Source organism: Equus przewalskii, chromosome 22 (assembly GCF_037783145.1).
Source record: "Equus przewalskii isolate Varuska chromosome 22, EquPr2, whole genome shotgun sequence".
Classification (NCBI taxonomy): Eukaryota; Metazoa; Chordata; class Mammalia; order Perissodactyla; family Equidae; genus Equus; species Equus przewalskii.
This window is the reverse complement of record NC_091852.1, coordinates 251,772-373,575: the sequence shown is the minus strand read 5'-3', so window position 1 is coordinate 373,575 and position 121,804 is coordinate 251,772. Positions and strand designations below refer to the sequence as shown.

The 121,804-nt window shown below is 39.1% G+C and overlaps 1 protein-coding gene and 1 long non-coding RNA gene across 8 annotated transcripts; one reads left to right on the top strand and one right to left on the bottom strand.

The window, feature by feature from the left end:
* Nucleotides 1-13,251: 13,251 nt before the first annotated feature.
* On the bottom strand, nt 13,252-78,165 carry ZNF782 (zinc finger protein 782). Of its 7 annotated transcripts, none has more exons than XM_070589842.1 (7): nt 78,065-78,124; nt 76,860-77,005; nt 76,332-76,686; nt 75,888-75,943; nt 71,890-72,016; nt 17,515-17,610; nt 13,252-16,803 (listed from the first exon to the last, which is right to left on the bottom strand). In XM_070589842.1, exons 4-7 carry the CDS (start codon nt 75,900-75,902, stop codon nt 14,939-14,941), a joined length of 2,103 nt encoding a protein of 700 aa, XP_070445943.1. In that variant the 5' UTR covers nt 75,903-75,943; nt 76,332-76,686; nt 76,860-77,005; nt 78,065-78,124; the 3' UTR covers nt 13,252-14,938. The 7 variants fall into 7 exon arrangements, with proteins under 7 accessions (XP_070445943.1, XP_070445941.1, XP_070445942.1 ...); XM_070589840.1 differs by having other exon boundaries at nt 76,292-76,686; nt 78,065-78,118; XM_070589841.1 differs by lacking the exon at nt 76,860-77,005 and having other exon boundaries at nt 78,065-78,165.
* On the top strand, nt 78,154-110,095 carry LOC103542166 (uncharacterized). Its single transcript, XR_542647.2, has 3 exons — nt 78,154-78,367; nt 97,430-97,590; nt 109,871-110,095. It is a non-coding gene; the product is annotated as an uncharacterized lncRNA (long non-coding RNA).
* Nucleotides 110,096-121,804: the final 11,709 nt, after the last annotated feature.

Sequence of the window (121,804 nt, the reverse complement as noted above, 5' to 3'; positions counted from 1 at the left end):
TGTTGCCAATCTTCCTATTTTTGCTTGAGGAAGATTCACCCTGAGCTAACATTTGTGCCAATCTTCTTATATTTTGCATGTGGGACACCACCACAGCATGGCTTGACGAGTGGTGTGTAGGTCTGTGCCCAGGATCTGAAGCTGTGAGCCCTGGGCCACCAAAGAGGAGCATGTGAACTTAACCACTATGTGACTGGGCCAGCCCCTCTTGTGACCATTTTTAGCTTGAAGTCTATTTTCTCTATATAGGTTTAACTACCCCAAGCTCTCTTTCATTTACCATTTGCTTGGAATATCTTTTTCCATCCCTTCACTTTCAGCCTGTCTGTGTCCTTAAAGTTAAAAAGAGTCTCTTGTAGGTGGCATATTCAATCTTGTTTTTCTTTTTTAATCCATTCATTCTCTTTTGATTGCAGAATTTAATCCATTTACTTTTTTTTCACTTTTTAAATTAAGATTATGATAGTTTACAACCTTGTGAAATTTCAGTTGTACATTATTTTTAGTCATGTTGTGGGTACACCACTTCACCCTTTGTGCCCTCCCCCCACCCCCACTTTCCCCTGGTAACCACTGATCAGTTCTCCTTGTCTACATGTTAACTTCCACCTATGAGTGGAGTCATAGAGAGTTCATCTTTCTCTGTCTGGCTTATTTCGCTTAACATAATACCCTCAAGGTCCATCCATGTTGATGCGAATGGGACGATTTTGTCTTTTTTATGGCTGAGTAGTATTCCACTGTGTATATATACCATATCTTCTTTATCCAATCATCAGTTGCTGGGCACTTAGGTTGGTTCCACGTCTTGGCTATTGTAAATAATGCTGCGATGAACATAGGGGTGCATGGGACTCTTGGAATTGCTGATTTCAGGTTCTTAGGATAGATACCCAGTAGTGGGATGGCTGGGTCATAAGGTATTTCTATTTTTAACTTTTTGAGAAATCTCCATACTGTTTTCCATAGTGGCTGCACCAGTTTGCATTCCCACCAACAGTGTATGAGGATTCCTTTTTCTCCACAACCTCTCCAACATTTGTCACTTTTTGTTTTGGATATTTTTGCCAATCTAATGGGTGTAAGATGATATCTTAGTGTAGTTCTGATTTGCATTTCCCTGATGATTAGTGATGATGAGCATCTTTTCATGTGTCTATTGGCCATCCTTATATCTTCTTTGGAGAAATGTCTGTTCATGTCCTCTGCCCATTTTTTGATCGGGTTGTTTGATTTTTTGTTGTTGAGCTGTGTGAGTTCTTTATATATTATGGAGATTAACCCTTTGTTGGATAAGTAGCTTGTAAATATTTTTTTCCCAATTAGTGGGCTGTTTTTTTGTTTCAATCCTGTTTTCCCTTGCCTTGAAGAAGCTCTTTAGTCTGATGAAGTCCCATTTGTTTATTCTTTCTATTGTTTCCCTCATCTGAGGAGTTATAGTGTCTGAAAAGATTCTTTTGAAACTGATGTCAAAGAGTGTACTGCCTATATTCTCTTCTAGAAGACTTATTGTTTCAGGCCTAATCTTTAGGTCTTTGATCCATTTTGAGTTTATTTTTGTGAATGGTGAAAAAGAATGGTCAATTTTCATTCTTTTTACATGTGGCTGTCCAGTTTTCCCAGCACCATTTGTTAAAGAGACTTTCTTTTCTCCATTGTAGGCCCTCAGCTCCTTTGTTGAAGATTAGCTGTCCATAGTAATCCACTTACTTTTAAAGTAATTATCGGTAGGGAAGGACTTAGTATTGCCATTTTGTCAAATGTTTTCTGACTGTTTTGGTGTTCCTTTGTTTGTCTATTGCTGTTTTCGTTTGTGCTATGTTAACTTTTTGTGGTGGTATGCTTTCATTCCTTTATCTTAATCATTTGTATATCTACTACAGGTTTTCCTTTGTGGCTACCATAAGGCTTAAACAAATTATCTTATGGATACAACATCCTATGTTAAGATAACTTCAATAGCATACAAAAACTCTACACTTTTACTTCTCCCTCCCTCACATTTTAGGTTACTAATGTTATAATTTACATCTTTTTAATATTGTGTATCCAATAATAAATCATTGTACTCATATTTAATGTTTTTTTTTAACTTTTAAACTAGAGTTGAAAGTGATTTGTACACCATCACTATATTAGAGAATCTGAATTTGAGTATATAATTAGATGTACTGCTGAGTTTTACATATTTCTATTTTTATGTTAATTAGCATCCTTTCATTTCAGCTTGAAGAACTCCCTTTAGCATTTCTTGTAAGGTAGATCTGGTGGTGATGTCTCTCAGCTTTTGTTTGTTTGGGAAAGTTTTTATCTCCTCTTCATTTCTGTAGGACGGCTTTGCTGGGTACAGCATTCGTGGTTGACAGTTTTTTCTTTCAATATTTTTAATATGTCATTCCACTCTCTCCTAGCCTGAAAGATTTTTGCTGTGAAATCCACTGATAAGGGGGTTTCAATGTATGCAATCAATTGCCTTTATTTTGCTGCTATAAAAATTCTCTTTCTTTTTGACTTTTGACAATTATAATGTGTATTGGCGTAGCCCTTTCCATGTTCAACCTTTTGGGGACTTTTGGGTCTCAAATCTGGGTCACCATTTTCTCCCCATCTTTTGGAATTTTTCAGCCCAGTTTTCAGTCTATTTGTTTCTTTAAATAGACCGTCCCTCTCTCTCTTTCCTTCCTGGGATTCCTATAGTGCCTATATTATTTCATGATATAAATCTTGTATGCTTTCTTCATTCTTTTTAATTTTTTCTCCTATGACTGGATACTTCCACATACTTTCTCTGAGTTCACTGTTTCTTCTCCTTGGTCAAGTCTGCTGTTGAAACTTTCTATTGAGTTTTTCAGTGCAATCACTCTATTCTTCATCTCTAGAATTATTATTTTTCTTTGTTGAATTTCTCTTTTTGTTCATGTATTTTTCCCCTAATTTCATTTAGTTGTCTGTGTGTTCTTGTAGTTTAGTGAATGTCTGTAGGAGGATTATTCTAAATTCTTTGTCAGATCATTCATAGATCTCCGTTTCTTTAGGGTCAGTTTTTGGAGCTTTATTAGTTTCCTTTGGTAGTGTTATGTTTACCTGATTCTTTGTGATTTCCTTGTATCCTTGCTTTGGTTTCTGTGCATTTGAGGAACTGGTCCTCTCTTCCAGACTTTACAGGTTAACTTTAGCAGGGAAAGACCTTCATCAGTCAGCTCGGCTTGGGGCTCTGGAGAGGTGTGCCAGTAGTGTCTGTGGGCAGGTAAGGCTTGCCATTAAGGTCTTTAATTGTGTGATGTCACTGCCTGTACTCTGAGGTGTGGGGAAGGTGCCAGCAGGGCTCCATGTTCAAATGAGACTTCTGGATGGGTTCCATTGTCAGTCATGGCCACTAGTTGGGCTCTGAAGTCACCTCTGGTTGGATGTAGTCACAGGCTGTTGCATGGTATTGAATTGGTAGCCACTTCTTGGACTCTGATTGGGTGGGGTTGCAGGCTCTGTTTGCAATTTCTCTTGGTTGAGTGGGTCCTCAGGCTGTTTCTCAGATGGTGCCATTGGTTGGACACTTGATTCAGGCAGGATCACAGGGAAGGCTTTGGGACTGGATGGGGCTTCAGGTTGTGCTCTGTAATCAGGTGGGGCTGCAGGCTGTGCTCTATGATTGGGCAGGCTGCAGGTTGTGTGCCACTGTTGGGTGAGGTCCCTGGTTGGTCTCCCTGGTCTGGGGGGCCTCCAGCTGTATCTTGCAGTTGGGTGGGGTGGGAGACTGTGCTCTATAGTTGGGCAGGGTCACTGGACTTCCTGGTCAGAAGGGAGCCACAGGCTATGCTCTGTGATTGGGTGGCATCATTGGCTGGGATACCTGACTGGGCAAGATTGCAGGCTGTACTCAGCAATCAGGTGAGGCCATTGACTGGGATCTGTTGCTGGGTGGGGCTGTAGGCTGAGCTCTAAGCCTGTCTGGAGTCATTGTTTCAGCTTTCTGGTCAGGCAGGGCTGGATGTTATGCTTAGCAGTTGGGCAGGGCTGTTGTCTTACTTTCCTGCATGGGTGTAGTTCATTGGCTGGGGACCCAAACCAGGCAGAACTCCTGATTGACCTCCTGGGTCAGATGGGGCCACTGGCTCAGCTCTGCTAAGGAGCAGAGCCACTGGCTGGGACCTTGGCTCAGGCACCACTGCCAGCAGGTTTGCTGAGATCTTCCTGTTAGTTGCTATAAGCCCTTCTTCTGTGTCTGCCCCTCCTTCTCTGTCTCTGTTTCCCGGTGGTCCAGCACCACCCATTCCCCTGGTGATTCCTGTGACATGAGACCTAAGTGGGCCTCTTGGGTAGCATCTTTTAATGCTGGGGATCCTATATGTCCACCTTGGGCTTTTTTCTACCCGAGAAACTGTAGACACAGGAGGGCTCTAAGCATGGCACTGTGACAGCCTGGGGGGAGAGGCGATGTGGCCAAAGTAAGATTGCATCTCTTACTCTTCTAATGTGGTCCTTTCCTTTCTGTGTGTTCAAGGGGGTACTTCAGTATCACCCCTGGGTTCTGAGATTTTCATGAAGGTGTCTTGAATATGGATAGTTGCTAGTCAGTTTTTCATGAGGGGGTTCGAAGCTGAGGACGACCTCTTCTTCCATCTTGCTAATGTCACTCAAAATTACATCTTTAATGTAACTGGCCCCTCACTGCAACTTATCTATTTCTATTATGAGTGTGAGCAACAAGTCTCAGTAGTATTGGAGGAACCACGACTCTGTCACCAACAGAAATCACAAATATTCTCATATATCACATACCAGTTATTTTAAGTATTTAAATTTGCTGATGTCTACTTTGAAATTATGATAGTTAATAAATCTGACACTAGATTTTGGTATTTGATGCATTAATGAAGTTCACATTTATTACCATACCACAAATTTATATTTAAAAAGTTTTGATTACTTTTAGTACATTTGGTTTTCATTGTAATCCTATTATGCTTTATGCACTTAAAAAATTTATTGGGAAGGACTATTGTCTTCACTGAACTGCCAAAGTTGTCCACTGCATAAAATATTCAGAAACCAAGACACGAGGACTTGGCATTGCAATAACCATATTAATTTTCAGTAACATTACATTTCCCTACTATTTTGATTTAAAATACCACACACTGATTTCATACAGTGAATTAATTTTGATTAATGGAAGCCAGTAACAAACTTGAAGGAACCAATACTAATTAGCTACGGTGATTTGTGAAAATATAAAAGGTAATGAATCTTCATGAGTTGGTCTGCCAATGGCCCACAGCTATTCACAAGGGTCGTTGGCTTACTATTGCTAAACAGCCCTTCCAGAGAAAGGAAGGGCACCTGAAAGCCATATCTGATTAGAAAAATGAAAGACGTCAGGGCCCCCATAATTAAGTTTCACAAATAGTCTAAGTGGGATTTAAGAGGTAGAATGAAATTAATATTAACTGATAGCAGGAGTGCCACATAAGGGGGTAGGGAGATTTAACTCTTAGAAAACTACCCAACACAATTACAAATCTTTCCCATGGGCTTAAAGAAAAATGCTATAGATAAAAACAAGTACTTAAAATGTAAAATCATACATCAAATGCCCGACTAAACTGTTCAGCTTCTTAGAAACAAAAAACTTGGCTTTCCAGTGATTGAGGATATTGACTTCAGCTCTAAAAATTTCCAAGCCACAAACTGGAAAACAATCAGAAATAAGCAATAGAACTGAATATGGCTAAAGATGCTGTTATAGAAATAAAACAAAACATTGTCCCTTAAGTAAATTATTAACCATACTAAATTCAAATAGGAAAAGGAGGTGAAGCTAGAGGGAAGATGGTGGGATTAGGAAGGACTAAGAATCTTTCTCCCCACCTAGACAAAAATTCTGCTGGCAGAATCTGTCTGATGTAACTATTTTGGAACTCTGGAGTCTATTGAAGGCTTGCAACTTGCAGGGGAAGGCTTGGGCTTGTTGACTGCTGTTAATTTCAGCCCTTAGCACCACAGCAGGTACTCCTCTTTCATACCCCCAATCCCACTGCAGGCCACTATGAACGTGTTCCTGGAGCAGTCTGCATGTAGCCTTTGGGTCCAGGGTGGGCACCAAGGACCCATCCTCCAAATATCGGGGATCTGTTTTGATTGCTAATTGCTGTTTCTGATCACAGAGGTGCAGAGACAGAAGTGGACAGCCATTGTTATAAACCCCACCTCCATGGTTGTAAGCTCCTCCTCCTCAGGCTGAAGCATCTTCTAGGGGATTTATAGGGCCAGCACTGTTTTCTCCTTCATTTTTCTCTTTTTTTCCATTTTTTTGGAGGCAGACATTTATAGACAAGGACAAAAGCAACCACACATGTAAGGGAATTTAGAAAGTCATCATGAATGCCCAGGGAAAGGAGCAGGCTCAGAAAAGACCCAAGAAGACCTTAAGTTCATACCCGAGGCTAATTCCTAGCATAGAGACACCCTACAACATTTTAAAAATGAACAAAACAGTAAACCTAGGGAGAAGAGAGAGAATCTGATTTCTAGAGTCACTAACATCTAGTTTTCAACAAAAAAGTCAGAAGGCATACAGAGAAACAAGAAAGTATTGTCCATTCAAAGGAAAAAAATAAATCAAGAGAAATCATGCCTGAAAAGTCTGGATGGTGGACTTTACTAGACAAAGATTTAAAATAACCGTCTTAAAGATGCTCCAGGAGCTAAAAGAAAATGTGCACAAAATCAGGAAAAAGACGTATGAACAAAATGGAATTATCGATAAAGAGACATAAAACATAAAATGGAACAAAAAGAAATTCTGGACCTGAAAAGTACAATAATTGAAATGAAAAATTCAATAGAGGGATTCACAAGCAGATTTGAGTAGGCAGAAGAAATAATTGACAAACTTGAAATATGAGAATGGAAATTATAGAGTCTGAGAAAAAGAAAAAAAATTAAGAAAAGTGATCAGAGCCTAAGGGACCTGTGGGACATCATCAAGTGGACCACATTGTGGAAGTCTGAGAAGGAAAAGAGAGAGAGAGGGGCAGACAGATTATGTGAAGAAATAATGGCTTAAAACATCCCAAATTTGATGAAAGACATGAATATAAACATTCAAGAAACTCAACAAACTCCAATTAGGATGAAGTCAAGCACTCACACTGAGGCACAATGTAATCAAACTTTTGAAACACAAAGTACCTTGACAGCAGCAAGAGAGAAGCAAATCGTCACATACAAGGGATCCCCACAAGATAAAGAACAGATTTCTCATCAGAAACTTTGGAGGTCAGAAGGCAGTGAGTTCATATATTCAAAGTGCTGAAGGAACAAAACCGTCAACTATGAATCCTGTATCTGGCAAAACTGTCTTTCAAAAAAGAGGCAGAAAGTAAGACATTCCTAGATAAAACAAAGATGACAGAGTTCATAACAACTAGACCTCTCTGAAAGAAATGATAAAGGGAGTCCTTCAGGTTTAAATGAAAGGACACTAGTAACTCAAAGTCATATGAAGAAATAAAGACCTCTGGTAATGGTAAATATAAAAATAAGTATAAAAATTAGTATTACTATAACTGTGGTTGGTAACTCCACTTTTTGTTTTCTACATGATTTAGAGAATAATGCATAAAAGCCCCTAATTATTAGTTTATGTTTTTGGACATACAATGTATGAAGATGTAATTTTGTGACATCAATAACTGAAAGAGTATAAATGGAGCTGTATAGGAGCAGAGTTTTTGTATGTTATTTAAATTTAAGCTGATATAAATGAGAGTGCTATAACTTTAGGAAGTGAAATGTAATCTCCACAGTAATCACAAAGAAAACAGCTATTGAATATACAGAAAAGAGAAGGTAATTTAAAAGTTTCACTACAAAAAAAATCAGCAAAATACAAAAGAAGATGAATGCAGGAAATGAGGGACAAAAAGGCTTCAAGGCATATAGACAACACATACCAAAATAAATGGAAGTAAAACAGAAGTAAGTTTCTCCTTGTCGGTAATTACTTTAAATGTAAATGGATTACACTCTACAATCAAAAGAGAGACTGCCAGAATGGATTTAAAAAAACCATGATCTAACTCTATCTATCCAACTCTACATGAGACTTACTTTAGATCCAAAGACACAAACTGGTTGATAGTGAAAGGAGAGAAAAAAAATATTCTATGAAAATAGCAACCAAAAGACAGCAGGTGTAGCTATACTATCAGACAATACAGAATTTAAGTAAAAGAGGTTAGAGAAGACAAAGAAGAACATTATATATTAATTAAAGGTTCAATACAGCAAGAAGGTATAACAGACCATCAAAATACATGAAGCAAAAATTGACAGAATTGAGAGAGAAACAGACATTTCTACAATAATGAGATTTCAATAACTCACTGTCAACAATGGATAGTACAACCAGACAGAAGATAAATAAGGAAATAGAAGATGAACAAAATAAACCAACTAGATCTGACAGACATTTACAGAACACTGTACCCAACAACAGAACTCATATTTGTCTTAAGTGTACATGGGACATTCTCCAGGAGAGACAAAATATTAGGATACAAATTAAGTCTCAATAGATTTAAAAAGACAGATATCATACAAAGTCTCTTTTATGACACAACAGGATGAAGACAGAAATCAATAACAGAAGGAAAACTGGGAAATTCACAAATTAAACAAGACACTCTTTTTTTGAGGAAGATGAGCCCTGAGCTAACATCTGCTGCCAATCCTCCTCTTTTCTGCTGAGGAAGACTGACCCTGAGCTAACATCCGTGCCCATCTTCCTCCACTTTATATGTGGGATGCCTACCACAGCTTGGCTTGCCAAGCAGTGTCATGTCCGCACCCAGGATCCGAACTGGTGAATCCTGGGCCGCCGGAGTGGAACGTGCAAACTTAACCGCTGTGCCACTAGGCCGGCCCCACAACACACTCTTAAACAAACAATACATCAAATAAGAAATCACAAGGGGATTTAGAAAATACTTAGGGACAAATGAAAAGGAAAACGTAATATACCAAAATCACTGGATGCAGTGAAAACAGGGCTAAGGGGGCAAGTGTGTGGGAAGTGCTGCTGCGCAGCCTCAGTGGAGCACCAAGCTGACCAGAAAAAACGTGTCATGATCCCCAGGACCCTGAAAGTGCCTGCCATCAGAGCAGCCAGCAAGAGAGCATTCCCTGCTGGTGTCCCATTTTTACCTACCTCAGACTGTCGCTCTCCATGAAATCAGGCAGTACCACAGGTGCAGGAGCTTCTGATCCTCAACAACCCTTTACAAATCTGATCTGGGAAGTTGCTCAAAGCTTGCAGCCTGACCAGAGTGGGGCCATCAGGATTTACAGGAGGCCCCTGACATCAACCTGTTTGGTCTGTTTGAAGAGACCAATCTCTGTGCTATTCATGCCACAAGGTTCACCTTCCTGCCCAGGGACCTGCAGCCACTGTGGAACTTCCGTGGGGCAAGCACTTGGCCTGTGGGCCCAGTAGAAGACATCCTCTTATGGGGATGCAGGCATTGGATTTTGCTTTTTCCAAGAATAAGTTACTGAAACATATGATGCAAATGGAAAAGGAAATAACTGAAACCCTCATTTCCATTTTAAATATAATAGGTGAATATAGAGCATTAATGCAGGGAGTAAGGGCCAGCAATTAAAACTGATGGTAACTTAATAGTTGCTGTTGCATACTTATGTACAGTAGACTCATCCTTTCACTATAACCTTCTATACTTGTTTTCCTATATCTTGTGACTACAGGCATACCTTGGAGATAGTGCAGTTTGGTTCCAGACCATCACAATAAAGCAAACATTGCAATAAAGTGAATCACACAAGTTTTTTGGTTTCCTGGTCATATAAAAGTCATGTATATACTACACTGTAGTTTATCAAGTGTGTAATAGCATTATGTCTAAAAAAACAATGTACATACCTTAATTAAAAAATACTTTATCGTTAAAAAATGCTAACCATCATCTGAGCCTTCAGTGAGTTGTAATTCTTTTTGCTGGAGGACCTTGTAAAAAATGTAGTACCTGTGAAGTGCAATAAAATGAGGTATGCCTGTATTGTCTTTGCCCTGTTCCAATAATTTCAATATGAAAATAAATTATACTACCAAATACAAGACTGCTTTTGTCTCATCACTTCATTGGATTTCACCTCATCTGCTGCTGAAGCACTTACAGGTATAGTCATGCCCATACCACTGATGAGTGCTTCCCTTGGAGATATGGAAGGGCCTCTGAGAAGTCAGCTCAATCTCCCCTCCAGGTCCTTATCAACATTCTCCAGTAACCAAGATGAGTTTCAAACTCTGGCCCAAGTCCTGCCCCTATGAACTCTACACATTGGTAGGTGACTCTCTATTACTTGAAACGGTTTTTTTTTTCAGGTCCTGATACACCTGTGGTGAAGAATGTAAAACCTCATGCCTTTTGCCCACGATTAGGGCCAAATCAGCTGCCAATCTCTGAGTCCTCTTTTCTTAAGAGTTCACCATGATGTGATTCCATTACAAAGGAGAACTCAGGATGCAGTTCCTGTGTAAGAGGCACCACGGGTCACGCCTGAAATCACTTCCAGTATAACAGGGAAACAGAACTTAGGGCAGCACTGGCATTATATGCTGCCAAAGTTAAAGGTTGTATGTGTGTATGTTGTTAGCTCTATCCTGAAGTGTGGCTTCTCTCCAGAATGTTTATACATCTGGTGTGTATACACGCTACCCTGAACTGTAGCAGAGAACCCAAGTGACAATACTTCAGCTTAGTTTTGGCTTCTAAAAGCTTCCATCAGAGAGAATCTCTGGGGGGAGGGAGGACAGTGAAGAGTCACGGAGGGCTTTTTCTGCCTTTGTCGAAAAGCAATTTCCCAGGAACTGGATAATTAGAAAATGTTTTGGGCTAAGTCACGTCAGCCAGACAATAGGGCCTGAGGCTTCAAAACTTTCAGAAATAGTGTCATCAGATAGTTAGTATAATTGGTGCCACCATAGGGTGAGGAATTCCCACCTATCACATCAAGGCTGCACCTCCTTTAGGCCTAATTCATTCCTGTTTTATTATGAACTATAATCTTGCTTCAAGCTCTTTTAAGGAACACAGACCTTTATTTTGATTTTTAATAATACTAGTAAAATAATGATATCTATTTATTGCTTACTTACTCTGTGCCAGGCATTGTTTTAAGTGACTGACATAGATTAACTTAGAAAATGCCTCCCAAAAGGACTGTAGGTAATTATCATTATTATGCATCTTTCACACATGAGGAAACTAAGGAACATAAAGAATTGACTTGCCCAAGGTCACATAGCCTTATGGGTAGGGGGAAGGGAATAAACACCCAAGTAGTAAAGTCAGGAAGCCACTTGGCAAATGCTGAGTCTCATAATACATGGGGGATCCAAAATTAACTTCTATAATTTTTAAAATCAACTGTATTGAGGTGTAATAAAAGTGTACACATTTTTGGTACATTTTCACAACTCATTTTGATGAGTTACATCTTTGTAAACACTATCACAATCTAGATACAGAACAATCCATCACGCTAAAACAGTCCCTAGTTCCCCTATGCAGTTAATCCTCACCCCCACTCCTAGGCAAACAATGGTCTGATTCCTATCCCTCTAGATTAGATGTCTTTTCTAGAATTTCATAAAAATGGAATTATACAGCTCTATTTTCTTGGCTTCTTTTCCCAGCCGAATCTTACTGAGATTTATCAATGTTGTTATACGCATCAGTAGTTCCTTTCTTTTTATTGCTGAGTGGTATTCCACTGTAAGGAAATATTTCTGTTTATACACTTATCTGTTGATGGACATTTTGGTTCTTTCTAATTTGGGGCTATTATGAATTTTGGTACAGTTCTTTAAAAAAATTATTTAAAAATTCTTTATGTTTCTCTGGGAGGTAAATATTTAGAACTGAAATTGCTGGTTGTAGGTAAGGTATCATTACCTTTATAAGGAACTACCAAATGGATTTGTAATGCTATCATATTATAGTTCTAATTTGCACTTCCTTGAGGACTAAAGCTTTGGACATCTTTTCTAGTACTTACTGACCGCCTACATATATCTCCTTTAATGAAATGCCTGTTTTGACCATTTTAACTGGATGCTTGTATTATTATTGCATTATGAATATTCTTTACATATTGTGGATGCAAGTCTTTGTGAGATAATTCTACTTCTATTTTTGTCTATAATTCTATTTCTCCCAATATTCATTTTCTGTAATCTTTGCTTTTCTTTTTTCCTTAATAAAGTCTTGAAAAGGAGACACTTTAAATTTTAATAAACTCCAACTCATCTTTTTTGCTCTAACATTTCAAACTTTTTTGTGTTACATCTCAAAAAATCTCAGTGTCTCAAAGTACAACTAGTTTCTTCTGTTTTCTAATGAATTTTGTACTGTTAGCTATTTTGTTTGGATCTATGATTTATTTTGAAGAAATGTGTAATTATGGTGTAAACATCAGTGTGCATTTAAAATATATGAATATCCAGTTATTTTATCACCATTTTTGAAAATAGTCATCCTTTCCCCATCAAATTACCCTGAAACATTTGTCAAAAATCCACTGACAATTTTCAGTTATAGCTCAGATAAGCAGAGAGCAGGAAAGAACATTGCTCCTATCCATAAAACAAGAAAACAGCTGGGCAGACTTTACATTAACAACTTTTCTTGAACATATCAGATATCTGAGATCACACAGCAAAAACTAACCCAAAGTCTGGAGAGCTAGGTGGCTGCAGGGAGAAACAAGAGCCCAGGCAGTTGCTAACTGAGACAGAGAATACCAAACACCATATAAAATGACTCTAATGGAGAAGCTAAACAACATGCAAGACCAGATAGGTTATTTCAGAGAGAAATGGAAAGTACAATAAACTTTAAACACTAGAAATAAAAAACACAGTACCGTAAGTGAAGAATGCCTTCAAAGGGCTCATCAGTATACTTGACACTGCTGAGGAAAGAACCAGTTATCACTGAAGACAGAGAGGGGGAGGAGGAGGAGGAGGAGGAGAAAGAGAGATATTTGTGTGGGGGCATATATGCTTAAATGTATATGTTTAAATGTACTGGTGACCCTGAGAGAATACAACAGTACAGAGAAAACCTTGTTTGGCTTCTTTGAAAGGAGACAGTTTAGTAACAATGGCCTTTCCTATATGCACAGGTCAGAAGGCAGCAGGAGAAAGGAAATGTAGCGTGGGATTCTGAATTTTCAGATAGTTCCTGTAAAAGGTTTATTTGTTATTCACACACATGTGGCAAAATGTAGCTGATGTCAGAATAGTTACTAAGCAAGGGGTACATAATTCTATTACAATGATGTTGAGTTCCAGTACACATATAAAACAAATAACTGTTAAGTGGCATGCACAAATACATACACAGATAAACAACAGAGAACTCAGAAAATATTCACATACATTCAATGCTGTTCAGTTTATGGAATTTATTTCTTGTTCTTTTAAAGCTGCTTCACCTAGTGAATGTCTATGAATCAATATGGTTATATTTCATTAAATGTTTTAATACATATGAAACAATAGCTTTGACATAACAATTTCTAGGTAAAGGCTATTACTTACCTTTCTCAAATTGACAGATTTTCCCCCTGTAACACACTGAGAGATATTAAAGTTTGATGACTTGAAAACTTTCACACATTCACAACTCAATTATCAGATATTGAATGAGACATCATTTTTTGATAAAGGATTTCCTACATATGTTGAAATATTGAATTTCTTTCCCTGATTATTTACGTGACTGATGAGGAACAGTTGTGGATAAGAACTGTGGTGATTCAGGATGTCAGGGGATTCTTCTGAGTGATGTTTCCCATATATACTGAGTTCAGATGTCCACAGAAATCATATTCATACGCTTTGTTAACTGAGGGCTGGTGACTATATGTCAGTATTAAGTATACCCAAACCTGTAGAAGCTCAGGAAAGAAAAAGTTTATTTCCTCACTGCAAAAAGTCTGTGTACATGGAGGAGAAAACTCCATCCCATGGTCACTCTTTGACCCTGTTTCCTCACATCTCATACTCTCCCATCTTCAATGCATGAGCCCCATGGTTTCAACTGGGGGTAATCTCCACTCCATTCTGATAAGGGACAGAAGAAAACATTGAGAATTTGAGGGATGTATTTAATGAGACTTGTCATTGACCCTCACATTCCACTAGCTAGAGGTTACTAACATGACCCCATTTGGATGACAGAGTGGTTGAGAAATTTGGACTAGGTGTAGCATGAGGGAGAAGAGAAAATGGGTTACTGGTGAACAATTAATGGTCATTATATGACATACGGGTACTACCCCAGTCTAAGTCAAATTGAGGGCTGACTTATAGAAGGATTCCCCACATCCATTACCTCTTGTACATTCCTTGTCTGTGTTGAACTATGAGGTCTCTACCCTCTATGTATTTTCTGCTGTACTGAGAAAGCTGGGTTTTGGCTGAAAGTTATCATACACTCATTATATTCTCAGTTTTCTCATTGTGTGATTTCAATCATGAATGAGTTTTGACTGCTGGTACAAGTTTTCACATTTTTATTACATTCCCAGAGCTTTTCTGCAGGGTGAGTTTTCTGCAGATTGAGTGCACAGAGTATTTCTCATATTCATTATCTTTATAGAATTTCTTTGCTGCATGAGTTCTCTGATTAACAATGAGGATTGTACTCTGGATGAAAGACAGCCCATATAAAATACGTTCCAAGAATTTTTCTCCTGTGTAAGTTGTGTTTAGTGAAGGTTGGTATCTTGCAGAGGAACTTCCAAGTGTTCACTATATTCATAGGGGTTTCCCTCCTATAAGTATTCTCTTTTGTATCGTAAGATTTGATTTCCAGCTCAGAGTTTTTCCATATTCTTTACATTCATATGTTTAATTCCCTGTGTGGGCTTTCTGATGTTCTCTAAGGCTTGATTTCTGGCTGAAAGTTTTCCCACATTTATCACATTTGTGGGGTTTCTCCCCTGTGTGAGTTCTCTGATGTACTCTGAGATTTGACTTCTGGCTGAAAGCTTCTCCACAGTGATTACAATTATAGGGTTTCTCTCCTGTGTGAGTTCTTTGATGTTTTCTTAGGACTGACTTCTCACTAAAAGCTTTTCCACATTCATTACACTCATAAGGTTTCTCCCCTGTGTGAGTCCTCTGATGTCCTCTGAGATTTGATTTCTGCCTGAAAGTTTTTCCACACTCATCACATTTATAGGGTTTCTCCCCAGTGTGAGTTCTGTGATGTACTCTGAGGTTTGATTTCTGGCTGAAAGCTTCCCCACAATGACTACATTTATAAGGTTTCTCCCCTGTGTGAATTCTATGATGTCCTCTGAGTTGTGATTTCTGACCGAAAGCTTTTCCACATTGATTACATTTATAGGGCTTCTCCCCTGTGTGAGTTCGATGATGTTTTCTTAGACCAGACTTCAGTTTGAAAGCCTTCCCACATTCATCACATTTATATGGTCTTTCCCCTGTGTGAGTTCTCCAATGATTCCTTAGGCCTGACATGTGGCTGAAAGATTTTCCACATTCATTACATTCAAAGGGTTTCTCCCCTGTGTGAGTTCTCTGATGTACTATTAGGATTGACTTATAGTTGAAAGATTTCCCACATTCATTACATTCAAAGGGTTTCTCCCCTGTGTGAGTTCTCTGATGTATTCTTAGGCCTGACTTTGCACTGAAAGCTTTCTCACAGCCATCACATTTATAGGGTTTCTCTCCTGTGTGAGTTCTCTGATGTTTCCTTAGGCGTGACTTCTCACTGAAAGCTTTTCCACATTCATGACATTCATGCGGTTTCTCTCCTGTGTGACTTTTCTGAGGCTGAATCAGGTGTAAATTCATACAGCAGGATCTTCCACATTCATTACACTCATAGGATTTCACCATTATGTGAGTTCTCTGATGTATATTAAAAGTTGACTGGTAACCCAATGTCTCTGTACATGTGTCAAGATCAGAGGATTTGTCTGTTGTATGAGTTCTCTGATGCACTGGGAGGGCTGAATTATGGCTGAAATTCTTTCCATATTCAAAAGGTTTTACCGCTATATGAATTTTCTGATGTTCTCTAATGTGTGATTTTTGGCTGAAAGATTTCCCTTCTATGTCAGCTCTTTGAGTGAGCCTACTGAAATTATTTCTGTTTTCAGTACATTGATGGAATTCATTAAACTCACAGTGACTCTTCTCCTCTGGAGGACTGTTAGGCGAGACTATAAGGGTTGATTTATCACATTGCTTTTCCCCAAATTTGTGTTTCACTTTTGAGTGGGTACTCTTAGATGTCATGAGGGCAGTCTTTTCAAGGAAAGCTTTTTCATATTCATTATATTCAAAAGCTTTCTGCAAAGTCTGAATTGTCTGGTGCTGACTAACTTCCTCTTTATGACCAAAGGGTTTCACATTTTTACTATAAACAAAAGATTTCTCTCCAGTATTAGCTCTGCCATCCTTAATACTGAGAAGCCATTTCTCACATACATTAAGCTCATGAACCTTCTTTCTTGAATACTGACAGTGTGGGGCCAATGAGCTGAGATGCAAGTAAGCAGGCCTTGTAGTGTCAAATTTACAGGGCATTGTTCTTGCAGGAAAAATGTTTATGTCCAGATTGCATGGTTTTCTTGAAATTTCTTGCTCTGTAGTCAATGATTTGTTGGTGAATAAAACTTGCCACAAATGTTTGCCTTGGTTTTCTAGGCTCTTCTCTGAGAGATCCTCAGGTTGGGATTCTTCTAAAAATGAGAAAATTACAAATATTTCATGATATTTAACACGTTTCTTATGGAATGGGACTTAAAGACATCTGCCCTACTATGTGTGTGACTCCTTGGTTTTTGGCTCAGTTCCCCAACAATAAAGTAATTCCAAGTGTGTATTCTCTCTTTTTTGTTGTCAATAAAACTTTTTGTAGTGGAAGAGAAAAATGAATATACATAGATATTTGGCATCTTCAAGATGTATAATTTTCAAAATTGGTTAAAGAAGAAGATATAAAGGAAAGGAATAATTGAAAATAGAGGATACATTGAAGAGAGTTGGATCCAGTGAAGAGAAAAAGTAGAGAATGGGATAAATTCAAAAAGGATTATGGCACTAAGCAGATAACAAAAACCAACGGAAGATGGCTTCAGTGGATTTATCTGCTTTAAAAACCTTTCTTAGTTTTTACCTGTTTACTGTTAAGTATACATCCATTACTTAATTTTTCAGCTGCACATGGTATACTTAGCTCCTATCTGTTAAAGATGAGACTATCAACATGCTTACAATTCATTCCTTTTGTTAGCTGTCCCTATTCCACATTTTACTATTATTTCTAAAATTTCAAATGTAAAGGTCTCTAAAAGGAGAGTGCTGAAAAAATACTTCAAATTGCTCACTTGTAGCCATTCACTTTGGATCTAATTTTCTTGGACATCTTCTGTCAGTATTCAGCAACTCACCTGGGGAGCTTCTGCTTAGAAGTTCTTTCTTTAATAACCATGGATCATCTCCTTGTTCCAATGTGAAGATCAGTTCTGGTTTCGTAAAGCAGTACCCTATAAATGGGAAATAATTTAGCATTTGAGTTAACTGCATAGGTTTTACTGTTTCTCAATGTGAAGGAAGGCATAGCTTCAGGAGCAGCACATTGAGGGTGCTCACCAGAACTTTTTTAGGAGGAATTGACAATAAAAAACATTTTCCTATAATTTAAAGAATCAGTCTCCTTAAACCCTTGAATCAGAAGCCTAAATAACATTAAATTCTAAAATGGTCAATGTGTTTCAAATAAGAGATTGCATAAGGACTTCCAAGTCTTTCCATAATGGAGTAAAAGGAATTGATTACCCCTCCATATCAGACATCTAAAAAACCATACATACTACATGAAATGGTTTTTAGACTTTAGACAACAGGCAGTGCAGACAGGGATACCTGAGAATACGGAAACAAATGAAGTGAGGACTATGATTATCACAGCGTACTGCTGAGTTTCCAACCCATAGCACAAAAAGAGAGCACCAAAACAGAGTGCTTACCTGGCTGACTCAGTAAGTTGAGGCAACAAAACTAGATTTTAAGGAAGCCATGGCAACTAGAATTTGTAGGATAAAATACCAGAGAAGAAAGAGTTGTACTGATACAGTGTCTTGGGGATCTGCACAAGGGTCTCCTAAGTACTAACTTGTATAACTGTGTAGAGAAAGGACCAGTGAGAAAGAATAGGCTGAAAAATCACCAAAGCACACACAGAGGTAGGAGGTTTCTGTTCTCACCAGTCAGGGTAGAAAAATCTCATAATTCATGGCCAATTGAGTAGAGTAACCAGAAGGGTAATTATTTCTGAGTAGAGGAGACAAATTTTAGTCCTAGACCAAAGTCAGCTCTGAATCCAGCATAACAAACCTTAAAGCAATACTTGAAAGGATTAAATTAATTCCAAATAACTGAACGACATCCCAGAAAAGGCCCCAAAAGATTTAAAATAATATAACAAAACTAGTAGCTAAAATATAAAACTCATAACATACAACACCCAATAAAAAATTACTAGTTATGAACAGAAGCAGGGATACACGACCCTTGTCAAAGAAAAATCAATCAGTAGCAACAGAATAAGAAATGACACATACGATAAAGCTAATAATCAAGGCCATTAAAACAGTGAATAAATGCCATATGTTCAAGAAGAGAAAGAAAAATATTAACATGATGAGAAGAAAAAGGGAATTTATTTAAAAAGTTCCAAACTGAAATTCTAAATACGAAAAGTAACTGAAATAAGAAAACAAATCAACCAAACAACAAGCAAGAAAACACTAGATAGGATTATTAAGAGTATAGATATCACATAAAGAAGAATAAATACATAAGACAGATTAACGACTTTAAGGCATAGCAATGAAAACCATGTAATAAGAAACCCACAGTGAATAAAGACTGGAAAATAATAAACAGTTATCTGTGACCTGTGTGATAAGATCAAGCAGTCAAACATATGTGTAATTAGCACTTTAGAAGAAAAAAAGGACGATAAAAAATTTGAAGAAATAATGGGCAAATGTTCAAATTTTGATGAAGTGTATAAACTCTCAGATCCAAGAAGCTAAATTAATGCCAAGGAGGAGAAACAAGAAGAAAATCATACCAAGGTACCTTAAAATCAAATTGCTGAAAACCCCTGATAAAGGGAAAATCTTAAGTCCAGAGAAAGACGAAATATGTACAGAGGGATGAAGATAAGAATGAATGCTACTTCTTGTCAGAATTATGTAAGCCAGAAGACACCAAAGTGAAATTTTAAAGTACTGAAAGAAAAAAAAATCTACCTAGAATTCTATACTTAGCAAATATAAGACATTTTCAGATAAATAAAAGCTGAAAGAATTTATCTCCCAATGACATATATTACAGGAGAAATTCTTCAGACAGAAGAAAAATGCTATCAGGTGGAAATTTGGATTTAAACAGTTATGCACTGCATGATGATATTTTGGTTCACAATGGACCGCATATACAATGGTGGTCCCATAAGATTATAATGGAGCTGAAAAATTCCTATAGCCTAGTGACGTCACAGCCGTTGTAATGCCAAAGCACAATGCATTACTCAAACCTACTGCAATGCCAGTTGTATAAAAGTATGGCACATACAATTATGTACAGTACATTATACTTGATAATAATAAACGACTATGTTACTGGCTTATGTATTTATTATACTATTATTTTCATCATTTTAGAGCATACTCTTTCTACATATAAAAAAAGGAATACTGTAAAACAGCATGCTGTGTCATGCCGATGGCAGCCTCATACATCTCATGTTTACTGTGTCTCTTGATTGCATAATTTTCTCTTGTGCTTGATTTATTCTCACATTGTTTTGTTCACATGGCCCCTAAGGGTACAAAATCCACTGCTAATGTTGCCAGTAAGATGCCACATCAAGCGACTGACCAGGAAACAAAATTAAAAGTGACTAAGGACTATGAAGGTGGAAAATCAGTGATGGTTAATTGCTTGCCAGTCAGGCATGTCCCATTCCAACATAGCTACAATCTCGAAGAACAAAAACAAAGTGACGGAAGCTGTTAATGGATCTACTTCATTTAAGGCAAGGACACCAACAAAATTGCGAGACAGGTCTATATCGGACATGGAGAAACTTCTAATGACCTGGATTGAAGCCCAGACACAGAAGTGTATCCCTTGCAACACTGTGACAATTACACCAAAGCAAAAAGTTTGTTTGCAATGTTGAAAGAAAGGGTAGGATTCGACTACGATGTTGAATTTACTGTTAGCTCTGGGTGGTTTAAACAATTCAAGAATCGTTATTCATTATATAATGTGGAAGTGAGAGACGAGTCTGTGAGTGCTGATGTGCAGGGAGTGAAAGAATTTTTTAGGAACTCTAGATAAGCTGATTGTGGAAGAAAATTATTTCCCAGAGCAAATATTCAATATAGATGAAACCTCCCTATTCTGGAAACAGATGCCTGAAAGGACTTTCATCCATAAGTAGGCCACATAACTCCCAGGTTTTCAAAGCTTTTAAGGACAGGATAACAGTCTTGCTTGGGAGGCAATGCTGAAGGCTACAATTGGAACCTTTTGTGATCTGGCACAGTGGGAACCCCAGGGCCTGCAAGCATATCAGTAAGCACACACTGCCAGTGTACTAAAGGAACAGTAAGAAGTCACTGATGACCCAACGTCTCTTCCAAGATGTCCTCCTGAATTGCCATGCCAGCAAAATGGAGAAGTACTGTCTGGAGAATAACATACCTTTCAAGATTTTGCTTATTGTTGATAATGCTCCCAGACATCTTTCTACTGGTGATCTTCATCCCAATATCAAAGAGGTGTTTCTCCCTCCAAATACCATCTCTTTGATCCACCCAATGGATCAAGGAGTTATAGCAGCTTTTAAGGCTACTACTAGAGCAAGACCTTTGCACAGGCTATTGTTGCAACTGAGGAAGACACTGATACAATTCTGGAAGGATTACAACATCTATGACTGCATCCAGAACCTTGTTTAGGCTTGGGATGATTTCGCCAAGGAGTGTATGAATGGCATCTGGAAGGAGCACTCAGAGGGGTGTCCGTGACTTTAAAGTATATGCCAGGGGCCGGCTCTGTGGCCAAGTGGTTAAGTTCGTGTGCTCCGCTGTGGCGGCCCAGGGTTCGGATCCTGGGCGCGGACATGGCACCGCTCGTCAGGCCACGCTGAGGCGGCGTCCCACATCCCACAACTAGAAGGACCTGCAACTAAGATATACAACTGTGTACGGGGGGGAGGGGGGCGGGGGGGGGCGGTTTGGGGAGATAAAGCAGAAAAAAAAAAAAAAGATTGGCAATAGTTGTTAGCCCAGGTGTCAATCCTTAAAAAAAAAGGAAGATTGGCAACAGTTGTTAGCCCAGGTGCCAATCTTTAAAAAAAAAAAGTATATGCCAAGGATGAGGAGGTTGCAAAAACCAATAAGGCTGTGGTAGAGATGGCAAACAGCTTTAACCTGGGCGTGGATGAGGATGACACTGAGGAGCTCCCAGAGGTGCTTCCCAAGGAACTGACTAATGAGGAATTACCGGAACAGGAATGCATAGCTGAAGAAGAGGCAAGAGAAAAGGAAACTGCAGAAGAAAAAGAACCCCCAAGAAAACTCACAAACTGGGTTTAGCAGAAGCTTTTGCAAACCTCAACAAGCCCCTTAAAAAGCCTGAAAACAGACTCAACACCAAAACGTTTTCATTAATAGAGAGGAATGTTCATGGTGCATTATTTGCTTACAAGCAAATCTATAATGAAAAACAAAAACAAAAACAAAAAGAAACCAAGCAAACCACCGTGGGCATATTTCTGAAAAGACTGACACCTCTTCAAGAAGAGCCTCAGGCAGATCCTTCAGGAGGTGTTCCAGAAGAAGGCATTGGTATCAGGAGATGACAGCTCCATGCGTAGTATTACCCCTAAAGACCTCCCAATGGAACAAGATGTGGAGGTGGAAGAGAGTGATTTTGATCATCCTGATCCTGTGTAGGCCTAGGCTAATGTGTGTGTTTGTGTCTTAGTTTTTAACAAAAAAGTTTACAAAATAAGAAAAGAATTTAAAAATAGAGAAAAGTTTATAGAATAAAGAAAATATTTTGTACAGCTGTACAACGTATTTGTGTTTTAAGCAGTGTCACCTCAAGAGTTAAAAAAATTAAAACGTTTATAAAGCAAAAAAGTTACAGTAAGGTTAATTTGTTACTGAAGAAAAAAATTTTTCTAACAAATTTAGTGTAGCTGAAGTGTACAGTGTTTATAAAGTCTAGAGTAGTGTACAGTAATGTCCCAGGCCTTCCCATTCATTCACCACTCACTGACTCACCCAGTGCAAGCCCCCTTCAAATAAGTGCCCTATACAGGGGTACCATTTATTATCTTTTATACCATATTTTTTACTTTACCTTTTCTATGTTTAGATATGTTTAAATACAAAAATACTTACCATTGTGTTACAACTGCCTACAGTATTCAGTACAGTAACATGCTGTACAGGTTTGTAGCCTAGGAGCAATAGGCTATACCATATAGCCTAGGTGTGTAGTAGGCTATATCATCTAGGTTTGTGTAAGTGTACTCTATGATGTTTGCATAGTGACAAAATCACCAATGAAGCATTTCTCAGAATGTATCCCTGTCATTAAGTAATGCATGACTGTACATAGAAATAAAGAGTACCACAATTTGGAAACATGAGGATAAAGATAAAATAGTTTTCTCATTTTCTGAACTCTTTTTTCAAGAAAGGTAAATTATCTTTTAAAACAATAACAATTGAACAATACCACCAAGGATGGAAGGCAAAAAATGGAAAATTATTATAAGATTCTTGTAATACATATGAAGTAATAATTTGTGATAAGTTGAAGACCTACATCGTAAATGCTAAAACCACCACATAACCACAGAAAAGAGGCACAGCTAATAAATCACTAATATAGATGTAATGGAATCATTAAAAATACATAATTAATCCAAAGAAAGCAGCAAAAGTAATAAAAAGGGAAAAACAGATTGGAAAAACAATTAACAAATAGCCATATGGTACATTTAAACACAACCACATCAATAATAACATTAAACACAAATGGTCTAATCACTGCAATTAAAGGGCATAGATTAACATATTGGATATAAAAGCTAGACCCAAATATATGATGTCTACAAGAAATCCACTTGAAATATAAAGACACAGATAAGTTATAAGTAAAAGGAACAAAAAAGATATCATGCAGACATAATAAAAGGAAAGTCTGAGTGACTATATTAATATCAAAATAAAATTCAAAAGAAAAAATATCACCTGGGATAAAGAGAAATGCTACACAATGATAAAGGGAATAATTCATCAAGAGGACAAAACAATCCTAAACATTTTTCCATCTTATAACACTACCTCAAAATATATGAAGTAAATCCTGATAAAGCCGAAATAACCAAATCCACAATTACAGCTGGACGGTAACTGAATCTTCTCAATAACTGATAGAAAAAGTAGATGAAAAATAAGTAAGGGTATAGAAGACTTGAACAATACTATTAACCAATATGACCTAATTCCCATTTACAGAACACTGATCCATGGATTTAAAAAAAAAAAGGACCCAACTATATGCTGTCTACAATAAATTCATTTCATAAATACATTCAAATTGTTTTTCCCTTACAAGGTATCATTTTTCTCTCATTGCCTTTAATATTTTTCTTGTCTTTAGTTTTCCTAAGTTTGAAAGTCATGGAGTTCTGGCTTGGATTCCTTTGGTGTTATCCTACGTGGAGTTTGCCCAGCCTCTTCAAGCTGCAGGCTCTTCCTTCTGAGACTCCCGAGATACAAATGTTAGACGTTCTGTTGTAGAGCCATAGTCCCCGAGGCTCTGTTCATTTTTATTCAGTCTTCTCTGTAATGACTGAACCACTTCTATTGTTCTATCACAAAGTTCAGTGATTTATTTTCTTCCTCTGTCCTCTCCATTCTGCTGCTGCGCACATGCACTGAGGGTTTTTTTTTTTTAAATAAACTTTATTTTAGAATAGTTTTAAATTCACAGAAGATTTGCAAGGAGAGAAAAGAAAATTCTTGTATACCCTGTACCCTATTTACTCTACTGTTAACATATCACTAGCAGATTTGTCATAACTAATGATATAATATTGATACATTATTATTAAATAAAATCCATACTTTATTCAGATTTCCTTTTTTTCCTCCTAATCTCTTTTTCCTGTTCCACAGTTCCATCCAGGATATCACATTACATTTACTTGTCATATTTCCTTAGCCTCCTTTAGATTCTAAATGACTTGCCTCGTTTTTGATAACCTTGACAGTTTAGAAGACACTGCAAAAATTCCTTCAGTTTGGGTTTGTCTGATGTTTTTTCATAGTTTAAAAACAGGGTTTTTCTCCCCAAAATAGACTACAATGTAGAGAGACTACAGAGGTAAAGTGACTGCTCTTCTTATCCCATCTCATCAAGGGTACATGCTATCAACACGACTTATCACTCATGATAACCAGGATCATCTGGCTGAGCTGGTGTACGCCAGGGTTCTCTACTGTAAAGTTACTTTTGTCCCCCTGTACATATTGTACTCTTTAGAAGGAAGTCACTACCTCACTACAGGCCACTAAAGGGGTGGGGAATTATGCTCCACTTCTTTGAACGTAGAATAGGTACATATATTATTAGGAATTCTTCTGTATTGGAGATTTTTCTGTTCTCTCTCATTTATTTATTTACTTATTCACTCATTTATATCAGTATGGACTTATGGACATTCTATACTTTGGGTTATAAACAACACTGTTATTTTATTGCTCAAATTGTTGCAGCTTTGGCTACTGAAGGCTCTTTCATTTGGCTTCTCTGTTCTTTGATATGCCACCATCATTATTTTTTAAGAATTTCCTTATGTTCCTCCACACTCATATGTTCCATGCCCCAGCCCTACAATCAGCCATGTCTCCACAGAACTTCGGCTCCTTTTATTGGAGAATGGCACTAGAAATTACTTATACATTTATTTAGATTTCCTTTTTTATGATTTAGTTTTAGAAGATTATGTTTTTAGGAATTTGTCCATTTCATCTAGGTTGTCCAATCTGTTGGCATACTATTGCTAATATTCTTATTTTTATTGCTATAGAATCAGTAGTACTCCCCTCACTTTGGTTTCTGATTTTAGTCATTTGAGTCTTCTCTCTCTTTTTTTTTTTTTTTGAGGAAGACTAGCCCTGAGCTAACTACTGCCAGTCCTCCTCTTTTTGCTGAGGAAGCCTGGCCCTGAGCTAACATGTGTGCCCATCTTCCTCTACTTTATGTGTGGGACGCCTACCACAGCATGGCGTGCCAAGTGGTGCCATGTCCGCACCCGGGATCCGAACCGGTGAACCCCGGGCCGCTGAAAAGTGGAACGTGCGAACTTAACCACTGTGCCACCGGGCCGGCCCCTCTCTTTTTTTCTTATCTGATCTAGCTAAGGTTTCTGAATTTTGTTGACCTTTTCAAGGAATCGACTTTTTTTAAAGAAATGTTTTATTGAGTTAACGATAGGTTACAATCTTGTGAAATTTCAGTTGTACATTATTGTCTGTCAGTTGTATTGTAGGTTCACCCCTTCACCCTTTGTGCCCACCCCCCACCCCACCTTTCCCCTGGTAGCCACTAATCTGTTCTCTTTGTCCACATGTTTAAATTCCTCATATGAGTGGAGTCATACAGAGATTTTCCTTCTCTATCTGGCTTATTTCACTTAACATAATTCCCTCAAGGTCCATCCATGTTGCTGCAAATGGGACAATTTTGTTCTTTTTTACGGTTGAGTAAAGGAATTGACTTTTGATTTCATTGATTTTGCCTATTTTTAAAATTCTTTCTCTCTTATCTCCTTATTTATGCTAGCTTTAGCTTTCATTTGCTCTTCTTTCTCTAGTTTGTTAAGGTGTAAAGTTAGGTTATTGACTTGAGATCTTTCTTCTTATTTAACGTATATTTTTACAGCTACAATTTTCCATCTTAGTGTTACTTTCATCAGATCTTTCTTCTTATTTAATGTATATTTTTACAGCTACAATTTTCCATCTTAGTGTTATGTTCATCACATCCCGTAAATTTTGGTATGTTGTTTTTGTTTTCATTCTCTCAAGGTATTTTCTAACTTCCCTTAAGATTTCTTCTTTGACTCATTGGTTGTTTAAGAGTGTGATGTGTATTTTCCATATATTTGACATTTCACTTCCCTTCTGTTACTGATTCCTTAGTTTCACTAATTGTGATCGGAACAGATACTGCATATAATTTCAACTTTTACAATGTAGTAAGACTTGTTTTTGGTCTAATCTGGAGAATGATCCACATGCATGTGAGAGAAATGCATATACTGTTGTTGGGTGGAGTCTTTTATATGTCTGTTGGGTTCAATTGGTTTATGGTGTTGTTCAAGTCCTTTATTTTATTTGTGTGGTGTTCAATCCATAATTGAAAGTGGGGTGCTGAAGTGTTTATTATTATAGAACTGTCAAATTCTCCTTTGAATTCTGTTAATGTTTGCTTGATATAATTTGGGACTCTGATGTTTGGTGCATATATATTTACCATTGTTATGTCTTCTTGGTAAATGGACCCTCTTATCATTATATAATGTCCTTTGTGTCTCTTGTAACAGTTTCTGAATTAAAGTCTATTTTGTCTGATATTAGTATAGTCACCCCTACTCTCTTTTGGTTACTATTTGTATGGAATAGCTTTTCCCACCTTTGATTTTCAACCTATTTGTATCTTTAGATCTAAATTGTCTCTTGTAAACAGCATAGAGTTGGATTTTTAAAAAATTCATTCTGCGTATCTCTGCCTTTTAATAGAATTTAATTCATTTTCATTTAAAGTAACTATTGACAAGGAAATATTTAATTCAGCTACTTTGCTATTGGTCCTCTGTATGTTTTATAGTTTCTTTGCCCTCATTTCCTCCATTATTGCTACCATTGGTTGATTTTTTTTTTTGTACGGATGCATTTTGATGTTATTCTCATTTCTGTTTGTGTATATTCTCTCTATATTTTCTCTGTGGTTATCATGGAGATTACACATAACATCATAAAATTACAACAATCTAATTTCAATTAATAACTTCAACCCACAAAAAAACTACACAGCTCCATCCCCTACTTTTATGTTACTGATGTTACAAATTACATTTGTATACACTGTCAGTCCAATAACATGGATTTATAATTATTTTTACACATTTGTCTATTAAATTTTGCAGAAAGTAAAAAGTGGAGGTATAAACCAAAATTAATAATTATATAAAATTAATTAAAATAATGGCTTATATATTCACCCATGTATTTGTCTTTACTGAAGATCTTTATATCTTCACATGGTTTTAAGTTACTAGGTAGCATCCTTTCATTTAAACCTGAAGTATTCCCTTTAACATTTCTCATAAGGCAGCTCCAGTAGTAATGAACGCCTTCAGATTTTGTTTACCTGGGAAAGTCTTAATTTCTCCCTCACTTTTGAAGGACAATTTTATGGATACAGAATTCTCACTTGACAGTTTATTTCTTTTAGCACTTTGTATACGTCATCCCACTGCCTTCTGGTCTCCAAAGTTTCTGGGGAGAAACTGGCTAATAATTGTATTGAGGATCCCTTATATGTCACTTCTCTCATTGCTTCCAAGATTCTCTATTTGTCTTTTGACAGATTATGAGTCTTAGTTTGGGTCTCTTTGACCTTATCCTACTTAGAGTTTATTGAGCTTGCTGGATTTGTAGACTCATGTCTTTCATAAAGTTTGGAAAGTTGTTAGCCATTATTTCCTTAAATAATAGCTCATTTCTTGTTCTTCTCCTTTGGGGAATCCCATTATATGTTTGTTGTTCTTCTTAGCAATATCCCACAAGTTGCTTAGTCTCTGTTTACTTTTCTTCACTCTTTTTCTTTGTGTTCCTCAGATTCGGTACTTTCAATTATCCTATATTCAAGTTCATTTATTCTTTTTTCTGCTTGCTGCTATCTGATGCCAAAGCCATTTAGTGAATTTTTCATTTCACATATTGCACTTTTCAACTGCAGAATTTCCGTTTGGTTCCTTTTTATTACTTCCATCTCTTTGTTGGTATACCTATTTTATTCCTATTTTGTTTTCCTGATAACCTTTAGTTCTTTTCCCATATTTTCTCTTAGCCCTTTGATAATATTTAAGACAGTTATTTTAAAGTGTTTGTCCAGGAGCTCATCAAGATGGTGGCATAAGCAGATTCTGAACTCATCTCCAGCCATGAGCACAACCAAGTTACAACTATTTTTGGAAAAATTACCCTGGATGGAAAACTGAAAACTGAATAAAAATAATCCCCACAACAAGGGATAGTCCTGACTAAGGTGGAAGAAGCAGAAATTCCTGCTGGAGAGAAAAAAAAGCCACCTTCAGGAGCAGCAGAATTTCTCAGCTGGCTGGGTGGGAGCCACTGTAAGGTATGCAGCCCTCCCTGGAGGAGTGAGGTCTGGAGCAGGGACCGATACTGCTATAAGCATCCTTAAGACTCAGCACAACTGAAATGAGGGTCTTACTATCTGGCTTTGCTGGCTATTAACTGCAGCGAGAATACCCCCAGAAAAGCTATCCAACAAAAGCTGAAAAGACCTGGGTCTTAAAGGGCCCACGCAAAAACTCACCCGTCTCAGCAACCTAAAATCACCAGAGAGAAGGCTGACAGCACTTTGGTGAAAAGAGACTCACCTGATGGGCTCTGGGGGCATCTTGGTGAGAGGAGGGACCTCTCTAGAGACCGAGAAATTGGTGGGGGCCATTGTTGTGACTTGGCCCAGGAATGCTGACACAGACCCTCGGGGATGCCACTGAGGTCTTCCCCTGGCCTGCTAGCCCAGGGGTCTGCCACACCCATAAGAGTGCAGATTTAATCAAGTTCAGCCAGGGAAGGCAGCCCACCCTAGGGACTGGTCCCGCTAAACAGCAAGCCCTCAGGCTACTTGTTGGCCTGCACTGAGTGGGTGCCTTGATCCTCTACAGGTAGGCAACTGTGTCTGCCTCTGTGGGGCAGGGGCTGTGTGAGGACCAGGTGAACTGTGGTGGACACTGGTGGAGAAGGGGCCTCTGCAGTGGGCCGCTGGGGTATGTCCCAGGGGGTTGGGAAGTGTGCAGGGACCAGGACTCTGTTGACGGTGTGTGCTCCTGTAGGGGGTGAGGCCTATCAGCAGCAGTAGACCTGAGCTTCACAAATGGCCATGAAAAGGATCAGCCCCACCTTCCAAAGCCTGAAACAATTGAGTTCTCCCCTGTCGAGGGGCAGCCCCACTCAGCTGCACTCCTAAGAAAACTGACAACAGTCTTGTAGGCCTGAGGCCTATAGCAACTGTAAGCCCCTGAGCCTAGCAACCAGCTACACTGGGTACCTACCCAATTAACAGGAAAACTGCAAAAGGAGAGTGCTGGTAGACCTTGTAGCCAATGGTGCTGAGGCTCCCCAAACTGGATGTACAAACAGCTGGCCAGGGAAAGAAAGACTAGACTCCCTGGGTACCTGAATTAAGAGCAACCCTGCCACAGCAGAAGAACACAAGCAGCCCGCAAAGGGGTCATTCCTGGATCGTTTGGACTGGTGACGAGTGGGAAGCACACTGGTGGGCCTCAAAAGGCATCTCTTACATAAGGCCACTTCTCCAAGATCAGGAGACAAAGCCGACTCACCTAATACACAGATATAAGCACAGACAAGCAAGAGAACAGGATAAAACGCCAGAAAAAGGACTAAATGAAACAGAAATAAGCAACCTACCCGACGAAGAGTTCATACAAAAACTCATAATGCTCACAGATACTGGGATAAGACTGGATGAACACAGTGAGCTCATCAACAAAGAACTGGAAAATATAAAAAAAGAACTAATCAGAAATGAAGAATACAATACTGGAAATGAAAAATTCATTAGAGGGACTCAGTAGCAGAGTACAGGATACAGAAGAACGGATCAGCAAGCTAGATGAAAGACTAGAGGAAATCACCCAAGCTGAACAGAAAAAAGAAAAAAGAATTAGACAGAATGAGAACAGTCTAAGGGAACCCTGGGACAATATCAAGCACACTAACATTCGTATTATAGGTATCCCAGAAGGAGAAGAGAGAGAGACAAAGAGGCAGAAAATTTATTTGAAGAAATAATAGCAGAAAATCTTCCTAACCTAAGAAAGGAAACAGACATCCACATACAGGAAGCACAGAGAGCTCCAAACAAGATAAGCCCAAAGAGGCCCACACCAAGACATGTTATAATTAAAAGGTCCAAAATTAAAGAAAGAATCCTAAAAGCGGCAAGAGAAAGGTAACAAGTGACATACAAATGAAAGCCCATAAGGCTTTCTCAGCCAAAACCTTACAGGCGAGAAGAGGATGGCATGACATATTTAACGTGCTAACAGGAAAAAACCTACAGCCAAGAATACTCTATCCATCAAAGTTGTCATTCAGAATGGAAGGAGAGACAAAGAGCTTTCCAGACAAGCAGAAATTAAACGAGTTTATCACCAAGAAACAGGTTCTACAAGAAGTGCTGAAGGGACTTATTTAAGTGGGAAAGCTATCACCACAAATAGGGATAAAAAAATTATCAAACCTCCCCCCAAAAAATATCAGGAAATAAAATCACTGGTAAAGGTAAAAATATAGTAAAGGTAGTAGATCAACAACCTGTGAAGAAAATATGAAAGTTAAAAGACAAAAGTACTAAAATTACCTATTTCAATGACAAGAGGGTAATGGATAGACACACACAAAACAAGAGATTAGAGACGATTTCAAAAACATAAAATGTGGGATGAGAGGAGTGAAAAAGTAGAGCTTTTACAAAGAGGTCAAGCTAAAAGGACTATCAACTCAATAGAAATTGCTATATACGTAGAATACTATATATGAACCTGATGGTAATCACAAATCAGAAACCTATAATAAGTAAGCAAACAAATAAGACAAAAGAAATCAAACATATTACTAAAGAAAGCCATCAAACCACAAGGGAAGAGAGCAAGAGAAAAAGGAAGGAACCGAGAACAACTACTAAAACACCCCCCCAAAAAGTAACAAAAGGGCAATAAATACATATTTATCAGTAGCTACTTTAAATGTCAATGGACTAAATGCTCCAATCAAAAGGCATAGGGTGGCCAATTGGATAAAAAAACAAGACCCATATATATGCTGCATACCAGAGACACAGTTCAGACCTAAAGATACTCACAAACTGAAAGCGAAAGGATGGAAAAAGATACTCCATGCAAATGGCAAAGAAAAAAAAGCAGGGGTAGCAATACTTATATCAGACAAATTAGACTTTAAAACAAAAACTGTAACAAGAGACAAAGAAGGGCGCTATATAATGATAAAGGGAACAATCCAACAAGAAGACATAACACTTGTAAGTATCTATGCATCCAACATAGGAGCACCTAAATATATAAAGCAATTATTAACAGACACAAAAGGAAAAATAGTAACATAGTAATAGTACGGAACTTTAACACTCCACTTACACCGATGGATAGATCATCCAAACATGGAACATTCTGAAGGATTGATCACATATTAGGCCACAAAACAAGTCTCAATAAACTTAAGAAGATCAAAATAATACCATGCATCTTTTCTGACCACAAAGGTACGAAACTGGAAATCAATTACAGGAAGAAAACCAGAAAAGCCACAAAAATGTGGAGATTAAACAAAATGCTACTAAACAACAGTTGGGTCAATAAAGAAACCAAAGGAGAAATCAAAAAATTCCTGGAGACAAATGAAAATGAAAATACAATATGCCAAAACATATGGGCTACAGCAAAAGCAGTTCTAAGAGGGAAGTTTATAGCAATTCAGGCCTACCTCAACAAAGAAGAAAAATCCCAAATAGACAATCTAATAGCACACCTAAAGGTACTGGAAAAAGAAGAACAAACAGAGCCCAAAATCAGCAGAAGGAAGGAAATAATAAAAATCAGAGCAGAAATAAATGAAATAGAGACTAAAAAAAAAAAAAGAAAAAAATTAATGAAACCAAGAGCTGGTTCTTTGAAAAGATAAAATTGACAAACACTTAGCTAGACTCACCAAGAAAAGAAGAGAGAAGGCTCAAATAAATAAAATCAGAAATGAAAGAGAAGAAATTACAACAGACACCTCAAAAATACAAAAGATACTAAGAGAATACTATGAAAAGCTATACATCAACAACTTGGATAATATAGAACAAATGAATAAATTCTTAGAAACATACAACCTTCAAAAACTGGACCAAGAAGAAGTAGAGAATGTGAATAGACCAATCAACAGTAAGGAGATCGAAACAGCAATCAAAAACCTCCCAAAAAATAAAAGTCCAGGACAAGATGGCTTCCCTGGTGAATTCTACGAAACATTCAAAGAAGACTTAATACCTATCCTTCTCAAACTCTTCCAAAAAATTGAAGAGGAGGGGAGGCTTCCTAACTCATTCTACAAAGCCAACATTATCCCGATACCAAAACCAGACAAGGACAACACAACAAAAGAAAATTACAGACCAATATCACTGATGAACATCGATGCAAAAATCCTCAACAAAATGCTAGCAAATCGAATACAACAATACATTAAAAAGCTCATACATCATGATCAAGTGGATTTCATTCCAGGGATGCAGGGATGGTTCAACATCTGCAAATTTATCAACGTGATACACCACCTTAACAAAATGAAGAGTAAAAATCACATCTCAATAGATGCAGAGAAAGCATTTGACAAGATACAGCATCCATTTATGATAAAAAAAACACCAAAATGGGTATAGAAGGAAAATGCCTCAACATAATAAAGGCCATATATGACAAACCCACAGCTAATATCATTCTCAACAGAGAAAAACTGAAAGCTATCCCTCTAAGAACAGGAACCAGACAAGGATGTGCACTGTCACCACTCTTATTTAACAGAGTATTGGAAGTCCTAGCCAGAGCAATCAGGCAAGTAAAAGAAATAAAAGGGATCCATATTGGAAAATAATAAGTGAAACTTCCACTCTTTGCAGATGACATGATTTTATATACAGAAAGCCCTAAAGAATCTACTAAAAAACTTTTAGAAATAATAAAGGAATACAGTCAAGTTGCAGGATACAAAATCAACATACACAAATTGGTTGTTTTTCTATACACCAACAATGAAGCAGCAGAATGAGAAATTAAGAATACAACCCCAGACTTGATTCCAAGATGGCGCCGTGAGTAGTCCTCTTTGTCTCTCGCCCTTCGAGTCTACAATTATTTGGACACTTATCGCTTGACAAAGGATATCCAGACAGCATCTCAGGACGTCTGAGACACCCACGCGACTATACATCGGAAGGCGGACGGACTTTCCTCCGGGGGGATGTGGAAATAGGTGAAAACTCTCCGACCCCGACGGGCAGCCTAGTACCCGCAAGCGGCTTTCTTCCAACGGACGCCCCCAGAGGATCCACACACATCTAGGGCAGGAGCGAGAACACAACAGAGGAGCGACGGTGGAAACAGGTGACCAGAACCCTACTTAAACCCCCCGCAATTACTCCTAAACGCAGAGGGAAACTTTGGAGTTGCACACCTGAGCCCGCGGGGAGAGTCTCTCCCCGCCATTGGCGGGGAGACCCGGCCTGGTGCTCGGGGCGCCCGGAGGGTCCCAGAGAGACGCCCGCCCCGGGGGACTAGGGATTGCCGGAGATCTCGGAGAGGACCGGGGCGGGGGAACTTTCAAAGGCGGGTCCGGCGACCCGGTGGGGAAGCGCCGGAGCTCCGCCAGGCAGCAGACAAAACTCTCTGTCTGCCGGTAGCAGAGGGGCCACGCTGAGCACTCAGGGCTCCCGGCAGAGGCCCGGACAGAAGCCCAGAGGGCGGGGCGACCCCCAGCTGCCGTTGCCCGCCCCGTGGGACTAGGGATTGCCGGAGATCTCGGAGAGGACCGGGGCGGGGGAACTTTCAAAGGCCGGATCGGCGACCCGGAGGGGAAGCGCCGGAGCTCCGCCAGGCAGCAGACAAAACTCTCTGTCTGCCGGTAGCAGAGGGGCCACGCTGAGCACTCAGGGCTCCCGGCAGAGGCCCGGAGAGAAGCCCAGAGGGCGGGGCGACCCCCAGCTGCCGTTGCCCGCCCCGGGGGACTAGGGATTGCCGGAGATCTCGGAGAGGACCGGGGCGGGGGAACTTTCAAAGGCGGGTCCGGCGACCTGGAGGGGAAGCGCCGGAGCTCCGCCAGGCAGCAGACAAAACTCTCTGTCTGCCATTAGCAGAGGGGCCACGCCCAGCATTCAGGGCTCCCGGCAGAGGCTCGGACAGAAGCCCAGAGGGCGGGGCGTCCCCCAGCTGCTGTTGCCCGCCCCGTGGGACTAGGGATTGCCGGAGATCTCGGAGAGGACCGGGGCGGGGGAACTTCCAAAGGCGGGTCCGGCGACCCGGAGGGGAAGCGCCGGAGCTCCGCCAGGCAGCAGACAAAACTCTCTGTCTGCCGGTAGCAGAGGGGCCACGCTGAGCATTCAGAGCTCCCGGCAGAGGCCCGGAGAGAAGCCCAGAGGACGGGGCGACCCCCAGCTGCCGTTGCCCACCCGGTGAGGCTAGGGATTGCCGGAGATCTCGGAGAGGACTGGGGCTGGAGAGAGTTCCAGAGACCCAGCTTAGTAGCCTAGGGGGAAACCCTACAGGCTCACAGAAGCCTTAGGGAAAGCCTCTGCACAGCACCAGTAGAAGGCACCCAGCCGCCAGCCACAAGGCTGGAAGACCCCAGGGCAAAAGCAGCATAGCTAGGTGTACTAACCACAGACTGTAGAAGATGCCAATAGCTCTCCTGCGACCCATAGAGGACAAGTGAGATTTGGTGGGTGCCGACAGCAACGGAGCGACAAATATAAGTGATCCCACCCCTGGCCGCTGGAAAAGCCCATAACACCGTTGCAGACCCCAAGGAGAGAGCACATCTAGGTGGGCAACAACAGTAGGCCCCTGCAGCCTGAAGCCCCCCGTGACGGCCCCCACGGCAGAGGAGGGAATCCAAAGGGCCACTGTGGCTACGAAGAGGGGCCCAGGCCCAGTTAGCAACTACGGACAGGGTTCCTGGTTGGTGAAGTATAAACAGCTGCTCCCCCCACCGCAGCAGCTGAAACAAGTGAAAGGAGCAACTAAACTCTATCTCCATGCGGAGGCACAAATCAACATCATCAAGCAATATGAAAAAATACATTAAATCTCCAGAACAGAAAGAAAGTAACAAATACACAGAAAACAATCCCAAAGAAAATGAGATATATAACCTAAATGATGATGACTTCAAAACAGCCATCATTAAAATACTCACTGAGTTAAGAGAGAATTCTGACCAACTCAACGAGTTCAGGAGCTATGTCACAAAAGAGTTTGATACGATAAAGAAGAACCAAACAGAAATATTGGAAATGAAGAACACAATAGAGGAGATTAAGAAAAATCTAGATGCTCTGAACAGTAGGGCCGATAATATGGAGGAAAGAATTAGCAATTCGGAAGATGGCAATATAGAATTGTTGCAGGCAGAGGAGGAGAGAGAAGCAAGACTTAAAAGAAATGAAGAAACTCTCCGAGAATTATCAGACACAATTAGGAGATGCAACGTAAGGATTATAGGTATACCAGAGGGAGAAGAGAAGGAGAAAGGGGCAGAAAACCTATTCAAAGAAATAATGGCTGAGAACTTCCCAAATCTGGTGAGGGAGATGGATCTTCAGGTGACAGAAGCCAATAGATCTCCAAACTTTATCAATGCAAGAAGACCAACTCCACGGCATATAGTAGTGAAGCTAGCAAAAGTCAACGACAAGGAGAAAATATTAAGGACAGCCAGGCAAAAGAAACTAACCTACAAAGGAACCCCCATCAGGCTATCAGCAGATTTCTCAGCAGAAACTTTACAGGCTAGAAGAGAGTGGAATGATACATTCAAAAATCTGAAGGACAAAAACCTACAGCCGAGAATTCTCTACCCAGCGAAAATATCCTTCAAATACGATGGAGAAATAAAAACTTTCCCAGATAAACAAAAATTAAGGGAGTTCATTGCCACAAAACCTCCTCTTCAGGAAATCCTCAGGAAAACCCTCATTCCTGAAAAATCCAAAAAAGGAAAGGGGCTACAAAACCAAGAGCAGAGGAGATAAGTAGAAGGACAACAACAGAGAGTAGCAGCTCTACATCAGAACAGATTAAACCATGGGACGAGAAACAAAGGAAACTGAAGAAAACCGGAAAACAAGACACAAAATGGTAGTGGTAGGCCCCCACGTCTCAATAATCACTCTAAATGTAAATGGATTGAACTCCCCAATCAAAAGACACAGAGTGGCAGGATGGATCAAAGAACAAGATCCAACAATATGCTGCCTCCAGGAAACACACCTCAGCCCCAAAGACAAACACAGACTCAGAGTGAAGGGATGGAGAACAATACTCCAAGCTAATAATGAACAAAAGAAAGCAGGTGTCGCTATACTAATATCAGACAAAGTAGATTTCAAAGCAAAACAGATAAAGAAAGACAAAGAGGGACAGTATATAATGATAAAAGGGACTCTCCACCAAGAAGACATAACACTTATAAATATATACGCACCCAACACAGGAGCACCAAAATTTGTAAAGCAACTCTTAATAGAACTAAAAGAAGACATCAACAACAATACAATAATAGTAGGGGACCTCAACACACCATTAACACCAATGGACAGAACATCCAGACAGAAAATCAACAAGGAAATAATAGAATTAAATGAAAAATTAGACCAGATGGACTTAATAGATATATATAGAACACTTCATCCAAAAACAGCAGGTTACACATTCTTCTCAAGTGCACATGGAACATTCTCAAGGATTGACCATATTTTGGGAACCAAAGCAAACATCAATAAATACAAGAGAGTTGAAATAATATCAAGCATCTTTTCTGATCATAACGCTATTAAACTAGAAATCAACTACAAGAAAAAAGCAGAGAAAGGTGCAAAAATGTGGAGACTAAACAACACGCTTCTCAACAAACAATGGATCATTGAAGAAATTAAAGAAGAAATCAAATATTATCTGGAGACAAATGAAAATGAGAACACGACATACCAAATCATTTGGGATGCAGCAAAAGCAGTCCTAAGAGGGAAATTCATCGCAATACAGGCTCACCTCACTAAACAAGAAAAAGCTCACGTAAGCAACCTCAAACGACACCTAACAGAACTAGAAAAAGAAGAACAAACAAGGCCCAGAGTCAGTAGAAGGAGGGAAATAATAAAAATAAGAGCAGAAATAAACGATATTGAAACAAAAAAGACAATAGAAAGGATCAATGAAACAAAGAGTTGGTTCTTCGAAAGAATTAACAAAATTGACAAACCCCTAGCCAGACTCACCAAGAAAAGAAGAGAGAAATCGCAAATTAATAAAATCAGGAATGACAGAGGAGAAATCACAACAGATACCAATGAAATACAAGAGATCATAAGAGAATACTATGAAAAACTATATGCCAACAAATTGAACAACCTGGAAGAAATGGACAAATTCCTAGACTCCTACAATCTCCCCAAACTGAATCAGGAAGAAATGGAGAATCTGAATAGACCAATCACAAGTAAGGAAATAGAAACGGTAATCAAAAACCTCCCCAAAAATAAGAGTCCAGGACCAGACGGCTTCTCTGGAGAATTCTACCAAACATTCAAAGAAGACTTAATACCTATTCTCCTCAAACTGTTCCAGAAAATTGAGAAAGATGGAGAACTCCCTAACACATTCTATGAAGCCAACATCACTCTGATCCCCAAACCTGACAAGGACAACACAAAGAAGGAGAACTACAGGCCGATATCATTGATGAACATAGACGCAAAAATCCTCAACAAAATTTTGGCTAACCGATTACAGCAATACATCAAAAAGATTATACACCATGATCAAGTGGGATTTATACCAGGGACACAGGGATGGTTCAACATCCGCAAGTCAATCAACGTGATACACTACATCAACAAAATGAAAACCAAAAACCACATGATCATCTCAATAGATGCAGAGAAAGCATTCGACAAGATCCAACACCCATTTATGATAAAAACCCTCAGTAAAATGGGTATAGAAGGAAAGTACCTCAACATAATAAAGGCCATATATGATAGACCCACAGCCAACATCATACTCAATGGACAAAAGCTGAAAGCCATCCCTCTGAGGACAGGAACAAGACAAGGGTGCCCACTTTCACCACTCCTATTCAACATAGTTCTGGAGGTGCTGGCCAGAGCAATTCGGCAGGAAAAAGAAATAAAAGGAATCCAAATAGGTAACGAAGAAGTAAAACTCTCGTTGTTTGCAGACGACATGATCTTATACATAGAAAACCCCAAAGAATCCACAGAAAAACTATTAGAAATAATCAACAACTACAGCAAAGTAGCAGGGTATAAAATTAACGTGCATAAATCAGTAGCATTTCTATACACTAACAATAAACTAACAGAAAAAGAACTCAAGAACTCTATCCCATTCACAATCGCAACGAAAAGAATAAAATACCTTGGGATAAACTTAACCAAGGAAGTGAAGGATCTATACAATGAAAACTACAAGACTTTCTTGAAAGAAATAGGCGATGACATAAAGAGATGGAAAAACATTCCTTGCACATGGATTGGAAGAATAAACATAGTTAAAATGTCCATACTACCTAAAGCAATATACAGGTTCAATGCTATCCCAATCAGAATCCCAAGAACATTCTTCACAGAAATTGAACAAACAATCCTAAAATTCATATGGGGCAACAAAAGACCGCGAATTGCTAAAGCAATCCTGAGCAAGAAAAACAAAGCCGGCGGAATCACAATCCCCGATTTCAAAACATACTACAAAGCTACAGTGATCAAAACAGCATGGTACTGGTACAAAAACAGGTCCACAGATCAATGGAACAGAATTGAAAGCCCAGAGATAAAACCACACATCTATGGACAGCTAATCTTCGACAAAGGAGCAGAGGGCCTACAATGGAGAAAAGAAAGTCTCTTCAACAAATGGTGCTGGGAAAACTGGACAGCCACATGCAAAAGATTGAAAATTGACCATTCTTTTTGACCACACACCAAAATAAACTCAAAATGGATCAAAGACCTAAAGATTAGGCCTGAGACAATAAGTCTTTTGGAAGAGAATATAGGCAGTACACTCTTTGACATCAGTTTCAAAAGAATCTTTTCGGACACTGTAACTCCTCATTTGAGGGAAACAATAGAAAGAATAAACAAATGGGACTTCATCAGACTAAAGAGCTTCTTCAAGGCAAGGGAAAACAGGATTGAAACAAAAAAACAGCTCACTAATTGGGAAAAAATATTTACAAGCCACTTATCCGACAAAGGGTTAATCTCCATAATATACAAAGAACTCACACTGCTTAACAACAAAAAAACAAACAAACAATCAAAAAATGGGCAGAGGACATGAACAGACATTTCTCAAAAGAAGATATGAATATGGCCAATAGACACATGAAAAGATGTTCATCATCGCTAATCATCAGGGAAATGCAAATCAAAACTACACTAAGATATCACCTTACACCCGTTAGATTGGCAAAAACATCCAAAACCAAGAACGACAAATGTTGGAGAGGGTGTGGAGAAAGAGGAACCCTCATACACTGTTGGTGGGAATGCAAACTGGTACAGCCACTATGGAAAACAGTATGGAGATTTCTCAAAAAGTTAAAAATAGAAATACCCTATGACCCAGCCATCCCATTACTGGGTATCTATCCTAAGAACCTGATATCAGATATCTCAAGAGTCCGTTGCACCCCTATGTTCATCGCAGCATTATTTACAATAGCCAAGACGTGGAACCAGCCTACATGCCCAGAAACTGATGATTGGATAAAGAAGTTGTGGTATATATACACAATGGAATACTACTCAGCCATAAAAAAAGACGAAATTGGCCCATTCACAACAATGTGGATGGACCTCGAGGGCATTATGTTAAGCGAAATAAGTCAGTCAGAGAAAGACGAACTCTATATGACTCCACTCATAGGTGGAAATTAGCATATTGATAAGGAGATCTGATCGGTGGTTACCAGGGAAAAGGGGGGGTGGGGGGAGGGTACGGAGGGGGAAGTGGTGTACCCACAACATGACTAACAAAAATGTACAACTGAAATCTCACAAGGTTGTAATCTATCATAACATTAATAAAAAAAAAAAGCAAAAAAAAAAAAAAAAAAAGAATACAACCCCATTTACAATTGCAACAAAAAGAATAAAATACCTAGGAATAAACTTAACCAAATAGGTGAAAAATCTGTACACCAAAAATTATAAAACTGTTGAAAGAAATCAAAGAAAACACAAAGAAATGGAAAGATATTACGTAATCTTGGATTGGAAGAATTAACATAGTTAATTTAGTCCATACTTCCTAAAGCAATCTATAGGTTCAATGCAATTCCCATCAAAGTTCCAAAAACATTTTTCACCGAAATAAAATGAATCCTAAAATTTATATGGAACACCAAAGACCCCGAATAGCCAAAGGATTCCTGAGAAAAAAGAACAAAGTTGGAGGTATCACACTCCCTGATTTCAAAATATACTACAAAGACATAGTAACCAAAACAGTATGGTACTGGCACAAAAACAGACACACAGATCAATAGAAGAGAATTGAGAGCCTAGAAATAAACCCACACATTTATGGACAGCTAATTTTCGACAAGGGAGCCAAGAGCATACAATGGAGAAATGAGAGCCTCTTCAATAAATGGTATTGGGAAAACCGGGCAGCCACATGCAAAAGAATGAAAGTAGACCATTACCTTACACCATGCACAAAAATCAACTCAAAATGGATTAAAGACTTGAATGTAAGACCCGAAACCATGAAACTTCTAGAAGAAATCATAGGAAGTACACTCTTTGACATTGGTCTTAGCAGCATATTTTCAAGTACCACATCTGACCAGGCAAGGGAAACAAAAGAAAAAATGAATAAATGGGACTACATCAAACTAAAAAGCTTCTGCATAGCAAAGGAAACCATCAACAAAACGAAAAGACAACCTAATGATTGCGAGAAGATATTTGCGAACCATATATCAGATCAGGTGTTAATATCCAAAATATATAAATAACTCATACATCTCAACAATAAAAAAAACCAACCACCCAATTAAAAATAGGCAAAAGATCTGAACAGAGATTTCTCCAAAGAAGATATACGGATGGCCAACAGGCATATTAAAAGATGCTAAATATCATTAGCTATCAGGGAAATGCAAATCAAAACTACAACAAGATATCACCTCACCCCAGTCAGAATGGCTATAATTAACAAGACAGGAAACAACAAGTGTTGGAGAGGATGTGGAGAGAAGGGAACCCTCGTACACTGCTGGTGGGAGTGCAAACTGGTGCAGCCACTATGGAAAGTAGTGTGGAGTATCCTCAGAAAATTAAGAATAGATCTACCACATGATCTAGCTATTCCACTGCTGGGTATTTATCCAAAGAACTTGAAAACACAAATGCATAAAGATACATGCATCCCTATGTTCATCGCAGCATTATACACAATAGTCAAGACTTGGAAGCAACCTAGGTGCCCATCAAGGGATGAATGGATAAAGAAGATGTGGTCTATTTACACAATGGAATACTACTCAGCCATAAGAAAGGATGAAATCCAGCCATTTGTGACAACATGGATGGACCTTGAGGGTATTGTGCTAAGTGAAATAAGTCAGGGGGAGAAAGTCAAATACCATATGATCTCACTCATAAATAGCCATATGATCTCACTGAGATAAAAACGACGACAAACACACACATAGCAATTGAGATTTGATTGGTGGTTACCATAGGGAAAGCAGGGAGGGGGATGGCAAAAGGGGTGATTAGGCTCACATGTGAGGTGATGGACTATAATTTAGTTTTTGGGTGGTGAACATGATGTAACCCACACAGAATTCAAAATATATTATGATGTACATCTGAAAGCTATATAATGTTATAATCCAATGTTACTGCAATAAAAAAATAAAAATAAAAAGTGTTTGTCCAGTAAATGAATGTCTGAGCTTCCTCAGGGACGATTTCTGTCAATGTATTCTGTTCCTTCAATGAAGCATGTTTTTCTGTTTCTCTGTATGCCTTGTAACTTTTTGTTGAAAACTGAGCATTGAGCATAACGTGGTAACTCTGGAAATCAGATTCTCCCCTTTTGCAGAGTTTGCTGTTTTCTTTTTAAACTGTTGGAGGTTATAGTATTCCATTTGTTCTGAGACATTTCCAAACTATTTTTGCAAAGTCAATGGCCCATAGTGTGTGATCACTGAAGTCTCTGTTCCTTTAGTTCATATTCACTTTTTTTTTTAATGTTATGATAGATTACAACCTTGTGAGATTTCAGTTGTACATTTTTGTTAGTCATGCTGTGGGTACACCACTTCCCCCTTTGTGCCCTCCCCCCACCCCCCCTTTTCCCTGGTAACCACCGATCTGATCTCCTTATCACTATACTAACTTCCACCTATGAGTGGAGTCATGTAGAGTTCGTCTTTCTCTGACTGGCTTATTTCGCTTAACATAATACCCTCGAGGTCCATCCACGTTGTTGTGAATGGGCCAATTTTGTCTTTTTTTATGGCTGAGTAGTATTCCATTGTGCATATATACCACATCTTCTTTATCCAATCATCAGTTTCTGGGCATGTAGGCTGGTTCCACGTCTTGGCTATTGTAAATAATGCTGCGATGAACATAGGGGTGCAACGGACTCTTGAGATTTCTGATATCAGGTTCTTAGGATAGATACCCAGTAATGGGATGGCTGGGTCATAGGGTATTTCTATTTTTAACTTTTTGAGAAATCTCCATACTGTTTTCCATAGTGGCTGTACCAGTTTGCATTCCCACCAACAGTGTATGAGGGTTCCTTTTTCTCCACAACCTCTCCAACATTTGTCACTCTTGGTTTTGGATGTTTTTGCCAATCTAACGGGTGTAAGGTGATATCTTAGTGTAGTTTTGATTTGCGTTTCCCTGATGACTAGCGATGCTGAACATCTTGTCATGTGTCTATTGGCCATATTCATATCTTCTTTTGAGAAATGTCTGTTCATGTCCTCTGCCCATTTTTTGATCGGGTTGTTTTTTTGTTGTTAAGCAGTGTGAGTTCTTTGTATATTATGGAGATTAACCCTTTGTCGGATAAGTGGCTTGTAAATATTTTTTCCCAATTAGTGAGCTGTTTTTTTGTTTCAATCCTGTTTTCCCTTGCCTTGAAGAAGCTCTTTAGTCTGATGAAGTCCCATTTGTTTATTCTTTCTATTGTTTCCCTCAACTGAAGAGATACAGTGTCCGAAAAGATTCTTTTGAAACTGATGTCAAAGAGTGTACTGCCTATATTCTCTTCCAAAAGACTTATTGTCTCAGGCCTAATCTTTAGGTCTTTGATCCATTTTGAGTTTATTTTGGTGTGTGGTGAAAAAGACTGGTCAATTTTCAATCTTTTGCATGTGGCTGTCCAGTTTTCCCAGCACCATTTGTTGAAGAGACTTTCTTTTCTCCATTGTAGGCCCTCTGCTCCTTTGTCGAAGATTAGCTGTCCCATATTCACCTAATGTTTTGACACAGATTTCCTTGATTGTTAGGAGATTAAACAAACAAAATCCCCCCAAACGAAAATAATACAAAAAAGAGAAAACTACCCCTCCAGTCTTTGCAAACTGGCTCTATTCTGGGGCACTCCCTTACCACTCATCTAGGTTGCTCTGAGCCTAGGAATAAGCCCAAGGAGAAAGCTTAGGGTCTTTAATCTTTTCTGAGCATGAATCTTGCCTAGGCATGTGCATGGCTTTCTAAATTTCCCTACATACTCAGCTGCTTTCGAAAGTCCTAATTTTCAAGTCTTGCCCCAGCTTCTCCTCTGGGTCTTAGATAGTCTATTGTGTATCTGCACTCATAATCTGTTGCCCCAGCTTCTCCTCTGGGTCTTAGGTAGTCTGTTGTATATCTCCACTCATAAATCTCTTGCCCCAGGTATCCGTGGACTTGTAGTCTGCTTTATGCCTTTTAAGAGCAAGCCTTGCTTTTCTTGTCTGCATTCTGTATTATGTGAAGCAGATGAGTACCTTTAGTCAGCCCTCCAGATGTCCCCTTGATGGGTCAGAACACACATATACAATAATTTCCAAGTAAGGTGAGCTCTGCTCCCTCTGGTTTGAAGGAGGACCCAGGAACTGCGCTGTTGCCTGCTCAAGACAAAGAACACCACTGTGCTGGGGAAGGCAAGGGGTAGGGGTGAGGACAAACAATACAAAACTTTCCTACCATTTTGAAGATGGATTTTTCTTGATTGTTAGGTTGCCGTAAACCTCTGTTTTCCAGAGGTCTCACAAAGTTGATTCAGACAGTTTTGTTTGTTTGTTTTGTTTTGATGTTTCTATAGGGGATGTTTCTCTGGGTTTCCTAGTCCAGCATTTTGTTGACATCACTCTCTTACTGTTGAGTTTTAAGAGTTCTTTGTATATTCTGAGTACAAGTCCTTTATAAGGTATTTGATTAGTAAATTATTTTCTCCCAGTCTTTGGCTTGTGTTTTCATTCTTTTAACAGTATCTTTTTAGAGCAAATGTTTTTAATTTTAATGAAGTCTAATGTATCAATTTTTTCTTTCATGAATCATCTTTTGGTGTTATATGTAAAAACTCAACAATCCCAGCTCATAGATTTTCTCATGTTTTCACCTTCTAGAAGTTTTTGTTTTGCTTTTTACATATGGGTCTATGAACCATTTTGAGTCAATTTTTGTGTTAAGATATGAGGCCTGAATTTGAGATCATTTTTTAAGAAACATATGGATGCCCAGTATTTTATTAAAGGCTACCCTTTCTCCATTGAATGGCCTTTGCATTTTTGTCAAAATTCAGTTGATGATATCTGTGTGGATCTATCTGGGCTCTCCATTCTGTTTCATTGAATAACAAAAATATTCTTTTGCTAGTATCACATTGCCTTAATTATAACAGGCTTATACTAAGCCTTGAAATTGGGAAATACTACTCTTCTAATTTTGTTCTTTTTCAGATTTATTTTGGTTATTGCAGGTCCTCTGGTTTTTCCATATAAATTTTAGAATTAGTTTGTTGATAAAAACTTCCTAGGATCATGACTGAGATTGCCTTGAATCTACAGATTGTTTGAGAAAACTCATATCTTAACAATATTGCAATATTGAGTTGTCCAACCCACGAATACTAAACATCTCTCCACTATTTAGATGTTCTTAGTTTTCTTTCATCAGTGTCTTAGAGTTTTCTGCATACACATCTTGTATTTTGTTAGATTTATCTCTAAGTCCTTTCTTTTTTTAGCGCAATTTTTATCCTTTTGAAAAAAATTTCAAGTTCCAATTGTTCATTTTTGATACACAGAAAAGCAATAACTTCTGTAAATTGACCTTGAATCCTGTGAAGTTACTATATTTGCTTATTATTTCCAGGAATGTTTTGGTACATTTTAGGTGGGTTTGTATATAGAAAATGATGTCATCTGAGAATAAATATAGTTTTATTTCTTCCTTTTCAATCTGTATGCCTTTTTGCCTTTTTCTTGTCTTATTGTACTAGCTAGGAATTTCAGTAAGACATTGAATAAGAGTGATGAGAAATGAAATCCTTGCCTTATTCTCTTAGAGGCAAAGTGTTTTGCCTCCCACCAATAAGGATAATGTTAGCTTTAAGACTTTTATATATACCTTTTATTAGGTCATACCCTTGTATTTCTAATTTTTGGAGTGTGTTTTTTCCATGAATACTGTCTTAGTCTGTTTGGGCTGATATAACAAAAATACCATAGACTGGGTGGCTTACAAACAACAAACATTTATTTCTCACAGTTCTGGAGGCTAGAAAGTCCAAGATCAAGGTGCTGGTATACTCAGTTGTTGGTGAGGGCCTGCTTCTTGATTCACAAATGGCTGTCTCCTTGCTGTGTCCTCGTACGCTGGAAAGCGTGAGTGTGCTCTCTGGGGGTCTCTTTCATAAAGGCACTAATCACATTAATGATGGTTCTGCCCTCACGACCTACTCACCTCCTAGAGGCCTCACCTCCAAATACTATCACATTGGGGGTTAGGATTTCAACATATGAATTTTGGGAGTACACATTTAGTCTATTGCAAATTGATTATAAATTTAGTGGAATGCTTTTTATTCCTACACTGATATGATCACATAGTATTATTGTCTGTTAGTGTGATGATTTACATTGATTGGTTTATGAATGTAGAACCAGCCCTGCATTTCTGAAATGAAACCCATTTGGATATATCACCCTTTTATATGTTGCTGGATTTGGTTTCCTAACATTTACAAAGGATTTTTAGGACTATATTCCAAATATTAGTCTGTAGTTTTCTTTTAGTTTTCTCACTGAATATTAGAATAATACTGGACTCATGAAATGGCTGGGAATTGTTCCCTCCTCTTTATTTTCCTGGAAGAGTTTGTATTGAATTGGTATTACTTCTTAAGAGTTTAGTAGAATTCACTGGTGAAATCATGTGGGCCTGGTGTTTTGTTTTTTAGAAGGTTTTAAAGTCTAAATTCAATTTCTTTTATAGATAAAGGACTGTTCAGGTTATGTATTTCATCATGAGTACATCTGGAAGTTTGTGTTTCAAGGAATTGGTCTATTTTATCAAAATAATTAAATTTGTGGCCATAGAGTTGTTTTTTAATATTCCTTTATTATACTTTTAGCATCTATGGGATGAGTAGTGATGACCCCTCTTTCATATTTGATATTGGTAACTTGTGTCTTTCCTCTTTTCTCTATGTTAGACTGGCTGGATGATTATCAACTTACTGATCTTTTCAAAGAACTCATCTTGTTTTGTAAATTTTTCTCTACTGTTTATTGATTTTCAATTTTATCGCTTTCTGTTCTAATTTTCATTATTTCCTTTTTCTGCTTGCTTTACATTTGTTTCCTTTCCTAGTATCCTAAGATGGAAACTTAGGTTACTGATTTGAGATCTTTTTCCTTTTCTATTTTGTGCACTTAGTGCTATAAACTAACCTCTGAGTATTGCTTAGCTGCATTTCACAAATTTATTTTCATTTAAACATTTTTTCAAAATTTCTCTTGTGACTTATTTGACCTACGTATTATTTAGAAGTGTGTCAGTTAATTTCCAAATATTTGGGAATACTCCAGCTATCCTTCTGTACTTGGTTTCTTGTCTACTTCTAGTGTAGTCTGAGAATGTATTTTTTTTTATTAATGTTATGATAGATTACAACCTTGTGAGATTTCAGTTGTACATTTTTGTTAGTCATGTTGTGGGTACACCACTACCCCCTCTGTGCCCTCCCCCCACCCCCCCTTTTCCCTGGTAACCACCGATCAGATCTCCTTTTCAATATACTAATTTCCACCTATGAGTGGAGTCATATAGAGTTCGTCTTTCTCTGGCTGGCTTATTTCGCTTAACATAATACCCTCGAGGTCCATCCACGTTGTTGTGAATGGGCCAATTTTGTCTTTTTTTATGGCTGAGTAGTATTCCATTGTGCATATATACCACATCTTCTTTATCCAATCATCAATTTCTGGGCATGTAGGCTGGTTCCACGTCTTGGCTATTGTAAATAATGCTGCGATGAACATAGGGGTGCAACGGACTCTTGAGATTTCTGATATCAGGTTCTTAGGATAGATACCCAGTAATGGGATGGCTGGGTCATAGGGTATTTCTATTTTTAACTTTTTGAGAAATCTCCATACTGTTTTCCATAGTGGCTGTACCAGTTTGCATTCCCACCAACAGTGTATGAGGGTTCCTTTTTCTCCACAACCTCTCCAACATTTGTCACTCTTGGTTTTGGATGTTTTTGCCAATCTAACGGGTGTAAGGTGATATCTTAGTGTAGTTTTGATTTGCGTTTCCCTGATGATTAGCGATGATGAACATCTTTTCATGTGTCTATTGGCCATATTCATATCTTCTTTTGAGAAATGTCTGCTCATGTCCTCTGCCCATTTTTTGATCGGGTTGTTTTTTTGTTGTTAAGCCGTGTGAGTTCTTTGTATATTATGGAGATTAACCCTTTGTCGGATAAGTGGCTTGTAAATATTTTTTCCCAATTAGTGAGCTGTTTTTTTGTTTCAATCCTGTTTTCCCTTGCCTTGAAGAAGCTCTTTAGTCTGATGAAGTCCCATTTGTTTATTCTTTCTATTGTTTCCCTCAACTGAAGAGATACAGTGTCCGAAAAGATTCTTTTGAAACTGATGTCAAAGAGTGTACTGCCTATATTCTCTTCCAAAAGACTTATTGTCTCAGGTCTAATCTTTAGGTCTTTGATCCATTTTGAGTTTATTTTGGTGTGTGGTGAAAAAGACTGGTCAATTTTCAATCTTTTGCATGTGGCTGTCCAGTTTTCCCAGCACCATTTGTTGAAGAGACTTTCTTTTCTCCATTGTAGGCCCTCTGCTCCTTTGTCGATGATTAGCTGTCCATAGATGTGTGGTTTTATCTCTGGGCTTTCAATTCTGTTCCATTGATCTGTGGACCTGTTTTTGTACCAGTACCATGCTGTTTTGATCACTGTAGCTTTGTAGTATGTTTTGAAATCGGGGATTGTGATTCCGCCGGCTTTGTTTTTCTTGCTCAGGATTGCTTTAGCAATTCGCGGTCTTTTGTTGCCCCATATGAATTTTAGGACTGTTTGTTCAATTTCTGTGAAGAATGTTCTTGGGATTCTGATTGGGATAGCATTGAATCTGTATATTGCTTTAGGTAGTATGGACATTTTAACTATGTTTATTCTTCCAATCCATGTGCAAGGAATGTCTTTCCATCTCTTTATGTCATCGTCAATTTCTTTCAAGAAAGTCTTGTAGTTTTCATTGTATAGATCCTTCACTTCCTTGGTTAAGTTTATCCCAAGGTATTTTATTCTTTTCGTTGCGATTGTGAATGGGATTGAGTTCTTGAGTTCTTTTTCTGTTAGTTCATTGTTAGTATAGAAATGCTACTGATTTATGCACGTTAATTTTATACCCTGCTACTTTGCTGTAGTTGTTGATTATTTCTAATAGTTTTTCTGTGGATTCTTTGGGGTTTTCTATATATAAGATCATGTCGTCTGCAAACAACGAGAGTTTTCTTCTTCGTTACCTATTTGGATTCCTTTTATTTCTTTTTCCTGCCGAATTGCTCTGGCCAGCACCTCCAGTACTATGTTGAATAGGAGTGGTGAAAGTGGGCACCCTTGTCTTGTTCCTGTCCTCAGAGGGATGGCTTTCAGTTTTTGTCCATTGAGTATGATGTTGGCTGTGGGTCTATCATGTATGGCCTTTATTATGTTGAGGTACTTTCCTTCTATACCCAATTTACTGAGGGTTTTTATCATAAATGGGTGTTGGATCTTGTCGAATGCTTTCTCTGCATCTATTGAGATGATCATGTGGTTTTTGTTTTTCATTTTGTTGATGTAGTGTATCACGTTGATTGACTTGCGGATGTTGAACCATCCCTGTGTCCCTGGTATAAATCCCACTTGATCATGGTGTATAATCTTTTTGATGTATTGCTGTAATCGGTTTGCCAAAATTTTGTTGAGGATTTTTGCATCTATGTTCATCAGTGATATCGGCCTGTAGTTCTCCTTCTTTGTGTTGTCCTTGTCAGGTTTGGGGATCAGGGTGATGTTGGCTTCATAGAATGTGTTAGGGAGTTCTCCATCTTTCTCAATTTTCTGGAACAGTTTGAGGAGAATAGGTATTAAGTCTTCTTTGAATGCTTGGTAGAATTCTCCAGAGAAGCCATCTGGTCCTGGACTCTTATTTTTCGGGAGGTTTTTGATTACCGTTTCTATTTCCTTACTTGTGATTGGCCTATTCAGATCTGAGAATGTATTTTTAATTTTGCACTTCTAAATTTGTTCAAGTGTGCTTTATGGCCTAGAATGTATTCTATTTTGGTGAATGTTTCAAGTATGCTTCAGAAGAATGTGCATTCTTCTGTTGTTGGAATAGTCTATATATGTCAGTAGATCCAAGTTGGTTAATAGTGCTGTTCAGGCCATCTATATTCTTACTAATCTCCTGCTTTCTTGATCTACCAATTCTGACAAAGCAGAGTGTAAGGCTCCAACTCTAATAGTGGATTTGTCTATTTCTCTTTTTAGTTCTATCAGTTTTTTGCCTCATAGGTACATAGCTATTTAGGAGTGTTATGTCTTCTTAGGGAACAGACTCCTTTACCAGTATGTAATGTTCTGGTAATGTCTGTAATGACTGGTAATCTTCCACGTTTTTAAGTATACTTTGCCTGAAATTAATATACTTACTTGCAATTTTCTTTTGATTAGTGTTAGCATGGTATATTTTTCTGTATCTCTTTACTTTTAACCTGTCTGAGTCTTTGTATTTATCATGTGTTTCTTGGAGAGGATATAGAGTTGGGCTTATTTTTTTATCCAATCTGGCAATCTCTGTCTTTCACTGAGTGTTTTTAGACCATTCACATTTACTGTGATTTATTGATATAGTTGGATTAAATTTTTGCAACCTTTCTCTTCATTGCATTTGTTCTTTGTTTTTCTACCAATTCCTTTTTTTTTTTTTTTGCCTTCTGTTTTTAAGGAGCATTTTATATGAATCTGTTTTATTTCTTCTCTTACTGTATCATTTATACTTTCAAAATCATTTTAGTGGTTGTCTAGTGTTTACAAGATACATTTTTAAGTAATCTATGTCCACCTTACAATAACACCATAACCATATCACTTTACATGTAGTGAAGGCATCTTTATTCCCTGTGGCCCTTGCCAACTCTTGTGAAAGTGCTTTCATTAACTTATCCATATGCTATAATCACCTCATACATTGTTATTGTTATTATTTTCAATTGCATCCTGGATATTCTAGGCATCATGTTATGAGACTCTGGATATTCTTTATCTTCTGTTTTAGTAGGTTTCCTCTGACACCATGGCAGCTGGAGAGGGAGATATTGTTTCTTACTGCCATTGAAGTCTGAAGTCCAGGTTCTCCTCTTGGCCTCTACTGACACCATGGGGTAGGGACTGGGGCCATTTTTTGCTGCTAGTCAGCGGTGAAAGTCCTGGCTCTCCACTAAGCCTCCTCTGACATCACCCCAAAGGAAAGGTGGAGGGATACCTTGTTAGGATGAACAATGGTACAAGTCTTTCCTGATGGAAGAGGGATTCAGTTTTCTCCATGGTGTTTAGTTGAAGCAGAGCAGTTGTCCAAAATTTTCTGTCTTTTGAGGCTGCCCCTTTCCTTTTACTTGTCTAGAGAAAGCAGGCTTTACTGGGAATTTTTTGTTTGTGCCCAGTGGCTGGCACAGATTGGGTTCTTTGGGTGGTTGGTTTTATCTAGTACCCAGGCTCAGATATGTTAGCAAAAATAAAACTGAGGAAACTCGGTGTTCTTTCTTGGGTTCTGAGATCACTAGCCAGTCTGTTTCCATCTTTCCACTGTCCAAAATCTTGTTTGTTTTATAAATAACATCTAGAGTTTTAGCTGTACTTAAAGAGAGGAACAGGTGAAGTATGTCTAATCAATGTTACCTGGAACTATCAGTACCAAAAATTTTCATACTTAGGGGTTGCTTTTAAGTGTAATTTTTAAATATGTAAAATATTTATGTAGTTCAAAAACCCAAACTGTATAAAAAGGTATATTCAGGATCCCACTTCCATTCCTCTCCTTTCCACTCAATCGCCTCCTATCCCATTTTTATTATTTTCTGATTTTTCTTTCAGTATTTTATTTTTGCAAATATAAGCAACCATATAATTCCTGCCTCTCTTCTCTTCTTACTCAAAAGATGGCTTTTTATACACACTGTTCTGCTTCTCTGTTTTTGATTTTATACTAAATATTACTCATTAACTGTACATAAGCTCTTGCCTATACTATGATGCATAGTCTTCATTTGCGGATAGGTGTAACCCAAGTTTAGTCAATTAGTCAATGATGAACATTTGGGTTGTTGATATTTTACTGCTATTACAGCAATGCTGTAATGTATAACCTTGTGCATATATTATTTTGGACTTGTGCAGGTATAGCTTAAAAATAGATCCCTAGAGGTGAGATTCTGGGCAAAAGCTAATGCATCTAGAATTTTTCTTACTGCCAAAAATTTACATTTCTTAAAGGCAGATGTGACTGTGCTACTATTTTACTTAAAACACTCAATGATTACTCGTTGCTTAAAAACTTCAGAATATGGACTCAAGAAAATATATTTTCTTGGTTTTCTTCTACATCTTGTACCATATGCCCTCTTGCTTTCTTTGTTCCAGCCTTACTAATCTGTTTTTAGGACCCTGTGCTATCTTCTCTTCTACCAAGGATCTTGGTACTTGTTCTTTTCTATGCTGGGAAGACTTATATTTCTTTATTTCACTTATTTCTACATTTTCCTTATATTTGCTCAAGCATCATTTTACTTTAACATTTTTTTTTTGAGTTTGAAAACTTTCATAAAAATAGTATATAGTCCAGTGAACCCCTCCGGACATATCCTTCACCTAGCTTCAACAAATATCACATATTTTTTACGGGAAGTTTTCACTGAGTTCACTTAAGTACTGCTATTAGAGAAATTGCATTGCATATTTTTGCTTCCTGGTGTTTATCAAATTTAGAGTCATATCTGTTTATATAACTTAATTTCAATTTCCCCTCCAAATTTTGAGCTTCCTGAAAGCAGAGACATTCTGTATTTTGTTCATAATTACTTTTCCAACACTTAGCCCAGTATTTGGACTGAGTGTTCAAACTATCCTAGGAAAATTAAAGTCTGTGCTATTAAATATCTTGAGAACTGCATAGGTGTCTACCAAATACTGGCTATTTGGTAAATACTTGTTATGTTTTAATTGCATTTCTTCAAGATCACATACTGTATAAATCACAGTTACGTCAGAGAAGGAGATGCACTATAATATATAAATTAAGGATTTGTTTTAGTCACTTGATACACAATTTGCATAATGCAGCAAAAGCAGTGCTGAGAGAGAAATTTATAGCACTAAATGCTTGCATTAGAAAAGAGGAAATGTCTTAAATTAATAAGTCTATAGAATCTCGCGTTAAGAAACTATAAAAGAGCACAATAAACCCAACTTCAGCAGAAGGAAAAATCAAGAGCAGAAAATTGAAAACAAAAACAACGGAGAAAAATCAATGATAGAAGAAGCTGGTTTAAAAGAGCAATAAAACCGACAAACCTCTAGCAACAATGAACAAGAAAAAAGAGATGGCAGAAATTATCAATAAGATGAACACAACCAAGACATAAATAGATACTACAGACATCAAAATGACAATTAGAAAATAGTATGAACAACTCTACACATATACATCTGACAGATTGAATAAAATGAACTAAGTGCTAGATAAGCAAAAATACCACAATCCACCCAATAGAGATGATTTAAATAGTACTATAACTATTAAACTGATTTGTAATTTAAAACACCCCAAAGAGAAATCTCCAGGCCTAGAAGCTTTTGCTGGAGAATTCTACCAAGCATTTCAAGAATAAAAAAACATGACTTCTATACAATTTCTTCTAGAAAACAGAAGAGTAGGGAATAATTTCCAACTAATTTTATAAGACCAGCATTATCCAGATATGCTTTTGTCTAGAAGATGAGGACAACACAAAATTATAGACCAATTTCCCTCATGAATAGAGATGCAAAACTACTTAAAAATATTAGCAAATAGAACTGAGCAATAAATAAAAAGAATTAAACAACATGACCAAGCAAGGTTATTCCAAGTAAGCAAAGCTGGTTCAGTATTCAAAAATCAATCAATGTAGTCTACCATATTAATGGGGTAAATAAGATAAACCACATAATCATTGCAGTAGATACAGAAAAAGTTTTTGACAAAATTCAATATTCATTCATGATAAATACTCTCTGAAAACTAGGAATAGAGGGGAACTTCAAGTTGATAAAGAATATCTGTAAAAGATCTCCCACTACATAACATTATCTTGTGAAAGACTGGATGCTTTCTCTCTAAGGCTGGAAACAAGGCAAATCTGTCTGCTCTTACCACTCATAAGAAAGTTCAGCAAAGTCTCAGCATAAAAGAACATATAAAAATACTTCTATAAAGTAGCAACCAATAAGGAAACAGAAATTTAAAATACAATGCCATTTATAATCACTCAAGATAATGAAATACTAAGGTAAAAAACAGAACATGTACAGGACTTTTACGCAGAAAACTACAAAACAGTGATAAAAGAAATCAAAGATATAAATAAATATATATATTTTGTTGATGGACTACAACACAGTAAATAAACTCTTACACAACTGATGACTTACATTTAATGTAATTCCTATCAAACACCAAGCAAGATTTATTTTTAACATAATGACCACATTATTCTAAAATTTATATGTGAAGATAAAGGAACTAGAATAGCTAAAACAATATTGAACAAGAAGTATAATGTGGGAAGCATCACTCTACGTTATTTGGAGAACCCAGAAATAGACCCATACAAGTACAGTGAACTGATTTTTGACAAAGGTGAAAAAGCAATTCAATGGAAGAAATATAATGGTGCATGAGCAAATGGATATCTAAGGGCAAAAAAATCTCAACTTAACTTCACTCCGTATACAAATATTAACTCAAAATGCACCACAGATTTAAACATACAATGATCTAATTTTTTTTTTTTTTGAGGAAGATTAGCCCTGAGCTCACATCTGCCACCAATCCTCTTCTTTTTGCTGAGGACGACTGGCCCTCAGCTAACATCCATGCTCATCTTCCTCTATTTTATATGTGGGACGCCTGCCACAGCATGGCTTGATAAGCGGTGTGTAGGTCCACACCCAGGATCCAAACCAGTAAAACCTGGGCCACGTGCAAACTTAACCACTGCGCACTGGGTTGGCCCCAACAATGACCCAATTTTTAAAATTTGGAGAAAACTTTTAGACCAAGGACTTGGTGAAGCATTCTTAGACACGACAACAAAACCGTGACAAATTGGACTTCTTCAAAATTAAAAATTTAGGCTCTACAAAAGACTTTATGAAAAGGATGAAAAGGTAAGTTACAGACTGGCATAAAAATCCACAAACCACATGTATGAGAAAGAACTCATATCTAGATTACATAAACTCACAAAACTCAATGGTAAAAATACCCTCCAATTAAAAAATGTGCAGGAAGAGGAGGGAACATCCAAACTCATTTTATGAGGCAAGGATTATCCTGATACAAAACCAGACAAGGACACCACAAGAAAAGAAAATTATAGGCCAATACGCCTGATGAACACAGATGCAAAAATCCTCAATAAAATATTAGCAAACCAAATTCAACAATACATTAAAAGGATCAGACACCATGATCAAGTGGGTTTCATTCCAGGAATGCAAGGATGGTTCAACATCTGCAACTCAATGTCATAATCACATTAACAAAATGAAGGATAAAAATCATGATTATCTCCACAGATGCAGAAAAAGCATTTGATAAATTCCAACATCTATTTATGATAAAAACTCTCAAGAAAGTGGGTATAGAGTGAACATATCTCAACAAAATAAAGGCCATATATGAGAAGCCCACAGCTAACATCATACTCAATAGTGAAAAGCTGAAAGCCTTTCCTCTAAGATCAGGGACAAGACAGGGATGCTCACTCTCACTACTTTTATTCAACATATTGGAAGTCCTAGACAGAGCAATTAGGCAAGAAAAAGAAATAAAAGGCATCCAAATTGGAAATAAAGAAGTAAAACTGTCTTTGCAGATGACATGATACTATATATAATAAAAACCCTAAAGATTCCACCAAAAAAATTGTTAGAGCTGATAAATGAATTCAGTAAAGTTGCTGGATACAAAATCAATACACAGAAATCTGTCGCATTTCTATATACAAATAGAAAGAGAAATGAAGAAAACAATCCCAGTTACAACTGCATCAAAAAGAATAAAATACCTAGGAATAAATTTAACCAAGGGTGTGAAAGACTTGTACATGGAAAATTGTATAACACTGATGAAAGAAACTGAAGACACAAATAAATGGAAAGATATTCTCTGCTCATGGATTGGAAGACTATGTTAAAATGTCCATACTATCCAAACTAATTTACAGATTCAATGCAATCCCTATCAAAATTCCAATGGCATTTTTCACAGCACTAGAACAAAAAATTCTAACATTTGTATGGAACCACAACAGACTCCAAATAACCAAAGCAATCTTGAGAAAGAAGAACAAAGGTTGAGGTGTGATGCTCCCTGATTTCAAACTATATTACAAAACTATAGTAATCAAAACAGTATGGCATAAAAGCAGAATAGAGAGCCCAGAAATAAACCCAAGTGTATATGGTCGATTAATTTAGAACAAAGGAGCCAAGACTATATAATGGGGAACAGACCGTCTCTTCAATAAATTGCTGTTGAAAAACTGGACAGCCACATGCAAAAGAATGACACGGGACCACTATCTTACACTATACACAAAAATTAACTCAAAATGGATCAAAGACTTAGATTTAAGACCTGAAACCATAAAACTCCTAGAAGAAAACATAGGCAGTAATCTCCTTAATATCAGTCTTGATGATGAGTTTTCGGATTTGAAACCAAAAGCAAAGGTGGTATTATTCATTATTCAGCCATAAAAAAGAATGAAATCTTGCCATTTGCGACAACATGGATGGAGCTTGAGGGCATTATGCTAAGTTAAATAAGTCAGACAGAGAAAGACAAATACAGTATGATCTCACTTATATGCGGAATCTAAAAGAAAAAAATAAAATAACAAACCAAGCTCACAGATACAGAGAACAAAAGCTAGAGGTGGGGGGTGGGGGATGGGCAAAATGGGTGAAAGGAGTCAAATGATACAAACTTCTAGCTACAAAATAAATAAGTCATGGGGATGCAAAAAAAAAAAAAAAAATTTGCAACGGAGAGTCTAGTGTAAGATGGTGGACTAGGAAGTCCTAGCCATTTTTCACCAGTAATGATGTGAAAACTACCCATTGACAAAAACAGATCTGGGATAGCACTAGAGTATAATTAAGACATTGCAGCAATCTAGAGGAGCACAAAAACTGAGAGTAGTGGCACAGAAATGCATAGAACACATTTTATGCGTCACTCCATCCCTTAGGCTGGCACAGTTTGGTGCCAAGAGGGATTGTGTCAGCCACGACCTCCCCCTTAACAGGGAAAAAAGAGAGCAGGAGGACCCCTGCAGCCTTTGCCACCAACGACCCCAACAGCCCTCGCTGTTGCAAGATACTTGTAACTTTCTCCACTGAGGACACCCATGGTCTTTGCCCACGGTTATCCCAGCGGATGGAACTGCCTGGTGTCCGTGTTGCTGTGACCCTCTAGAGCAGGAGATGCTACCGAGCTCCCTTTGGGGCTGAAGCCACTGCAGCTCCTCTCATCTGCCACTCCCCGCCCCTGCTGCCCCCCGGCAACACCATGCACTTGTTTGAGCCCTGGACTCTGGTGTGGTCATTGTCTGTGCCTGTCTAATGGCACTGAAAGGGAACCCCTTAGCTACAACATCCACCTGTAGGGGAAAAAGAGAGCAGAAGGAATCCAGCAGCCTTTGACACCAAGGACCCTAGCAGATCTTGCCACTGCTGTAGACACCCACAGCCTTTGCTGACAAGGACCCTTACAGTCTTTGCCAATGCTGACTTCAGCTGATGAATCTGCCTGGTGGAACCAGCAGAACTACACCACCACTGCCCCCCCAGCTCCCACATACCCATAAAGAATTCTGTAAAGTCTGGAAGAGGTGACTGCTTTTTCAAATGCAAAGACATCAACATAAAGCTACAAGGAACATGAAAAATCAAGCAAATATGACACTACCAAAGGTAAGCAATAAATTTTTAGTAACCAATCCCAAAGACATAGAGATCTATGAATTGGCTGACAAAGAATTAAAAATAATTGCTTTAGGGATGATCAGCTAGCTACAAGAGAAGAGAGAGGGACAACTCAATGTAACCAGGAAAATATTTCAGAAACAAAATAAGAAGTTCAACAAAGAGATAGAAATCATAAAAAAGGACCAAACAGAAATTCTGGCACTGAAGAACACAATAAATGTAATGGAGAGTGTCAACAGCAGACTCGATCAAGGAGAAGAAATAATCTACAAGTTTGAAGATAGGTCATTTGAAATTATCACATCAGGGGAGCTGGCCTGGTGGCGCGTGCAGCAATTAAGTTTGCAGGTTCTGCTTTGGTGGCCCACGGTTTGCCGGTTCGGATCCCGTGGGCGGACATGGCACAGCATGGCAAGCTATGCTGTGGTAGGTATCCCACATATAAAGTAGAGGAAGATGGGCATGGATGCTAGCTCAGGGCCAGTCTTCCTCAGAAAAAAGAGGAGGATTGGCAGCAGATGTTAGCTCAAGGCTAATCTTCCTACAAAAAAAAAAAAAGAAAAAAATTATCGAGTTAGAGGAGAAAAGATAATGAAAAGAGTGAAGAACACCTTTGAGGTTTTTTTTTAAATTTTAAAATACACTTTATTTTTAAATTTTTTAAATTATTTTTTGAGTTGACAGGTTACAATCTTGTGAAACTTCAGTTGTACATTATTGTCTGTCAGTAGTGTTGTAGGTGCGCCCCTTCACCCTTTGTGCCCACCTCCCACCCCACCTTTCCCCTGGTAGCACTAATCTGTTCTCTTTGTCCACATGTTTAAATTCTTCATGAGTGGAGTCATACAGAGATTGTCCTTCTCTATGTGGCTTATTTCACTTAACATAATTCCCTCAAGGTCCATCCATGTTGTTGCAGATGGGACGATTTTTTTCCTTTTCATGGCTGAGTAGTATTCCATTGTGTGTGTGTGTGTGTCTGTGTCTGTGTGTGTGTATATATATATATACACACACACCACATCTTCTTTATCCAATCATCTGTTGATGGGCACTTAGGTTGCTTCCATGTCTTGGCTATTGTAAATAATGCTGCCATGAACATTGGGGTGCATGGGGACTTTTGGAATTGCTGACTTTAAGCTCTTTGGATAGATACCCACTAGCGGGATGGCTGGATCGTATGGTAGTTCTATTTTTACTTTTTTGAGGAATCTCCATACTGTCTTCCATAGTGGCTGCACCAGTTTGCATTCCCACCAGCAGTATATGAGGGTTCCTTTTTCTCCACAACCTCTCCAACATTTGTTACTATTTGTTTTAGTTATTTTGTCATTCTAATGGGTATAAGGTGATATCTTAGTGTAGTTTTGATTTGCATTTCCCTGATGCACAGCGATGATGAACATCTTTTCATGGGCCTATTGGCCATCCGTATATCTTCTTTGGAGAAATGTCTGTTCATTTCTCCTGCCCATTTTTTTTTTTTAAAGATTTTATTTTTTCCTTTTTCTCCCCAAAGTCCCCCGGTACATAGTTGTGTATTCTTCATTGTGGGTTCTTCTAGTTGTGGCATGTGGGATGCTGCCTCAGCGTGGTCTGATGAGCAGTGCCATGTCCGTGCTCAGGATTCGAACTAACGAAACACTGGGCCGCCTGCATCGGAGCGCATGAACGTAACCACTCGGCCACGGGGCGAGCCCCTCTCCTGCCCATTTTATGATCTGGTTGTTTGATTTTTTGTTGTTGAGTTGTGTGAGTTCTTTATATATTATGGATATTAAGCCTTTCTTGGATGGATGACTTGCAAATATTTTTTCCCAGTTAGTGGGTTGTTTTTTGCTTTCAATCCTGTTTTCCTTAAAGAAGCTCTAGTCTGATAGAGTCCCATTTGTTTATTCTTTCTATTGTTTCCCTCATCTGAGAAGACATAGTGCCCAAAAAGATCCTTTAAATACTGATGTCAAAGAGTGTACTGCCTACATTTTCTTCTAGAAGCCTTATGGTTTCAGGTCTCAGCTTTAGGTCTTTTTACATTGACAAATCTAGGAGATCTGAAGACTTCCTCCACACACATTTCTCTCTCAATCCCTAGACTTGGGAAGTTCTCTTCTATTATTTCATTGAGCACACTTTCTGCTCCATTTTCCTTTTCCACGTCCTCAGGAATTCTGATTATTCTTAAGTTGCATTCTCTCATTGAGTCAGCTATTTCTCGGAGATTTTCTTCAGTTTTTTTAATTCTTAGTTCTCTTTCTTCCTCTGTCTGGAGCCATTCAGCCTGTCTATCTTTGATTATGCTAATTTTCTCCTCTATGGTGTCTACACGGGCATTCAGGGAATCCGTATTCTCTTTTATCTGAGCCATTGTATTTTTCATCTCTAGTATTTTTGATTGATTCTTCTTTACAGTTTCAATCTCTTTTGTAAAGTAACTCCAGAACTCGTTGACTTGTTTCTCTGTATTTCCCTTTACCTCATTGAGTATTTTGATGATAGCTATTTTGAACTCATCTTCACTTAGTTTACCTATTTGCAAGTCATCAGGATTTAATTCTGTGTTTTTATTGTTTTCCTTGTGGACTGGAGCTTTTACAAATTGCTGGATGGTAGAGGAGCGGTTTTTGTGCATGATACTATTATTTGGTTGCAGTTACAGTCTGTTGCCCTAGATGGGGGTCTAGAGCCACGCGTTCTGAGCCCTCCGCCTTCAGCTGCCATGGTGGTGTGCAGCTTGAGTTGGGTAGGAGGGGCATTTTCTCTTGCACGCAGACCTGGACTCCGATCAGCTCTCACTCTCTGGTTTCCTAGGGCCCTGGCTTGATGGGGTCCCCCCACGCAAAAGCCTTCCCCCATTAGAGGGTTTCTGCTGCACGGGAGGTGGGAGTCCTGGATGATCCCTGGACACGCAGCCCCTCCCTCACTCCTTCCCTCACGCGTGGCAGCAATCCCAGTCTCCAGGGGAGGGAGTAAAGTTCTCTCCTACCACGTTCCAGCTCCTCCGAGGGTGGCTCCAGCCTCTCCACCCCCCACTGCCTGGCTGCTGTGGGTTTACAATGATTTCTGTTATTAGGATTTTTTTTTTGGTTGGAAAACAGTTGCTCTTTTTGGTTGTAATTTGGAGGGGAGAAAGTCCCAGGTGAGCTCATGCTGCCATGTTGCTGATGTCACTCCACCTTTGAGATTTATGGGTTACTGATGAAAGAATTAATACACACATTCTATGAGTCTCAGGAGAAGAGAGAGAAAAAAGGGTAGAAAGTTTATTTAAAGAATTCGTGGCTAAAAACTTCTCAAATCTTGGGAGGGAAATGACATCCAGACTCGTGAAGCCCAAAGGACCCCGAATAAGATCAACCTAAAGAAGAGCACATTGAGACACACTATTATCAAACTATCAAAAGTCATGTACAAATAGAATTTTTGAAAGCAGCAAGTGAAAAGTGACTCATCACAAAGAAGGGAACCCCCATAAGACTACTAGCAGATTTCTCAGCAAGAACCTTGTAGGCTAAGAGAGAGTAGGACAATATATTCAAAACAGTCAAAGAAAAAACTTGCCAACCAAGAATACTATGCCTGGCAAAATTATCCTTTACAAACGAAGAAGAGATAAAGTCTTTTCCAGACAGACAAAAACCGAGGGAGTTTGTTACCACTAGATCTTCCTTACAAGAAATGCTTAATCAAGGGAGTTCTTCAAATCAAAATGAAAACACATTAAACAGCAACAAGAAAGTGTATGAAAGCATATATTTCACTAATAAAGGTAAATAGACAAACAGAATAATGTAATTCTGTAATGGTGGCATGTAAATTACTTTTAACCCCAAAAATCAAAATTAAAAGATAAAAATTTGTTAATAGATAGATAATATAAAAAGAAGCAAACTTGGACTACAAGAACATAGAATGTGAGGGGAAGAGTAAAAGTGTAGAGTTCTTGTGTGCAACTGAGGTTACCAACTTAGATAGTTATAACTGTATGATTTTTTATGCAAGTGCCAAGTTAACTACAAACAATATATCTATAATAGATGCACAAAAGATAAAAAGAAAGAATCAAAGTAAATCATTATAAAAATAATTAAATAATAAAGGAAGACAGCAAGACAGGAAGAGAGGGACAAAACAACTGCAAAACAGACAAAAAACAATTAACAACATGGCAACAGTATGTCCTTACCTATCAATAATTACTTTAAATGTAAATAGATTAAACTCCCAAATCAAAAGGCACAGAGCAGCCAAATGGAAAAAAACAAAGATCCAGAGATATGCTGTTTACAAGAGACTTATTTTAAATTTAAAGACACACATACACTGAAACAGAAGGCATGGAAAAAGATATTCCACACAAATTGTAACCAAAAGAAAGCAGGGATGACTATACTTATACTCAACAAAACAGACATTAAATCAAAAACCGTCTCTAGAGACAAAGGTCATTATATAATGATAAAAGGCTCAATTCTATAGGAAGATATAACAATTATAAATATAAACACACCCAACATCAGAGTGTGTGTGTATATAAATATATAAATATTGACGTATCTGAAGGGAGAAACTGATAGCAACAAAAAGTAGGCAACTTCAATACTCCACTTAAAATAATGGATAGAAAATCCAGACATAAAATCAATAAGGAAACAGCTGACTTGAACAACACTATAGACCAAATGGATCTAACAGACATATATGGAACCTTCCATCAAATAGAAGAAAATACATTCTTCTCAAGCTCACACAGATCATTCTCTAGGACAGATCATATGTTAGGTCACAGAAAAAGTGTCAACAAATTTAAGAAGACTGAAATCATTCCAAGCATCTTTTCTAAGTTAGAAATCAACAACAGCAAGAAAACAGAAAAATTCACAAATATGTGAAAAATGAACAACACTCTTGGACAAACATTGGGTCAAAAAGGGAATTCAAATGTATCTTGAGACAAGTAAAACCAAAAATACAACATACTGAAACTTAGGAGATGCAGCAAAAACAGTACCAAGAGGGAAGTTTATAGTAATAAGGCCTACATTAAAAAAGAATATTAAATAAACAAACTAACTTTACATCTCAAGAACTAGAAAAGGAAGAACCAACTGAGCCCAAAATTAGCAGAAAGAAGGAAATAATAAAGATTAGAGCAGAAATAAATCAAATGGAGAAAAGAATAGAAAAATCAGCAAAACTAAAAGCTGGCTTTTTGAAAAAATAAAATGAACAAATTCTTAGGGTAGACTAAGAAAAAAGAGAGAAGATTCAAATAAAGTCAAAAACAAAAAAAGGAGATATTACAATAGATGCCTCAGAAATAAGAAGGATCATATGGGATTATTATGAACGACTATGCAAATTGGATAACCTAGAGGAAATGGATAAATTCCTAAAAATATACAACCTATCAAAACTGAATCAAGAAGAAATAGCAAACTTGAACAGACCTATAACAAATAAGGGGACTGAAACAGTAATCGAAAATCTGCAAAGAAAAGCCCAGCACCAGATGGCCTCATGGTAGAATTCTACCAAAGAATTAATACCAATCCTTCCTAAACTCTCCCCAAAAATGGAAGAGGGAACACTTCCAAACTCATTTTATGAGGTCGGCATTACCCTGATTCTAAAATCAGAGAAAGACATCAGAAGAAAACTACAGGCCAATATCCCAGATGAACATAGATTCAAAAGTTCTCAAAAAAACTAGCCAACTGAATTTAACAGTACATTTAAAAGGATCTTATACAGGCATTCCTCACTTTACTGTGCTTCGCACATACTGCCTTTTTTTTTTACAATACCCTCCACCAACAAAAAGATGATGACTCACAGAAGGCTCAGATGATGGTTAGCATTTTTTAGCAATAAAGCATTTTTTAAATTAAGGTATGTACTTTGTTTTTTTAGACATAAAGCTATCGCACACTTAATGGACTACAGCATAGTATAAACATAACTTTTATATGTACTGGGAAACCTAAAAATCTGTGTGACTTGCTTTATTGAGAAATTAGCTTTATTGTGGGAGTCTGGAACCAAATCCCCAATATCTCTGAGATATGCATATACGGTGAACAAGTGAATTTATCCCTGCCATACAAGGTGTTTAATTATATGAAAATCAATCTACGTGATACACCACACAGATAAATGAAAAGAAAAAAAACACAAGATTAGCTCAAAAGACAGAGAAAAACCATTTGACAAAGTTCAACATCCATTCATTATTAAAATTCTCAGCAAAATAAATACAGAAGGAAATTTCCTTAACACAATAAAGGCCATATATGAAAAGCCCACAGCTAACATCACAATCAATGGGGAAAAATTGAAAGAGTTCCCTCTAAGATGCACTATAAGGCAAGGATGCCCACTCTCACTACTTCTTTTCAACATAGTATTGAAGTTCTATCTGCGTCAATTAGACAAGAAAAAGAAATAAATGTGATCTAAATCTGAAAGGAAGTAGTAAAATTATCTCTGTTTGCAGAAGACATAATCCTATATGTAGAAAGCCCCAAAGACTCAACAAAAAAATTGTTAGAACTAATAAACAAATTTAGTAAAGTTGGAGGACACAAAGCCAACATAGAAAAATCAGTTGTTTCTACTACTAACAACAAACTATCTGAAAATGAAATTTAAAAACATTTAGAAATAAACAAAAAGGTGGAAGATTAGCACACACATATTATAAAAGAGTGATGAGAGAAATTAAAGAAGGGGCCGGCCCCATGGTCAAGTGGTTAAGTTTGCGTGCTCCACTTCGGCATCCCAGGGTTTCGGCGGTTCGGATCCAGGGTGTGGATGTGGCACCGCTTGTCAGGCCATGCTGAGGTGGTTTCCCACATGCCACAACTAGAAGGACCACAACTATAATATACAACTATGTACTGGGGGAATTTGGGGAGATAAAAGCAGAAAAAAAAAAAGATTGGCAACAGTTGTTAGCTCAGGTACCACTCTTTAAAAAAATACAAAAATAAAATTAAAAAAAAAGAAATTAAAGAAGACACAGATTAATGGAAAGACATCACGGATTGAAGAATTAATACTGTTAAAATGTCCATACTACCCAAAGTGATCTGCAGATTCAATGCAATTCCTATCAAAATCCCAATGGCATTCTTTGCAGAGATAGAAACAACTATCCTAATATTCATATGGAACAACAAAAGATCCTGGATAGCCAAAGCAATCTTGAGAAATAAGAACGATGCTGGAGGCATCACACTTCCTGACTTTAAAATGTATTACAATGCTATAGTATAACGAAACAGTATGGTACTGGCATAAAGACAGGCATATAGACCAATGGAACAGTACAGAAAGCCCAGAAATATATCCACAGATCTATGGTCAACTGGTCTTTGACAAGGGTGCCAAGAACATACAATGGGGAAAGGTCAGTCTCTTCAATAAATGGTGCTGAGAAAACTAGATATCCACATCAGAAGAATGAAATTGGATTTTTATCTCAAACTATATAAAAAAATCAACTCAAAATGGATTAAAGACTTAAATGTATTTAAGACCAAAATCATAAAACTCCTAGAGGAAAACATAGGGGAAAAAACTCCTTGACATCAGTTTTGGCAATGGTTTTTTGGATATGACACAAAAAGCAGAGGCAACAAAAGCAAAAACAGACGTGAGAGATTGTATCAAATGAAAAAATTTCTGGAGAGCAAAGGAAACAATCGGAGTGAAAAGGGAACCTGTGGAATGGGAGAAAATATTTGCAAATTATAATAATAATTATAAGGGGCAAAGATCTGAAATATATAAAGAAGTTGTACAACTCAATGGCAAAAAAGCAAATAACCAGATTAAAAAAATTGGGCAAGGGACCTGAGTTGACATTTCTCAAAGGAAGCCATAGACATAGCCAACAAGTATAAGAAAATGTGTTCAACATCACTGATCATCAGGGAAATGTAAATCAAAACCACAATGACACACCTGTTAGAGAAAGGTGATTACCAAAAATACAAAAGATAACAAGTGTTGGTAAGGAGTTGGAGAAAACAGAAACTTTGTACACTGTTAATGGGAATGTACACTGGTAGAACCAATGTCGAAAACAGTATGGCGGTTCCTCAAAAAACTATAAATAAAAGTACTCTATGATCCAGCAATCTCACTTCTAGGTATATATCAAAAGGAAATTAAATCAAAGAGAGATCCACACTGCCATGTTCACTGCAGCATTATTCATAATGGCCAAGATATAGAAACAATCTAAATATCTGTTGATGGATGAATGACTAAAGAAGATGTGCTATGTAAACTATACAATGGAATATTAACCAGACAAAAAAGGGAAGGAAAACCTGATGTTTGCCCCAACATAGATAAATCTTGAGGGCAGTATCCTACATGAAATAAGCCAGACACAGAAAGACAAATATTGTATGTTCTCAGTGGAATCTAAAACAGTCAAACTCATGGAAATGAGAGTAGAATCATGGCTTCCAGGGACTCAGAAGTTGGGAAATGGGGAGATGTTGGTCAAGAAGTACAAAGTTCAGTTATGCAAGATGAATAAGCTGTGGAGATCTAATACACAGCAATATGATATAGCTAACAATACACCATTGTATTCTTTTTTATTTTTATTTTTGTACTCGGGAAACATTGGTTTATAACATTATATACATTTCAGATGTACAACATAATATTTTGACTTCTATATAGACTACATTGCCCTCACCACCAAAAGTCTAATTTCCATCTGTCACCATACATTTCTCAAAGGAAGCCAAATGTCCCCCTTTACCCCTTTTGCTCCATCCCAGCCCATTTCTCCTCTGGTAACCACCAATCTGTGCTCTGTATCTATGTGTTTGTTATTGTTGTTTTATCAACCACATGAGTGAAATCATACTGTTTTTTATTCCTGAAATTTGCCAACAGGGCAGATCTTGTGTTCTCTCCACAGAGGAAAAAAAAGGTAACTACGTCAGGTGATGGATATGTTAATTAGCTTTGACTGTGGCAATTAATTCATAATGTATATATGTGTATCAAAACAAGTTGTACATCTTAAATGTATACAATTTTTAATTGTCATTATACATCAATAAATATGGGGAAAATGCATAAAAGTCATGAACAGATATATTACTGTCTAAGGATATATAGATGGTACATAAATACAAGAAAAGAGAAATATCACTATCCACTAAGCAAATACAAATTAAGACCATGATGAAATATCACTGTACTATTACAACCACTAATACATAGGAAGTAACTGGATTTCTCATACACTGCTGGCACAAAATGTTACAGCAATTTTGGAAAATACTTTGGCAGTTTCTTAAAAAAACAAAATATATACTTAACATACAACCCAAATCACACTCCTAGGCATTTATCCCAGAGAAATAATAATTTATGTTCACACAAAAACTTGAACATGGATGCTTACAGCAGCTTTATTTATAATAGCCCAAGATTAGAAACAACCAAAATGTCCTTCAGTAGACGAATGGCTGAACAAACTAGAATACATTCACACAGTGGAACACTATGTAGTAATAAAAGAAATAAACGATTGATACACACTACAACTTGGACTGATCTCAATCTCACATCAAACACGGAATGATTCCATTGATATAACACTCCTGAAATGGCAAAATTATAGAGATGAAGAGCAGATTAGTAGTGGGCAGAGATTAGCGGTGGCGTGGGAGAGGGAATGGTTGTGACTACAAAGCAGCAGCAGGAGAGAAACCTTTGTGGTGATACAATATTTCTGTATGGACCAGATGGCTTCCTTGGTGAATTCTACCAAACATTCAAAGAAGACTTAATACCTATCCTTCTCAAACTCTTCCAAAAATTGAAGAGGAGGGGAGGTTTCCTAACTCATTCTACGAAGCCAACATTATCCTGATACCAAAACCAGAAAAGGACAACACAAAAAAAGTAAAATTACAGGCCAATATCACTGATGAACATTGATGCAAAAATCTTCAACAAAATACTAGCAAATTGAATACAACAATACATTAAAAAGATCATATACCAAGATCAAGTGAGTTTTTTTTCCCCAGGGATGCAGAGGTGGTTCAACATCTGCAAATCAATCAATGTGATATATACCACATTAACAAAATGAAGCATAAAAATCACATGATCATCTCAATAGATGCAGAGAAAGCATTTGACAAGACACAGCATCCATTTATCAAAACTCTGAATAAAATGGGTATAGAAGGAAAGTATTTCCACATAATAAAGGCCATATATGACAAACCCACAGCTAATATCATTCTCAATGGAGAAAAACTGAAAGCCCTTCCTCCAAGAACAGGAACCAGACAAGGATGCCCACTTTCACCAACCTTATTTAACATAGTATTGGAAGTCTCAGACAGAGCAATCAGGCAAGAAAAAGAAACAAAAGGGATTCAAATTGGAAAGGAAGAAGTGAAACTGTCACTATTTGCAGATGACATGATTTTCTATATAGAAAACCCTAAAGAATCCACTAAAAACCTTTTAGAAATAATAAATGAATACAGTCAAGTCGCAGGATACAAAATCAACATACAAAAATCAGTTGCGTTTCTATATAGTAACAACAAAGTAGCAGAAACAGAAATTAAGAATATAACCCAATTTACAACCACAACAAAAATAATAAAATACCTAGGAATAAACTTAACCAAAGAGGTGAAAGATCTGTACACCAAAAATTATAAAACATTGTTGAAAGAAACTGAAGACACAAAGAAATGGAAAGATATTCCAGATTCTCAGATTGGAAGAATTAACGTAGTTAAAACGTCGATACTTCCTAAACCAATCTATAGATTCGAGACAATTCCGATCAAAGTTTCAACAACTTTTTCACAGAAATACAGCAAGGAATTCTAAAATTTATATGCAACAACCACAGACCCCGAATAGCCAAAAGAACTCTGAGGAAAAAGAACAAACCTGGAGGTATCACACTCCCTGACTTCAAAATATACTACGAAGCTATAGTAACCAAAAGGGCATGGTACTGGCACAAAAACAGACACACAGATCAATGGAACAGAATTGAGAGCCCAGAAATAAACCCACACGTTTATGGACAGCTAATTTTCAACAATGGACCCAAGAACAATACAACAGAAAGGAAAGTCTCTTCAATAACTTTTTGGTGTTGGGAAAACTGGATAGCCACATGCAAAAGGATGAAAGCAGACCATTATCTTATACCACATACAAATATTAACTCAAAATGGATTAAAGACTTGAATGTAAGACCCGAAACCATGAAAATTCTAGAAGAAAACATAGGCAGTACGCTCTTCGACACTGATCTTAGCAGCATATTTTCAAGTACCATGTCTGACCGGGCAAGTCAAAGAACAGAAAAAATAGACAAATGGGACTACATCAAACTAAAAAGCTTCTGCACAGCAAAGGAAACAATCAACAAAATGAAAAGACAACCTAACAATTGGGAGAAGACATTTGCAAACCATACATCTGATAAGGGGTTAACATCCAAAATATATAAAGAACTCATACATCTCAACAACAAAACTAACAACCCAAATGAAAAATGGGCAAAAGATCTGAAGAGACGCTTCTCCAAAGAAGATATACAGATGTTCAACAGGCACAGGAAGAGAAACAGGCATATCACTAACTATCAGGGGAATGCAAATCAAAATTACAATGAGATATCACCTCACTCCCACTGTAATGGCTATAATTAACAAGACAGGAAACAACAAGTGTTGGAGAGGATGTGGAGAGAAGGGAACCCCCATACACTGCTGGTGGGACTGCAAATTGGTGCAGCCACTATGAAAAACAGCATGGAGACTCCTCAAAAAATGAAAAATAGATCCACCAGATGATCCACCTATTACACTGCTGGGTATTTATCCAAAGAACATGAAAACGTGAATGCATAAAGTTACATGCACCCCTATGTTCATCACAGCATTATTCACAATAGCCCAGACTTGGAAGCAACCTAGGTGCCCATCAAGGGATGAATGGATAAAGAAGATGTGGTCTATACACGCAATGGAATACTACTCAGCCATACGAAACCATGACATCTGGCCATTTGTGACACCATGGATGGACCTTGAGGACATTATGCTAAGTGAAGTAAGTCAGAGAGAGAAAGTCAAACACCGTTGATCCCACTCATGAGTGATCCCACTTATGATTCCACTCATAAGTAGAAGATAAAAACATCGAAAAACACACACATAGAAACAGAGGTTGGATTAGTGGTTATCAGAGGGGAAGGGGGGAGGGTGGAGGGCAAAAGGGATGATTAGGCACATGTGTGTGGTGATGGATTATAATTAGACTTTGGGTGGTGAACATGTTGTAATGTACAGAGAAATCGAAATATATAACGATGTACACCTGAAATTTATATAATGTTATAAATCAGTTACCGCAATAAAAAAGAATAAAAATCAAAAAATAAAGTTCTGTATCTTGATTGTGGTGGTGATTACACAAATTTCCATATGTGATAAAATGGCACAGAAATACTCACACGTATTGTACCAGTATCTGTTTACTAGTGTTGAGACTATATTATGGTTATGTAAGACATAACCATTGAAGGAAACTTGTGAAGAATACAACTGTGCTAACTCCTGTAAATCTATAATTATGTCATAAAAAGTTTTTTTAAAAGTATATGTAAAAACCAGAGGCAATCTGAAAACATTTTCTTCTTAAAAAGGAGGAGAAATGTTTGCAAAACATATTTGCTAAAGGTCTAAACTTCTTCAATTCAAAAATAAGACCAAAAAAACAAAAAACGCAACTAAACAAAAAATGGGCTAAATATCTGAGCATACGCTTCATTAAAGGAGATTATGAATGGTTAAAAAACATAAAAAGAGGTTCAACAGTATTAGTCATCAGAGAAATGCAAATTAAAACTCAGTAAGATACAACTAGACACCAATTAGAATGGTTAAAAATAGACTTGCCAAACCAAATATTGGTAACCGGAGAGCAATGAGAATTCTCAGACATTGCTTATGGGCATGAAAAACAGTAGAGCCAGCTTGGACACATTTGGCAGCTTCTTATGCCGTTACACATAAACTTACCAGAAGACCCAGCAAGCTCACTCCCAGGTACTTATACAAGAGAAATGAAACTACGTCGACATAAAGACTTGTATGTGAATGTTCATAGTGGCTTTACTCATAATCTCCCCAAAGTGGAAAAAAACCCATGTGTCCATCAACTGAAAGGATAGCAAACTGGTTTATGCACAGAAAGGAACACTACTCAGGACAGAAAGAATAAACTAGTAATACACATATATCACGAGTCTCAAAAGCATTCCACTAAGTGAAACAAGCCAGACAAAAGACAGTCTATACTTTATGATTCCATTTATATGAAAGTTGAGAAAAGGCAAAACTACTGCAATAGAGGGCAGACCAGTGACTGCTCTGAGGGGTCTGAGAGGTAGGGGTGGAGGGAGGGGACTCACTGCAAAGGGGGACAAGGATCTTTTGGGGATGATGGAAACATTCCAAATCATGATTTTGATGATGGTCATCTATTGTATTATTTTTCAATACTCACTCACTTGTACACTGAAAAGTGCTGCGTTTTGTTTTCTGTTAAGTATACCTCAACAAAAGTGATTAACAGTTAAAAAAGAAAAAAGGAAAAACAGAATTTGCAGTCTAAATGGAGTCACATGGTAAGGTCTGCTCACCCACGGAGACCAGGTGGCTGTAGTTCTCCAGCATCACATCTCTGTACAGGGTCCTCTGTGTGGAGTCCATCTGCCGCCACTCCTCCTGGGTGAACTCCACAGTCACGTCCTTGAATGACACTGATACCTGCAACAGCACATTTCTAATCAATGTCCAGAGTCAGGGACATGGACTACTTTTGGAAACTGAGTCTTACTGTTTACTGTTCAAAGTCTAAAACAAAGTATTATAAAGGATGACTATCACAGCCCTAATCCTGTTTTATACTTTGAGGATATGTACACAACTAGTAAAAAATATTATTCTCATGCTCTGATTTACTTATATTTATTTTTAATTTGTACACATATATTGTCACTTAATATAATGAGAAAGCTTAGTGTCTTATTTTTTGAGGTAAAGTTATTACAAATAGGATTCCTGTATACATTTCCCATACACCATGGATTATGTTGAGCACTCTGCAGAGCATACACCCCAGCATGGAGATCTCTGCTGTGGCAACAGCGAATCAATGAGATACATGTAAGACCAGGGAGGTATTACATACCACCAGATTTATATTTCAGGAGCAATGCTCTAGAACAGGGTTTCTTCAACATGGCACTACCAACACTGTGGACCATATAATGTTATTTTTGTGGAAGACTGTCCTGTGTACTTTAGGATGTTTATCCCTGTCTCCTATTGATTAGATTTCAGTACCATCCCCAGCTGTGACAATCAAAAATATCTCCCAACACTGCCAAATGTCTCCTGGGGAGCAAAACTGACCCGTTAGGATTATTTATATTGCTCTATGTGAATAGTGAACAATGTCTTAAGCAGCAAAACAAAAGATCTAATTTAAGAGATAATCTATATTAAGGCAAAGTTACAAAGATAAAGGATAAGAAACTAATCCTTATAGGAAACAAATCTGCTTCCTGAAACAAAATTTTCTTGTGCAGCTACACACAGAGTTGCACAGGCAACTGGGTAGATGCTACATAGAGACTGGAAGAATAAATAAGAGGCAGAGGTTGGGTCATAGTGAAGCAAATGTTTTTCATTTGCTCTCAAAATGGCTGTGGAATGTACAGATAGAATTATTTATTTTGCTGTTTTTGCATGATTTTGGAACAGAGAGGGAAGTCTAAAATGAAAATAAGGATTTAGAAGACATTAGTCATTAAGATGGTAATTGAAGTCACCAGACAAAAAGGGCTGGTTCAGAAAGGACACAGAAACTGAGGAGAGAAAAGGACCAAGTACAGAATTCACGGAGATAGCAAAATTTAACAGGCAATTAAAAAAAGAATAGGCCACAGAATCTCTAAATGTTGGAAAGAGAAATCAGAAATATTAGATTACTGGAAATTAAGAGAAGAGAGAATTAGAAGCATAAATGATTCCCCTAGTTCAAGGGAATAGATGGAGCACACACATTTACATCCCCTGCCTCCAAAACCACACTCGGATAAAATACAAACTTACTATGAAAGTATGACAGAAAAGGATTACAGAGAAACGTTGCAGCAGAAGGCCCGAAAATTTGAACAAACTCTGGAAGACAGAGGGTAAGGTCGTATTGAATAAGAAAGCCAGGACAATTTAGCCCACAATCTAATGCAAACAGAGAAGTGGGCAGAGGAGCAGGGCACTGATGAGAGCCAGAACGACATCCAAGCTTCAAGCGAACAAGAGCCGGAATAAAGTGTGTGGTGAGAACGGTTAACAGAGTAAACTTCCTATCTGAATACAGGTGACGTCATTCAAATGAGTGAGGAAAGGCTGGACACTAATATCACAGGGATAGCTGGAGGCCACCTGGGAAAAGACAGATCTCTTTCTCACACCAGAGAGCAGGATAAAATGAAATGCAAGAAATAACATCACATTCTAGAAGACTACACAGAACAATGATTTTACAACACTAGAGTGGGAAATGTCCAACTCTGACTGAAAATCCAGGAATCAGAAAAAAACTGCTAAATTTGACAAAAATCAAATGCCTTTATGGCAAAAAAAAATCCTGAGCAAGGTAACAATACAAAAAACAGTAGGAAAATTGTGCAATTAATATCATAGAAAAAGGGCTGTAAGGGTATACTGGATACAGTCATTAAAATCAGCACATCAATAGAACAGGTAAGGGATAAACAGCTCAAGAACAAAGAAATACCATGAACTACAAACAAAAAACAATGTTCTGCCTCACTCATGAGAAGAATAAAGTGTATAGAATTAAACTGAGATCAGTTCTAATTCACACTGGTAAAAACCCAAAGTCTGATGCACACTCTACTTGCAAGGTTGTGGGGAGGAAACAAGCGGTTTCAGACTGTTGGCTCTACCCTCAATTACACCCACAACCTGACCACTTCAAAGTAACTAACACCTGTGATCACCATTTCTTGCTAGGATTACAGAAATGGCCTCCAACACTGTATCTGCTTCCACCACTGCCCCACTAGAGTCTATCTTCAAACAGCAGACAGTGTTATTCTTTTAAACTCTAAGTCAAAACTATCCTTTTGACTCAGAAGGATAAAAACCCAAACCCTCAAAACCCTCCATATCACCTAACTAAATGGAGAGAGATATTTTTCATGAACTGGAAGACTCATTATGATCAAGATGTTAATTCTCCCCCAAATGATCTATGCTACAAATTCTATAGAATCCTGCAATAGAAATCAAAATCTCAGCAGGCTTTTTTGAGATAGACAAGCTGACTTTTAAAACTTTCTATAAAGATGCAAAGGACCTAGAATATCCAAAACAATTTTAAAAACAGAACAAAGGCAGAAGACTCACATTACCTGATTTCAAGACTTCCTCTACACAGACACGCATCGAGACAGCATGGTATTAACAAGAGGACTAACACAGATCATCAGAAGTGAAGAGAGTCCGAGACAGACCATACATACACTGCCGGTTGACTTCCCACAGAGGTGTCAAGGTAATTCAATGGAGAAAGGATAGTCTTGTCAGCAAAAGGTGCTGACAGGGGGCTATGCAGAGCTAGAGAGCACAATATGGCAAGGGCACGTTCCTCTACTCCCGATGTTTAGAGTCCACTGCCAGAGTGTAATATGAAGACCCTCAGACTCAAAAATTCTAGGTTTCAGATTGTGCCAACTAGAACATATTCTGTCCTTTTCTGATTAGCAGCTTTATACTAAAATAAAATTTAAAAGCTGAACAAAAAGGGCAATTATTAATTCTAATTGAAAATTCTAAGAAAATACTATCAATAAGCTTATGAAAATACATTTAAAAACTTAAAAATACGAAAAATTTTCTTTGAAAATGTAATGACAAAAGTTATACTAACAAAAAATACAAATTCAGTATAGGCTTATGACTAATAAATTAATTCAATAATCAAAATCTTCAAGCAAAAGTCTTCGTAAGGCCAAAATTTATATGTAATACAATTTTCTGACCTAAATTATTAGAAAAGAAAAGGAGCAGGAAAGTGCCCCATTTCCTTTTATGAGACTATGACCTCGATATCATGATTAGACAGGGAAACAAGAAATTATAGTCTAATCCAACCTGTGGATACAGAAATAAAAATCCTAAATATAGTATTAGCAAAAAGCCCTAGGAAAATATGTAAGAAGCAACTAACCACACAGCAACTAGGGTCTGTACAGGAATTCAAGTTCATATTAGAAAATCCATTGTACTGTTTACAGTATCTACAGATGGAAGGAAATAAGCTATAGCTTTATTCCAATAGATACACAAAGGGAATCAATATAATGCATTGCACAGTCATGACTAACATGATCTCAGCAAACTGGTACCTGGAGGGAACCTACTTACCCTGACAAGGTCACCTACAAAAGCTGACAGCAAACATAGTTAACAGTCATGCAGGGTATATTTTCCCTCAAGATTGACTTGATCTATTTCTATTTGTCCTTTTTCCATTTCATGCATGGATCCTTCTAAACCTATAAATCCCTTACAATACAAAGTAGGGAATGAAGAAAGCGCTCACCTGAGGGATGTTCATTTTCTGTTGCTCCTGGGCGAGTGTAGAGAACTGTGGCTCAGCTGAGGGGACAGAAAGAAGACAGGGGTCCTGAGATTTGACCTGCCACAGCTCCTAGAGTCACCTCCCCACATCTCAGCACCCCAGCTGGGGATCATCCTCCCCCAGACACAGGGCCCTCTGGGCCTTGAAAAGGCACGAGGAGGATCATGGACAGGCGGCACCACCTGTCTTTGTGTGACTCTGCAATGACCATCTGCAGTTTTTTACTGAGTGAACATAAACTTTTCTTGATTGATTTAATAGTAACGCATGTGTCCTTCTGACTAACACAAGGAAATAAAAACAAAAGATGAGTTGAATTAAACTACACCAAAGGATAAGACATTACTCTTTCATTAAATACTCACTGTGCATCATTTATCTATTTTTCTCAGTAATATTATTTACCCCCTGGTAGAGACAATCCACGGGAAGCCTAGTAAAAGAGATGGGATGCTTGAAGGCAGGAACTTTTGTTCGTTTCAGCTGGGATGTATTCCTCAGAAGGCCCCTTTGATAAGATGCTTTTGGTGACTTATCTGAGAGGAAACTGCAGTTTTCCTTCTGACTCTGTCATAAACCGGGTTTCCCTGGACAAGTCACTGAAACTTTCAGGCCCAATGTCTTTAAAGTTTTCAAGAGAGCTGCAAGTAGACGACTTTGGAAAATCCTTCAAGAATCATTATTCTGGGATCCTGCGAGGTCAGGATGATGTCACTAATGTCACATGTGGTGGCAGACACGTCTGACAGCAGCACAGCCTCTGTAAAGAGCGGGGGCCATTTAAGGGGACCAGAGCCAGAACCTCCTCCCTCTGCTTGGTTGTCCCTGTCACCCGGACCTCGCCCTCACAAGCTCCCCAACAAAGCAGCCTTTCCTGAGCAGCCTGCCCCTGGGCCACCCCAGCTCACCTGCTCTACTCAGGGATAAACAAACCTCCCACTGTCACACAGTGTGGTGGCTCCTGAAGGTGGCATCATCATCAAGTCTGGCTCATTCTGGGCAAGGGGATCAGAACGGCTCCTGACCGTGCAAATCTAGGACCTGCTCTTTCTGGGCTCTTCTGTTTCTGCTCTGAAGCTCTGGAGAGAGGTCGAAGGTCAGAGGGGTGCTCTCCTCCAGGTAAGACTCCTGCACAGAGGCCCCTGCTTCCTGCCTCACAAGGGTTGCTTTGTTCAAGGAAACTGGGAAGTGGATCTGGGAAACAAATTCATTTTAGGGGCCAAAGCCTGACTCTTGAAATTCACTACAATATCAGACTTGAAGGACATCCCGTCAGTGCAGAAGGGGCCAGGCCCCTCTGTCCGACCCAAGGGACCTGAAGAGACACTAGAAACCCCAGGGTACATGTGACACATGTTGGGATTCCATCCACATCCCTTCCCTTACATCCCTGGGGATGTGGGGACAGGCCATGTTCCTAAGAGCTGGGAAGGCCGCAGTGCCAGTCTTGGGCAGGTGTGACATCAGACAAAGCCTGAGACTGAAGGGAAGCCACCTGCCCTTGAACCCAAATCCTGCGCTGCGACCTCCTGACCGAGCACATCGGGCCACCGACCTGAGCCTCGGCTGCTGGGGAAGCGGTCGTGAGGGCACATCAGGCCATCTAGCGACACCAACAAACTGACTTCCAACTATGGCAGCAGCTGTCCCTTACCCAGGGCTTCCTACCCGGCCCTCGTCTAAATACTGTACAACGATGACACGGACCTCAAAACGACGCCGTGAGACGGCGCTATCAATCTCACGTCCACACCACATGAGCACGCTGACCCAGGCCCTTCTGTCGCCCCTGCTCACAGGTGACAGAGCCGGGACTGACCGGGCCTTTCCGGCTCCGGAGCTCGGCTGCCCCGCAGACTCGGGCCCCGTCCGCGTTTTAACCGGCCTCCCGCCGCCGACGTGGGCTTCTCTCGGGTCGGGCTGCAGGAGGGCCGGGCACACGGCCCCCGCTCCCGACGGGCTCCGCCGCACCTGCGCCCCGGGAGCCCGAGGTCCCCCACCGGCCGCCCCGCCGAGGACCCGCCCGGGCGCATTCATGGCGCTGGGGGCGACGGGGGCCCGAGACCTCCCGCCCCCAGCGCTGCCCCTCACTCTCAACCCGGGCGCGCCCTCTACTCTCTGAGGAGATTCTGAGGTACCTAACGCCTCCCGAGAAGTCCGGAGAAGAAGAGCAAGGAGGCGGGGCTACGGCTGCACATGCGCAGAGGGAGCCCGGAATCCCCTTCCCAGAGTGCCGCGCGGGGAGCCAGAAGGAGGCAAGACTACATTTCCCATAGACCCCGGCGGTCACTGTTGGGGTCACTCTTTCGGCGCCTCCGCTTTTCAGGAGACTGGGGAATGATCTCTCCGAGCCCGAAGAGTTTGAGGATCAAACGTGACTTCCGCCGCCAAATGCAAAAGGTGGTCCTCTATTGGCTCCTGATTGAAATAGCGTTTTTTCCGTAAGTCGTGTAGAGACAATTTGGGGAACTTGAATATGGATTGGTTATTGAAAATATTAAAATAACTCTTAATTAGATGAAGTGTGAAAAAATTTTGGAGTTATATAGGAAAATTTATTTTGTAAAAAAAAAAGAAGGCGTGACGACTGAAGTATTTGGGATTGAAATTATATAGGTGTAAAATTATGATTTCATAATTTTTCAACCAGTGGACCCCCACCCTTTACAGCCACTGGCCTGGTCCCAGCGCCCCTGGAGCCCAGTGTGGAGGTTCTACTGGGGGTAGAGACAGGGGCTCCCGGTGTAGATGTGTATAGGAAAGCTGTTGGTTTTCATACGTTAACATTGTTTCTTGCTGAAATCTCTTACTGTTTCAACAAATTTTTATGTTAATTATCTGGGATTTCTGTGCACAAAATGACAAATTTGCTTGCTTTTTTCTGACATTTATAATCCTTTGTCATTCTTTCATGAATTACAAATAAAAGCACAAAAATGCTGGTCAAACTATATTAAATCAATCATAATAGACTTTAACGTAAAAATTACTAATGGAGAGAAAGTAGTCACTACATATGTTCATTTAATCAACATTTATTGAGAACCCGCTTGCAATAGACATTATTCTAGATGCTGGGATAGCAAGCATCAAATCAAATAAAAGAGATTAAATTCCCTACCCTCATGGAGTTTAGAATCCATGGGGACCTATTAGTCAGGGTCCCCTGAAGAAACAGGTGTCACTTGTCAAGGAACAATGAGACACTTGAGGAGAGTCTACTAACATGTCTCTAAAAACATGGGTAGGGTGGGTGAAGCATCGTGTAACTAGTGACAGTAGGGAATCATTATCACCACCAGGCCTATAATGAAGGTAGGTAACATTACCAGACCTTGGCAGAAAAGGCCACACTTGGGAGAGCTGTGTGGCCTTAGGAAGAGAAACATTGTAATGGCCATTACATGGCTCAGCACAGAGTGCCAAAAGAATAAATACCCAACCTCATTTATTCTCTTCCCTCTAATGTCTCTTGTCTTTAAGCATTTGTAAACCCCATTCAATACCTGTACCTAGAATTCCATCCACATATGTCTCCTGCAGACCTTTTTGTCACCAATTTTCCAGTCTTATTCTTGTCTGTTCCCCTACTACCAGTCAACTCATTGAGCTATTGGACATGAATCAATATAAATCTAAACTCAGGACGTGTCTCCTCTTCACAAGGGGAGCAACTAAATATATCTCCTTAAACTCTGCCCCTTTGGAAGATTTCTTTTTACCACACGTTTCAGAACCACCTGTAAGTGAGACTGTAATCGCAGCAGCCATAACTTCCAATGATGCCGCCAAACATAGTAGACTCAGGTTGAAGGAGATTCAACTGGTATATGCCACAAGTCTCCCTTGGGGACTTTTGAGGGTTGATTAATTATATATACTTGTGACTAAATTATGAAGAATTTTGTCAAAGGGACCTAGCCTCCTCTTCAGCTGAAGCCTCTTGTCTATAAAGTAGGATATATAAAGGACAGGGAAAGAAGATATGAATCCCTGTTATTGTGACTTGTGTTAGTTCTCTGCCAGGAGACCTAGAATTTCATAGATAGATAGATAGATAGATAGATGTCTCAAGAAGCATCTTAGTAGGGTGCCCATTTATTAAAACTTCATGATCAAAGAGACACCACCACAGATCCCTTCAGGTCACCACAAAAAATGTCTATACCTCAGAAATACTCTGAGAATTTAGAAAACTATTTTTCAGGATCCCATTAGAGAAATAACATATTTCATTGGTATGAAATGCGCCATGGGCTGCTCCTAAGTTCATGGAGTATAATCATACTAATAAATTTGGCCCTATCCAAAACATAGTAGTTCATTCTTCCTGGTCTAATTTCCTAAGGATGCTACCTAGTTTCTACTTGTACTATTGAGCAAAATCTTAAGTTCCTTTTGTATTTTGTTTTTATATTTCTGGATTAGACTTTGCTTGTCCTCTGAGCATAGTTGTTTTTTTATTAACATTATGGGCCTGGAGTCAGTAAGGCAGGTTGTACAGGCAGGCCCTGAAGAGAGTGTGCATCCTCTTTCAGGGGTGAGTTATACTGGGATCACCCCTCAGGATTTGGAGAGAGAGAAAAGTGAGAGAGTCACTGTCAGAAGTCAGTTAATCTTCACTTCTTTTTCTCAGTTCAGCACAAGCAGTGACTTTTAGTAAACCTTGAGGGCCTTAAAATTGCAGAGAGTGTGCCAGGTACAATGAACCTGAATTGCCTAGTAAACTTCACAGGCTCAATTTGCCAGGCAAGGTGTACAGAGCAGAGAGTATCTGTTCTGAGCAACAGCAACCAGTTGTGGTGTTTGACCATATCCTTCTCCTCTGATAATAACTTTGGGCTTCCTGGATGCTTGGTAAACCAACCTAAGTGAAGGAATACAATTTCTTCACCTTGATCTTGACCTCACACTGAATCCATCCTAGCAGGGATTAGGAGAGAAGATGTATTTACCTGGCATCCATCCTTATATGGATTCTGATAATTTTATAAAAGATTCAGGAGCATAATTGCCCACTTGAAGATATTCTTGTATTTAAGTCTTACCTGGAAGAGTACTTGAGGTAATCTCCATCTACTGAGAGCCAAATATATTGGATCACTTTTTAAACTGTCCAGACACCTCCATCTGGGAACTGTCCTTCTTGATTTCTACCATTATAGATTAGTTTTGTCCTTTCTGGAGTTTCATGCAAAAGGAGTCATACAGTGTGTACTCTTTTGTGTGGCTTTATTTTTTCCCACTCAGGATAATGATTTTGAGATTCATCCTATAGTTGAGTACCAGCAGTGCCGGAACAGCCTCAAACGGGGAGAAACAACTGCTTATGAGATCAAGAGGGACTCATTGCGCCTGATGAGTTCAGGCTGTAAATGAATCCGAAGACATGTACTCATTCCAATTTCCAGGTTCCCAGACTTTCCCAGTGAATGTCCCAAATTTTGTCTAATATACCTCCTCAAATTGTGGATCCAATAGTTATTGGAATTTTTGGAAGAAATAGTGGCCCCAAACTTCCAAAATTTTATGAAAAATATTAATTTACACATCCAAGAAGCTTAATGAGTCCTAAGTAGGATAAGCACAAAGAGATTTATACCTAGACACATCATGGTCCAAATGTTGAAAGCCACACACAAAGGGGAAATCTTAAAAGAAGCAATAGAAAAACAATATGTACGGGAAAGCATCAATACAAATAATATCTAATGATAATAATATCATCAGAGAAAGTGAACCATAGAAGACAGTGGAATGACATATTCAAAATACTGAAAGAAAAAACTGCTAATGAAAAACTTTTATGCAGAAAAACTATCCACCAATTATAAAGGTAAAATAAAGAATTCCTAAATTTAAAAAGACTGGGAGAGTTCCTTGATGTCATAACAAATTTGTGAGAACTACTAAAGGAAATTCTTTGGGCTAGAAGAAAATGACACCAGACAGTAGGTCAAATCAACTGGAAGAAATGAAGAGAGCCAGAAGTAATAAATATCTGGGTTAAAAATAAAAGAATCTATAAATATATTTTTTTCATGTCTTCTGTTAAATTCTTTAAAAGACAGGAGATTGTTTAAAGAAATAATTATAACACTATTATTGGTTTCATAAGGTATGGATGCAATATAAATAAAAATAATAGCACAAGAGGGAAAGGATTAGAGTTATATTGGAGAAAATATTCTATATTTCATGAAAATTAAGTTCATATTAACTTGAAATAGACTGAAATAAGTTAAGATTCATATTGGAATCCCTAGAGCAGACATTAGGAAAATAGCTCAAAAATATAGTAAAAATAATCAATAGAGGAATTAAAACGATATACTGAAAGATTTATTTAACACAAAAGAAGTTAGTGAAGGAAGAACAGAGGAACAAAGAAGACTGAAGACATAGAAAACAAATAGCAAAATGGCAGATGTAACTCTGACCCTATCAATAACTGCATTGTGCAGATGGTCTAAACAATCCAATTAGAAGATAGAGATTGGCAAAATGTATAATAAAGCAAGACCCAACTATATGCAATCTAAAAAGACACACGCTAGATTCAAAGACACATAGATTGAAAGTAGGAGGATGGAAAAGATACATCATGCAAATAGTAACACAAAGACTGCTGGAGGGGTTGTATTGATACTTGAGAATGTAGATTTTAAAACAAGAAATATTGCTGGAGGCAAAGAGGGACATACCAAATGATGAAATGTCAATACATCAGAAAGATAAAAATTATAAATGCATACAAACATAATAACAGAGCTTCAAAATACATGAAGCAAAATCTGACAGAAATGAAAGGACAAATAGACAACTCAACAATAACAGTTGGAAATTTTAATTCCCTACTGTCCAGAATTGACAGAAAAAAGGAAAGAAAATCAGCAAGGTTATAGAAGACTTGAACAACGCAATCAACTTAAGTGACGTATATAGAACACTCCACTCGATGACTACAAAATACACATTCTTTTCAATAGCACATGGAGCATTCTCCATGATAGACAATGTACTCAGCCACAAAATAAATATCAATAAAAATAACAAGACTGTAGTAACATAAAATACATCCTCTAACCACAATGGAATATACCTGAGACATCCACAAATATTTGGAAATTGAATGACAGACATCTGAATAACACGAGTCAGAGTAAATTGGGAGGAAAATTAGAAAGTACTTTGAAATGAATGAAAATTTAAAAAATAGTATATCAGAATTTATGGGATATGCCTAAAGCAGTGTTTAGAAAGAAATTTATAGTATTAAACACCTATAGCGGAAAAGAAGTGTTGAATCAATAACCTGAGTTTCTACCCAAAGAAACTAACAAAAGAAGAAACCAAACTGAAAACAGAAAGGAAATACTACAGGTTAGAACAGATCTCAATTAAATACAAAGCACAAAAATCAATAAAACTAGAAATTGACTCTTTAAAAGATCAACAAAATTGACAATCCTTTAGCTAGTATCCCCAAGAAAGAGAGAAGATAGAGATTACCAAAATAAAAAAGGACCATCCATACAGAGATTAAAGGATTATAAGAGAATGTTATGAACAACTTTAGGCCACAAATAATCCAAGTTGTAAAATATAGACAAATTCTTAGATCCAAATTTCCAAAACTGACTCAAAAAGGAACAGAAAATCTCAACAGACCTATAGTGAATATGAAAATTAAATTAGTAATTAAAACTCAGTTAAGAAAAGCCCAGATTCAGATGACTCAACTGGTGAATTCCATTGACTATTACAGGAAGAAATAACCCCAATCCCTCACCATCTATTTCAGAAAACATACCAGGAGAGAACATGTCTCACATCATTCTGTTAGGCCAGCATTACCTTGATATCAATGGCAAATGAAGACATCACATGCAAAGAAAAGACCAACATCCTTCATGGATATAGATGAAAAAACCCTTAACAGTATAAGAAGTGATGTCACCAAGATGGGGGAGTAGGAGACCTTAGCCTCCCTCCCTGCACAAAGGTCAACAATTAGACTGCTATCTACGGACAAAAAGAGCTCTGGGAGAGCTCTAAATTGCACTTAAGGAACTTGAGCAACACAGCAGAACAAGAAACTTAAGAATAGTCACACAAAAGGGAAGAAAGAACAGCTTCATGTTGCCTGTGTCACCCCATCCTCCAAGCTGGCATTGCTCAGCACCAGGAGGGAACTCCCCAGCTAGAAAGAGAAAGGGAAAGGGACAGTGGAGTGAGCAACCAGCTTCCCAGCCTTTCAGGGTATACTGAATCATCCACTTTGATTTCACTCCACCCAGAGACCAGCAAAGCTGAGACGTATAGAGATGGCTATGAACAAGGAGGAAGAACAGGGTTTTCCAATATCATCCATGCAGTGGGTGCAGCCACAGTTCCATGACCAGCTCTGTAGATGACCTCAGCAGCTTTCACCACTGAGGAAAACAATGGCCAGCACAGCCACTGCAAACCCCTTGCAGATTTCAGTGGTTTTTGCCCCACAGGAATGTATTGTGTTGGCCGATGCCAGCCACCTGATTCCCTCCCTTCTCTTCACTCCCACTGCCACTGGAACCTGGAATCCATGCTGGCAAACAAACAAATCCATGCTGTGGCTGTGCAAGTGTAAAAAAGCCAGTCTAGATTCCCCCCATGGCTGACCCACACCACTGTCCATGCACTCGAGGCTAGCCCCTCAATCTGATCACTTACCTGCCACCGGCCTCCATTGTCATGTGTGCACCCATAGCAAGATCTTATAGCCAAGGAGGTGCACTCTGATAGCCAAGACCCCCCATAGCTGCTTGTGGGCCTGGTTTGACCCTATCTTCTATCACTGGCCTGCACCACTGGACTCACCTTTAACTAGCCCCCACAGCTGCCTACCTGCATGCCCCCAGCCCAGCTCTCATCACTGGTGTCCACTGCCATGTGCACACTTGTGGAAAGACTATGCAGCCACAGGAGTGCACACCAACAGCCAGGGGCTCCACAACCACTTGTGGGCCTAGATCCAGCCCTATCTCCTGTCACTTGCCTGCACCACTGGGCTCATTGATAGCTAGCCCTTTCAGCTATGCACCTACACACTCCCAGCCTGACCCCTGTCTCTGGCCTCCACGGCCGTGTGCATGCCTGTGAGGAGACCGTACAGCCACCGGAGTGCATGCCAATGGGCAGGGCTTCCACAGCTGCATGTGGGCTTATATCTGGCCTTATCTCCCCTCACTGGCCTGCACCACTGGGCTCACTTGCACCTAGCCTCTCCACCTGTACACTTGTATGCCCCTCGCTTGACACTCAACACTAACCTCCACTGCTGTGCACCTGTGGTGAGAATCAGCAGCTGTGCTAGTGTACACCAACAGTCAGGGCCCCCATAGCTGCCAGAGTGCCCACAGTTGGCCTCAACCCTTGCTGCTTACCCTGGTCCCCATCACTACATGTTTGTTTGCAACTGGCTGTACCACTACACAGGCACCCACAGCTACCCCTGCAGCTGAGTGTGTATACATCATTGACTCCAGCTACCATTGCCGCCTGCCCTGTTTCCTAGCTGCTGGATCTCAAGGTGCCTCTGAGGACTCCAACTACCTTTACACCTCTGTGAACTCCCTGCGGTGCTCACCAAAATCCACACACTTGTTGACTATGCCAAGGACTCAATGGAATGAGCAAATGAGTCAGCACCCCCTCAAAACTGGATCCACCACATGCCCTAACACTTGGTGCCGTGCCTACTAGACCTGGGGTCACACTATGCCCCAGCACGTCCTCACCCACAGATGAATATTTTTCCTTACCAAAGTCAGTCCATAAAGTCTGGAAGAGGTAACTGTTTCTTCAAATATACAGACACTTATGCAAGGCTACAGAGATTACAAAGAATCAGGGAAAGGTGACTCTACTACAGGAACACAGTAACTTCTAGTAATTGACCTCAAAGAAATGGAGATACAGGAATTGCCTGACAAAGAATTCAAAATAATTGTCCTAAAGATGCTCGGAGAGCTACAAGAGAACACAGATAAACAATTTAACAAAATCATAAAAACATTACAAGAACAAAAAGAAGTTCAACAAAGAGATAGGAAACATGAAAAAGAACCAAACAGAAATTTTGGACCTGAAGAATACTGAATAACCAAACTGAAGAATTCAATAGAGAGCTTCAACAGCAGAATAGACAAAGCAGAAGATAGAATCAGTGAGCTTGAAGATGGAGCATTTGAAATTATCCAGTCAAAGGAGAAAAAGAAAAAAGAATAAAAAGGAATGAAGAAGATCTCAAGACTTTTGGGACACAATTAAGAGAAGCAATTTACACATCATGGAATCCCAGAAAGAAAAGAGAGGAAGAAAGGGGTAGAAATCTTTTAAAAGAAATAATGACTGAGAACTTCCTAAGCCTTGGGGAGAGATTTGGACATCAAAGTTCACAAAAGTAATAAGTCATCTCAAAATTTTAATCCAAATGATCTTCTCTAAGACATTGTAATAAAATTGCCTAAAATCAAAGTTACAAAGAGAGAATTTTTAAAGCAACAAGACAAAAAAATTTCTGTCATACAAGGTAACCCCCATAAGGCTATCAGCAAATTTCTCAGCAGATACTTTATAGGCCAGGAGAGAGTGGGATGATATATTCAAACTGCTGAAAGAAAAAAAAATGCCAACCAAGAATATTTTACCCAGCAAAGCTGTCCTTCAGAAATGAAGGAGAGATAAAGAATTTGCCTAATAAACAAAAGCTGAGGGAGTTCATCACCACTAGACCTGCCTTACAAGAAATGCTAAAAGGAGTTCTATAAACTGAAATTAAAGGAGGTTAACTAGTAACATGAAAACATATGAAAATATATAATACATTGGTAAATGTAAATATATAGTCATATTCAGAACACTCTAATACTGTAATATGGTGGTGTGTTAGCCACTTAACACTAATATAAAGGTTAAAGGACAAAAGCATTAAAAATAGCAACAACTACAATTTGTTAATGGATACACAATACAAAAATATGAAAATTGTGACATTAAAAACATAAAATGTGTGTGTGGGGAGTCAGAGGCTAGAGTTTTTGTATGTGGCCAAAGTTGAGTCATTAACAGCTTAAAATAGACAGTTATATCTATAAAATGTTTGAAGTAAGCCACAGAATAACCACAAAATAAAAACCTGTAGTAGATATACACAAGATAAAAAGAAGAGAATTAAATATATCCCTGTGAAATATCATTAATTTGCAAATGAAGAGAGCAAGAGAGGAAGAAAAGAACAAAGGAATTATAAAACAGCCAGAAAACAATGAACAAAATGGCAAGAGTAAGTTCTTACCTATCAGTAATTACTTTAAATGTAAGTGGATTAAATTCTCAAATCTAGAGGCATGGACTGGCTGAAAGGATAAAAAACGTAGACCCAATTATATAATGCCTACAAAAGACTCACTTCAACTTCAAGGACACACATGGGCTCAAGCGAAGAGATGCAAAAAGATTTCATGCAAATGCAAACTAAAAGAAAGCAGGGGCAGCCATATTTGTATCAGATGAAAGAGACTAACTCAAAACTGTTACAAGAGATAAAGAAGGTCATTATATAATTTTAAAGGGGTCAATTCATCAAGAAGATACAACAATTATAAATATATATGCATGCATAATTGGAGCACCTAAATATAGTAAGCAAATACTAACAAATTTGAAGGGAGTACTGACAACAATATAATAATAATAGGGAACATCATTACCTGGCTTTCAATAATGGATATATCATCCAGACAGAAAATCAGTAAGGAAACATTGGACTTGAACTATACCTTAGACCAAGTGGACCAAACACATATATAGAACATTTCATCCAATAACAACAGAATACACATTCTTCTCAAGCACACATAGATGTTCTCCAGAAGAGGTCATATTTCAGGTAATGAAACAAATCTCAGCAAATTTCTAAACATTGAAATCATACCAAGTATCTTTTCTGATCACAATGGTGTGAAACTAGAAATCAATAATAAGAGGAAAACTGGAAATTTCACAAATAACATGGAAATTAAACAACACACTCCTAAACAACCAATGGGTCAAAGATGAAATCAAAAGGGAAATCAAAAGATATCTTGAAACAAATGAAAATGGAAACAAACATACCAAAACTTACAGGATGAAACAAAAGCAGTGTTAAGGGGGAATTTTATAGTGACAAATGACTACACTAAGAAAAAGAAAAAATAAGCAGCCTAACTTTACATCTCAAGGAACTAGGGAAATAAGAACAACCTAAACCTAAGTTAACAGATGGGAAATGATAACCAAGATCTGAGCAGAAATAAATGAAATAGAGAATAGAAAAATAATAGAAAAGATCAATGAAACTAAGAAGTGGTATTTTTGAAAAGATAAACAAAATTGACAAAACTTCAGCTTTTTCTAGAAAAAATGAGAAATCTCAAATAAATAAATCAGAAAGGAAAGAGGAGACATCATAGCTGATACCACAGAAATACAAAAGATTGTGAGACTACTATGAACAATTATATGTTAGCAAATTGGACAACCTATAAGAAATGGATACATTCCTGGAAACAGGCAACCTACCATATTCACATCATGAAGAAATAGAAAATCTAAACAGACCAATAATGAGTAAGGAGATTGATTCAGTAATCAAAAACCTGCCAAGAAAGAAAAGCCTAAGACCAGATGGCTTCATGATTAAATTCAACCAAACGTTTAAAGAAGAATTAATGCCAATCCTTCTCAAAATCTTCCAGAAAATTGATGAAAAGGGAACAATGTCAAACTCATCTTATGAGGCATTACCCTGATAACAAACCCAGATAAGGATACTGCAAGTAAAGAAAACTACAAGTCAATATCTTTGATGAATATTGATGCAAAAATTCTCAACAAAATACTGGTAAACTGAATTCAACAGCACATTAAAAAGATCATACACCATGATCAAGTGGCATTTATTTCTGGGATGCAAGGATGGATCAACAAACACAAATAAATGTGATATACCATATTAATAGAATGAAATACAAAAATCATGTGATTATCTCAATAAATGCAGAAAATGCATTCGATGGGATTCAACATCCTTACATGATAAAAACTCATAACAAATTGCATACAGAAGGAACAAACTTCAACATAATAAGGGCAATATATTACAAGCCCACAACTAATATTACAGTCAATGGTGAAAGGTTGAAAGCTTTCTCTCTAAGATTAGACACAAGACAAGGGTGCCCACTATCACCAGTCCTATTCAACATAGTACTGGGAGTCCTCTCCAGAGCAATTAGGCAAAAAATAAAAGGCATCCAAAGCAGAAAAGAAGAAATAAAATTGTCTCTGTTTGCTGATGACATGATCTTTTATATAGAAAATTCTAAAACTCCACCAAAACACTGTTAAAAATAATAAATTCAATAAAGTTACAGGATACAAAATCAACATACAAAAGTGAGTTGCATTTCTATATACTAATCATGAATACTATCTGTATACTATCTGAAAAAGAAATAAAGAAAACAATCCATTTACAATAACATCAAAAACCATATACGTAGGAATAAATTTATCCAAGGAAGTGAAATATCTGTACCGAAAACTGTAAGACATTGATGAAGGAAATTGAAGAAGACACAAATAAATGGAATGATATCCTGTATTCATGGATCAGAGGAGTTAATATTGTTAAAATGTCCATATAACCCAAGGCCATAGGTAGAGACTATGTCCTATCCAAATTCCAGTGGCACTTTTACAGAAATAGAAAAAGGACCCTAAAATTTGTATACAATCATAAAAGTCCCCAAATAACCAAAGCAATCTTGAGAAAGAACAAAGCTGGAGACATCAAGCTCCCTGATCTCAAACTTTATGACAAAGCTATAGTAATTAATATGTGGTATGGTACTGGCATAAAAGCAGACACATAGACCAATGGAACAGAATCAAGAGTTTAGAAATAAACCCATGTATGGGGCTGGCCCCGTGGCCGAGTGGTTAAGTTTGTGTGCTCCGCTGCAGGCAGCCCAGTGTTTTGTTGGTTTGAATCCTGGGCGCGGACATAGCACTGCTCATCAAACCACGCTGAGGCAGCATCCCACATGCCACAACTAGAAGGACCCACAATGAAGAATATACAACTGTGTACTGGGGGGCTTTGGGGAGAAAAAGGAAAAAAGTAAAATCTTTAAAAAAAAAAGAGAAATATACCCATGTATATATGGTCAACTAATCTTTGATGAAACAGCCATGAATACTACATGAGGAAATGATAGTCTCTTCAAAAAATGATGTTGAGGAAACTGGCTAACCACATGCAGAAGAATGAAATTGGATCCCTGTCTTATACCACTCACAAAAACTGATTCACAATGGAATAAGGACTTTAAATGTAAAACCTAAAACCATAAAACTCCTATAAGAAAACATAGGGGAAAAAGTCCTTGACATCAGTCCTGGCAATGATTTTTTGGATATGACACTAAAAGCGTAAGCAACAAAACCAAAAATCAACTAGTAGGACTACAGCAAACTAAAAAGTTTCTTCACTAAAAAGAAACTATCAACGGAGTGAAAAGGCAGCCTATGAAATGGGAGAAAATATTTGCAAACCATATATCTGATAAGTGGTTAATATAAAAAATATATAAAGAACTCACACAACTCAATAGCAACAAACCATTAAAAAATGGGCAAAGGACCTGAATAGACATTTCTTTCAAATAAGACATACAAATAACCAACAAGTACATGAAAATGTGCTCAATACCATTTATCATCAGGTAAATGCAAATCAAAACCACAATGAGTTATCACCTCACACCTGTTAGAATGGTCATTATCAAAAAAAGAAAAGATAAAAGATGCTGGTGAGGATGTGGAGGAAAGGCAACTCTAGTATACTGTTGGTGGGAATGTAAATCGGTGCAGCCACTATGGAAAATAGTATGGAAGTTTCTCAAAAAATTAAAAATAGAACTAACATATAATATAATAATCCTACTTCCAGGTACATATCCAAAGGAGATGAAATCACTATCTTGAGAGATAGCTGCACTCCCATGTTCACTGCAGCATTATTCACAGAAGCCAAAACATAGAAACAACCTATGGATGAATGGATAGAGGAAATGTGGTATATATAGAGATATATATAATAGAATATTATTCAGCCATAAAAAAGGAGGAAATCCTGCCATTTGCAAAACCATGAATGACCCTTGAGGGCATTATGCCAAGTGAAGTAGGTCATACAGAGAAAGATAAATACTGTATGATCTCAGTTATATGTGGAAGCTAAAAACATTGAACTCATGCAAGCAGAGAGTGGAATGGTGGTTGTCAGGTACCAAGAGGTGGAGGAAATGGGAAGATGTTGGTCAAAGGACACAAACTTTCAGTTATAAGATGAAAAAATTCTGGAGATCTAATGTACACAAGGTGACTGTAGTTAACAATACTATATTGTATACTTGAAAGTTGCTGTGAGAGTAGAGCTTTACTGTTCTCATCATAACAACAACAACAAAATGGAAATTATGTGAGGAGAAGGAGCTTTAGCATCCATGAACATGGGAGGCATTTGTTTTGAAGGAAGACGTAGCAGGAAAGGCATCTGCAGAGAAAGATTGCGAGTTCAGTCTGGGAGTGTTGAGTTTTTGGTACCTTTGTAAAATCTAAGACAATATATTATAATTGAATATACATAGGAGGGAAACCATGAGACTATTGAGTTATGAAAGCTCACTACAGAGAGTGTTTCCAAGAAAAAGTTATCATCATCTGCAGCCACTGTGAGGCCAAGTGAGACAAAGATGGAAAGGTGTGCATTAGGTTTAGCTGTAAGGAAGTCACAGGTGACCTTGGCAAGTGATGTTTCAGTGGAGCAGTGGGGCTAAAAGCCAGACTGTGGTGGGCTGGGAAATGAGTGGGAGGTGAGGAAGGAGAAAAAGTGAATTTAAACAACCATGGAGAAGTTTGGGACAGTCAAGGGGATGGAGAAGTAAGGCAGCGCCTGCAGGGGAAGATGGAAAGGGAGGGTTTTATGTCATATGGGAGAGAGTAGGGCAAGTTTCAGTGCTGATGGTAAGAGGCCCATTTTCCTACTGAAGAAATTTCTCTCTTCTCTGGCTCCTGCCTGCTGTCTAAAGGTCTGTGTGGTTCCTGGAAATCTCAGAGCAGATCTTTTTTGTGTGTGAGGAAGATTGGCTCTGAGCTGACATCTGTGCCAGTCTTCCTCGATTTTGTATGTGGGTCGGCACCACAGCATGGCCTGATGATTGGTGTGTATGTCTGTGCCTGGGATCTGAAACTGTGAACCCCGGGCCGCCAAAGTGGAGTGCACAGACTTCACTACTGTGCCACCGGGCCAGTCCCTCTGAGCAGATCTCTTGGGAGCATCAGATTTCTCTCTCGCTAATCCATTATCAACTAACTCCTAACAACCAGATTTTGTTATCACCTCATAAGTCCACATTCCCCTCTGATGACTTTCTGGAGGCTCACACTCCGATTAGATCAAAACATCTCTCAAATATGTTAGTGGGGGTAAAGAGAGCAAAACCAATCTTCTCACATCTCAAAATGGCCTGTATATGAATTCAAACTGAGAAATTAACATTTTAGACCAAATTTTAAAGATCTGAAGAAATCATTATTTATGTCTAAGATTAACCACACATTTAGTTACTGATTCTGTTTATATTTACTTCACTGTTGTTTATTGATTGCCTACTATATAGCAGGTGTTTGGCATGAAACACCTAAAGATGACCTGAAAGTCTTGATTTTTAAGTATTTCACATTTCAAAGATAAATTTCTGGGGTTTATGATGATTTTCTACATTTTTGGTACAATATTCCCTGCTGTGTCAAAACAGTGTTCTTTAAGGGATAGCTGAAACTTTTCTTTTTTGTTATTCTACATCCCAATCCCTTTCTACTTCTAAAATAGGCCCTGCTGTGTGAATCTTACTAGGAAAAAGGCCCCGCTTCTTGCTCAGGAAGTTGAAGAGGCCAAATACCTTCTCCCAATGACCACCGAAAGCTGAGATGTGGACGTCTGACCTGGAATCAGCCAGTGGGTCCTCTCACCCAGGGTGTTCCATCCTGAGGGCGTGGTAGAAAATCCGAGGACACTGAGAGTCACTCTTGGTGTTGGCAGCGGTGCTGAGTGTCCAGTGGTGTCCACGGCTTTGACCTGAACAGACTGCTCCTGGGAGCTGGCCCTGGCGTGTCCTCAGCTGCCAGGCCTCTCTTGGTTCCCATCTCTGGTCTGAGCTGGCTCCCTGTGCAGTTGCTGAGCTCTCTGAGACCCTTCTATGAACCTTCTCTTCTGCTTAGGTTAGCCAGGCAGTTTCTGTTGTTTGCCATCAAGAACTCTGACTGATCCAGAGGGTCACATGGAATATAATGCAACCAACAAAACCATTTAGAGTCAGCTAACATTCATGGCCTGCAGGCATTGTGCTAAATGCTTCAGATAAATGATGTCACCAAGTCCTCCAAACGACAGGGTGAGGCAGGCGTGTGAGTCTGTTCTTTCAAATATCATCTTAAGGCCCTTCCCCTCTATGAGGGCTTTTCTGACCTCTGCTCCCTCTTGCAAGTGGACTTGATTCCTCCTTTGTGCCCATTCTATGCCCTATATGTATAATATTACATATAAAAAGTACAGGGGCTGGCCCGGTGGCTCAGCGGTTAAGTTCCACACATTCCGCTTCGGCAGCCCGGGTTTCTTCGCTGGTTTGGATCCTGGGTGCAGACATGGCACCACTTGGCAAGCCATGCTGTGGTAGGCGTCCCACATATAAAGTAGAGGAAGATGGGCACGGATGTTAGCTCAGAGCCAGTCTTCCTCAGCGAAAAGAGGAGGATTGGCAGCAGATGTTAGCTCAGGGCTAATCTCCTAAAAAAAAAAAGTACATATATATCATAATATATAGTGTATTCTGTATAATATGTAATATATATATATATTTTATTTGCTTGCCACTTGTTATGCTTTTACTGTGTGTGAGATACTGGGCTTTGCAATTCACTCACATTATCTCAAGCCATTCCCACCAGAACTTTATGAGTTGGATATATTATCTATTTTACAGAAGAGGAAATGAGAACAGGAAAGGTCAGGTAACTTTTCAAGGTATTACCTGTGCATCACAGAGTAGAGATGTGCACTTAGTCCATTTGTTCTGTTCTGAATCCCAACCTTCTGCTCTTGTGAACGGCCCACACAGCCTCAGGGCATCCTAGGGGTGGTGCTCCCTCCTGCTCTGGACTGAGGCACAATTGGCATGTCACTTGTCTTTTTTTCTTACTGATCTGGGAGGGAAGGCAGATCTCTGTTCCATATGGCCCATCACCCATTCCTCTGTCCATGACAGACACCACGAGCCCAGGACTGTACTCCGTCCCAGTGAGCCATCTCAGGAACCCCTCCCCTCTTTCCATTGGAAATCATTCCCAGGTGGTTAGAGATGGATCCTATTTGCCAGTCCTGGCCTAGAACAATGCCTCTCACACAAACGTGCTAAACAAATTGTTGTCAGCATGTTGCTGTTTTCTTCATTTTACAGATGAAGAAATAACAATTAGAGAATTAAATAATAAGCCAATCACCTGGGGATGTTTGTCCCTACCTCACTGGGGTTTTGTGAGGATTAATTACATTAATGCACATAAAGCTCTTTGAATCATGTCTTGGCACAAGGTGAGTTAGTTATTAGCACCATTTCTCAAAAGCACATGGGTTGTATCCAGAATAGGTAAATCCAGAGAGGGAAAAACTGCTGGTGGTTGCAGGGGCTGGAGGAAGAGTGGAATGGGGTGTGACTGCTTAATGGATACTAGGTTTCCCTTTGGGATGATGAAAATGTTTGAACGAGGTAGAGGTGGTGGTTGCACAGCATTGTGACTGTACTAAATGCCACTGTATTGTACACTTCAAAATGGTTAATTTTATGGTCTTTGAATTTTCCCACAATTAAAAAAAGGCACAGAGGTTGTAATGGATGGGGCAGGACCAGGGAGGCCCTGAGAGTGACCCTTACATTGTGCTCCTTGGGTCCTTAGCTCACGTCACCTAGTCCCAGCCCTGGTGATGTAGCCAGAATTTGGATCAAGTCTTTAGTTCTCTAAGTAAAGTGTTTTTTCCACTTCAATATGTAGCATTAGAAATCAGGAGAAGTCCATCCTCACTGGTGGACAGTTGTGATCTGTGTGCTGATAATTGCAGAAATAGGAGGAGTGTCTCCACCTCAGGCAGGAAAACAAATGAATTTTTAAGGCCCTTTATAGTTTACCAAGCAGTTTTAGAGAACAATGGTTGTAAATAATAGAACTTCCTGCACCTGAGTAATCCATCTAATGTGCATAGTTTTGATGCAAAAAATCTATAATTGATCTATAAGTCAAAACTGGGGTGAGTTTATTATATGAGCCAGTCTGAGGACCAAAGCCCGGGAGAAACTACCTTCACCAAGAAAGCACTCTGAAGAAGCAGAGATACAGAGTGGTTATATCGCATCTTGGAACAAGGAACATCCATCACATATTACAGGAATATCTCTTTTACTACAGTCATGAGATGTTTTGCTAGAACAATAGGTCATTGGTCACAAGGTGAGCACAGAAAGTTGGTGGTCAGCAGGTCAGTGGTCATGAGATGAGTTACAGCAGGACAGTAATCAATCCTTAGTTTCTGGGAAGAAATGCTTATTCTTTAAGAAATGCTGATATGGGGCGAGGCAATATCCCTATCTTTAAGGGCATCATTCTCATCTTTGGAACATTGCAAATGTTTAAAGCAAATGTACAAAGCATGCTCAACAGGCCATGTCAGGCCTTTCTAGAAAAACAAGGTCAGGCCAAATTAGTTTTAAATGAAATGGCTTCCTCATATACTCCAGTATATCCTATTGCTTTTCATTTATTTATCAATAGTAGACATGATTCAAGGGGAAGAGTGGGCCAGAAAGGAACTCCTGAAGGTTCATACTCAGAAATTTCTCTTCTTGCCCTTGGGTCTGTCTATCTGACTGCAAAGGAAACTCAAAGACTTCAGAACTGTGTCTGTTAAAAGCAAAATGACATTGTTCTCCTCCCTCATTTGTAAGCAGCTCCACTGAGCCTGCTGCGGCATTAATGGGGCTGGTGATGATGAGGATTATTTTAGGCTGGTTACTTTTAAAACTGCAGATGAGAAGGGGGCTGGTTACTTTTAATAAAAGCACCTCTGAGGAGCAGAGTTTGCTTGCCCTTTGTTGGGAAACATTTACATTTGTAAGGGAAACCTCCATCTGTAAAGATGCCTCCCTTTCTGTGCCAGGAGGAAGGCGGGATGGCCTTATCTCTGGGAACTCTTAATGCCAAAGATGCCAAAGGCAAGAACTTAAGTTGTTTACTGTCTGGCAACCTCATGTAACTGACCGCCCCCCCCGCCCCCCCCAACATCCTCCTTTGTCTTTGGCTGAGGATAATATTTAAGTGGTGGCTTCTGCCATTTACTCAATCTGGTTTGATTCTTATCTAAAAGTTATAGGACCACCCAATAACCAGACCCTACCAGCACTGATACCATTTGAACAACTTTTTTACATATTCTTTCCTTTGTCTTGTGAAGAGATAACTCACATACCTATGCCTTAAATTTAGCCTTACTCTCCACCCAGGTTAGCAGCAGCAGCTCCCCATGCCAGCAGCATCTCTGACTGCCCATGGGTCCTGTCCCCATGGTGGCAGCAGCAGCGATGGTAGCAACAGCTCCTCCTGCCCGTGGGTCCTGTCCCCACACAGCAGCTCTGACTGCCCGTGGGTCCTATCCCCATGCTATTCCACACTATTCTCTAAATAAAAGAGCACTACTGCCAGATCTTGAGAGTCCAAGAAATCTTTCTTTCGACTCCTTGGCTCACCGACCCCACATCAGTGACAGCCACTGAGTCTAGGCTAACTAGACCTTGGGGTACAGTCATGACTTTGCCATTAAGCATGAAGCAACTGGGAGAGTCCTCATTAAAACAAATAAAATCTTGATCTTCCATTGCTAATCTCCTTGCAGTTTGCTTTATTTATAACTGTGTAAATGTGGCAACAGCTCATTTCGTAAACACAGCCACCTCACTGCTCATTAATAAACAGGAAGATATTAATAAACAGCCACCTCTCATTTTAAGGCAACTTGACCTATAGAACTTGGCTTAGGATTAAGTGGCAAAAGGAGGTTTTAATTTATTACATGTTGCTCTTGTATTTGTGTTAAAGGGATCCTGAGGTGGCCTTGACCTGATTTCTGGGTCAAGTGGGAAGCCAGTGTCCAAGTGGGCAGCCCAGATGTCTGCCGTCTATCTCCTTGTGGCCTGGCCCCGATGTACCAGTGGAGCAGAGGGGAGGGCGTGGGGGTTACTTCTATTGCTTACAAAACCTTTAAGACATCTTGAAAACCTTTTCAGATTTTTTTTTCTTTCTTTCAGTATAAATTATGAACCTTCTTCCTCTGCCACTGGAGATATGGAGATAAATGGCACAGTTTCTGCCTCCAAGATCTAAAAATCTAATGGGAAGATGACCACCAGAAAAGCTGACTGTAACGTAGGTGAAAAGACCATAATAAAATTTGGGGACCAAGTACCAGGTGAGCAGAGGAGAGGGGATGTTTAATTATATTGGCCAGACTCGGGGTGGGGGGGGGGGCTGCAGTACGGGGTGAGATTAGTGAGGGGCTGAGAGAAGAGATGACATTTAAACTGGACCTTGAAGGATTTTCTGGGACAATGAAGGGAGTGGGAGTGTGTGCGTGTGTGTGTGTGAGTGTGGTGTGTGTGAGTGTATGTGTGTGTGTATTGTGGGGACAGGGAAGAAGGTTTTCCAGAGCAATGGAAGAACACAGAACTCTGCACTGAATTGAATTTAGAAAGAGAAAGAGGCTTAGATGATTGGAATGTGGGAACCACCTGGAGGGCAGGTTTGGGGAAGAGTTAGTTGAACAAATCTTGCTTCCCTATCTCATCATTGAGAAAGAACAAAGATGTGGGAAGTTTAGGCAGCCCACTTTAAGATCACAAAATAAGAATGCAGAGAGTAATGGGAAAAGCATGCAAAGGGGAAAAATGATCTTTTGAGATGCTAAGAAGGACCAAGTGACAAATAAAAAATGGCAAGTAATAGGATATATTTGAGAATATGAGGAAGCCATTTGGTGTAAACCTAATTCGGCCTGACCTTGTCTTTCCAAAAGGGCCTGACTGTGGCCATTGAGCATGCATTGTATATCTGCTTTAGATATTCCCTATGGCAAGAACAAAGGCCCTTGAGATAAAGGTGTAACTTCCCTTCCCCTTCCGATGTTGGCATTCCCATAAGGATTAAGCATCTTTCCTTAGGCTAGGAACTGATTGCTGTGCTCACCTGTGACCGCCCAGCTCAGGACAATAGGCTTGCCTTCTGCTACACCTGCTGAGATAGCAGACCCACTACCTGCTGTGTCCATCAAGCGCTGTGCTGACAGGGCAATCTTGTGACTATTGTGGGGGGGACATTTCAATCATATGTAAAGCATCCTCTCTGGGGGTATATAACCACTCTGTATACCTCACTTCTTTGGTGCCCTTTCTTCCTTTGGGAAGAAAGGCCCTGGGCCATGGTCCTCAGATTTCAGCTCAGAATAAACTCACCCAAATTTTCATTTATAGATTGGTTATGGATTATTTTTGTTGACACAAGCTTTCTGTTTTCCTAGGAGTACAGATGATTTTGTCTTGATTTTAGACTGCAGATGTCAGAAAAGGTACCATTGAGGGCCTGTTTTAGCAAAGATATAAGAAGAGCTGGTACTTTAATGGTTTGTGTAGACATGTCTGTGTGGGTGAAGTGGAGGCCGTGGCCTCCGTTTGTGAGCTCACATGGGATCACTGTGTCTTCAGCTTTCATTTTCAGCATTTTTATTTCCAGATTTGTTTTGGTGATTAATTTTTATCATATGTTTATCTATATTAATTTAGGTGACTGACATTTGTGTTTAAATACATTTGTATACTCTTAATCCTGATTTTCTTGGCCTGAGGTTAATTTTTTCTCCTTGAGGAATATAATTCCATTTTTGCCAAGTGACTCAATGGGGAAATTTGACTTTATCACTGGTTTTATGTGATTTGAGTATTTTATATATCAATCACAACTATATTTTCCAGAATTTAGAAATCGAAATATATGTGCTGAATGTTTGCCCAGCACTTTCTGTGCCTGCTGATGTCCAAGGCACCAGCAGATCAGAGAGGAGGTCAGGTCCGTCTCTCTCTGGGCTTAGGCAACCACTCCCTCCCCTCTTGCCCTGCAGGCTTTTCAGCTTCCTTGAGTGAGAACCATGAAGTTTAGGAGGGGTGAACCTTATCTTCAGATCTAGAGGAGGGCCCTGCTTGGTCAGAATAATCCAATTTCCTTGTCATAGTGATTTATATGGTTTAAGCCAATCAGAGCACAGCTTTCCCCTAGCTACAGAGACTGTATCTGGATAGTCCAAAGAGAGTGAAGCTTGGGACTTTTTTATGATGGTTCTAAAAACTGGCTTGGCCTTCACTCTGCCCTTGGATGTGAATGTGGAGCCATCGTGAATGCTGCTGGCAGTCAGTTTATGAGATCAGCCCAGGAACAAAGCCAACATTTAAAGGCAGACAGAACTGAGAGAACTGCAGAAAAATTGAGCCAGAGCCTGGACCAAACCATGCCTGCACTAAGCCATGAACATCCCATGGACTTTTCAGTTACAGGAGGCACTAAATTCCCTTAATTGTTTAAGCCAGTTGAATAGCTTTTCTGCTATTTACCACAGAAATAATCTCAACTGGTAAAACTTTTGCTGCATTTGAGTAATTTAAACAGAATTAAAAGTTCTCATTAAAAGACAATACATTTATAGCTTCTGAGTATTAAATACATTTATGATACTGGTTCAACACAAGGTTGACATAAGGGAAGCCATATTATAGAAAAGAAACCATATTGTAACTTTGAGTGACCTCTGATTAACTAACCCAGACATGCGCTGTAGATTTTGTAGCACCCCCCCCCCCCAGCTGCTATAAGTTGATAATTTTGTTCTTTTGAGTTCCTCAGGGATGTGATGACCCCCAGGCAGAGAGTCTATGCTGGAAGCCATCATCATTGACAACTGAAAGATCAGGGCATAGGGAGTTGCTCCAGTCTCCAACACATATCCAGTAAAACAAAAGGAACTGAGTTATCAGGAGCTGAGACCAGGTGTCTGCCCCCACCTGGAGATTAGATGGAGGCCCCACTGGGATAAGGTCTATTTTTCAGGGACTTGTAAAATTTGGGTTGTCTATACTCCTTATCCTTCTGGTTCAATACTTGATTGTAAAATGTGCCTTTAAATATTGTTCCAAAACTGTTGAGCAAGGTACAAAATTCTAATAATGCAAAATGTCAACCTGAAGCCAGGAACAAGAGAATATTTCCAAATGAGTGCTAAACAGTTTCATCCTCTAACCCAGATCTAAGCCCCAATTCAGCAGGAAGTAGCTAGATCAGTCATTGCCCTGAACCCCTCAAGAGTTAAGAATGACCAAAGAATAGGGGGATTGAAACTGGCAAACATTTAGCCATTGATGACTAAGTAGCTAGGAACTAAAGATTTTTTTTCCTTTTTGCAATTACTGATTATAGCTTTTAGCTGTTTAACCCACCCATTGTTAACTGTGCTGCTTAGACAATTTGCTACCTGACTCCCAATAGGCTCCTATAGATAACATCTCCCTGGAGCCTGGGTCACTGTGTAATAGGTGTCTGAGCTGTTTTTCAGGAATTAGAACCCCTTTGTCCACTTCAGGCCGGTTGAGACCACCAACTCATCAACTGGGCCCACGCAGATGTCCGATAGGCGACCTCCTGACGTCAAGAGGCTAAAACTCCACACTCAGATCATGCTAATGCCGCCATTTTGTGAGCATGGGTCCTATGAAGAGCCATGGAGTCTGACTATGCTCGTGCAGATCATCATTACCTCACCTCTCCTCACCTCCAATCACCTCTCTCCATATTTCAGACCACCTTGCCCCCGACCCCATAAATATCCCTGAGTCCCTATATTCAGGCAAGCAGATTTGAGACTCATTCTCTCATTTCCTTGCATGGCTGCCTTGTGATTAAAACCCTCTCTCTGCTGCAGTCTCGTCATCTCAGTGTTTGGCTTTCTGGGCGGCAGGCAAAAATGAACCTGGTGCGGTAACATTTACGGTTTCTGTTATACACACATTGTAAAAGATCAAAACTAAAATCCCCAAAGCTGAACCTCACTGCCTAATTCACACAGAATGAGGGCTATGGAAATTCAAGGAAAACAAACTTTTACTATTAAAGTTTCTTGAAGATAAAGGAAAAATTGTACATGACCCAGAGAATGAGAGCTATTTTGACATAAACTTCTTCCAAGCTAGGCAGAATAGAAACGAAGGAAAACTGATACCAGTTTAAGTCTACTATGTATTGCCAGTTACTTTTATGTACATTATCACACTGGTTCTTACAAAAGTCCTTTGAGGTTGCTATTATCCCTTCCCTCACCTTCCCCCATTTTACATTTGTGGAAACAGGCTCACACAGGAAAAGTAATTTGTTCAAGACCACACAGTTACGTAGTATTAGAGGCAGAATTTGAGTCCAGATTATGCTTTTTCTACAACCTCACTGTTTCTTTGTAGGATATAGCCGGAAATGCCAGGGTCTGTTGATGCCAGCTGGGGTTAGAGCAACTTAGCCGGAACCATCATATGCTAGTGTCAGAATGCAGTTAGCAGTTTCTTCGTGTGCTGGAGGTCTGTTATATTGCAGGCCCTAAGCTTTAGCTGTCTGGTATTATTTAATTTACAAACAAGTCTTGCCCTCTGCCTTGGGAACAGCCAACACAAGGGAAGCACTGGATTCAGTGGTGTTTGCTTCCACAGAACCTAACCAAACACAGGATGCCTCACTCTAATGCACTACTTCCTCTCATTTTCCTAAAAAGGTTCATGAACCCTCTGCCAAAATGAAAAGTGTTGAGGGAAATGAGTATCTGAATTATCATTCTAGGAATTGCCTTTTGCAGCTGAAACTTCATCATGTAGTCATACCCTCCCCTGCCATCTGCTCGGCTCTGCAACTGCTGCAGAGGCTGAGAGGAACCTCTTCAGCTCCAGAGAACTGAATCTGTGATAGAAATGCCATGCTGTGAAATTTCCTCTCATTTTCCCAGCTTTGAGCACTGGCTCCAGTGGACCACACCTTTAGGCTCTCCAGGTACCATTGCAAGGTACCAGGTCTTCAAAGGCAGCCCTTTCATTAACAGATCACTGTTCACAAAAGTTCATCTGAACCAACCTCATAATCCATGCTTGCAACTCATCTCATCCCCGCTGGGCCAATTGAGTCAGAGAGAATTTAAGGAAACCTCTATCAGTTTTGATGGCTTAATATCATCTTAGTCTGTTGATGTAGTGACAGTGACTTGCTGGCACACAGTAGGCATTGTTCCACAGGTCTAATTTTTAGACTCTTCCCCAGTTTTTGTGAGCAAACACACTGTCTGGTGCTGCTGTTCAAGAATGACATCCCTATCTGTTCTCTCTCTGTTCAAGTCTTTAGTTGATCAAGTGCTAAAGTTCTTTTATTACCAGTTCAGCCTTTGTAAAGGCCTGAGTAAGTTTTTGATACTTGCTTCCATGTCTCTCTAACATTTACTCCTTCATTTGTTTATTTGTTTATTCATTCAATGTTTTGTTTATTAGAGAATTTTTGCCAAGTGTTACTGCCAGTCATGGGGATTCAAAATCTTAGTTCATGCTCCCTAGATGCAGACACTGAGGTGGGAATTCTAATGCAAGTGGTCTACTGAGGGAACACTCTAAAGAGGGGTGGGGGGAACAGAACAGGGCAGGGGAAGATGCAGGGCAATGCAGTGATTTCAGGGGTCACCTGGAGAGTGAACTGTATGTGCAGGTTATTCGCCCATCACAGGAGGGCTGGGCTCTCAGACCCCTGGACCAGTCACTGATGTCTATGGACCCCCCTGGGGGTGGGATGGGTGGAGGCTAATGTAAATCCCCAAGCGGCCCAGACAGTCCTGTCAGGCAAGGACAGGTCCTCTGGAGACTTGAGGCATGCACCAGTAGCAGCCAACCCTCTGATATCTGGGGGATGAGTGAACCCCCCTGACAAAGGATCTGAGCGGGGCATCAAGAGCTTCTGCTGTACAATGATCCCTGGTATTTAGTCTCTGAGGGACTCCATAGAAATAGGTGGTGACAGAGCTCTGCACATGAGGAGCAGATAAACCAAGCTGGGTGTGAGTACCCGAGGGGAGGGAGTGGTGGAGATAGGAGGGTGGTTATCAAGGAATGTTTCCCCAAGACAGTGACTCTACATTGAGTCCTGAAGGGTGAGACAGATGACGGGAGAGGGGAAGTTTCAGGCAGAGTGTGAGTGTGGACATCAGTGCCAAGGGCTGCATCAGGACTTCCATGAGCCCTGGGCCCTTTGGCCTCTCCTGGGCCCTCTCTTCCATAAAACATATATTAAAAATTGTATTTCATGACTGAGTTGATGTAAGTATGAATATAATCCAGGTTGGATTTTCTTTAGACTTTAAAGGAGATGGAAACATTTTCACGGGTCCCTGCAAGTACCTTGGCCCCGTGCTTCTTGTGCCTGATGGATACGTGGGCCCTGTTAGTGAAGGGAGGAACGTGTGGGAAGGCAACCCTGAGTGGTTCAGTGCTGCTGGAGGCTGAGTGTGCCTCTTTCTGTCTCCCTGCCTTTCCTCCCTTCTCCTGCCTGCACTTCAGCTAACCCTCATCACCTTCTCCTCCTAAGACAAACTCTACTGAGCCGGGACTGGGTTGGATAGTGTCTCCTCCACATTCATATCCACTTGGAACCTCAGAATGTCATTATTTAGGAATAGGGTCTTTGCAGATGTAATTAGTCAAATTTAGGTGAACATCTTGGAGTAGAATGAGCCCTTAATCCCAGGACTGGTGTCCTTATAAGAAATGACACAGAGAGAAGAAGGCCATGTGATGATGGAGGCAGAGATTGGAGTGCTGCAGCCTCAAGCCAATGAATGTCGAGAATTGCTGGCATCCACCAGAAGCTGGAGAGAGACATGGAACAGATTCTTCCCAAGAGCCTTTAGGGGGAGCGCGGCCCTGCCGACACCTTGCTGTTGAATTTCTAGCCTCCAGAACTGCACAATAACCAATGTCTGTTGTTTCAGCCACCCAGTGTGTGGAACTCCATTATGGCAGCCCTAGGAACCCAGTCCAGACTGTCTCTGCAAAGTGTCTCCTCTGCATCTCAGGTGTTCCTGGTTAGGACTCTCTGGGCACCGTTGGGCCAAGACTCATAAACTCTGTGCCTTACTTTCCGAAGTGGCTGTCTGCTTCTCAGCACTGATAGCTAGCCCCTCAGTGCTGAAGAGCAAGCAGAGGAAGGTACAGACCGGAGAGGCGGTGAGGTAGCTTTTATCTCACCAGAGTGGTTTCCTTCCTTCCTTCATTGCATCCCACTTATTATCAGCAGTGCTCGATGCTAGAAGGAACTGGAGTGATGTCTTCAAAGTTCCAAAGAAAAGTGTTTGCTTTGGGGGACAGGAGGAGGAGAGGAAGCTAGGTGCATTTATTGGTTAATATCTTTGTTTTATCCCTGATCCAGAAAGAATAGCCATAATACCCTATCCATAAAAATCAGGCTTTTCCAATTTTCTAGCCATTTAACAAAACATTGGGTAATGTGTAAAAAATTCGGTTGCGTGTGTAATACACACAAATGTGAAGATGATCCACTGAAATATCTCATAAACTATGCGCAACTGGAGGAGAAGGACCATATCTTTTTCTTCTTAATGCTCAGCATCTGGTACAGCGCCTGGAACATCATGGTCTTCCAGGAAATGTTTGCTGAATGAATTAATCTGCCATTGCATGATCACCAAGGTGATTTAGCACATCAGGGTCACTGGGCGGATGTCCCTCTCTGCATCACATGCACAAGTCCTGAAGGTGCATCTTAGGGATGGGACCACAATTTCTTTGGTGGGGTGAATGAATGAATAACTCTGTTCTCCAGGTAGTACCTCCAAACAAGATCTCAAGATCGAATACTCTCCACTTACGTGTCAATATGCTTGACTAAGGCACTGTCCTTTATATACAGTAACACTAGTACAAAATTGTAATTAAAAATTTTTGTTTGTGATTGAAAACACTTTATTTCTAGTAGGTTTACTGGATACGGAGAGTAGTTTTAGCATTTGTTGAGTGTTTACTATGAACTAGGACTATGCTAAGCACTATATATGCTTTATCTCATTCAATCATCACAACCTACCTATGGGGTCATTATTATCACCACTTTACTGATGAGAAAAATGACATTAGGCAGATGAATTAATTTTCCCATAAGTGGCAGAGATGGAATTCAGATAATTGTTTTTCTAACTGCAAGACACTCTGTTGGTGAATCTCCAGCTGTAGTGTACTAAAAATCATCTAGGGGAGTTTGATAAAAATACAGACTCTTAGGTCTCACTCCTAGAGAATCAACAAGTGTAAGGCAGGCTCAGGATTCTATATCTGTAAGTATCACCCAGGTGACTTGCATGCAAGTGGTCCATGGGCAACAGTTTGAGAAGCACTGCTGTAGACTATGAGATGTCAAATACACAATGTGAATTACTTTTTATCTAACATTTTGATTCAACATGATTTTCCCTCTGTCAGATATCCAGTTGTTCCAGCAGTATTTATTGTAATGATGATTCTTCCCCCACTTCTCATAGTTTTATTTTTGTCATAAATCAAGTGTCCATATATACTTGGGTTCTGAACATGACCCTCCTATTTCATTTTTTCTGTATAATTCTTATCATCATTCATTGTAAAAACTGTATGAGAAATTCCACTCTGGACCAATGGGCAAGAAACCTCAGAAAACTCCATGGATCATATTGTGAGTGGACATGATATCCGTAAAATTTAGAGATGGCCATTGACAAAGCAATGCCCAGCATTTCCTGAGATCCTCATTTAAATACATTTGTTTGGCCTACCAAGTACAAATTTTGGTATTTTTGGAAGTCTGTCCACAGCTCTGTAACACGCAGGAATTACTCTTTTTTCCTCTCCATTTTCATAGCTCTCCTTACTTGGAACCTCTTTTACCAAACCAACAGTACAACATTTTGGAAAACAAGTCATCTTTTATTAAGAGCATCTTCTCTTACATTCAGATGTTGTTAGGAAAGAGATATAAAATACAGACATAATAGTATTTACCTCTCAGGTGTTCTGCTTTTGAACAAACATTTTCCTCCCCAGCAATTTGCTATTGCCTCAAATAGGGTGCCTATTTAAATTTAGTTTCATTCAATCTGATTTAAAAATGAGAAAAATAAGAGATTATACGTATTTGCCCACTGGAACAAAAGGCTTCCATTTAAATATGGCTTCATGCCAACAAGTAATTTGGGTATCCTGTCACGCAAACTCTTAAAAACATCTTTTATTTTTATAGTATCATATGATACAGGTTAAAATTCGTCATTTATGATGAATCACAGGTGAGGAAACTGAGGCACAGAGATATGAATTTATCCAGCTAAACTCATGAAGGAAACTATATATTCAACACAAGATTCTACCACGTTGCTTTTCAGTGAGTTCTGAGGTTGAAGGCAGTTACCCAGCTGGCTTCCCAAGCAGGCAAACAGCTTTCCCTTAGCAATGGTTCAGCACCAAGTTTCCATTTATAGCTGCATCACGGACCGTCGAGCGGTGACCCAGCTGGTCACAGGAAGTGTGTGAGCTTGAGGGTTGCTATCCACATGATAAGAGAATGACCAACTCAAACTCTGAACACTAATTTCTCAATAGCACAGAAAGAGTGTTTCTCCTGTACAGGGGGTGAGGCAAACTCAGACTGGCTGTGTGATGTGTGTATACATCCTTTCTGCATTCTCTGTCAGTGAAAAGCCCGACCACTAAGTGCTGGAGAAATTTCATTTGTTCTGTAGTCGGCCACACAGCTCTTGGGACCTCAACTGGTGATTTAATTGTTAGTCATTTGGGGAGAAGCAAATGGATTTGGAGGCCTAAGAAATCACCCATAGACTCCACATGCATGGCAGGAGTTCTTCCTTCTGCACAGCATCCAGTTTCTCTAGCTTTTGGGCATAATTGGCTGAAGTTTTCCTCCAGTTGCATGTGCAATTCTCCCAAAGATATGATGACTACACTTGTATTTTCCATGTGCCAGCACAGTCATGCTTTATCATTATATTGGGAAAAAGGTCATTATGTTAATTCCTAATGGAAGTTGATGTTTTCTTGGACAGCCACATCCCTGCCAGGCCAACAGACAGAGCTGGGAAAGGATGCTGAGCTCACCTGAGGGAGGAATGGGAGTTCCCTTTGAAAATGTTTCTCAAGCTTCCCTGATACTAAGACTTACCTGGGGTGTTGGTTAAACATGAGATTTCCAGGCTTCTCCTTTGGGGATGCTGATTTGGGGGGTTGGGATATGTCCCTGGAATGTGCATTTTAACAGCCACGTGACTGTTTTCCTTAGGGAAATGTGGGAAACACTGTGCTATGAAGTATGATTTTGAAAAGGTGACCAGAGACGGGAGTCCCTGATTCCCACGCATCCCCCATCATTCCTGTGAAGGCATTTCTCTCTTTCTGATCACCTTCCCCAACCTTTATCTGTACATCCCGCTAACTGCCTTTCAGTCCCACTTGGGTGTGTTGTTCTTACCTCAGATTTATCGTGTCCTCCTCTCTTCACCTCAGCCCACAGTTTCCACCCCATCTCAACTCATTCCCTTCCCACACACTCTCGGGCACAGTGGTGCCTCACTATCTGCTCTTCCAGGATATTCCTAGCTCTTCAGGACTGTTGACTTTTTCACATTCCATCTTCTGCATAGAACGGCTTCTCTCACTAGTTTGCCCATTGCACTTCTATTTCTTCTACAAGAGCTCAAAGGCCACCTCCTTAGAAGTCTGTCTTCTGCCACTTCCCGAGGCAGAGTTAATTCTTGCCTCTGTGTTCTCATCGCGCCTGGATTTCTCTTACCTACAATGTGTGTCGTGTTGTAATTATTTGTTTACTCATCTGTCTCTCTCAGGGGGCAGCAATGACAGGGACAGTGTCTTCATCTCTGCATTACAGTGCCGGCAGAGTGCCAGGTACATGGTGGGGATTTCATAAATACTTGCTGAGTGAACTTTAGACTTTTAATAACTATATATTAAATGGTTATTATCAAATAAAAATATGGATTAACTTATTTATATAAGTCTACATATTCATTCATTCATCCATTTATTGAGACAAATATCTGTTGAAGCCCTATTGTATGTTAAGTGTTAGCAATTCAGTGATAAGCAAACAATAGACATGACCCTTGCCTCATGGAGCTTTGAGTAGAGAGAAATATACTAATTAAGTAATTATGTAATGGATAAAGGATTTGCTACAGTGAAAAATACCAAGAAGGATAGGCATATGGGGGCAATGAAAGCACGTGGTGGGGATTGAAAGTGACAACTCACCTGAGTTTTGATTATGAAAAGGAATTATCTAGGGGAAAAGTGGAATGAAGAGCCTTCCAGGCTCAGGAAAAGGCCTGTTCAAAGGCTCTGGGGTGGGAGGGAGTATGGTAAGAACAAGGGACTGAAATATGTCTGGAGCAGAGAGAGCAAGTGGACTTATGGCAGAGAAAAGGCTGTCATGTAGGGCATATGGGTTTTTATAGGTCCTATGAAGAAGTCTTATCTTTATTCTAAATATAGTGGAAAATCAGTAAAAAATGGGGTGATTCTGATGAGTGTGTTATCGCATTTTTGGTGGGGATTTATGCTATCCAAGTGATGATTTGCTTTACTATGTATTTTTGTTTTGATCATGAAAACTCCCTCAGGGCAGGAACCGTGTCATGTCTTATATTTCTTAGTGTTCCCAGCATCTAGCACCATATAATAAATAGAGTGGGCGACCAAGAGATGTGTGCTTCTTGTTTCATTTCAGATTCCTGTGAGTGAGGCTTTAGGTAAACATACTTAGAGAAACTTAATTAACCACATCCCTTGATAACTTATAGTGCATAACAGTTTGTGAGAAACATGTTTGATATGGTGAACAGACTGCTGGTTTTCCACTATTAGCTTAATTGACAAAGACTGTTTCCTAAGTGTTTGGGAAGCTGATAGTCAGGTTTAGTTTCGGAAGAAGCTGTTTCCCTGTCCCATATAAACTAATTTCATCACTGGTGATGCTTCAAGTTTGACTATTACAGAATCATCACCAGGGCCTTAAAGACCCTTTGGTCTTTAAAAGTCCTCTTTGAAACTGTAAATACTTAATTGGGGGTAAGAGATATATTAATATTTATCAACTGACATCTTTGGGATATTTGGATGGAGATTCAACTATAAAGGAAATATATGTACAGTCAGATGCTTAATGACGGGGATGTGTTCTGAGAAATGCATCGTTAAATGGTTTCAGTTTTGTGTGAATGTCATAGAGTGCACTTACACAGACCTAGGTGGTGTAGCCTACCACACACCTAGGCTCTATGGTACTAATCTTATGGGACTACGGTTGTATATGTCGTTTGTCATTGACTGAAACATCATTATGCAGTGCATGAATATACTGGGGGTAGAGCAGGGGCATTGGCCATGTGGAAGTGAAGGCTGCCAGGTGGCCAGTTCCTCAGTTTCACTTTTGTTTTCGCCTCTAGAAATGAAAGTCATTTTGAGAATGATGGCAATGGCTGTGACTAGTGACTGTAGCCGAATCTGCCTGGATTTCAGTTTCACAATAAAACAGAGAGTACTTTTCTCCCTAACCTCTAGGACACTGAAGTTTAATGTCATCATGAGGGACAGTGCAGTGACCTTTGGGAGACAAGTTGCTCTGTCATACAATCTGAGCCAGCAGCACTCTCTACCCAAGCCTTTGTGTTTCAATGGACTCCTCAAATCAACTTTTCAGAAACAAGTTCTTTTTGTAAGGCCAGGATTTCATTAGAACGTCAGTGTACCTAATATTAAAATAAAGCTTTCTGATCTTCCGTCAAATTTTCCAGACTTCTTTATTTGCCTCACTGCTCAGTAAATTTTTAGTTGCTAGAGGGGACATGAATGAGAAAGAGAGCCTTTGTTGAGGTTTTGGGGTGAATGTGGTTTTCCAGAATATTCCATGGTGATTTGAAAATTAAGACCTCTGTGCATGACAGGGGCACACTTGCACTGCACATGTTCTATGAGGGTTTTCTTATTTCCTTCTAGGCCTTCCTTCACTCTGCCTGTGGATTTCTATAACACTGTTTTCGTATTTGGCAATTGCTCCTCATGAATGAATTATGACTATGGCAAATCTTGTATTAAAAATATTTTTAAATGAATAAAGCCATTCTATTATTAAATGTAACTCCTTTATTTTCTCACATATTCATGGGATATGTCATAAATCTTATTTGTAGTTTTAATATGTTAAAATAATCACCAGCAAGAAATAAGGTTGTGATTATTCAAGTGGCCACACTAACCAAAGACTGATCCACCCGTTTTTCCCTCTTCCTCTGAGATGCTCATCTCAGGTCCTATTTCTCTGATAGAGTCTAAATCAGGGGTCAGTAAACTATAGGCCAAATCTGACCAGTAGCCTTTTTCTGTAAATACATTTTTATTGGAACATAGTCCCACCCATCTATGTAAGTACCGTCCATGCTGCTTTTGTGCTACAAGAGTAGAGCCGAGTAGTTGCAACAGAGAACATATGACTCAGGGAACTGAAAACGTTTACGTTCTGACCTTTTACAGAAAGAGTTTCCTGACTCTGGTCTAAAATATGTTTCTATATAGTCTTTGACTATTGTGGGGGATCAGAATTGGCCACCTCAAAATGTGTCTCTTTGGTCTGATTATTTTTTTATTTTTTATATATTTTTTAACTTTTTCTTAAGTTTATGATAGTTTACAACCTTGTGAAATTTCAGTTGTACATTATTGTTAGTCATGTTGTAGGTGCACCACTTCACACTTTGTGCTCTCCCCCCACACTCCCTTTCCCCTGGTAACCACCAATCAATTCTCTTTGTCTCTATGTTTAACTTCCACCTATGAGTGGAGTCATACAGAGTCCGTCTTTCTCTATCTGGCTTATTTCACTTAATATAATACCTTCAAGGTCCATCCATGTTATTGTAAATGGGACAATTTTATCCTTTTTTATGGCTGAGTAGTATTCCATTGTGTTATATATATATATATATATATATATATATATATATAAACACCGTATCTTCTTTATCCAATCATCTGTTGATGGGCACTTAGGTTGCTTCCATGTCTTGGCTATTGTAAATAATGCTGTGGTGAACACCCGGGTGCATGGGACTTTTGGAATTGCTGATTTCAAGTTCTTTGAATAGATACCCAATAGTGGGATGGCTGGGTCATATGGTATTTCTATTTTTAATTTTTTGAGAAATCTCCATACTGTTTTGCATAGTGGCTGCACCAGTTTGCATTCCCACCAACAGTGTATGAGGTTTCCTTTTTCTCCACAACCTCTCCAACATTTGTCACTTTTTGTTTTGGTTATTTTTGCCATTCCAATGGATGTAAGGTGATATCTTAGTGTAGTTTTGATTTGCATTTCCCTGATGATTAGTGATGATGAACATCTTTTCATGTGCCTATTGGCCATCCATATATCTTCTTTGGAGAAATGTCTGTTCGTCTCCCCTGCCCATTTTTTAATTTTTTTTGTTGTTGAGCTGTGTGAGTTCTTTATATATTATGGAGATTAAGCCTTTGTCAGATAAATAACTTGTAAATATTTTTTCCCAGTTAGTGGGTTGTTTTTTTTGTTTTAATCCTGTTTTCCCTTGCCTTGAAGAAGCTCTTTAGTCTGATGAAGTCCCATTTGTTTATTCTTTCTATTGTTTCCCTCATCTGAGGAGTTCTGGTTTCTGAAAAGATCCTTTGGATACTGATGTCAAAGAGCGTACTGCCTATATTCTCTTCTAGAAGACTTATCGTTTCAGGTCTAATCTTTAGGTCTTTGATCCATTTGGAGTTCATTTTTGTGAACGGTGAAAAAGAATGGCCAATTTTCATTCTTTTACATGTGGCTGTCCAGTTTTCCCAGCACCATTTGTTGAAGAGACTTTCTTTTCTCCATTGTAGGCCCTCAGCTCCTTTGTTGAAGATTAGCTGTCCATAGATGTGTGATTTTATTTCTGGGCTTTCAATTCTGTTCCATTGATCTGTGCACCTGTTTTTGTACCAGTACCATGCTGTTTTGATCACTGTAGCTTTGTAATATGCTTTGAAGTCAGGGATTGTGATGTCCGCAGGTTTGTTCTTTTTTCTCAGGATTGCTTTAGCAATTCGGGGTCTTTTGTTATCCCACATGAATTTTAGGATTCTTTGTTCTATTTCTGTAAAGAATGTCATTGGGATTCTGATTGGGATTGCATTGAATCTGTAGATTGCTTTAGGTAGTATGGACATTTTAGCTATGTTTATTCTTCCAATCCATGTGCATGGAATGTCTTTCCATCTCTTTATGTCATCAATTTCTTTCAGGAAAGTCTAGTAGTTTTCATTGTATAGGTCTTACACTTCCTTGGTTAAATTTACCCCAAAGTATTTTATTCTTTTTGTTGCGATTGTGAATGGGATTGAGTTCTTGAGTTCTCTTTCTGTTAGTTCGTTATTAGAGTATAGAAATGCTACTGATTTATGTATGTTGATTTTATACCCTGCAACTTTGCTGTAGCTGTTGATTATTTCTAATAGGTTTCCAATGGATTCTGTGGGGTTTTCTATATATAAGATCATGTCATCTGCAAACAGCGAGAGTTTCACTTCTTCATTGCCTATTTGGATTCCTTTTATTTTTTTCCTGCTGAATTACACTGGCCAACACCTCCAGTACTATGTTGAATAAGAGTGGTAAAAGTGGGCCCCCTTGTCTCGTTCCTGTTTTCAGAGGGATGGCTTTCAGTTTTTGCCCATTGAGTATGATGTTGGCTGTGGGTTTGTCATATATGGTCTTTATTATGTTGAGGTACTTTCCTTCTATACCCATTTTATTGAGAGCTTTTATCATAAATGGATGTTGGATCTTGTCAAATGCTTTCTCTGCATCTATTGAGATGATCACGTGGTTTTTGTTTCTCATTTTGTTAATGTAGTGTATCATGTTGATTGATTTGCGGATGTTGAACCATCCCTGTGTCCCTGGTATAAATCCCACTTGATCATGATGTATAATCTTTTTGATGTATTGCTGTACTCAGTTTGCCAAAATTTTGTTGAGGATTTTTGCATCTATGTTCATCAGTGATATTGGCCTGTAGTTTTCCTTCTTTGTGTTGTCCTTGTCAGGTTTTTGGATCAGGGTGATGTTGGCTTCATAGAATGTGTTAGGGAGTGTTCCATCTTCCTCAATTTTCTGGAATAGTTTGAGAAGGATAGGTATTAAATCTTCTCTGAATGTTTGGTAGAATTCTCCAGAGAAGCCATCTGGTCCTGGACTTTTATTTTTGGGGAGGTTTTGGATTACGGTTTCAACTTATTTGCTTGTGATTGGTTTATTCAGATTCTCTATTTCTTCCTGCTTCAGTTTTGGGAGGTTGTAAGAGTCTAAGAATTTATCCATTTCTTCTAGGTTGTCCAATTTGTTGGCATATAGTTTTTCATAGTATTCTCTTATGATCCTTTGTATTTCTGTGGTATCTGTTGTGATTTCTCATCTCTCATTTCTAATTTTATTTATTTGAGTCTTCTCTCTTTTTTTATTAGTAAGTCTGGCTGAGAGTTTGTCAATTTTGTTTATTTTTTCGAAGAACCAACTCTTCATTTCATTGATCCTTTCTACTGTCTTTTTTATGTCAATATTGTTTATTTCTGCTCTAATTTTTATTATTTCCCTCCTTCTACTGACTTTGGGCTTTGTTCGTTCTTCTTTTTCTAATTCTGTTAGGTGTCATTTGAGATTGCTTATCTGAGATTTTTCTTGTTTATTGAGGTGACCCTATATTGCAATGAATTTCCCTCTTAGGACTGCTTTTGCTGTGTCCCAAATGAGTTGGTATGGCATGTTTTCATTTTCATTTGTCTCCAGATAATATTTGATTTCTTCAGTAATCCATTGTTTGTTAAGTAGCATGTTGTTTAGTCTCCACATTTTTGCCCCTTTCCCAGCTTTATTCTTGCAGTTGATTTCTAGTTTCATAGCATTATGATCAGAAAAGATGCTTGATATTATTTCAACCCTCTTGAATTTGTTGAGGCTTGCTTTGTTTTCTAAGATATGGTCTATCCTTGAGCACATTCCATGTGCACTTGAGAAGAATGTGTAACCTGCTGTTTTTGGATGGAGTGTTCTATATATATATTAAGTCCATCTGGTCTAATTTTTCATTTAATTCTACAATTTCCTTGTTGGCTTTCTGTCTGGATGATCTATCCATTGGTGTTAATGGGGTGTTGAGGTCCCCTACTATTATTGCATTGTTGTTGATGTCTCCTTTTAGTTTTGTTAATAGTTGCTTTACAAATTTTGGTGCTCCTGTGTTGGCTGCGTATATATTTATAAGTGTTATGTCATCTTGGTGGAGTGTCCCTTTTATCGTTATAAACTGCCCCTCTTTGTCTTTCTTTATCTGTTTTGCTTTGAAGTCTACTTTGTCTGATATAAGTATGGTGACACCTGCTTTCTTATGTTCATTATTAGCTTGGGGTATTGTCTTCCATCCCTTCATTCTGAGTCTGTGTTTGTCTTTGGGGCTGAGGTGTGTTTCCTGGAGGCAGCATATTGTTGGGTCTTGTTCTTTAATCCATCCTGCCCCTCTGTGTCTTTTGATTGGAGAGTTCAATGCATTTACCTTTAGAGTGATTATTGAAATGTGGGGGTCTAACGCTGCCATTTTATCACTTGTTTTCCAGTTCTCTTGCATTTCCTTTGTTTCTCATCCCATGATTTTTGGACTACTAATTCAGGTAGGTAGATTTGTATATTGGCTTTCTTCTTACTTGTAATTTGTCTCTTTGGTCTTGTTATTTGTTTAGTGGTTACCAAGTGGTTTGTATAAAACATCTCGTAGATGAGATAATCCATTTTCTGATAGCCTCTTATTTCCTTAGATTAAGACGTTCCATCCCTTTCCTCTTCCCCTTCTAGGTTGTTATTGTTAGATTTTTTTTCCTCCTTCTTGTGTTGTGAGTTTGTGGTTAAAATGACAAGATTATATTTATTCTTGGTGTTTCCCTTCCTTTTATCTTTAATGTTATACTTAACTTTTGCTAACCTGTTCTGATGGAGAGCTGCAACTTTCTGATTTTGTCTTTCTACTTATCTCCTTTGCTCTGCATTTTGTAACCCCTTTCTTTTTTTTTTTTTTTTTTGATTTTTCAGGTATGAGGGTCTTCCTGAGCATTTCTTGTAGAGGAGGTCTTGTGGCAATGAACTCCCTTAACTTTTGTTTATCTGGAAAAGTTTTTATTTCTCCATCATATTTGAAGGATATTTTCGCTGGATAGAGTATTCTTGGCTGCAAGTTTTTGTCCTCCAGAGTTTTGAATATATCGTTCTACTGTCTTCTAGCCTGTAAGGTATCTGCTGAGAAATCTGCTGACAGCCTTATGGGGGTTCCTTTGTAGGTTATTTTCTTCTGCCTTGCTGCCCTTAGTATTTTCTCTTTGTCATTGACTTTTGTGAGCTTCACTACTATATGCCTTGAGGTTGGTCTTTTTACATCGATAAAGTTTGGAGATCCATTGGCTTCTGTCACATGGAGTTCCATCTCTCTCCACAGGTTTGGAAAGTTCTCAGCCATTATTTCTTTGAACAGGCCTTCTGCCCCCTTCTTCTCTTCTCCCTCTGGGATACTTCTAATCCTTATGTTGCATTTCCTAATTGAATCAGATAATTCTTAGAGAGTTTCTTCATTTCTTTTTAGTCTTAGTTCTCTCTCCTCCTCTATCTGCAGCATTTCTATATTCCTATCCTCCAAATTGTTAATTCTGTCCTCCATATTGTCTACCTTACTGTTCAGAGAGTCCATATTTTTCTTAATCTCCTCCATTGTGTTTGTCATCTCCAAAATTTCTGATTAGTTCTTCTTTATTGTATCAAGCTCTTTCATGACATAGCTCCTGAACTCGTTGAGTTGTCTATCTTTATTCTCTCTTAACTCATTGAGTTTTTAAATGATGGCTATTTTGAATTCATTCTCATTAAGGTTATAGATTTCATTGTCTTTGGGATTGTTTTCTGGGTACTTGTCATTTTCCTTCTGTTCTGGAGATTTAATATATTTTTTCATACTGCTTGATAGTGTGGATTTGTGCCTCTGCACAGAGATAGAATTTAGTTACTGCTTCCACTTGCTTCTACTCGAGTGTGGAGGGGGAGAAGCTGTTTAATCTGCACCAGCCAGAATCACTGTCAGCTGTTGCTGACTGGACCTGGGCCCCTCCTCATGGTCACAGTGGTCCTGTGGGGTCTCTTGTCAGCTGTTTCCACCATCGCTCTGCCGATGTGCGCACACGCCCACCCTTGGTGTGTGGTGATGCTATGAGCGTGTCCGCTGGAAGAAAGTCACTTGCAGGTACTGGGCTGTTCGGAGGTCGGGGTCAGAGAGTTTTCAGCTATCTCCACCTCCTCCCAGGGGGAAGTCTGTCCACCTTCTGATGTATAGCAGCACGGGTCTCTCAGGCATCCTGAGATGCTGTGTGGATATCCTTTGTTGACTGATGAATGTCCAATTAGTTGTAGATTCGAAGGGGGAGAGACAAAGAAAACTGCTCACTCTGCCATGTTGCTGACGTCCTGGCTTGATTATTTTTAAGAACAAAAGACTCTAAAAGAAACTTTGACCTTCCCTCTAATTGCCTAAAAAAGTTTAAGATAAAAGCCCTGTCCCCAGGATAGGCCATCACCATAGATAACTCTGGGTATTGGCAGACTGGGAGGATCCTTGCTAAATCCACTCTTATCAAAGTTCTGTCTACCAAACATTTGCTTTTCCATTTCCATGTGAGTTGTCTTCCTCCCCTTGGAAGCCCCAAACCACTACCCCCAACACCCTCCTTTGTTTTTAGCTGAAGATGATATTTAAGGGAACAGCCTCTGCCATTTTGGCGAGTTGCTCAGTTTTCTTGAGTGTCTCCCATGTATACACGTTATAAAGCTTTGTTTGATTTTCTCCTGTTATTCTGTCTCATGTCAATTTATTTATTTATTTATTTAACATTTTAACTGAGATTATGATAGTTTACAACCTTGTGAAATTTCACTTGTACATTATTGTTTGTCAGTCGTGTTGTAGGTGCACCACTCTGCCCTTTGTGCCCACCCCCCACTCCCTTTCCCCTGGTAACCACTAATCTGTTCTCTTTGTCCACATGTTTAACTTCCACATATTAGTGAAGTCATATGGAGATTGTCTTTTTCTATCTGGCTTATTTCACTTAACATAATACTGTCAAGGTCCATTGATGTTGTTGTGGATGGGACGATTTTATCCTTTTTTTATGACTGAGTAGTATTCCATTGTGTATATATGTATATTATATATATATATATATACTATATATATACACCATATCTTCTTTATCCAATCTTCTGTTGATGGGCACTTAGGTTGCTTCCACATCTTGGCTGTTGTGAATAATGCTGCAATGAACATAGGGGTGCATGGGTCTTTTTGAATTGCTAATTTCAAGTTCTTTGGATAGATACCTAGTAGTAGGATGGCTGGGTCATATGATATTTCTATTTTTAATTTTTTGAGAAATTTACATACTGTTTTCCATAGTGGCTGCACCAATTTGCCTTCCCACCAGCAGTGTATTTTCTCCACAACCTCTCCAACACTTGTTATTTTCTGCTTTGGTTACTTTAGCCATTCTAATGGGTGTGTCTCATGTCAATTTAATTCATAGCCCAGCCAGAAGGACCTAAAATGGATGGAGGAAATGGTCTTTCTCCCCTACACTATCAATTAAGCTCTTAGCTCCTTGAAAACAAGATCAAATGCTGTTTCTCTTTGTATATTCAGTACTTATCACAGAGTCTTGTTAGAAAGAAGTTCCCAAGTTCAGAAAGAATGAAAGTAACCTAATCTGTCTGTATAATCATGCTCTCCCTACCCCCACCTTAAAGAATATGGGAAAGAACTGTTGAAAGCCAAGCATAGGGTGATTTCCTATCAGGACAATTTGGGGTTGATTTTCAGGAAAATCTGTATCAATAGGGCAGACTGACCTTGGTGGTGGCAAACGGTTGCTTCTGTTCTCGTTCCAGCAATCCAGGGGTGGGAAGGCAGGGATGTGAGGGAAGGACCCATGCAGCCTTTCTGCCCCAAGAGCAGCTTCATACCTGTGATTTCCCTCAAGTCTTTGTAAGGACGTCGCTGTCTCAGGTGCTGGGCAGCTTGGCCGAGGACTGGCTCAGCGGCATGCTGGGGATATCTATGTTCCCCACTCACTCATCCCAGCAGGCAGATTCTGTTTGACATTTGGTAATACATGAAGAGGTTTCTGGGGAAGCACATGGAGCCTGTTCTCTGTCCTCCTTCTGCCTCGGTTTGGATGCTCTTGGTTGACTTTCCCTACATGTGTAAACCTGGGAAGTGACTAGAACGTAAATTCATTTTTATAAATGTTCATAGATCTAATACCTCATTTGAGTAGGCCTTGGAAAGCCCTCAGGGATATAATCTTCTTGTTTCCTTAATAACCAAGCCAGACGTGGCAAATATGTACTAAGTTTATTACCACTCCGACCCCTTATTGCCCTTCTGCTGTCAGACATCACTAATAGATCACTGCATTCTTTCAGACAGAGCCTCAGAATCCTTCTTAACACGTTACACATAGCCATCACCAATTAGTTAGAATTGGCACATGAGATGAAACCTTACTTTCCAAAGCTGGTTTTATGTATTTCTTAGTGTGAGAATTTTATTCCACCTTTTATTTTTTCTTAGCTCTTCATGTGGTAACTGATCCAGCCTGAAGGCATAAACTGGGGAGGCCTGGCAAAGCAAGGCACTCTCATCAGAGTGCTGAGCACAGACAAGATGTGAGGTGACCAGGTGGAGTAAAGCAGAGTGTGCACTGGAAAGTCACGTACAGGGAACCTGGAATAGGAGGGAGGAGCCAGGTGAATGTGGGCATTGGATCCAGGCCAAGACATCTGAATGTGATTTGGAAAGTCAGTGTTCCTAAAGGCTGGTAAGGGTGTTAGGGTTCTCCAGAGAAACAGACCCAATAGGATAAGATGTGTATACACACACACACACACACATATATAGAAGGAGAGACAGAGACAGACAGAAGGGTGGGAGTGGGGATTTATTTTAAGGAATTGGCTGATGTGTTTGTGGAAGCTGGCAAGTTCAAAAATCTGCAGGCAGGCCAGCAGGCTGGAAATGCTGGCAGGAGTCGATGCTGCAGGCTTGAATGTGAAGGCCGACTGGAGGCAGAATTTCTTTTTCTTGGGAGAACCTCAGTCTTTTATTTCAAGTCCTTCAATTCATTAGATAAGACCCACATACATTATGGAGGGTCATCTGTTTTATCTAAAGTCTACTAATTAAATGGTAATCACATTTTAAAAACACCATAACTGCAACATTGTCTGGCACTTGACAAAACAATGGGGCACCACAGCCTAGCCAAGTTGACACATTAAAATTAACCATCATAGTCAGCACAGGTAATTTTCAATGGCAGACAGATTTGTGTTTTTAAATTTGTATTCTATACTTTAATTTCATTTACGTAAAACTTCTGATTTCACAGAAATTATTGGTTAGAACGAAGGTAAATTTATTTAAGTAAAACAACGTTGATTTAAAGAAAATTCTTAAGTAAATATTGGGCACAGATGGTATATGGATTTGGTGAGTATACGAAGGTTGTGCTGAAATGACCGAGATTAGAGAATTGCAAGTGACAGAGAATTGCTACTTTTGGCCTTAAACAAATGACACCTAGATATTTCTCCAGCAAAAATGGGTTTATCCAGGATCAGCAAAGACTTACAATTCAGGGCCTGCACCCATGGCAAGCCACATGCTAGTCCCTAGCTGCAAAGGGAGAAGAAACTCTTTTATAAAAGGGAAGAGGAAGTTGGGAGGGCCATTGTACACAGAGTTTCTTGCAGGAACGGAGAGTTCTAAGCGTACTGGCTTTTCATGGGCTGAGTTACTTGCTGGTCAAGAAGAGGAAGTCTTTCTTCTTCCTGTTCCATGTAGGGCATGACAGCGCCTCCTTTTGGCCTCCTAACTCCATTTTAATGAAGTTTCTGTTCATTAGTTTTTACATTTTCCCCTTTTGATTGGGATTTTTCTCTGAAAGCATCACTGATCAAGAGTCAGGTTTTTCCAGTTTCAGCAGGCTTTTGTCCTTCAGTGCCAAGGAGGACCTTTCTTAGGTGTGATATCCCATGTTGGAGGGAAAGTGCACACTGATTGGAAAACTATTGAGGCCACATTTGAGTAACAAGGAGGAGTAGGAAGGACAACTCTCAGGCATTTTTCCTTTCTAAAGTCCATATGTTGTCAAGATTGTAGACACCGGAGATCACATGAAGCATTATGTTGTCATCAAATGTTTGGCAGACAGACTTTCAGCAGGCCTGGTCCAGACATCGTGGGAAAGCTGTCTCATCAGATGTCATCTGCTTCAATTCCAGGAAATCTTTACTTTTAGATCACCAGATGATGTGTAGGTCAAGTCAGGCTTTGGTACTTTCTGTAGGTGTGTCACATGAGTCCAAGAGTCAAGGCCCTGGAGTTTGGCAGCACAAGGGTTAGTAATAGTACCTGACAGAGACCTTTCCAGCGAGGTAAAACAGGTCCTTCTGGCCATGTCTTTTCCAATAGATGAAATCTCCAGGTTGTGAGGTGCGATGCTGAAGGTCTTCATCTCCTTGGTGTGCACTGTGAAGAGATTTCTCTACCAAAATGTGGTTATTTTTAATAGAAGAAATTAGGCCTTTGCAATACTGGAGTGTAGCTCCTTTATCAGCCGTGGGTCAAAAGGAGCCAAGTGCATTGGGCATCATGTGACTGTCTCAAAGGTGAGAGTTTATGAGTTCCAGAGGGGGGTGGATCTGAGATTTAGAAGGACACACAGCAATGCTTTTGGCCAAGGTATTTGGGGGGTCTCTACAAGCTTTGCCAATTGAGCCTTAATGATGCTGTTAGTGTGTTCAACTAAACCAGAGGATTGAGGGCGGTAAGTGCAGTGAAAGTGAAAAACAGGCCGAACAGCACAGACTTGTTGAAGTACCTGATGAGTAAAATGGGTTCCTCAATCACTATGAAGCTCAAGAGGAGTTTTCCAGGTGGGATAATCCTTCTCAAAAGGACTTTAGCCACAGAAGAGGCAGTAGCCTGTCTACAAGGGAAGTCTTCAGTCCAGTGAGAAAACATGCAAACCATGACTGATACATGTTTATCTCCATGAGACCGAGGGAGCTGTATGAAATCTGATGCAGGGTCGGCGAGCTGAGGAGTCTAAAGAAAGATTTCTTGGACTCTCAAGGTCTGGCAGTAGTGCTCTTTTATTCAAAGAATAGTGTGGAATAGCATGGGGACAGGACCCATGGGCAGTCAGAGCTGCTACAAACATGGGTTGAGGGTAGGGCTAATTTTAAGGCATAGATATGTGAGTTATCTCTTTACAAGACAAAGGAAAGAATATGTAAAAAAGTCTTTAAAATGGTATCAGTGCAGGTGGGGTCTGGTTATTGGGTGG

What these genes read in the sequence shown, in the direction of transcription:
- ZNF782 (XM_070589837.1), bottom strand. Translation starts at nt 77,521, where the DNA reads ATGTGCCCTCACGACCGCTTCCCCAGCAGCCGAGGCTCAG. An exon ending in AGAAAATGAACATCCCTCAG is followed by an intron (nt 72,017 to 75,887) that starts GTGAGCGCTTTC and finishes GTGCTGTTGCAG; the next exon opens with GTATCAGTGTCATTCAAGGA. An exon ending in CAGCCACCTGGTCTCCGTGG is followed by an intron (nt 17,611 to 71,889) that starts GTGAGCAGACCT and finishes TCCCATTTATAG; the next exon opens with GGTACTGCTTTACGAAACCA.